Source organism: Scylla paramamosain, chromosome 44 (assembly GCF_035594125.1).
Source record: "Scylla paramamosain isolate STU-SP2022 chromosome 44, ASM3559412v1, whole genome shotgun sequence".
Classification (NCBI taxonomy): Eukaryota; Metazoa; Arthropoda; class Malacostraca; order Decapoda; family Portunidae; genus Scylla; species Scylla paramamosain.
In genome coordinates, this window is record NC_087194.1 from 7,755,565 (window position 1) to 7,899,743 (window position 144,179).

Sequence of the window (144,179 nt, forward strand, 5' to 3'; positions counted from 1 at the left end):
CGCATTTTAGCGCTTTGGCACATAATGTCTAAAATACTCTATAGACGCGTTTTTGGTAATATTATTTTTTATATATTTTTTTTTTATTTGCAAATATGGTACCTTTTTAGCGTTTTGGTTTCTAACACAAAAACACTCAAAAGAAACGTAATGTCGTTTCGTTTCATCATTAAGAGGGCTTTAGATGCATTTTGGTGTTTTGGTACCTAAGGGCGAAATACCGTCAAAATACACTTTTTATGTAATGTTGTTCTGTTTGTCCATATAGAGTACTTTTCAGGTGTTTTAGCGTTTTGGTACTCATTATACACGTTTCTCGTAATGTCCTTTTGTTTCCTTATAAAGGATGCCTTGTATGCTTTTTTGGCGATTCGGAACCTAACAAAGTGGAAAACACCAAAAACACGTTTTTGCGTTTTTGGTACCTAAAACTCAAAAACACTCGTTATACACTTATCACTTATTGTCCATTCGTCTCTTCATATATAGTGCTTTGCATGCATTTTGACGTTTTTTTTTTTCTCTCTTTTCTTAATAAGAAACTCAAAACACTGAAAATACATGTTTTTGGCAATGTTATTCTGTTTCTCCAAAAAAAGGTTTTTGCATGTGATTTAGCGTTTTTTTCATGTAAAAGCGCAAAAATAGTTTAAAAATACAGGTTTTTGTAATCCTTTTTTTTTTTTACCAAATGGAGTGATAACTACTGCTTTTTTCCCTAAATGGAGTGATTCCACTGCTTTTCAGCTTTTTATTGTTAACACGCTCAAAAAAAAAAAACACTTAAAAAACACGTTTTTCATAATGTCATTTTATTTCACCATATAGCTGGCTTTGCATGCTTTTTTGCGTTTTTGGTAACTGAAAATATAAAAACACTCAAAATATACGTTTTTGGTAGTGTTGTTCTGTTTCTTAATAAAGAATGCTATTCATGCGTTTTGGTACCTAAGAAGCACAAAAACACCTAACTTATGTTTCTCGCAATGTCCTTTCGGTTTTCGTCGTTTTCAATGTTTTGTGTGTCATAAGTAAAAAAAAAAAAATAATAATAACAAAACACCCATAATACACCTTCTTGGTAACGTGGTAATTTTTTTGGTAACGGTAATGTTTCCCAATAAAAGGTGTTTCGAAGGCGTTTAACGTTTTCGCACGTAAGAAGCTTGAAAACACTCAAAAGACACATTTTCGTTAATATTGTTTTAGTTTCTCATATAGGGAGCTTTCTATAATATTTAGCTTTTTTTTTTATTTGTTCCTAACACGCTTTTTGGGACCTAACAATGTGAAAAACATTTGAAAAATGTTTTTTTGGCAATGGAATTCTATTTCTCAAGACACATTTGAAGTAATGTCATTTATGTCCACATATATTAGAATTTGCATGCATTTTGGCGTTTTGGTTACTAACAATGTGAAAAAGACTGGAAATGCACGTTTTGTTAATGTTGTTCTGTTTCTCCATATAGTGTTATTCATACGCTTTAGCGTTTGTAGTTAACAAGCTCAAAAACACACACAAAAAAAAACAGGTTTTTCGAAATGCTATTCTCATTCTTCATAATAGGTGTTTTGAATGTGTTTTAGTGTTTTGGTACGTAAGCTCAAAAACACTCTTAAAGACATGTTTTTAGTAATGTTATTTTCTATTTCCATATAGGGTGGTTTTCATGCTTTTTAGCGTTTTGGTTCCTAACACGTTCAAAAAAACACCCAAAACACACGTTTCTGATAATGTCGTTTCGTTTTTCCATATAGGTGGCTTTCCATGCATTTTGGCGTTTTGATAACTAACAATGGAGTACCATTCATGCGTTTTAGCGTTTTGGTATATAAGAACCTCAAAAATACTCATAATACACGTTTTTCGTTTCGTTTTGGTTTGTTCTGTTTCTCCATATAGAGTTCTATTCACACGTTTTAGCGTTTTGGTACCTTAGAAGCTGAAAACACTTTACGTTTCTCGTAATGCTCTTTCGTTTCCCCATATTGGGTGCTTTCATTGAACTTTGGCATTTTTGTACATAACAAGGTCAAAAACACAAAATAAACCTTCTTGGTAATGTTGCTCTGTTTCTCTGTAACGGGTGATTTGCATGTGTTTTAGCGTTTTATTACGTAAGAAGCTGAAAAACACTCAAAAGACAAACTTTTGCTAATGTTTTTTATTTCCATATAGGGAGATTTCCTTGTTTTTAGTGCTTTCGTGCCATCATGCTCAAAAATATTCAAAAGACACGTTTCTGATTCAGTCGTTTCGTTTCCCCATATAAAAAGTTTTTCAAGCCTTTTGGCATTTTGGTACCTATTAATGTGAAAAAAAAAAAATTCAAGACGCATGTATTTGGTAATAATGTTCTTTTTCTCCATATAGAGTGATATTCATGAATTTAAGCGTTATGGTAACTAAAAAGCTCAAAAACACGTTCCTCATAATGTTCTTTGCTTTCAACATATAAGGTACTTTAAATGCATTTTATCATTTAGATATTTAACAAAGTGAAAAACATTCAAAATATACGTTTTTCGTACTGTTCTTTTTTTTCTCGCGCTTTTTTACGTAATGTCCTTTCGTTTCCCCATACAGGGTCCCTTGCATGAATTTTAGCGTTTTTGTACATAACAAGCTCAAAAAAACTCAAAAGACACGTTTTTCGTAACATTCTTTTATACTCTGATTTAGAGTGTATTCCATGCTATTGAACGTTTTCTCACCTGACACGCTGAAAAACACACAAAAAGACTCCTTTCTTGTTTTGTAATTTCATCCGCCCGTATAGGGGGTTTTTGCATGCCTTTTGGCCTTTTGGTACCTATCAATGTGATAAACACTCAAAATACACGACTTTGACAATGTTATTTTGTTTCTCTTTAAAGAATATTTTCCTTGCTTTTCACGTAATGTCCTTTCGTATCAACATATAGGGTGCTATGCATGTATTTTGGCTTTTTTTTTTTACATAAAAAAAAAATCAAAATACACGTTTTTGGTGTACATTACCAAAAACGTGTCTTTTGAATGTTTTGAGCAACTTACATACTAAAACGCTAAAATGCATGTAAAACACCCTTGATGGAGAAACGGAATAACTTTATCAGAAATATGTACTTTTAATTTTTTATTTATTTATATTTTTTTTTGAGGCCGTTACATACAAAAAAAAAAAAAAAAATCGCATATAAAAAAATCTCTATCGGGATACGAGAGGACTTCACGAGCAAAGTGCGTTATGAAAATTTCTGATTAACTTAGGTACCAAAACGCTAAAACGCCAGAATACCACTCTATGTGGAAAAACAACAAAAATACCAAAACGTGTATTTTGAGTGTTTTCACATTCTTACCTACCAAAACACCAAAATGTATGGAAGTTACCTCATATGGTGAAATAAAAAGGGCATTACGAGAAACATGTATTATGAGTGTTTTTGAGCTTCTTAGGTACCAAAAAGCTAAAATGCATGAATAGCAATATATATGGAGAAACAGAACAACAAAAACATGTATTTTGAGAGTTTTCGCATTGCTAGGTACCAAACGCTAAAATGCATGCAAATCCTTATGGGAAAAAGAAACGGCATTACAAGAAAAGTATCTTCTAATTGTTTTTGTATATGTTATTCAATAAAGCATTAAGAAGCATGGAAAACACCCTATATGGGAATAGAAAACAACACAACGAAAATCGTGACTTGTTTTTTTTTTATTATTTTTCTTTTTAAGTACCAAAACGCTAAAACGCATGCAAAACACTATTTATGGAGAAAGAGAAAAGCATTATATAAATCAATATGAAAATACGAAAAGAAATGAAAAAAACGTCTATTTTGAGTGTTTTCAGCTTCTTAGGGTGTCAAAACGCGGAAACACATAAAAAGCAATATATTTGGAAAAACAGGACAACTTTACCAAAAACGTGGATTTTGAGTGTTTTTCACATTGTAAGGTAACAGTACGCCAAAATGAATGCAAAGCACGCTATATGGGGAAAAAAGACTATATTTAAAGGAACGTATCTTTTCAATGTTTATGAACGTGTTAAGCACCAAAAGGCTAAGAGAATGGAAAGCACCATATATGGAAAAACAAAACGACTTAACCAAAAACGTGTATTTTGGGTGTTTTTGAGCTAGTTATGTACCAAAACGCTAAAACACATGCAAAACACCCTTTTTGGGGAAACAGAACAACTGCTATAAAAAAACGTGTCTTTGGAGAGTTTTTGAGCTTGTTACATAGAAAAACGTCAAAATGGATGCAAAGTATCCTATATAATGAAACGAAAAGACATTACGAGAAACGTGTAATTTGAGTGTTTTAGAGCTTCTTAGGTAGCTAAATGCGAATAGCACTCTATATGAATAAAAAGATCAACATCACCAAAAAAGTGTATTTCGAGTATTTTTTTCACAATGTTATGTACTAAAACGTTAAAATGTATGTAAAGCACCATGTATTGGGCAACGAAACGACATTTCCAGTAACATGTCTTTTGAATGTTTATGACCGTGTTTGGCACGAAAACGCTAAAAAGCATCGAAAGCTCACTATATAGGAAAACAAACCATGTGACTTTTGAGTGTTTTTGAGCTACTTACCTACGAAAACCCTAAAACACATGCAAAACACGCTTGACAGAGAAACAGAAAAAAAATAGTATTTTGAATGTTTTTGAGCCTGTTACGTAGAAAAACATCAAAATACATGGAAAGCACTATTAGGAAACGAAAAAAAAAAGAACATTACAAGAACCATGTATTATGAGAGTTTTAGAGCTTTTTAGATACCGAAACGCTAAAACGGATGAATAGCTATGTATATGGAGAAAGATTATAAAATTACCAAAAAATATGTTTTTTGAGTGTTTTTTTTCACATTATGTACCAAAACGCTAAAACGTTTGAAAATCATCCCATATGGAGAAAAGAAAGGAATTTATGAGAAACGTATATTATGTATGTTTTGAGTTTCTTTGGTACCAGAACGCTAAAACGTGTGAATACCTTCTATGTGGAAAAACCTAACACCATTTCCAAAAACATGTATTTTCAGAGCATAAAAAGAAATAAAAAAAAAAACATTCCTAATACACGTTTCTGTTAATATCGTTTCGTTTCCCCATATCGGTTCCTTTGCTTGCATTTTGGCGTTTTGTTAACTAACATGAATGAAAAAAAAACACATTTTTGCTAGTTTTTTTCCCATAAAGGGTATTTTGGACGCGATTTAGTGTTTTGGTACGTAAGAAATAAAAAAAAAACACACACTTAAAAGACACGTTTTTCATAATGTTTTGTTTTCATATATAGATTGTTTTCCATGCTGTTTATCGTTTGTTGCCTAATATGCTCAAAAACACGCATATAACATGTTTCTGGTGATGTCGTTTCCTTAACCCAAAATAAGTTGCTCTGCATGAATTTTGGAGTCTTGCTAACTAGCTGTAAAACACTCATAATACAGGTTTGGTAATCTTATTCTGTTTCTCCATAAGGGACGTTTTGCCCGCATTTTAGCGTTTTGATACGTAAGAAGAAAAACACTCAAACGACACGTTTTTTACAATGTTGTTTGTTTTCCCCAAATAGGGTGATTTGCATCCACCTTAGCGTTTTGGTAAAATTAAGCTCAAAAATACTCAGGTTTCCTGTAATGTCATTTCGTTACCCCAAATAGAGTGCTTTACGTGCATTTTGGCGTGTTAGTACCTAAAAAGCTGGATAACACTCAAAATACACGTTTTTGGTAATGTTGTTCTATTTCTCCATAAAAAAAAAAGCGCTTTGCATGCGTTATAGCGATTTGGTACGCAAGAAGTCGTAAAACACTCAAAAGACAAGTTTTAGTAATTTTCTTTTCTTTTTCCCATAAAGGATGTTTTGCATGCACTTTGGCTCTTTAGTACCTAACAAGCTCAAAAAACTTTTAATACTCGTTTTTGGTTAATGTTCAGTTTTTTCTTCATGTAGAGTTTCTTCATGCATGTATTTTGGCGTTTTCGTACCAAACATAAGGAAAAACACTCATAGTACACGTTTTTGGTAATGTATTTCTGCTTCTTTATATATGGTTCTTTGAATGCATTTTCGAGTTTTAGTATCTAATATGTAGAAAAACCCTCATAATACAAGCTTTTTTTCATAATGTTACTCCGTTTCTCCATATAGAGTGTTATTCATATATTTTAGCATTTTATTGCATAAGAAGTTGATAAACATTCAACATTTCTGTTAAAATCGTTTCTTTTCCCAATATCTGGTAATTTGCATACATTTTGGTGTTTTGGTACCTAACAAGCTCAAAAATACTCAAAAGAAATATTTTTGCTGAAGTTTTTTGCTATTTTTTTTTTTTTTTATGCGTTTTAGCAGTTTGGTGCGTAAGAAGCACAAAGACACTCACATGACAGGTTTTTTTTTTCATATAGAGTTTTTTCCACGATTTTTTTTTTTTTTTAGCATTTAATGCCTTATATAATAATAAAAAAGCGCGTTTCTGGTACACGGTGCTTTCCATGCTGTTTAGGTTTTTGGTGCTCGCCACGCTGAAAAACACACAAAAGACGCGTATCTGATAATGTCGTTTCATTTCCTAATTTAGGAAGCTTTGGATACATTTTGGCGTTTAGGTACCTAACAATGTGAAAAGACTCAAAATACACGTTTTTTTTTTTATGTTTATCAGTTTTTCCTTATTGACTGTTATTCATGCGTTTTCGTGTTTTGATAGCTAAGATGAAAAGTACACTTTTCTCGTAATGTTCCTTCTATCACCATATAGGGAGTTTTGCATCGATTTCAGAAAATCTTGTACATAACAAGCTAAAAAAAAAAAAAGAATAAATAAATGAGAAAAAAAAGTAAAAAAAAATTTTGCTCCATTTATACAAAAATGTTTTTTTTTTTCATCCCTTTAAGAAATTTAGTACGTAACTCTTAAACACTTATAAGACAAGTTTTTTTTTTGGAATTGTTGCTTTCTTTTCCCATATAGGGTGCTTTCCATGCTTTTTAGCGTATTGGTGCCTAACAAGCTCATAAACACTCAAAAGACACGTTTCTGGAAATGTCGTCTCTTTTCCCCATATACGAGTGTGTGCATTGCATGCATTTTGGCATTGTAGTAGCTAACAATGTGAAAAACACTTCAATAAAAGTTTTTGGTAATCTTCTGTTTCTCCACAAGCGTTTCAGGGTTTTCGTATCTAAGAAGCTCAAAAATACTCATAATACATATCTATCGTAATATCCTTTTGTTTCCCAGTATAGGTTGCTTTGTATGCATTTTGGGGTTTCGGTCCATAACAAGATGAAAACACTGAAAAACACGTTTTTTGGGGGGGTTCGTTTTGTTTCTCCATAAAGAGTGCTACTCACGCTTTTTTTCTTTTTGGTACCAAAGAATCTCAAAAAACACTCATAATACACGTTTCTCGTAATGTCTTTTTTTCCCATATAGGGTGCTTTGCATGCATTTTGACGTTTTTCTACGTAACAAGCTCAAAATGACTGAAAATGCTTCTTTTGGTAGTTTATTTATTTATTTATTTGTGTATTTATTTATTTATTTATTTTTTTATTTTATTTATTTTTTTTGCTCCATAAAAGGTGTTTACCTGCGTTTTAGTGTTTTCGTACGTATGAAAATGAAAAACACTCAAAAACACCTTTTTGGTGAAGTTGTTTTCTATTCCCATATAGGATGCTTTCCATGCTTTTTTAGTGTTTATGTGCCTAGTATGAACAAAAACACCCAAGAGATACGTTTCTTTTAATGACGTTTCGTTTCCCAGTATAGGGGGCTTTGTATCCTCTTTTGCGTTTGGTACCTAACAATGTATAAAAAAAGAAAAAAAAGTTCTGTTTCTCCATAGCGTGTTATTAATGTGTTTTAGCGTTTTGTTACCTAAGACGCTCAAAAACAATCATAATACACATTTCTCGTAATGTCTTATCGTTTCCCCATATAGCGTACCTACAATGCATTTTGGCATATTTCTACGTAAAACACAAAATAATTTTTTTTTTTATTATTTTCTTTCTCCATAAAAAGTATGTTGCTTGAGATTTAGTGTGTTTGTGTGTTTTTAAACTTTTTAGGTACTAAAATGCTAATATGCGATTTTAAGAGAAACTTGTATTTTCCCATATTAGGTACCAAAACGTCAAAATGTACACAAAGCACCCTTTATGAAGGAACAAAACAACATAATGTGTATTATGATAAACACTTTGCCAAAAACATTACCAAAAAAGTGTTTTCATTGTTTTCCAGCTTATTGGTACCAAATCGCCAAAATGCATGCAAAACTCCCTATTTTGGGTAACGAAACGACATTACTAAAAACATGTTATTTGGATGTTTTGAGTGTATTAAGCAGAAAAAAAAACGATGAATAGCATTGAAAGCTATTCATGTGTAAACAAAACAATATGTAATAAAAAAGTATTTTGAGTGTTTTTGAGCTTCTTATGTTATAAAACGCTGAAACGTGTGATTAAAAACGTGCGATTAAAGCATTTTCCATCTTTTTAGCTACTAAAAAGACGACATTAATGTAAAACACTCTATATGTAGAAACGAAACGATGCTAACAGAAACGTGTATTATGAGTATTTTCTAGCTTCTTAGGTAACAAAACGCTAAAACACGTCAATAGTACTTTATATGGAGAAGAGAACATTTAAAAAAATATGTATATATTTTTTTTTTTTTTTTTTTGTTAGGTACCAAAACGCTTAAGTGCATGTAAGGCATCTCATATGGAAAAAAAAAAACACAATTATCAAAAAAGTGTTTTCTCCACTGTTTTTGAGCTTGTGTAGCAAAAATTAATGCAAAGCACCATATAAAGAGAAAAAAAAATCAAAGCTATTAAAAACGTGTCTTTTGAATGCTTTCATCTTTTTCCGATCTAAATCGCTAAAACGTATACAAAAAACCCTCTATGGAGAAAATTATATTACAGAAAACATGTATTTTAAGAATTCTGGTCATATTAGCTACCAAAACGCGAAAATGCATGCAAAGCACCCTACATGGGGTAGCGAAACGATATTACCATTTAGAAATTTTTGAACGAATTAGGCAACAAAACGCTAAAAAAAAGCATGGAAAACACCCTATATAGAAAAAGTAAACAACATTATCAAAAGTTTGTCTTTTCACTGTTTTTTCAGCTTCATAGGTACCAAAATGCTAAAACGCGTGTAAAACACTGTTTATAGATAATCATAACAACATTACCTATAACGAGTGTTTTGAGTTTTTTTGAGCTTGTTAGGGAGCAAAAAACTCCAAAATGCATGCAAAAGCATCCCATTTGGGGTAACGAAATGACATTACCTTGTTTTTTTGGGGGGATTTTTTTTTTATCATATTAACCAATACGCTAAAAAAAAAAAAACATGGACAACACTTTATATGGAAAAACAAAACAGCATTATCTAAAACGTGTTGTTTGATTGTTTTTTTTTTTAGCTTTTAACTTACCAAAACGCTAAATCTTGCTCAAAACATCCTTTTTAGAGAAACAGAAAAACATAAGGAAGAAGATGTGTTTTGAGTATTTCTGAACTTAGGTAACAAAACGCCAAAATGCACGCAAAGTAACCGATATAAAAAAAACTAAACGATATTAACAAAAAAGTTTATTGTGAGTGTTTTTCAGCTTCTTATGTACCAAAACGCTGAAACATCTTAATAGCTTTCTTTCTATATGGAGAAACAGAAAAAAAAAACATTACCAATGACGTGAATTATGTGAAATGAAGCTAGTCCAGCTTGGTGAAGGGGCTCGGAATGGTGGTCGTAACACATTAAAAAGCTAAAAAGCTAAATAGTATGGAAAACATTTTGTATGGGAAAACAATATATTATTAAAAAAAGGGCTTTTAAATGTTTTTGATCCTCTTGCATAACAAAACGCTAAAACAAGTGTAAAACTCCCTTTATGGGGAAACATTACCAAAACATGTGATTTAGGCATTTTCCAGTTTGTGAGGCATAAAAAGCTACAGTGCATGCAATAGACCAGATATGGGAAACGAAACGGTATTAAAAGAAACGTATATTATGAGTATTTTTTTTTAGCATCTTAGGCAACAAACCGCTAAAACACGTGAATAGCAGGCAATAAGGAGAAAAAAAAGAAACAATGCTAATAACGTGGATATTTAGTATTTGTTACATTGTTATGTACCAAAGCGCCAAAGTCCATGTCAAGCACTTTATATGGGGAAAGAAAACGGCACAATAAAAAAAACGTGTCTTTTTATTGTTTTGAGCTTGTTAGGTAACAAATCACCAAAGTGTATACAAAAGCACCCTATATAGTAGAAAAATAATAAATAAATAAATAAATAAATAAATAAATAGAATAAATAAATAAATAAATAGTTATTTTTTAATGTTTTCAACATACAAAACACTCTTTATGGAGAAAAATACAACTTTAACAAAAACATGTATTTTGAGAGTTTTTGAGCCAAAATCCATGCAAAAAAAAAAGCACCACATATGCGGTAACGAATTCCCATTACCAGAAATTTGTCATTTAGGTGTTTTTCAGCGTAATAGCAGCAAAACACTAAATAGCATAGAAAACACGCTACGTGGGGAAAACAAAACAACATTATAAAAAACGTGTCTTTTGAGTGTTTTTAAGCTTCTTACGTACCTAAACGCTAAAACACGTCCAAAAAAAAAACACTATTTGGATAAACATAACATTAGCAAAAACGTGTGTTTTGAGTGTTTTTGAGCCAAAATACAAGTAAAGTTCCTGATATAAGGAAATATAACGATATTAACAGAAAAGTGAACTATGAATATCTTTCAGCTTCTTGTGTATCAAACCGCTAAAACACGTGAACAGCAGTCTATATGGAGAAACTCATAAACACACAAAAAAAATAATAAATCAGAAATAAATAAATAAATAAAATAAAATAAAATTATTTAATGAAATAATTAAATTAAATAAATAAAATAAATTAATTAATTAATTAATTAAAAATTAAAATACGGTTTAGGCAATATTGTTCCATTTTTTTCCATAAAAAGTGTTTTACATGCGTTTTAACGTTTTGGTACGTAAGAAGCTGGAAAACACTGAAGACACGATCTTGGTAGTATATATATATATATATATATATATATATATATATATATATATATACATGAATGCATGCAAAGTATCCGATATATGGATATATATATATATATATATATATATATATATATATATATATATATATATATATATATATATATATATATATATATATATATATATATATATATATATATATATATATATATATATATATATATACAAAAATGCATGCAAAGTATCCGATATATGGATATATATATATATATATATATATATATATATATATATATATATATATATATATATATATATATATATATATATATATATATATATATATATATATATATATATATATATATATATATATATATATATATATATATATATATATATATATATATATATATATATATATATATATATATATATATATATATATATATATATATATATATATATATATATATATATATATATATATATATATATATATATATATATCCATATATCGGATACTTTGCATGCATTTTTGGTGTTTTCTTACCTAACAAGATAAAAAAAACACTCAAAACACACGTTTGTCGTAATGTTGTTCTGTTTCTCCATAAAGTGTGTTTTTGATGTGTTTTAGCGTTTTCGTACGTAAAAAGCTCAAAAATCTCAAAAGACACGCTTTTTATTATACATTTTTTTTTCTTTTTCCATATGATTTTTTTTCTTTTTTTCTTTTTTTTCTTTTTTTTTTGCCTTTTTTTTTTTTGCCTAATATGTTTTTGTTGCCTAATATGCTAAAGAATACTCAACGGTCACCTTTCTGGTTATGTTGCTTCGTTAGTCCAAACAGGGTGCATTGCACGCATTTTAGTTTTGGTAACTAGATGGAAAACACCAAAAACACATTTTTAATAATGTTATTATGTTTCTCCCTAAAGAATGTTTTCCGTGCTTTTTAGAGCTTCTTAGGAAAACTCTTGTATATGGAAAAGTTTCTTAGATACCAAAATATTGACACTCATGAATAACATTCTTAATTGAGAAAACGAACAACCTTACCAAATGCGTGTATTTTGAGTGTTTTTCACATTCTTAGTTATCAAAACCCCAAATTGCATGCAAAACTAGCTTTATGTGGAGAAAAAAATGACATTAACAGAAAAGTGTCTTTTAAATCTATTCGACTATGTTAGGCAATAAAGTACTAAAAAGCAGGGCAATCATATTACATGGGAATAAAACCAACTTTTACCGAGAACTTCCGTTTAAGTGTTTTTGAGCTCATTATATACCAAAACGCTAAAACGCATTCGAAACACCCTTTTTGAAGAAACAGAATAACATTACCAAAAACATGTATTTTGAGTGATTTTTTTATTTTTTTATTTTACCTATAAAATCGGTTAAATACATACGGAGATCCCTATATTAGGGAAACGAAAGGACATTACGAGAAACGTGTATTATGAGTGTTTTTAAGTTCCTTAAGTACCAATAATCTAAAACCCACAAATAACAATCTTCATAAAGAAAAATTTTTAAAAATATAATTTTTTTTTCTTATACATCTTCATAGGTACCGAGAAGCCAAAATTCTGGCAAAATTCAGGGAAATTATGTGGAAAAAAGAACATTATCAAAAAACTTAATTTTAGCTCTTTTTTCGGACTGTTATATACAAACCCTAAAGTATATGCAAAGCCACCTATATGGGGAAACTAAACTATTTTACGAGAAACCTGTGTTTTGAGTGTTTTTTAGCATGTTAGGCACCAAAACAATAAATAATATGGAATTCACTCTATATGGGAATCCAAAACAAAATTACTGAAAACGTGATTTTTCATTGTTTTACGTACAAAAAAGGCTAAAACGGATGCAAACCAACCAATAAAAAAGAAATAGGTAAACATTACCGAAAAGGTATATTTTGAGAGTTTTTGTGGTTATTACCTACAAAAAACGCGAAAATGGATGCAAGGCACTCTGTATTGGGGAAGAAAAGGACATTAAGAAAAAGTGTATAATGAATGTTTTATAGTTTCACAAAAACCACAAGGCAAAAAACGCAAAAACTTGTGTATATGGAGAAGTTTCTTAGACACCAAGATGCTGAAAGTCTCTTAATTGAGAAACAGAGCAATATTACCAAATGCGTGTATTTTGAGTGTTTTCACATTCTTATTTACCAAAACCCAAAATTACGTGCGAAACAATCTTTATGTGGGGAAAAAAATGACATTACCAGAAAAGTGTCTTTTGAGTGTTTTTTTGAGGGTGTTAGGCAATAAAGCACTAAAAAGCAGGGCAATCACATTACATGGGAATAAACCCAACTTTTACGAAAAACTTGCATTTAGGTGTTTTTCAGCTCCTTACATACCAAAACGCTATATCGCATGCAAAACACCATTTATGTAAAAACACAATAACATTACCAAAAACATGTATGCAAAGAACCCTATGTTTGGGAAAAGAAAGAACTTTACGAGAAACGTGTATTATGAGTGTTTTTAAGTTCCTTAAGTACCAAAAAGCTAAAATCACAAATAACACTCTTTATAGAGAATAAATTAATAAATAAATAAATAAATACCATTTTTTTAAATTCATCTTTACAGGTACCGAGATGTCAAAATTCTGGCAAAATTCAGGGATGTTATGTGGAAAAAAAAATATTATCAAAAAATTTAATTTTTGCTTTTTTTTCGAACTGTTATGTACCAAACTCTAAAGTAAGTACATGCAAGTATGGGGCAATTAAACGACTTTTCCAAAAACCTGTCTCGAGTGTTTTCAGCATGTTAGGCACCAAAACGATAAATAATAAAGAAGTCCCTTTATATGGGAATCCAAAACAAAATTACTTAAAACGTGTTTTTTCAGTGTTTTACATGCAAAAGAACCCTATGTTTGGGAAACGAAAGGACATTACGAGAAACGTGTATTATAAGTGTTTTTAAGTTTCTTAAGTACCAAAAACCTAAACCCCACAAATAACACTTCATAGAGAAACCAATTTTTTTTTTTTTTTCGTTATTCATGTTCATAGGTACCAAAACGATAAATAATATGGAAGTCCCTCTATATAGGAATCAAAAACAAAATTACTAAAAACGTGTTTTTTTTTTTTTCAGTTTTATATGCAAAGAACCCTATATTTGGGAAACGAAAGGACATTACGAGAAACGTGTATTATGTGTGTTTTTAAGTTACTTAAGTACTAAAAACCTTAAACCCACAAATAACACTCTTTATAGTGAAACCATTTTTTTTTATTATTATTAATTTTCATAGGTACCAAAATGCCAAAATTCTGGCAACATTCAGAGAAATTATGTAGAAAAAGGAACATTATGAAAAAATTACTTTTAGTTATTTTTTTTCGGACTGTTATATACCAAACCCTAAAGTGTATGCAAAGCCACCTATACGGGGAAATTATACGACTTTACCAGAAACGTGTCTTATGAATGTTTATCAACATGTTAGGCATCAAAACAATAAATAATATGGAAGTTACTCAATACGGTAATCCATAAAAAAAAAAAAATACTGAAAACGTGTCTTTCCAGTGTTTTACGTAGAAAAACTTAAAAAAACGGATGAAAACCAACCAATTTTTAAGAAATAGAATAACATTACGAAAAAGGTATATTTTGAGTTATTGTGAGCTTGTTACCTACAAAAAAAAAAACGCGAAAATGGATGGAAAGCACTCTCTATTGGGAAAGAAAACTAAATTACGAGAAACGTGTATAATAGGTGTTTTATAGTTTTTCAAGAACCACAAGTCATAAAACGCAAAAACTCGTGTATATGAAGGAGTTTCTTAGATTCCGAAATCATGAAACTCATGAAAAACACTTTTAATTGAGATACAGAACAACCTCACCAAATGCGTGTATTTTCAGTGTTTTTCAAATTCTAACTTACTAAAACCCCAAATGGCATGCGAGACTAGCTTTATGTGGGAAAAAAAATGACGTTACCAGAAAAGTGTCTGTCTTTTGAGTGTTTTTTGAGCGTGTTAGGCAATAAAACACTAAAAGCCAGGGCATTCACATTATATGGGAATAAAACCAAATTTTATACAGAACATGCCTTTTAAGCGTTTTTGAGCTCCTTACCTACGAAAACGCCAAAACGCATCCAAATGCTCTTTATGGATAAACAGAATAACATTACCAAAAACATATATTTTGAGTGTTTTTGATCATGTTACTTATAAAAACGCTTAAATATATGCAAAGAACCAGGTGTTTGTGAAACGAAAGGACATTACGAGTGTTTTTAAGTGTTTTTAAGTTTCTTTAGTACCAAAAAGCTAAAACTCGCAAATAACAACACTCTTTATAGAGAAAAATAAATAAATAAATAAATAAATACCTATTTCTTTCTTTTTTTTTTTTTTTACTCATCTTCATAGGTACCGAGATGCCAAAATTCTGGCAAAATTAAGTGAAATTATGTCAAAAAAAGAACTTTATCAAAAAAATTAATTTTACCTTTTTTTCGGACTGTTATGTACCAAACCCTAAAGTGCATGGAAAGCCAACTATATTGGGAAATTAAACTACTTTACCACGAACATGTCTTTTGAGTCTTTTTTTTAGCATGTTAGGCACCAAAACGATAAATAATATAAGATTCACTCTATATGAGAATCCAAAACAAAATTACTAAAAAACGTGTCTTTCCAGTATTTTACGTAGAAAATCGCTAAAACGGGTGTAAAACAACCAATATGAAGAAATAGAATAACATTACCGAAAAGGTATATTTTGAGTTTTTTGAGCTTGTTACCTTCAAAAAACGCGAAAATGGATGTAAAGCAGTCTATATTGGGAAACAAAAGAACATTACGAGAAACATATATAATGAGTCTTATATTGTTTCACAAGAACCACAAGGCAAAAAACGCAAAAACTCATGAATATGGAGAAGTTTCTTAGATACCAAAATGCTGAAACTCATGAAAAACACTCGTAATTAATTAAACAACTTTACCAAATGCGTGTATTTTCAGTGTTTTCACATTCTTAGTTACCAAAACCCCAAATTGCATGCGAAACTAGCTTTATGTGGGAAAAAAAATGATGTTACCAGAAAAGTGTTTTTTGAGTGTTTTTCAGCGTGTTAAGCAATAAAGCACTAAAAAGTAGGGCAATCACATTACATGGGAATAAAACCAACTTTAACCAAGCTTGCTTTTAAGTATTTTTGAGCTCCTTACATACCAAAACGCTAAAACGCATGCAAAACACCCTTTATGGAAAAACAGAATAACATTACCAAAAACATGTATTTTGAGTCTTTTGATCATGTTACCTATGAAAACACTTAAATACATGCAAAGAACCCTATGTTTGGGAAACAAAAGGACATTACGAGAAACGTGAATTATGAGTGTTTTTTCAGTTCCTTAAGTACCAAAAAGCTCTTTTATACCAAAAAGTACCAAAAAGCTCTCTTTATAGAGAGTAAATAAATAAATAAATGAATAAATAAATACCATTTTTTTTGTGTGTGTTTCATCTTCACAGGTACCGAGATGCCAAAATTCTGGCATAATTCAGGGAAATTATGTGGAAAAAGAACATTATCAAAACAGATAATTTTTGCTTTTTTTCGAACTCTTATGTACAAAACTCTAAATATGCAAATATGGGGAAATTAATCGACTTTTCCAGAAACCTGTCTCTTGAGTGTTTTTCAGTGTGTTAGGCACCAAAACGATAAATAATATGGAAGTCCCTATATATATGGGAATCAAAAACAAAATTACTGAAAACGTTTTTTTTTTTTCAGTGTTTTACGTAGAAAAACGCTAAAACGGATGGAAACTAACCAATAAAAAGAAATAGATTAACATTACCAAACAGGTATATTTTGAGTGTTTTTTAGCTTGTTATCTACAAAAATCGCGAAAATGGATGCAAAGTACAGTGTATTGGGAAACAAAAGGACATAAGGACATATAAGTCCCTATATATAGGAATCGAAAACAAAATTACTAAAAACGTGAGTTTTCAGTGTTTTACGTAAAAAAACGCTAAAACGGATGCAAACCAACCAATATGAAGAAATAGAATAACATTACGAAAAAGGTATATTTTGTGTTTTTGAGCTTGTTACCTACAAAAAACGCGAAAAAGCACGCAAAGCACTCTATATTGTGAAACAAAAAGACATTACGAGAAACGTGTATAATGAGTGTTTTATAGTTTCACAAGAACCACAAGGCAAAAAACGCAAAAACTCGTGTATATGGAGAAGATTCATAGATACCAATATGCTGAAACTCATGAATAACACTTTTAATTGAGAAAAGAACAACCTTACCAAATGCATGCATTTTGAGTGTTTTTCACATTCTTAGTTACCAAAACCCCAAATTGCAGGCAAAACTAGTTTTATGTGGAAAAAAAAAATGACATTACCAGAAAAGTGTCTTTGGATATTTTTGAGCGTGTTAGGCAATAAAGCACTAAAAAGCAGGGCAATCATATTACATAGGAATAAAACCAACTTTTACCGAGAACTTGCCTTTAAGTGTTTTTGAGCTCATTATATACCAAAACACTAAAACGCATGCAAAACACGCTTTATGGAGAAACAAAAGAACATTACCAAAAAAAAACATGTATTTTGAGTGTTTTTTTACCTATAAAAACGCTTAAATACATTCAAAGATCCCTATGTTTGGGAAACGAAAGGACATTTAGAGAAACGTGTATTATTAGTGTTTTTAAGTTCCTTAAGTACCAAAAAGATAAAATCACAAATAACACTCTTTATAGAGAATAAATAGATAAATAAATAAATAAATACCATTTTTTTTTTATTCATCTTCACAGCTACCGAAATTCCAAAATTCTGGCAAAATTCAGCGAAATTAAGTGGGAAAAGAACATTATAAAAAAAAATTTTGCTTTTTTTTTCGAACTGTTATGTACCAAACTCTAAAGTGCATGCAAATATGGGGAAATTAAACGACTTTTCCAGAAACCTGTCTCTTGAGTGTTTTCAGCATGTTAGGCACCAAAACGATAAATAATATGGAAGTCCCTCTATATGAGAATCCAAAACAAAATTACTAAAAATGTGTTCTTTTCAGTGTTTTACGTAGAAAAACGCTAAAACGGATGCAAACCAACAAATATGAAGAAATAGAATAACATTAAGAAAATGGTATATTTTGAGTATTTTTGAGCTGTTACCTACAAAAAACGCAAAAATGGTTGCAAAGCACTCTGTATTGGGATACCAAAGAACATTAAGAAAACGTATGTAATAAACGTTTTATAGTTTCACAAGAACCACAAGGCAAAAAACGCAAAAACTTGTGTATATGGAGGAGTTTCTTAGACACCAAAATGCTGAAAATCATGAAAAACACTCTTAATTGAGAAACAGAACAACATTACCAAATGCATGTATTTTGAGTGTTTTCACATTCTTATTTACCAAAAACCCAAAATTGCATGCGAAACTAGCTTTATGTGGGAAAAAAAAATGACATTACCAGAAAAGTGTCTTTTGAGGTTTTTGAGCGTGTTATGCAATAAAGCCCTAAAAAGCAGGGCAATCACATTACATGGGAATAAAACCAACTTTTAACAAGAACTTGCCTTTAGGAGTTTTTAGCTTCTTAAATACCAAAATGCTAAATCGTATGCAAAACACCCTGTATGGAGAAACACAAAAACATTACCAAAAACTTATATATTGAGTCTTTTTGATCATGGTACCTGTAAAAACACTTAAATACATGCAAAGAAACCTATGCTTTGGAAACGAAAGGACATTACGAGAAACGTGTATTATGAGTGTTTTTAAGTTCCTTAAGTACCAAAAAGCTAAAATCACAAATAACACTATAGAGAATAAATAAATAAATAAATAAATAAATACCATTTTTATTTTTTTCATTCTTCACAGGTACCGAGATGCCAAAATTCTGGCAAAATTAAGGGAAATTATATGGAAAAAAGAACATTATGAAAAAAGTTAATTTTTGCTTTTTTTTCGAACTGTTATGTACCATACTCTAAAGTGCATGCAAATATGAGGAAATTAAATGACTTTTCCAGAAACCTCACTCTTGAGGGTTTTTTTCAGTATGTTAGACACCAAAACGATAATTAATATGGAATTCACTCTATATGGGAATCTAAAACAAAATTACTGAAAACGTGTTTTTATCAGTGTTTTACGTAGAAAAACGCTAAAACGGATGCAAACCAACCAACATAAAGAAATAGATTAACATTACCAAAAAGGTATATTTTGAGTTTTTTTGAGCTTGTTACCTACAAAAATCGTGAAAATGGATGGAAAGTACTCTGTATTAGGAAACAAAAGGACATTAAGAAAACGTGTATAATAAATGTTTTATAGTTTCACAAGAACCACAAGGCAAAAAACGCAAAAACTTGTGTATATGGAGAAGTTTCTTAGACACCAAAATGCTGACAGTCATGAATAACTTGAGAAACAGAACAACATTACCAAATGCGTGTGTTTTGAGTGTTTTTCACATTCTTAGTTACCAAACCCCAAATTGCATACAAAACTAGCTTTATGTGGGAAAAAAAAATGACATTACCAGAAAAGTGTCTTTTGAGTCTTTTTGAACGTGTTAGGCAATAAAGCACTAAAAAGCAGGGCAATCACATTACATGGGAATAAAACCAACTTTTACCAAGAACTTGCCTTTAAGTGTTTTCAGCTCATTATATACCAAAACACTAAAATTACCATGTTTGGAAAACGAAAGGACATTAAGAGAAACGTGTATTATGAGTGTGTTTTAAGTTCCTTAAGTACCAAAAATCTAAAACCCACAAATAACACTTTATAAAAAAAAAAGCTTTTTTTTTACTTATTCATCTTCATAGTTACCGAGATGCGAAACATCTGGCAAGATTCAGGGAAATTTTGTGAAAAAAGGAACATTATCAAAAAAAGCTCTTTTTTCGGAATGTTATGTACCAAATCCTAAAGTGCATGCAAAACCACCTTCATGGGGAAATTCAACGACTTTACCAGAAACCTGTCTGTTGAGTGTTTTTTTTAGTGTGTTAGGCACCAAAACAATAAATAATATGGAATTCACTCTATATGGGAATCCAAAACAAAATTACTGAAAACGTGTTTTTTCAGTGTTTTACGTAGAAAAACGCTAAAACGATGAAAACCAACCAATATAATACCAGAAAATATACCAGAAAGGTATATTTTGAGTGTTTTTGAGCTTGTTACCCACAAAAAAACACGAAAATGGATAAACACTAGAAATAGCCTTTTTTTTTTTTATGAAATATACGTTACTTTATGATGGGTGTTTTGCACGCATTTTAGCGTTTTGGTACTTAAGGTCTAAAATACTCTATAGACGCGTTTGTGGTAATGTTATTTTTTATATATATTTTTTTTTTATTTCCTAATATGGTGCTTTTTTAGCGTTTTGGTTTCTAACACAAAAACACTGAAAAGAAACGTAATGTCGTTTCGTTTCATCATTAAGAGGGCTTTAGATGCATTTTGGTGTTTTGGTACCTAAGGGCGAAATACCGTCAAAATACACTTTTTATGTAATGTTGTTCTGTTTGTCCATATAGAGTACTTTTCAGGTGTTTTAGCGTTTTGGTACTCATTATACAAGTTTCTCGTAATGTCCTTTTGTTTCCTTATAAAGGATGCCTTGTATGCTTTTTTGGCGATTCGGAACCTAACAAAGTGGAAAACACCAAAAACACGTTTTTGCGTTTTTGGTACCTAAAACTCAAAAACACTCGTTATACACTTATCACTTATTGTCCATTCGTCTCTTCATATATAGTGCTTTGCATGCAGTTTGACGTGTTTTTTTTTTTTTTTCTTTTCTTAATAAGAAACTCAAAACACTGAAAATACATGTTTTTGGCAATGTTATTTTGTTTCTCCCAAAAAAAGTTTTTGCATGTGATTTAGCGTTTTTTTTTCTTCATGTAAAAGCGTAAAAATAGTTTAAAAATACAGGTTTTTGTAATGCTTTTTTTTTTTTACCAAATGGAGTGATACTACTGCTTTTTTCCCCAAATGGAGTGATTCCACTGCTTTTTAGCTCTTTACTGTTAACACGCTCAAAATAGAAAAAAAAAAAAACACTTAAAAGACACGTTTTTGATAATGTCATTATATTTTACAATATAGCTGGCTTTGCATGCTTTTTTTGCGTTTTTGGTAAATTAAAATATAAAAAAACACTTAAAATATACGTTTTTGGTAATGTTCTGTTTCTTAATATAGTGTGCTATTCATGCGTTTTAGCGTTTTGGTATCTAAGAAGCACAAAAACACCTAACTTACGTTTCTCGCAATGTCCTTTCGGTTTTCGTCGCTTTCAATGTTTTCTGCGTCATAAGTAAAAAAAAATAATAATAATAATATTAACAAAACACCCATAATACACCTTTTTGGTAACGTGGTAATTTTTTGGGTAACGGTAATGTTTCTCAATAAAAGGTGTTTCGCAGGCGTTTTAACGTTTTCGCACGTAAGAAGCTTGAAAACACTCAAAAGACACATTTTCGTTAATGTTGTTTTAGTTTCTCATATAGGGAGCTTTCTATAATATTTAGTTTTTTTTTTATTTGTGCCTAACACACTTTTTGGGACCTAACAATGTGAAAAACATTTGAAAAATGTTTTTTTGGCAATGGAATTCTATTTCTCAAGACACATTTGAAGTAATGTCATTTATGTCCACATATAGCAGAATTTGCATGCATTTTGGCGTTTTGGTTACTAACAATGTGAAAAAGACTGGAAATGCACATTTTGTTAATGTTGTTCTGTTTCTCCATATAGTGTTATTCATACGCTTTAGCGTTTGTAGGTAACAAGCTCAAAAACACACACAAAAAAAACAGGTTTTTCGAAATGCTATTCTGTTTCTTCATAATAGGTGTTTTGTATGTTTTTTCGTGTTTTGGTACGTAAGAAGCTCAAAAACACTCTTAAAGACATGTTTTTAGTAATGTTATTTTCTATTTCCATTTAGGGTTGTTTTCATGCTTTTTAGCGTTTTGGTTCCTAACACGTTCAAAAAAAACACCCAAAACACACGTTTCTGATAATGTCGTTTCGTTTTTCCATATAGGTGGCTTTCCATGCATTTTTGCGTTTTGATAACTAACAATGTGAATAACACTCAAAATACATGGTTTTGGTAATGTTATTCTGTTTCTCCGTATAGAGTACCATTCATGCGTTTTAGCGTTTTGGTATATAAGAACCTCAAAAACACTCATAATACACGTTTTTCGTTTCGTTTTGGTTTGTTCTGTTTCTCCATATAGAGTTCTATTCACACGTTTTAGCGTTTTGGTACCTTAGAAGCTGAAAACACTTATACGTTTCTCGTAATGCTCTTTCGTTTCCCCATATTGGGTGCTTTCATTGAACTTTGGCATTTTTGTACATAACAAGGTCAAAAACACAAAATAAACCTTCTTGGTAATGTTGCTCTGTTTCTCTGTAACGGGTGATTTGCATGTGTTTTAGCGTTTTATTACGTAAGAAGCTGAAAAACACTCAAAAGACAAACTTTTGCTAATGTTTTTTATTCCCATATAGGGAGATTTCCTTGTTTTTAGTGCTTTCGTGCCATCATGCTCAAAAATATTCAAAAGACACGTTTCTGATTCAGTCGTTTCGTTTCCCCATATAAAAAGTTTTTCAAGCCTTTTGGCATTTTGGTACCTATTAATGTGAAAAAAAAAAAAAATTCAAGACGCATGTATTTGGTAATAATGTTCTTTTTCTCCATATAGAGTGATATTCATGAATTTAAGCGTTTTGGTAACTAAAATGCTCAAAAACACGTTTCTCATAATGTTCTTTCCTTTCAACATATAAGGTACTTTAAATGCATTTTATCATTTAGATATTTAACAAAATGAAAAACATTAAAAATATACGTTTTTCGTACTGTTCTTCTTTTTCTCGCGCGTTTTTACGTAATGTCCTTTCGTTTCCCCATACAGGGTCCCTTGCATGAATTTTAGCGTTTTTGTACATAACAAGCTCAAAAAAACTCAAAAGACACGTTTTTCGTAATATTCTTTTATACTCTGATTTAGGGTGTATTCCATGCTATTGAACGTTTTCTCACCTGACACGCTGAAAAACACACAAAAAGACTCCTTTCTTGTTTTGTAATTTCATCCGTCCGTATAGGGGGTTTTTGCATGCCTTTTGGCCTTTTGGTACCTATCAATCTGATAAACACTAAAATACACGACTTAAAACAATGTTATTTTGTTTCTTTTTAAAGAATATTTTCCATGCTTTTCACGTAATGTCCTTTCGTATCAACATATAGGGTGCTATGCATGTATTTTGGCATTTTTTTTTTTTTTTTTACAAAAAAAAAATCAAAATACACGTTTTTGGTGTACATTACCAAAAACGTGTCTTTTGAATGTTTTGAGCAACTTACATACTAAAACGCTAAAATGCATGTAAAACACCCTTGATGGAGAAACGGAATAACTTTAACAGAAATATGTACTTTTAATTTTTTATTTATTTATTTATTTTTTTTTTTTTTGAGGCCGTTACATACAAAAAAAAAAAAAAAATCGCATCTAAAAAAATCTCTATCGGGATACGAGAGGACTTCACGAGCAAAGTGCGTTTTGAAAATTTCTGATTAACTTAGGTACCAAAACGCTAAAACGCCAGAATACCACTCTATGTGGAAAAACAACAAAAATAACAAAACGTGTATTTTGAGTGTTTTCACATTCTTACCTACCAAAACACCAAAATGTATGGAAGTTACCTCATATGGTGAAATAAAAAGGGCATTACGAGAAACATGTATTATGAGTGTTTTTGAGCTTCTTAGGTACCAAAAAGCTAAAATGCATGAATAGCAATATATATGGAGAAACAGAACAACAAAAACATGTATTTTGAGAGTTTTCGCATTGCTAGGTACCAAACGCTAAAATGCATGCAAATCCTTATGGGAAAAAGAAACGGCATTACAAGAAAAGTATCTTCTAATTGTTTTTGTATATGTTATTCAATAAAGCATTAAGAAGCATGGAAAACACCCTATATGGGAATAGAAAACAACACAACGAAAATCGTGACTTGTTTTTTTTTTATTATTTTTCTTTTTAAGTACCAAAACGCTAAAACGCATGCAAAACACTATTTATGGAGAAAGAGAAAAACATTATAAAAATCAATATGAAAATACGAAAAGAAATGAAATAAAACGTCTATTTTAAGTGTTTTCAGCTTCTTAGGGTGTCAAAACGCGGAAACACATGAAAAGCAATATATTTGGAAAAACAGGACAACATTACCAAAAACGTGGATTTTGAGTGTTTTTCACATTGTAAGGTAACATTACGCCAAAATGAATGCAAAGCACGCTATATGGGGAAAAAAGACTATATTTAAAGGAACGTATCTTTTCAATGTTTATGAACGTGTTAAGTACCAAAAGGCTAAGAGAATGGAAAAGCACCATATATGGAAAAACAAAACGACTTAACCAAAAACGTGTATTTTGGGTGTTTTTGAGCTAGTTATGTACCAAAACGCTAAAACACATGCAAAACACCCTTTATGGAGAAACAGAACAAATTTATCAAAAAACGTGTGTTTGGAGAGTTTTTGAGCTTGTTACATAGAAAAACGTCAAAATGGATGCAACGTATCCTATATAATGAAACGAAAAGACATTACGAGAAACGTGTAATTTGAGTGTTTTAGAGCTTCTTAGGTAGCTAAATGCGAATAGCACTCTATATGAATAAAAAGATCAACATCACCAAAAAAGTGTATTTTGAGTTTTTTTTTCACAGTGTTATGTACTAAAACGTTAAAATGTATGTAAAGCACCATGTATTGGGCAACGAAACGACATTTCCAGTAACATGTCTTTTGAATGTTTGGCACGAAAACGCTAAAAAGCATCGAAAGCTCACTATATAGGAAAACAAACCATGTGACTTTTGAGTGTTTTTGAGCTACTTACCTACGAAAACCCTAAAACACATGCAAAACACGCTTGACAGAGAAACAGAAAAAAAAAATAGTATTTTGAATGTTTTTGAGCCTGTTACGTAGAAAAACATCAAAATACATGGAAAGCACTATTAGGAAACGAAAAAAAGAAAAAAAAAGATTACAAGAACCATGTATTAGAGTTTTAGAGATTTTTAGATACCAAAACGCTAAAAAGGATGAATAGCTATGTATATGGAGAAAGATAATAAAATTACCAAAAATATGTTTTTGGAGTGTTTTTTTCACATTATGTACCAAAACGCTAAAACGTTTGAAAATCATCCCATATGGAGAAAAGAAAGGAATTTATGAGAAACGTATATTATGTATGTTTTGAGTTTCTTTGGTACCAAAACGCTAAAACGTGTGAATACCTCCTATGTGGAAAAACCGAACACCATTTCCAAAAAACATATTTTCAGTGCATCCAAAGAAATCCGAAAAAAAACATTCCTAATACACGTTTCTGTTAATATCGTTTCGTTTCCCCATATCGGTTTCTTTGCTTACATTTTGGCGTTTTGTTAACTAACAAGCTAAGAAAAAAAAACTGAAAAGAAACACATTTTTGCTAGTTTTTTTTCCATAAAGGGTGTTTTGGACGCAATTTAGTGCTTTGGTACGCAAGAAACTACAAAAAAAAAAAAGAAACACTTAAAAGACACGTTTTTCATAATGTTTTGTTTTCATATATAGATTGTTTTCCATGCTGTTTATCGTTTGTTGCCTAATATGCTCAAAAACACGCATATAACATGTTTCTGGTGATGTCGTTTCCTTAACCCAAAATAAGTTGCTTTGCATGCATTTTGGAGTCTTGCTAACTAGCTGTAAAACACTCATAATACAGGTTTGGTAATCTTGTTCTTTTTCTCCATAAGGGACGTTTTGCCCGCATTTTAGCGTTTTGATACGTAAGAAAAACACTCAAACGACACGTTTTTTTTACAATGCTGTTTGTTTTCCCCAAATAGGGTGATTTGCATCCACCTTAGCGTTTTGGTAAAAATAAGCTCAAAAATACTCAGGTTTCCTGTAATGTCATTTCGTTACCCCAAATAGAGTGCTTTACATGCATTTTGGCGTTTTAGTACCTAAAAAGCTGGATAACACTCAAAATACACGTTTTTGGTAATGTTGTTCTATTTCTCCATAAAAAAAAAAAAGCGCTTTGCATGCGCTATAGCGATTTGGTACGCAAGAAGTCGTAAAACACTCAAGACAAGTTTTAGTAATTTTCTTTTCTTTTCCCATAAAGGATGTTTTGCATGCACTTTGGCGCTTTGGTACCTAACAAGCTCAAAAAAATTTTAATACTCGTTTATGGTTAATGTTGTTCAGTTTTTTCTTCATGTAGAGTTTCTTCATGCATGTCTTTTGGCGTTTTCGTACCTAACATAAGGAAAAACACTCATAGTGCACGTTTTTGGTAATGTATTTCTGCTTCTTTATAATATAAAGAAGCAGAAATACATTACCAAAAACGTGCACTATGAGTGTTTTTCCTTATGTATTATGAGGGTTTTTCTACATATTAGTTACTAAAACTCAAAAATGCATTCAGAGAACCATATATTATATGGTTCTCTGAATGCATTTTTGAGTTTTAGTAACTAATATGTAGAAAAACCCTCATAATACAAGTTTTTCATAATGTTACTCCGTTTCTCCATATAGAGTGTTATTCATATATTTTAGCATTTTATTGCATAAGAAGTTGATAAACATTTAACATTTCTGTTAAAATCGTTTCTTTTCCCAATATCTGGTAATTTGCATACATTTTGGTGTTTTGGTACCTAACAAGCTCAAAAATACTCAAAAGAAATATTTTCGCTGAAGTTTTTTGCTGTTTTTTTTTTTTTTTTGATGCGTTTTAGCAGTTTGGTGCGTAAGAAGCACAAACACTCAAATGACACGTTTTTTTTTTTTTTTTCCATATGGAGTTTTTTCCACGATTTTTTTTTTAAGCATTTAATGGCTTATATAATAATAAAAAAGCGCGTTTCTGGTAATGTCATTTCCTTACCCCAAATAAGGTGATTTGCATGCATTTTGGGGTTTTGCTTCCTAACTTTGTGGAAAAAACAAAAACACTCATGATTTTGTTGTTGCTTATAATGTCTTTTTGTTTCCCCATATAGGGTACTTTGCATGTAATTTGGCATTTTGCTGCAAGCTCAAAAACATTGAAAATATTCTTTTTTTTTTATATACATTATTCTGTTTCTCCATAAATGGTGTTTTGCATGCGTTTAAGCGTTTTGGTAGGTAAGTACCTCAAAAACACTGAAAAGACACGTTTTTGATAATGTTGCTTTTTTTTCTCGTATATTGTGCTTTCCATGCTTTTTATTATATTGGTGCCATAAACACTCAAAAGACACGTTTCTGGAAATACACGTTTCTTCTAATGTCTTTTCGTTTCTCTCATATAGGGTACTTTGCATGCATTTTGCCTTTTTACGACGTAACAAGCTCAAATACACTCAAAATACACGTTTTTTGGTTATTCTGTTTCTCCATTAAGAACGTTTTACAGGCGTTTTAGCGTTCTGGTACGTAAGTAGCTCAAAAAACACTCAAAAGACACTTGTTTGGTAATATTGTTTTGTTTTCCTATATAGGGTGCTTTACAAGCTATTTAGCGTGTTGGTGCTTAATACGCTGAAAAACACACAAAAGACACGTTTCTGGTAACGTCGTTTCATTTCCCCATGTAGGGGTTTTGCATACATTTTGGCGTTTTGATACCTAACCATATAAAAAAAAAACACCCAAAATACATGTTTTAGGTAATGTTCTGTTTATCCATACAGAGTCCTATACAAGCGTTTTAGCGTTATCGTATCTAAGAAGTTCAAAAACACTCGTAATACACATTTCTCGTAATATCCTTTTTCGTTTCCCCATATAGGTTCCTTTGCATGCATTTTGGCGTTTCAGTCCATAACAAGATGAAAAAACACTCAAAAACACGTTCGTTTTGTTTCTCTATAAAGACTGCTATTCACGCTTTTTTGCTTTTTGGTACCTAAGAAACTCAAAAACACTCATAACACATTTCTCGTAATTTCCTTTCGTTTCCTCATATAGGATGTTTTGTATGCATTTTGGTGTTTCGATACCTAACAAGGTAAAAAAAATAAAATAAAAAAAAACGCTTCTGGTAATGTTGTTCTGTGTACATAACAAAAAATGTATATTTTGAGTGTATTGCACATTAGTAGGTACCAAAACGCCCCCCCTAAAAAAAAGAAAAAGAAAACATGCAAAAGACCTTATATGATGGATAAAAAAAAAAAAAAACGAAAAAACCAGAAACGAGTCTTTTGAGTACTTATGAGCGTGTTAGGATAAAACAGTGGAAAAAAAAAAAAACTATAAAGGAAAACAAAACATTATTACCAAAAACGTGTCTTCGTGATCCGTGATTTGGATCTACTTACATACGCATGCAAAAAAAAATAAAAAAAGTGAAAAACAGAATACCGTTGCCAAATACGTGTACTTAAAGAGTTAAATAGAAAAAAAAATTCAACCAAAGTACTCTATATATATATATATATATATATATATATATATATATATATATATATATATATATATATATATATATATATATATATATATATATATATATATATATATATATAGAATAGAATATAGAATTACGAGAATAGTGTATTATGGGAGTTTTGAGCTTCTTAGGTGCGAAATGCTAAAACGCATCTATATCAAGAAACAGAACAACATTACCAAAATCGTATATTTTAATTGTTTTCACATTATTAGGTACCAAAAGCGCCAAAATCTATACTATATACTATATGGGAAAACGAAACGACATTTTGGGTGTTTTTGAGCGAATTAGTAACGAAAACGCCATAAGGCATGGAAATCACTCTATATGGGTCTTTTTAGTGTTATTGAACTTATAAAATAAATCAAAACACTAAAACGCATGCAAACACTTTTTATTGAAAAAGATAATAACATTACGAAAAAAAAAAGCGTTTAATTGTTTTGTGCTTGTTGCTTAGAAAAACGCAAAATGTAGGCAATGCAACTTATATGGGGAAATGAAAGGACATTACCAGCTTCTTAGTTACCAAAACACTAAAAAGCATGAATAGCACTCTATATAAAGAAACAGAATAATATTTCTAAAAACCTTTATTTTCAGCGTATTTCACATGTTTAGGTACCAAAACGCCAAAATGAATGCAAAGCACCTTATATGGCAAAGAGAAATTATATTTCCAGAAATGTGTCTTTTGAGTATTTATAAACATGTTAGGCACCAAAACACTCTAAACCATGGAAAAGACTCTAAATGGGGAAACGAAAAATCTTTACAAAAAACGTTTTTTTAGTGTTTTTGAGCTACTTCCGTACTAAAAACACTAACATGCTGGCAAAACACCCTTTATGGAGAAAGAGAATAACTTTACCAAAAGCAAGTATTATGAGTATTTTCAGCTTCTTTCGTAAAAAAAAACACAAAAATGCATGGAAAGCACCCAATATTGGGAAACGAAAAGACATTACAATAATTTTGCATTTTAAGTGTATTTGAGCTTCTTAGGTACCAAAACTCTAAAAGGTATGAATATAATTCTATTTGTAGAAAAGAACAATACCAAAAATGTGTATTTCGAGTATTTTCATACTGTTAGGTACCAAAACGCCAAAAAAAGAAAAAAACATATGGAGAAACGAAAATACATTATAAGAAAAGTGTCTTTTCAGGTTTTTTTTTTAGGACACAAAACGAAAAAATTCATAGAAAACATCCTACATTGGGAGACAAAAAGAACATTGTAAGAAACGTGTATTCCTAAGATTAACAACCTCAGGAACACATAATACACGTTTCTTACAATACCGTTTGATTTCTGAAATACGGTACGTTCCATACATTTTGGTATTTTTATAGGTAACAAGCTCAAAATATTGAAAAATTCTCCTTTTTCGGTAAATTATTTTCTTTCTCTATAAACGGTGTTTTGCAGGGTTTTTTTTTTTTCATTTTGATACGTCAAGAAGCTCAAAAACACTAAACATTCAAAAGGTACATTTTTCGTAATGTTTTATACCCCAATATAGGGTGCTTTCTATGTATTTTAACGTTTTGGGTCCTAAAACATAAAAAAAAAGACAGAAATGCATGAAATGCATGCACTTTATATGGAGAAAAATAACATTCCCAAAAACGTCTGCTTTGAGTGCGTTTTACATTATTAATTACTGAAACGCCTAAGTGCATGCAAAGCACTCTACATGGGAAAGGGAAGCACATTACGAGAAACGTGTATTGTTAGTATTTTTGGGATTTTTTGGCGTTTTGGTACCTAACACTGAAAATACTCAACATACACATTTTTGGTAATGTTCTTTTTTCTACAAAAAGAATACTATTCATGCCTTCTAGCTGTTTGGTACCTAAGAAGCTCATTTTTTTTTCTCCAAATAAAGAAAGAAAGCAATATTAATAAAAACGTTTATTTTGAGTGATAGGTTACAAAAACGCAAAAAAAAAAAATTGAATGCAAATTAATCTATATGGCGAAAGACAAAATAATATGACTAGAAACGTGTTATTTGATTGTTTTTCAACGTGTTAGGCAGTAGACACCTGCCGAAACGATAATTACTCCCAGTGAGGTCTAAAGCACTGTTCAGAGGATGCTGTGAACTTATCATTAAACCCAACTGTGACCTCACTGAACGTTTCCCTTTGTGTCTCACAACACAAGGGGGCAGTCACAGCCTGCCCTCTAAAGACAATTATCTTCCTCCACACAAAACTACAAGCACCTAATAACACACACACCCTTCACTCAAAAATTTTAAAATCATCATGGCGATTTCTACACCAGCCTCAGAATCCCCATCTGGGGAGGGGACCATAAATGTCCCCAGGTCGGACTGCCTTTCTGTCGACGACCCTAAGTGTCTTGACACCCCCCTCAACTTTTTCTTCATTAACTTCTGCAACATTCGCGGTCTAAGATCTAATTTTCAATCTGTAGAACACCACCTCTCCTCTTCTAAACCTCATCTTCTTTTCCACACTGAAACTCAGGTGTCTGAGGCAACTGACACTAGCCCCTTTTCTGTTCCCTCCTACTTTCTCTATCCATATTTTCGATCCAAAACTGGATGCTGCGTTTATGTGCGCAATGACTCTCGTGCCCACGCTCTTGAATCTTCCGAGTTTTCCATCATCTGGCTACGACTACAGAGTCACTCTCATTCTAAATTTATCTGTGCTTTATACTTCTCACCTAACTCCTCTGACTATAAGAAATTCTTTGACTACTTAACTTCCAAAGTGGAGCACATTCTGATCCTCTTCCCTTTTGCAGAGATCTCCATTCTTGAAGACTTCAATGTTCACCACCAGCTTTGGATTTCCTCTCCCTTCACTGACCATCCTGGTGAACTAGCCTACAACTTTGCTATCCTCCATGACCTAGAGCAATTGGTGCAACACCCTACTCGTATTCCTGACCGTCTTGGAGATACACCCAACATTCTTGACCTTTTCCTGACCTCTAATCCTTCTGCTTATGTTGTCACCCTTTCTTCTCCGTTGGGCTCCTCCGATCACAATCTCATATCTTTATTTTGTCCTATCGCTCCAATCCCTCCTCAGGATCCCCCTAAGCGAAGATGCCTCTGGCGTTTTGCCTCTGCTAGTTGGGGGGACCTGAGGAGGTATTTTGCTGATTTTCCTTGGAAAGACTACTGCTTCCGTGTCAGAGACCCGTCTTTGTGTGCTGAGCGCATAACAGAGGTGATAGTGTCTGGCATGGAAGCCTACATTCCTCACTCTTTTTTCTCGTCCTAAACCTTCTAAACTTTGGTTTAACACAACTTGTTCTCGTGCTATACATGATAGAGAGTTGGCCCACAAAAGGTACTTAAGCCTTCCATCACCAGAATCTCATGCACTTTATATTTCTGCCCGGAACCATGCCAAGTCTGTTCTCCAACTAGCCAAAAACTCCTTCATTAACAGAATATGTCAAAACATTTCAAGATCTAACTCCCCTCGTGATTTCTGACATCTAGATAAAAATATCTCCTATAACTTTGCTTCTTCTTCTTTCCCTCCTCTATTTCAACCAGATGGCACCACTGCTATCACATCTATTTCTAAAGCTGAACTCTTCGCTCAAACCTTTGCTTGTTCCTCCCTCTCCTCCACCCTCTGACTACTTCATGCCACGTATTAAAATTCTTCGCAATGATATTTTCCATACCCTCGCTGGTCTAAACCCTCGGAAGGCTTATGGACCTGATGGGGTCCCTCCTATTGTTCTCCGAAACTGTGCCTCCGTGCTTGCACCTTGCCTAGTCAAACTCTTTCAGCTCTGTCTGTCAACATCTACCTTTCCTTCTTGCTGGAAGTTTGCCTACAATCAACCTGTTCCTAAAAAGGGTGACCGCTCTAATCCCTCAAACTACCGTCCTATTGCTTTAATTTCCTGCTTATCTAAAGTTTTTGAATCTATCCTCAGCAGGAAGATTCTTAAACATCTTTCACTTCACAACCTTCTATCTGATCGCCAGTATGGGTTCCGTCAAGGCCGCTCTACTGATGATCTTCTGGCCTTCCTTACTGAGTCTTGGTCATCCTCTTTTAGAGATTTTGGTGAAACTTTTGCTGTTGCCTTGGACATATCAAAAGCTTTTTGATATAGTCTGGCACAAAGCTTTGATTTCCAAACTACCCTCCTACTGTTTCTATCCTTCTCTCTGTAACTTCATCTCAAGTTTCCTTTCTGAACGTTCTATTGCTGCTGTGGTAGACGGTCACTGTTCTTCTCCTAAATCTATTAACAGTGGTGCTCCTCAGGGTTCTGTCCTGTCACCCATTCTCTTATTATTCATCAATGATCTTCTAAACCAAACTTCTTGTCCTATCCACTCTTACGCTGATGATACCACCCTGCACTTTTCCATGTGGTTGGGTTTAGGAAGGGGGATAAAAACCCAGGGAGGAGTTAGGATTCTTTTAATCTCTAACGTTTCGGCTGAATAGCCATCCTCAGAGAGACTGATTTACATGAGTGAAAACACACTATTTATAACAGCATACAAAATTTTCTCATTTGACATTCGTACAGAGTATTGCCATCCTGGCATGTACCTCACCTAATTTTATTTTCCTAGTTTATTTTAAAAAACAGTGAGCAACCGTTCAGCGAAGCAGCCAGAACATACCTAAACGAGGAGTGCCAGAAACTAAGCAACAAAATATACAAACTTTTGGACGCGAAGAAAAATGTGAGAATAACTGAAGCCATGGAAAGGAGATTAAAAACGGACAACAGGAAGCAGAAAGAGAGTCTACACCGAAAACTTCAGTTACTCTGCAAAAACAGTGCATGGAAAGAGGCGGGAAGAACGGATATAATAATGAACATCTCTAACAAAACACTCGCTAGATACGAACTGGAAGCTCTATCTCTTGGACTAAAGTTTGACACCGGCAAGAACACTAACACATACGCTGATTACGTTCTCAAAAACTACACATGGACGAACAGCGACGTGGAAAAAGGATTCATCCAAGGTGTTTTAGCGTGCTATTCCTCTCTAGCCAGTGAACAACCCAGTGCCATACCTAAGCGATACCGGGAAGCTTTAAACAACCTACGCAAGGATGATAGCGTCATGATCACCAAATCGGACAAAGGAGGGGGTGTGGTTATAATGAACAAAGCCGATTACAGTGCGAAGATGATGAACCTCCTAAGTGATACATCAACCTATGAGAAGAAATACCAAGGATACAACAATATTACGTCCAAGAACTTCAACAAGGAGGCAAGGAAAATACTTAGGAAATCCGAGAAGGGCAAGAAACTGCTGCACTTGTTGGAAGAAAACCCGAACCCGCCAAGGATGAGAGGGCTCCCCAAGACCCATAAACCCAACATCCCGATGCGCCCCATTACATCAGGTATAGGAAGTGCTCCCCACGCACTTGCCAAGCGACTAGCAAGACCATTCTCCAACGCTTTAGGCTCAATAAATGGAGCACACCTACGTAACTCCGCGGACCTTATACAACGACTCAACTCGGTGAACTTCCGCAACAAGAAGATGGCGAGCTTCGACGTAAAGTCCTTATTCACCAACGTCCCCGTGGAAGGAGCGATAGAAGCGGTAAAAAGGGCATCTGGAGACATCAACGAAGAAAATTTACCGATCCCGAGGGAGGACTACATCAATCTTGTTGAGCTTTGTGTTAAATTTGGTGCCTTCACTTTCGAGGGACAAGAGTACTCACAACATAAGGGACTGGCCATGGGATCCCCTCTTAGTGCTGTTATGGCATGTTTGTATATGGAAACACTAGAGACTGATAAATTTATAAGAATAATGGGTACAGGCTCAACATGGCTTAGGTATGTTGATGATGTGCTAGTTATATTCCCAAAGAGCACGAATATAAATAATAAGTTAACATTGCTTAACAAAGTCCATAAGGATATCCAATTTACGGTGGAAGAGGAACAAGACAATAGATTACCTTTCCTAGATACGGTAATCTGGAGGGAAGAAGAAGGAGTCAGTTTTTCTGTTTACAGAAAACCCACCAATAAGGACGATTTCATTCACTACCTTTCAGCCCATAGCATGAGGGTCAAATCTGGTGTGATTATTGGTTTTTACTTAAGAGCGTTCAGAATTTGTAGCAACAACTTCCTAGAACAAGAAATACGATATGTCATATCAACTTTCAAAAAGCTGGGTTATCCTGAAGGGCTCCTTGTTAGGCTTAAGAATAAGGCAAAGAAAATAACAAGTGAAAACAAAGAGAATAAAGATCCCTGTACAACTAGCGAAAGAGAGAGGTATATATGTGTACCAAATTCGGACAAGGCTTCCATAATTAATAAATATTTGTCTAAAACAGGATTAAAAATAGCAACATTAGCGGGAGAGAAAATTGGTGAGCTAACGAGGACTAAAAAGACCGGACTTGTTAATAATAACAGCGTAGTGTACAGCATAGCATGCAAAGGCTGTACAAAGCAATACATAGGAGAAACAGGCAGGGGACTTAAAACAAGAATAACAGAGCATAGGAGAGATGTTTTAAAACACAACACATCAAACACCTACCAAAATGGGAAGAGGCTAAAGAAATTAAAGTTGGATTGAAGAAAAGAATGAGAAAAGCTATAGAGGCAGCCCTCATAGCAACTAGGGAAGTCACTAACCACAGAGAAGGTTTAATCAGGTGGGCGGGTAATTCCGCCAGATTGGCCCTCAGGTCAGGTACAAGGAATATCCCCAGTAAAGGCTCGTCACGTAGGCGGGTAATGCCACCTGACTAGGAAAATAAAATTAGGTGAGGTACATGCCAGGATGGCAATACTCTGTACGAATGTCAAATGAGAAAATTTTGTATGTTGTTATAAATAGTGTGTTTTCACTCATGTAAATCAGTCTCTCTGAGGATGGCTATTGAGCCGAAACGTTAGAGATTAAAAGAATCCTAACTCCTCCCTGGGTTTTTATCCCCCTTCCTAAACCCAACTACTTGTCAACATGAACAATTCACTTTTCCATGTCTTTTCATAGACGTCTACATAAGAACATAAGAACAAAAGAAATAAGGGAAGCTGCAAGAAGCGACCAGGCTTACACGTGGCAGTCCTTGTATGAAACACTCCTACCTATTTCCATCTGTTATCCCCATCCATAAACTTGTCTAATCTTCTCTTAAAGCTCTCTAGTGTCCTGGCACTAACTACATGATTACTGAGTCCGTTCCACTCATCTACCACTCTATTTGAGAACCAATTTTTTCCTATCTGCTTCCTAAACCTAAATTTTTCAAGCTTGAACCCGTTATTTCTTGTTCTACCTTGGTTGCTGATCCTAAGAATTTTGCTTACATCTCCCTTGTTATAACCCTTATACCACTTAAAGACTTCTATCAGGTCCCCTCTTAACCTACGTCTCTCTAGAGAATGTAAATTTAACCGCTTCAACCTCGCTTCGTAAGGAATACTCCTCATCCCCTGAATCCTTTTAGTCATTCTCCTCTGTACTGATTCTAATAGACCTATATCTTTCCTGTAATGTGGGGACCAGAACTGCACAGCGTAGTCTAGATGAGGTCTGACCAGCGCCAAGTATAACTTTAATATTACTTCCGGCCTTCTACTTTTAACACTCCTAAAAATGAATCCTAGTACCCTATTTGCCTTGTTTCTGGCTTCTATGCATTGTTTCCCTAGACGGAGTTCAGAGCTAACTATAACTCCTAAATCTTTCTCGTACCCTGTACCTACCAGAGTTTGGGTGTTTAATGTGTACCTATTGTGTGGGTTTCCTCTACCTACGCTAAGCACTTTGCATTTATTGATATTAAATTGCATTTGCCATCTATCCGTCCATTCATTCATTCTATCTAAGTCTGTCTGCAAGGCGATGGCATCCGCTTCTGACCTAATTAATCTACCTATCTTTGTGTCATCCGCAAATTTACTAACATCGCTACTAATTCCACTATCCAAGTCATTGATATATATTAGAAATAATAATGGCCCTAATACTGATCCCTGTGGCACCCCACTAATGACATGACCCCACTCGGATTTCGAGCCGTTTATTAGCACTCTCTGTCGCCTGTTACCAAGCCATGACCCTATCCAACCTAACACCTTCCCATCTATCCCGTGCGCCCTAATCTTTCTCAGGAGCCTTTGATGGGGCACCTTGTCGAATGCTTTACTAAAATCCAGATATAAGATATCATAACTATCACCTTTATCTACTGCCTCGTACACCTTACTGTAAAAACTTAACAAGTTTGTCAGGCAAGACTTCCCCTTCGTGAAGCCATGCTGTGACTGATTTATCAAGTTATGTTTGTCTAAATGTTCCCTAATGTTCCTGGCTATTATTATTATTATTATGTTCTTATGTTCCAGACAACTATTCCCTTTTCTTCAATGACACTCAACTAACCCCTTCTTCTACACTGAACATCCTTGGTCTGTCCTTTACTTATAATCTGAACTGGAAACTTCACATCTCATCTCTAGCTCAAACAGCTTCTATGAAGTTAGGCGTTCTGAGACGTCTCCGCCAGTTTTTCTCACCCCACCCCCAGCTATTAACTATGTACGTACGTCCATGCATGGAGTATGCTTTACATGTCTGGGAGGGTTCCACTCATACTGCTCTTCTAGACAGGGTGGAATCAAAAGCTTTTCGTCTCATTAACTCCTCTCCTCTAACTGACTGTCTTCAGCCTCTTTCTCACCGCCGCAATGTTGCATATCTAGATGTCTTCTACCGCTATTTTCATGCTAACTGCTCTTCTGATATTGCTAACTGCATGCCTCCCCTCCTTCCACGGCCTCGCTGCACAAGACATTCTTCTTTCTGTCACCCCTATTCTGTCCACCTCTCTGACGCAAGAATTAATGAGTATTCTCATCATTCATCCTTTTCTCTGGTAAACTCTGGAACTCCCTGTCTGCTTCTGTATTTCCACCTTCCTATGACTTGAATTCCTTCAAGAGGGAGGTTTCAAGACACTTATTCATCAATTTTTGACCACTGCCTTGATCCTTTTATGGGATTGGCATTTCAGTGGGCATATTTTTTTATTGGATTTTTGTTGCCCTTGGCCAGTGTCCTTCCTAGATAAAAAAAAAAAAATAAATAAATAAAAAGCATTGAGGTCACCTTATATGTGAATAGAATTCAAAACAGCATTACTGAAAACGTGTCTCTGGAGTGTTTAGGAGCCTCTAACGTATCTAAAATACGAAAAAGGCATGCAAAACTTTCGTATGGAGAAACATAATATTACCAAAAAATGTGCATTTTGACTATTTTTTAGGTTCTTAGGGAGAAAACATAAGAACACTTTATATGTACTTTACAAAGTACTTTATATGATAAAACAAAATGATATTGTCAGAAAAGTGTATTATATGAGTGTTTTTAGATTCTTAGGTACCGAAATAAAAAAAAAAAAACATGAAAATCATTCATTATGGAGAAACAGAACAACATTAGAAAAACGTGTATTCTGGGTATTTTGTACAAAACGCATGCAAAGCATGCATGAGATAAACGAAATATCAATACCAGAAATGTATCTTTTGAAAGTTTTTGAGCATGTTAGGCACCAAAACTCTAATAAGCATGGAAAGCACCCTATAAGGCAATACAAATCATTTTTAAGAAAAAGTGTTTTTTGTGTGTTTTTAAGCTTCTTCCTTACAAAGACACTGAAACGCATGCAAAACACTTTTTATGAATAGAAATTACAAAAATCGTGGATTTTCAGTGTTTTTTAATTTCTCTTATAGAAAAACGCCAAAATGCATGCAAAGTACCCAGTATCGGGAAATGAAACGATATTACAAGAAACGTGTATACTGCAATAAGTGCTTCTGAGCTTCTTCGGTCCCAAAACCCTAAAACGATTTAAAAGCCCTCTATAAGAGAAACAGATAAACATTACAAAAAACGTGTGTTTGGAGTGTTTTTCACCTTGTTAGGTAACAAAACGTCAAAACAAAGCAAGTGATTTGAAGAAACAGAACAATATTCCCAAAAGCGTGTATTGTGTGTTTGAACTCGTTATGTATCAAAACACCAAAATGCATGTAAACAACTGTACATGGGGAATCTAAAAGATATTATGAGAAAAGTGTATAATGAGTGTTTCTGAGCTTATGTATCAAAACGCAAAAACGTGTGAATAATGCTCTTTATGGAAAAGACAAAAAAAAAAAACATTACAATAAAACTTTTAAGCTTTCTAGGCACCCAATCGGAAAAAAAATGCATGGAAGGCACCATATTTTGAAATACAAAATAAAATTACCAATGTGTGTTTTTTAGCTTTTTAAGACCCAAAACGCTAAAACTCATTCAAAACACCCATTATGGAGAAACGAAACAGCATTAGGAAAACAAGTATTTGCATTTTTTTGAACTTGTTAGACAAAAGAAACTGCAAAATGCATATGAAAATATATATATATATATATATATATATATATATATATATATATATATATATATATATATATATATATATATATATATATATATATATATATATATATATATATATATATATATATATATATATATATATATATATATATATATATATATATATATATATATATATATATATATATTTTTTTTTTTTTTTTTTTTTTTTTTTTCAGGAAAGTGTGTTATTAATGTTATTGATCTTCCTAAGTAACAAATCGCTCAATAGCACTCTATATGTATAAACAGAAAAAAAGAAAAAAAATACCAAAGAGGCGTGTTATGTTATTCACATTGTTATGTACAAAAATGCAAAAAAATCATTGAAAGTATCCTATAGACGTTACGAGAAAAGTGTATTATTAGTGTTTTTGAGCTTCAGTGGCTACAATACGCAAAAACGCTTCAGTAGCACTATATATGGAGAACCAGAACAACATTACCAAAAAGGAGTATTTTTTTTTTTTTTTTACATTGTTAGGTATCAAACTGCCAAAATGTATGCAAAGCACACTATATGGGGAAAAACAACGATATTTCTAGAAACGTGTCTTTTGAGTGTTTATCAGCGTGATTTACACCAAAATGCTAAAATGCATGGAAATTACCCTATATGGGAATACCAAATAACATTACGAGAAACATGTCTTTTGAGTGTTTTAAGCTTCTTACGTACCAAAACGCTAAAACGCATCGAGAGCACCCGATATTTGAAAACAAAACTTTACCAGGAAAAATATTTTTGTGTGTTTTTAAGGTACCTATCAAAATGGTAAAACGCCTGCCAAACCCCTCTTATTCAGACTCAGGGTAACATTACTAAAATTAAGTATTATGAGTGTCTTTATAATTGTTACGTACATAAACACCAAAATGCATGCACAGTACCCTATAGGGGAAAACGGAAAGACACTTTGAAAAACGTGTATAAGGAGAGTTTTTGTGCTTCTTAAGTACCAAAACGCGAAAACACGATAAATAGCACTTTTATGGAGAAACAAAACAAAACAAAAAAATGAGTGTATTTAGGTATTTGAGTGTACCAAAACACCAAAATGCATGCAATATCACCTATATGGGAAAACGAAACGACATTAGGAGAAACGTATATTTTGAGTGTTTTTGTTCATGTTAGACAAAAAAAAAAAAAACATTACCAAAAACGAGTCTTTTGAGATTATTGAGCTTCATACGTACCAAAACGATAAAACGCACGCAAAACACCCTTTATGGAGACACAGAGTAACATTACCAATACATATATTTTCAAAGTTTTTGAGTTTGATACGTACATAAACGCAAAAATGCATTCAAAGTACACTATATGGGGAGACGAAAAGACATTATGAGAAACGTGTGATTTGAGTGTTTTTCATCTTTTTAGGTACCAAAACGCTAAATAAAACGCATGAATAGCACTATATGGAGAGACAAAACATTACCAAAAATGTGTATTTTAAGTGTTTCACACAGGTTTAAAAACGCCAAAATGCATGCAAAAGCACACTCTATGAGGAAAGGAACTGAAATTTTCAGAACCATGTCTTTTAAGTGTTTATGAGTATTATATGCATCTAAACGCTAAAAAGAATGGAAAACACCCTATATGGATGGGTGATGAAAATAACATTACTAAAAACGTTTTTTCTCACTCATTTTGAGCTACTTATCAAAACGCTGAAAGGCATGCAAAACTCTCTTAATTGAGAAACAATAACATTACTAAAAACAATTATTTTGAACGTTTTTTGAAGTTATAACGTATAAAACGCCAAAATGCATGGACTACGGAGAAACCAAAATACATTACGAGAAACGTATATAATGAGTATTTTTTGAGCTTCTTAGGTAACAAAACCCGAAAACAAAAGAATTGCACTCAATATGGAGAAACATAATAACATAATTAAAAACATGGATTTTGAGAATATTTCACATTTTTAGGTTCCCAATATAGAGTGCTATTCATTAGTTTTATCGTTTTGGTACCTAGCAAGATCAAATACATTGATAATGCACATTTTTCGTACTACCCTTTCGTTTTCCAATATAGGCTACTTTCCATGCATTTTGGCGTTTTTGTACGTAACAAGATAAAAATAAAATCAAAATACTTGTTTTTTTTTTGGTAATATTATTGTTTCTTCAGAAAGGACGTTGGGCATGCGTTTATGCATTTTGGTACGTAAATAGGTTAAAAACACTCGTAATGTTCTCTTTTCAAGTATAGAGAACTTTTTTATGTTTTTTTAGCGTTTTGCTGTCTAACACGTTAATAAAACTCAAAAGACATGTTTATGGAAGTGTTTCTTTTGAATGTTTTTGAGCGTTGTGAGCACGAAAACACTAAAAAGCATGCAAAATACTTTATATATGGAAAGTAAAAGATATTACGAGAATAGTGTACAATGGGAGTTTTGAGCTTCTTAGGTACTAAATGCTAAAACGCATAAAGAGTATATCTATATTGAGAAACAGAAACATGTATTTTGATTCTTTTTCACATTATTATCAAAGCGCCAAAATCCCTGTAATGTTCACTATATGGAGAAACGAAACGACACTACCAGAAACATGTCTTTTCAGAGTTTTTAAGCGAAGTAGGCACGAAAACGCCAAAAAACATGGAAATCCCCATAGACGGGTCTTTTCATTGTTATTGAAGTTATAATAAACCAAATTGCTAAAACGCAAGAAACATTCTTTTGGGACAAAGATAATAACATTACATTTTAAACTTTGTTTTGTGCTTTGTTACATAGAAAAGCGCAAAATGCAGGTAATGTACCCTATATAAGGAAATGAAAGAATATTAGCAGAGATTGAGTGTTTTTAAGCTGTTTAGGTACCAAAACACTCTAATTCATGAATAGCATTCTGTATGAAGAAACAGAATAACATTACTAAAAAACATTTATTTTCTGCGTATTTTACATGTTTACGTACCAAAACGCCAAAATGCATGCAAAGCACCGTATATGGCGAAGAGAAATGACATTTCTGGAAACGTATCTTTTGAGTGTTTATAACCGTGTTACAAAAAAAAATGTTTTTTGAGGGTTTATGAGCTACTTCCGTACTAAAACACCCTTGCAAAACACCCTTTATTGAGAACGAGAATAACGTTACCAAAAACAAGTATTATGAGTGCTTTCAGCTTTCGTACAAATACGCAAAAATGCATGGAAAGTACTCAATATGGGGAAATGAAAAGACATTACGAGAATTGTGGATTTCAAGTGTGTTTGAGCTTCTTAGGTACATAAACTCTAAAACGTATGAATAAAATTGTATGTGTAGAAATAGAACATGAACAAAAAATGTGTACTTCGAGTATTTTCACAATGTTAGGTACCAAAACACCATAAAGTATATGAAGAAACGAACCTACATTAACAGATAAGTGTTTTTCAGTGTTTTTTATTTATTTATTTATTTTTTTTTTTTGTCCCCAAAACACTAAAATACATAGAAAACACCCTATTTTGGGACACAAAAGATCATTACAAGAAACGTGTATTATAAGAATTCTTGACCTTAAGAACGTGTCTTATGAGTGTTTTTGTACATGATAGACTACAAAACGCTATAAGGCATGGAAAACACTCGATATGGTAAAGAAAACATCATTACCAAAAATGTTCCTTTTTTCAGTGTTTTTAGATATTTACCTACGAAAAAGCTTAAAGCATAGAAAATCTTCCTAATTGAGACACAGAGTAACATTACCAAAATCAAGTATTTTGAGTGTTTTTGAGCTTTTTGCGTACATAAACGCCAAAATGCATGCATAGTAAGTACTCTGTATAGGTGAACAAAAGGTTATTACGAGAAACGTGTATTAGGAGTGTTTTGAGCTTGTTCCATACCAAAACGCGAAAACGCGCTGAATAGCACTCTTATATGGACAAAGAGAACAACATTACCAAAATCTTGTATTTCGAGTGTTTTTTTTTATATTGTTAGTTACCAAAACGGAAAAATGCATGCGAATCACTATCTATGGGGAAACGAATCGAAATTACCAGGAATGTGTCTTTTTAGGGTTTTTGAGTGTTTTAGTTACTAAAACCCTAAAATATATGGAAAGCCCATAATTTCAATACCAAATTTTATAATTTTTAATTATAATTATTAATTATTATAATTTTATACCAAAACGATGTATAATGAGTGTTTTTCATCTTCTTATGTACAGAAACGGGAAAATGCATGAAATGTACCCTGTACGATGAAACATAACGAGATTACCAGAAACGTGTATTATGAATGTTATTGATTAACAAAATGGTCATTAACACTCTATACGTAGAAAAAGAACAACACTATAAGAAAACGTGTTGAGTATTATTTATATTGTTATGTACGAAGAAGCGTAAATTCATGCAAAAATATCCTTCATTTAATAACGGAAAGACATTACGAGAAAAGTGTGTTATGAGTGTTTTTCAGCTTCTTAGTGTCCAAAACTCAAAACTTATTCAATAGCATTATATAAAGAGAAACAGAACATTACGAAAAACGCTTCTTTTTTTTTGTTTTTTTTTTGCATCGTTAGGTACGAAACAGCCAAAATTTATGCAATTCACTGTATATGGGAAAAAAAAAAAAAAACATTTCCAGATAAACGTTTTTGGAGTGTTTATGACCGTGTTATACACCAAAATGCTAAAAGGCATGGAAATAACCCTATATAGGAATACCAAAGAACATTATGAAAAACGTTTCTTTTGAGTCTTTTGAGCTTCTTACGTACCAAAATTCTAAAACGCTGGCCCCAAAACTCTCAAAATACAAGTTTTTGATTGTCTTTTCTTTTTTTTCCATATAGAGTGTTACTCACGTGTTTTAGATTTTTGGTACATAAGAAGCATTCATAATACCCATTTCAAGTAATATTTTTTCGTTACCCCGTATAAGGTACTTTCAATGAATTCTGTGGTTTTTATACGTAAAAAAGCACAAAAACACTCAAAATACTTGTTTTTTGGTAATAAGAATAATATATTCTTTCTCAATTAAGGATGCATAGATGGCTCGTTTTGGTAGCTAATAATGTGAAAAACTCTCAAAACACACGTTTTTTATTGCTTTTTCTGTTTTCCATATAGAGTGTTACTCATGCGTTTTAGCATGAGAAAAAAATATAGAAGAATATATTATTCTTATTACCAAAAAAACAACTATTTTGAGTGTTTTTGTGCTTTATATATATATATATATATATATATATATATATATATATATATATATATATATATATATATATATATATATATATATATATATATATATATATATATATATATATATATATATATATATATATATATATATATATATATATATATATATATATATATATATATATATATATATATATATATATATATATATATATATATATATATATATATATATATATATATATATATATATATATATATATATATATATATATATATATATATATATATATATATATATATATATATATATATATATATATATATATATATATATATATATAAACCTAATTCATTGCACGTACCCTATACGGGATAACGAAAGAATATTACTTGAAATGGGTATTATGAATGCTTTTTATGTACCAAAAAGCTAAAAAGCATGAGTAACACTCTATATGGAAAAGAGAAAAGACAATCAAAAACGTGTATTTTGAGAGTTTTTCACATTCGTAGTTACCACCCTCAATGGTGAATTGAAACCATTTCCAGAAACACATCTTTTGAGTGTCTTCTGGAGCATGTTAGGCACGAAAGCTCTAAAAGGCATAAGAAACATCAAGCATAGGAAAAAAAAAAAATATATATATATATATATATATATATATATATATATATATATATATATATATATATATATATATTACCAAAAGTATGTCTTGTATGAATTTTTTAGCCACTTACGTACCAAAACGCTAAAACGACTGCAAAACATCATTTAGAGAGGAACACAATAACTTTACCAAAAACGTGTATTTTCAATGTTTTTGAGCGTGTTACGTATAAAACTGCCAAAATGTATTAAAAGTATACGAAATAGGGAAGCAAAATAAATAGCACTAAGTAGAGAAAAAGAACATTACAAAAAAAAACAAAATTGGGAGGGTGATTTTCACGTGGTTAGATAAGAGAACGACAAAATGCATACACAGTACCCTCTACGGTGAAATGAAATCAGAGGAAGCGTATAATTATTTTTGTGCATGTTAGACATCAAAACATGAAAAAGAATGGAAAGTACGCTATATTGGAAAACAAAATATTATCAAAAACGTTCCTTTTTAGTGTTTTCGAGATACCTACCAAAACGCTAAAACTGATAAGACAATGAGTAACATTACCAAACACAAGTATTTTTGAGCGTTTATGAGCGCTAAAATGCATACAAAGTACCTTATATGTGAAAAATAAAGAATATTACGAGAAATGTGTATAAGGAGCTTTCGAGCTTCTTAGGTACCAAAACGCGAAGAATGCGTTGAATAACACTCTGTGTGGAGAATCAGAACAATATTAACATAAACGTGTGTTTTGAGTGTTTATTTATTTATTTACTTTTATTTTTTTATTGTTAGGTGCAAAACTGCCAAAATGCATGCAAAGCATGCATATGCATGTATATAGGGAACGGAAATGACATTTCCTGATACATGTCTTTGGAGTGTTTATAAACATGTTATGCACCAAAACGCTAAAATGCATGGAAACCACCCAATATGGGAATATCAAACAACATTACAAAAACGTATATGTTGAGTCTTTTAACTTCTTACATACCAAAACGCTAAAACGCATGGAAAACTCTTTTTAAGGAGAAAGAATAACATTATGAAAAAGAGATTATTTTTCCATGCTTTTTCTCGTCTTGATGTCTAACATGTGCAAAAATAATCATAAGATACGTTTCTTGTATTGTTTTATTTCATCATACATAGTGCTATCGATGCATTTTAGCGTTTTGGTACCTAACAATGTTGAAGAAAACTCAAAATACGTCTTTTTTTTTGTAATGTTTTATTTTTCTATATAGAGTATTATTCACGCTTTTTTTTTGCGTTTTGGTACATAAAAGGCTCAAAAACACTCATTATACACGTTTCTCATAATGCCTTTTCGATTCCCCATAAAGAGTGGTTTTCGTGCACTTTGGCGTTTTGGTACCTAAGTAGGTCAAAACTAAACTACAATACATGGTTTTGGTAACATTGTTCTTTTTCTTCAGATCACTTGATTTATATGCATTTTGATGTACTGATACCTAACAAGGTGAGAAAAAGCACTCAAAACGTGTTTTTGATAATGGTTTTCTTTTTCTCCATATAGAGTGTTTTTCACGCGTTTTAGTATCTAAAAAGCTCAGTATTTTTTATATAGGTTTCTTGTAGTATCGTTTCGTTTCCCAATATAGAGTATTTTGCATACATTTTTGCCCTTTTTCTACTTACGGAGTTCAAAAGCACAAAAAAAATTGCAATTTTCTAATGTTATTCCACTTATTTATAAAGCGTGTTTTGCAGTCGTTTGAGCGTGTTGATATGGAATAAGCTTAAAAGCACAGAATACGCGTTTGTTTGTTTGTTTTTTAATGCTGATTTGTAATTTCACATAAGATATTATCCATGCTTTTTTTTTGCGTGTTTCTGCCTAACACGCTCAAAAACACTCAAAAAATAGATTTCTGGTATTGGCATTTCGTTTGCTCATATAGAGTGTTTTGCATGCATTTTGGCGTTTTTGTACCTACGAATGTGAAAACATTCAAAATACACGTTTTTCGTAATGTTGTTCTGTTTCTCCATATATAATGTTGTTCACGTGTTTTTGATACCTAAGAATCTAAAAAAAAACACTCATATAATATGCTTTTCTGATAATATCGTTTTGTTTTATCATATAAAGTGTTTTGCATGCATTGTTGCTAAAAAGCTAAAAATACTGAAAATACACTTTTTTGGGAAGGGTAATGCTATTCTTTTTCCTCCATAAGAATGTTTCGCAATCCAAAGACACTTTTTTTTGGTAATGTTTTGTATTCCCATATAATGTGGTTTCGATGCTCTTTAACGTTTTGGTGCTTAACACGCTGAAAACACTCAATGGACACGTTTCTGAACATATATATTTTTTTCAATATTGAGTAATTTCTATTTATTTACACGTTTTGCAACCTAACAAAGTGAAAAAAAAAACACTCAAAAGAAACGTTTTTAGTAATGTTCTCTTTCTCCATATGTAGTGCTAGGTTTATTCATTCGTTTTAGAGTTTTGGTGCCAAAGAATCTCAAAAACACTCATAATACACGTTTTTCGTAATGTCTTTCCTTTCCCCATATAAGTTGCTCTGCAAGAATTTGGTCTTTTTGGTACTAAAGAATGTAAAAGCACTGAAAACAGTATTTTTGGGAAAGTTTTTCTTTTTTTTCTATCATGCAATTCAGCGTTTTACTATTTAAGAAGCTCAGGAACACACGGTAATACACGTTTTTTTTTTTTTCTAGTATTGTTTTATTTCTAAAATACGCTACTTTCCATGCAATTCAGTATTTTTGTACATAATTAGTTCAAAACATTGGAAGTAAGTGTTTTTGGTAATATGATTTTGTTTCTCCATAAACTGTGTTTTGCAGACTTTTTAGCATTTTGGTACGTTAGCTCAAAAACACAAAACACTAAAAAGGCACATTTTTCGTAATATTATTTTGTTTCCAATATAGGGTGCTTCCTATGTATTTTATTATTTTAGCGCCTAAAACATAATAAAAAAAAAACTGAAAAGCCACCTTTTTGATTATGTAGATTCGTGTCTCCATATGAAGTGCTTTGTATGCATTTTGGCTATTTATGCCTTTTAGCGTTTTGGTATCTGAGAAGCTCAAAACACTTAAAATGTACAATTCTCGTATTTTTTTTTCCATAAAAGGGCATTTTCCATGTTTTTTTGCGCTTTTGTAGAAAAAAAATTAAAAAGTCATAATAGTTATTTTTGGTAATGTTATTCTCTCTCTCTCTCCAATTACTGTGTTTTGCAAGTGTTTTACCGATTTAGTACGGAAGTAGCTTAAAAACACTCAAAAACACGTTTTTTTTGCAAAATTATTTTGTTTCCCCATATAGTTTTTTTTTCGTGTATTTTGGTGCCTAACATGTTTATAAACACTAAAAAATTAACCATTTTGGGTTAAAATTTGGGTTTTATTCAGCCATTTTATCGTTTTTGTGCGTAACAAGCTCAAAAACACTCAAAATTCTTGTTTTTCGAGATGCTATTCTCTGTCTCCATACACAATGTTTTGCAAGTGTTTTAGCGTTAGTACGTAACTAGCCCAAAAATGCTCCAAATAATACACGTTTTTTGGTAAAGTGTTTTAATTTTCGCATTTAGAGTGTTTTCCATGGTTTTTACCCTTTTGGTGCCTAACGCGCTCATAATCACGCAAAAGGCATGTTTCTGGAAATATTTCTTTTCCCCATATGCACTTAAAATACTTTCTTTCAAGAAATCTTTTTCTCTTTTTCAATAAACGGTGTTTTTGCATAGGTTTTAGCGTTTTGGCTAAAATGCATGATTCGCATGCATTTTAACATTTTGTTACTTAACAATGTGAAATACTTTGAAAACACACCTTTTTCGTAATGTTATTCTGTCTCTCCTTATAGAAAGTGATATATGCGTTCTAGTGTTTTGGTACCGAAGAAGCTCAAAAACAACGATAATACACGTTTCTCGTAATGTATTTTCGTTTTTCTACGTAACAAACTCAAAAAAACTAAAAATTCTTGTTTTTAGATATGTTATTTATTTTTTCTATAAAGAATTTTGCATGCTTTTAAGCATTTTGGTACGTAAGATGCTGAAAAACAGTCAAAAGACTAATGTTGTTCTGTATTCCCATATAGGGTGATTTCCATACTTTTTTTTTGGTGTTTTGGTGCCTAACACGCGTTTTTGTATCTAAGATGCTCAGAAACAGTCATAATACACGTTTCTCGTTTCTCCATATAGTGTACTTTGCATGCATTTTGGCGTTTTTCGACGTAACAAGCTCAGAAATACTCAAATAATCATTTTTAGTAATATTTTTTTTATTCCTAAAAAAAAAAGGGTGTTTTACTTGCGTTTTACCGTTTTGGTACGTATGAAGTTAGAAAAAAAAAGTCAAGACATGTAAAGTGTTTTTTTTTTTATTTTATTCTCATATAAGGTGAATTTAACTTTTAGGTGCCTACCACATTGAAAAACTCTCAAAAGACACGTGTCTCGTAATGTCGTTTTCTTTCTCAATATAGGGGGCTTTTTATGCTTTTTGGCGCCTTGGAACCTTATAATGTGTAAAACTCTCCAAATAAACGTATTTAGTAATGCTATTCTTTTTTTCCATATAGAGAAAGGAAACGAAATTTCCATGCCTTTTAGGATTTTGTACAAACAAAGATCAAAAACTCTGATAATATGCAGTCCTCGCAATATCTTGTTGTTTTACCATATAGAGTATCTTCCATGAATTTTAGCCTTTTTTTCTACGTAATAAGTTCAAAAGACTTAAAATACATGTTTTTGGTTAAATTATATTGTTTGTCCGTAAAGAGTCTATGTTGGAAAATAAATTAATATTATGGAAAAAGTATATTTTTAGTGCTTTCTTCTTGTTATGTACTAAAACAATAAAAAGCATGGAAAATATCTATTATGAGCAAAAAACGTGTATTATTAGTGTTTTCCATCTAAAAGACAGCCAAAAGACAGCTAAAAGACACCTAAAAGACATGATCAGCACTCTATATGGAGAAACACAACAATTTTACAAAAACGTGTATTATGAGTGATTGACACCATATTAGTGGGCAAAACACCAATATGCAAAGAAAGGACTATATAGGAAAAATAAGAATAAAATTGCTAAACACGTGCAATATGAGTATTTTGAGCTTAAGTAATAAAACGATAAAGTGTATGCAAATAATCATTTATGGAAAAGGAGGACATTTAAAAAAAAAAAAAAAAACGGGCATTCTAAGTGTTTTTAGCATGTTTCGTACAAAACGCAAAAAGTGGAAAATACCCTATATTGAAAAAAAAAATTAAAATCGAGTCTTGAGTGTTTTAGAGTTTATTTCGAAGAAATACGCTAAAAAGGATTTTTTTCTGGAGAAAGTAACATTACAAAAAAAGTGTTTGTAATTTTTTTTTTTTACTTTTTTAGGTATTAAATTCCCTTAATGCATGTAACTCACCTTATATGGAATAACGAAACGACATTATCAATAACCTGCTATTTGGGTGTATAATAAGCACCAAAAGACTAAAAAACATAAAAAATACGTGATAAGGGAAAACAAATTAATTTCATCGAAAACGAGTCTTCTGACTGTTGTTGACACTGTTAGCCAGAAAATGGTCGTTTCCACATGCAGAGTACGTTAAATGCATTTTGGTGTTTTTGTATGCAACATAAAAAAACATTCAAAATGCTTCTTTTTCGTAATGTTATTCTGCTCTTCCATATAGTGTGTTTTCCATGTTTTTAAGCTTTTCTGTACGTAGGTAGGTCAAAAACATGTTTTCGGCAATGTTTTCTATTCCCATGTAGGATGACTTCCATTCTTTATAGGGTTTTAATGATTAGTACCCTCATAAACACTCAAAAGACTCGTTTCTGTAAAGATCGTTTCCTTTCTCCATTTTGACGTTTTGATACATAGCAATGTGAAGTCCACTAAAAATGCATGTTTTTGGTACTGTCTTTCTTTTTTCCATATTGGGTGCTATTCATGCATTTTAGCGCTTGGGTACCTAAGAAGCTCACAAACACTCATAATCACCGTTTCTCGTAATATTCTTTCGTTTAACCATTTTGGGTTATATTCAGCCATCTTATTGTTTTTGTGCGTAAAAAGCTCAAAAACACTCAAAATTCTTGTTTTTGGAGATGCTTGTTCTCTTTTTCGATAGACAATATTTTGCAAGTACGTAAGTAGCCCAAAAATGCTCCAAATACACGTTTTTTTTTTTATGAAGTGACTTAGTTTCCGTATTTAGAGTGTTTTCCATGTGTTTTACCCTTTTGGTGCCTAACACGCTGATAATCACGCAAAAGACATGTTTCTGTTTCTTTTTAGAAATGTTTTTTTTTTCAGTAAATGGTGTTTTTGCATGGGTTTTAGCGTTTTGGTTAAAGTGCATGATTCGCATGCATTTTAACGTTTTGGTACTTAACAATGTGAAATACTTTGAAAATACACCTTTTTGGTAATGTTATTCTGTCTCTCCATATCAAAAGCGATTTATGCGTTTTAGTGTTTTGGTACTGAAGAAGTTAAAAAAAAAACAATGATAATACACGTTTTTTTTCGTAATTTATTTTCCTTTTTCTTACTTTCAATGCATTTTTGCGTTTTTCTACTTAACAAACTAAAAAAATACTGAAAATTCTTGTTTCTAGATATGTTATTTAGTTTTTTTTTCTAAACAGACACGTTTTTGGTAATACTGTTTTATTTTCCCAAAGAGTGTGCTCTCCTTTCTTTTTTTTTTTTTTTTTGCTTTTCGTTTTTTTTTTTTTTTGTCTAGCTCGCTTTTAAACGCATAAAATACACGCTTGTGGTAATGTTTTTTTTCCTTTCTCTATATAGAAGGCTTTACACAAGCATTTTGGCGTCCCTGATACCTAACAATGTGAATTATGCAAGAAAAAAAAAATCCGGTTTTTGGTGATGTTCTGTTTCTCGATGTATAGAGATATTTGTGTTTTAGCGTTTTGGTACCCAACCCGAAAAAAAAAAAAAACTCGTTATACACGTTTCTCAAAATGTCCATTCCTTTCCCCATGTAAAGAGGTATCTGTGCATTTTGTCGTTTTAGTACTTAATGTGCTCAAATACAATACACATTTTTTTATATTATGTTCAAAATCATTTATTATATATACGCGGTGGTTTCCATTTTTTTTTTTTTTTTTTTGCGTTTTGCTACGTAGGAAGTTCATAAACACAAAACACTCAAAAGACACATTTTTGTAATGTTCTTTTGTATTAATATATAGGGTGTTTTCTAAGTATTTTCGCATTTTGATGACAAAAACAGTCAAAAACACTGAAAACACAAAAACTGAAAAGACTGAAAAGCTAAAATGCATGCAGAAAACCCTTTATGAAAAAAAAAAATAGAAATTAACATTATTAAAAACATGTATTTCTAGCATACAAAAACGCAAAAATGCATGAGAAATACTCAATACTTGGAAACAAAAGGACATTACCGGAGATGTATATTATCAGTGTCTTTAAGTAAGTTTCTTAAGTAATTGTCTTAAGTTTCCTAAGTACTAAAACACTAATACTCATGAATAGCACTCCAAATGGAAAAAGAGTAACATTCCCAAAAACATTTTTTTTTCACATTATTATATACAAAAATGCTAAAATGTAGGGAAAGTGTTCTATAAGAGGAGATAAAATGACTTTTTCATAAACGTGTGTTTTGAGCGTTTTTGACCACGTTAGGCACTAAAACTATGATAGTGCAAAACAACATTACGAAAAACGTTTGTTTTGAGCGTTTTTGGAGTTCTTACATACCAAAACGCTTAATCGCATGCAGAATACACTTAATGGGGAAACAAAATAACATTACCAAAATCAACTATTTTAATTTTTTTTCAAATTGTTATGTAGAAAAACGGCATGATGCATGTAGGGGACCCCATGTAATGAAACGAAAAGACATTACAAGAAACGTGTATTGTGTATTTTTTTTTTTTTTTCGCTTTTTTTTGGTAACAAACGGGAAAACATTTCAGTACCACTCTATAAGGAGAAACGGGAGAAAAAAAATACTTAATAACTTTTCTATAAACTTGTAGTTTGAGTGTTATTCACACTGTACCAAAACACCAAATTGCTTTGAAAGTTGATTTATGGAGATACGAAACGACATTCCATGAAACCCATATACAAAGAGTTTTTGTGAATGTTAGGCACCATAATGTTTTAAGTTCTTTACGTAACATAAACGCATTTAAAAACACCCTTCGTTGAAAAACAAAAAAAAAGAAACATTACCGAAAACAAGTATTTTTAATGTTTTTTGAGTTTCTTGTACACAAAAACGCCAAAATGCTTCTAAAGTACCCTATATGGAGAAAAAATAAATAAATTTATTTACGAGAAAATGGGTTTTTGAGCCTCTTAGGTGCCAAAATTGCTTAAACCCAAGAAAAGCACTTTATATTGAGATACATAACAAAAACCAAAAACGTGTATTTTGAGTGTATTTCACATTCATAGGTATCAAACCTTCTTCTTGTATGCAAAGCACCCTATATGGGAAAAGGAAATGACATTTCCAGAAATGTGTCTTTTGAGTGTTTATGACGTATTAGGCACCAGAGCGCTAAAAAGCATGGAAAAAAATCACTATAAAGGAAAAGAAAACATTAAAAAAGACGTGTCTTTTGTGTTTTTTAGCTTCTTATGTATCAAAACGCTAAAGTGGATGTAAAAAAACCTTAATGGAGAAACAGAATAACATTAACAAAAGAAGTATTTTGAGTGTTTTTGAGCTTGTTACGTACAAAAACGAAAAAAAAAATGCATGAAAAGTATCCTACATGGGGAAACGAAAGGACATTACAAGAGATGTATTATGAGTCTTTTTGAGCTTTTTAGGTATTAAAATGCTAGAACGCATGAATAGCACTCTACATAGAGAAACAACAATCTTACGAAAAACAAGTAATTTTTTGTGTTTTCAAGCTACCTACGTACGAAATGCAAAAAAAGCATGAAAGCACCGTTTATAGAGAAAAGCCATTACAATAAGACAATAATCGTGTTTATGAGAGTGTTTTTTTATAAAAGGTGTTTTGCATGCGTTTTAGCGTTTTGGTACGTAAAAAGCTGAAACACAGTGAAAAGAGACGTTTTTGGTAATGTTTTGCTTTCCCACATAGGTTGCCTTTCATGCCTTTTAGTGTTTTAGTTCTTAGTACGCTCATAAACACACACACACATACAAACACACACACACACACACACACACACACACAAAAAAAAAAAAAAAACGTTCCTGGGGATGTCGCTCTCCACATTTAGGGTGCTTTACTTGTATTTTTGCTTTTTGGCACCTATCCCTGCGGAATTCTCACAAAATACAAGTTTTTGGTAATCTAGTTCTCCACATAGAGAGTTATTCACGAGTTTTAAGTAATAAAGAAGCTCAAAAACACTAATAATATACGTTTCTTGTATTTTCGTTCTGAGCGTTTTACTGTTCAGCATGCTCATAAATACTAAACACATTTTTCAAAATCTCACTTTCTTTCCCAATTTACAGTGATTTACGTACATTTTGACATTTTAGAACCTTTCAATGTGAAATACACTCGAAATACATGTTTTTGGTAATGTTGCACTGTCTCTTCATATAGAGTTTCTTGAAATAGATACTTTCTATGCTTTTTCACGTTTTTGTACGTAACAAACTCAAAACAATTAAAATACTTGATCATTGATATATATATATATATATATATATATATATATATATATATATATATATATATATATATATATATATATATATATATATATATATATATATATATATATATATATATATATATATATATATATTTACAGTTTTGTTACGTAAGTAGATGAAAACACAAAAGACACGTTTTTGGTAGTATTTTTTTTTATCTTTTCTTATATAGGATTCTTTATAGGCTTTTAACCTTTATGTGAATAATACGCTCCTAAAGACTGAAAATACATGTTTGTGGATATGTCTTTTTTTTTTTCATATAGTGTGCTCTCATACACTTTGGCGTTATGGCACCCAACAATGTGAAATACACTCAAAATACATGTTTTTGGTAATATTGTTCTGTTTCTCTATATTGAATACTATTCAAACGCTTTCGAGTTTTTGTACCTAAGATGCTCAAAAACACTCATAATACACGTTTCTCGTAATGTTTTTCTTTCTTCCGTATACTTATATAAGGTACTTTCCTTGCTTTTTCACGTTTTTGTAAGTAACAAGCTCAAAAACACTCAAAACCCTTCATCTGGTAATGTTTAAGTATGCGTTTGCATACGTTATAGCGTTTTGGCGAGTAAAAAGATCAAAAACACCCAACAGACACTTTTTTCGTAATATTGTTTTGCATTGCCATACAGGGTGAATTCCATGTCTTTTAGTGTTTTGGTGCCGAACATGCTCAAAAACACTCAAAAGGCACTTTTTTGGTAATATATTTCACATTATTAAGTACAAAAAAAAAAAAAAAAAATTCCAGAAACGTGTGATTTGAGTGTTTTTCAGCGTGTTACCCACTATAACGCTAAAAAGGATGGAAATTATGGAGTTGGGAAAACCTTTCCCCATATTGGAGACTTTGCATATATTTTTGCGTTTTGGTAGCTAACGATGTGAAAAACACTCAAAATACACATTTTTTCGGTAATGGTCTGGTTTTCCATATATTCATGCATTTTTAGAGTTTTGGTAGCCAATAATATATGGTTAATACGCCTGTCAGGTAATGTCCTTTCCTCTCCCCATATACGGTATTTTACATGCATTTTGGCTTTTATCTTTCAAATGATAATGTGAAAACACTCAAAATACTTATTTTTGGTAATATTATTCTGTTCCTCCATGAAGGTTATTTTTAAAGCATTTTAGCGATTTAGTACATATGAAGTTCAAAAACAGTGAAGGAACATTTTTTTCCCAAAATTGTTTTGTTTTCCCACATAGGCGGATTTCCATGTTTTTTTGTTTTAACAAAAAAAAGCTTAAAAATACTGGACACGTTTCTGGAAAATTTGTTTCCTTTTCTCATGTAGGGTTTATTGCATGCATTTTGGCGTTTTGCTACCTAATCATGTGAAATACGCTCAAAATATACGTTTTTTGCAAGGTTGCTCTGTTCCTTCATATAAAGTGCTATTCATGTGTTTTAGCGTTTTGATGCCTAAGAAGCTTAAAATACTTATAATGCACGTCTCTGGTAATTTCATTTTGGCTCTTTATATAGAGTATTTTGCATCCATTTTTTGGGTGTTTTTGTACGTACCATGTTCAAAAACACTCAAAATACATGTTTTTGTAATGTCATTCTCTTTCTTTTGGTATAAAATAAGTTAAAAAAAAACTCAGAAGGCATGTTTTTCTTAGCATTGTTTCGTATTCCCTTATAGCGTGATTTCCATCCATTTTAACGTTTTTCGTGTTAAAACGCTCATAAACAATGAAAAAACAAGTTTCTGGTAAGGTAATGTACTCGTATGTGTGCATTTTGCGTTATGGTACCTAACAATGTAAAAAAAAAAAAAAAAAAAAAACACTTTTTTTTAATAATGTTCTATTTCTCGATATAGAATGGTATTTATGCGTTTTTGCACTTTGATACCTGAAAAGTACAAAAACTCTCACAAACTTTTCTTACAACGTCTTTTAATTTCATCATATAGAAGACTTTTTATGCATTTTAGCATTTTCTACGTAACAAGCTCAAAACAATCAAAATACATGTTTTTCATTAATATTTACTCTTTCTTCATTAGGGCATTTTGTATGCGTTTCAACGTTTTGGTAAGAAAATAACTCAAAAACATTGAAAAGAGACATTTTCTGTTTTCCAATATAAGGTGTTTTAATTGCTTCTTATTGTTTTTGACCCTCGCACTCAGACACTTTTCTGAAAATCTCTTTTCGTTTCCTATAATAGGGTGATTTGCATGCATTTTGGCGTTTTGGTACCTAACAATCTGAAATACACTCAAAATGCACGTTTTTGGTAATGTTCTGTTTCTCCATTTAGAGTGCAAATCAATACTTTTAGCATTTTGGTACCTAAGACGACCAAAAACACTCATAATACACGTTTCTCATAATGTTCTTTCGTTTCCCATATAGTGTGATTTCCATGTAATTTGGCGTTCGTTTACGTAATAAGTTGAAAAAACCCAAAATACTTGTTTTTAGTAAAGTTATTCTTTCTACATAAACGATGTTTTCCATGTGTTTTAGCGGTTTGGTACGTAAGTACCTAAAAAAAACACTTTAAGGGGTCGTTTGTTCCTATATGGAATGCTTTCCTTTTTTGGGGATGGATGGGTACTTTGGTTCCTAAATGCATCTCTAGTAATGTTAGATATTTTACCCATATAGGGTGCTTTATCTGCATCTTGGCGTTTTCGCATCTAACAATGTGAAACATACTGAAAATACTTTTTTTTGATAATATTATTCTGTTTCTCTATATAGAGTGCTTTTCAAGAGTTTTAGAGAAAGAATCTCAAAAAACACTTATAATACACGTTTCTCGTAATGTCTTTTTGTTTCCCCATTTCGAGAATTTGCATGCATTTTGGCATTTTTGTACGTAACAAGTTCGAAAACACTCAAAATACTTGTTTCTCGTAATCTTATAAATGATGTTTTTCCATGCGTTTAAGCGTTTTGGTGCGTAAGAAGCTGGGGAAAAAAAAATAAAATGACACTTTTTTGGTAATGCTGTTTTTCACTTCCATATATGGCACTTTATATGCTTTTTTTTTTTAGCGTTTTGGTGCCTTACATGCACACAAAAAAAAAAACCGCAAAAGATATGTTTCTCGAAATATCATTTCGTTTTTTTCATATAAGCAGCTTTTTCTTCGCATTTTGTCGTTTTCTTTTCTAACAATGTAAAAAAACACTTAATTTACATGATTTGGTAATGCTGTTTTAAAATACAGAGTGGTATCAACGCGACTTCGCGTTTGGTACCGATGTTGAAGAACACTCATAACACACGTTAATCATAATTTTTTTTTTTTTTCACCTTGTAGAATATTATGTATTTCCAGCAATTTCCTACGTAAGAATCTGAAAAAAATAAACATTCTAAATTCTTGTTTTAGGTAATCTTATAATTCCTTTTTTAAATGTGTTCTTGCGTTTTGTAGTTTTGGTAGGTAAGAAGTTCCAGAACTCTCAAAAGATTCGCTTTTCGTAATGTTGTTTTGTATTCGCATACAGAGTGACTTCCATGCTTTTTTTCGCGTTTTGGTGCCTAACACGCCCAGAAAACTCAAGAGACACGTTTCTGGTAACGTCATTTCGTTTCCCAATGCTGGAGGCTTTGGATGCATTTTGGCGTTTTGGTACCTAATAATCTGTAAACAGTCAAAATACACTTTTTTGTTTATTTTATTATGTTTCTTCATATGCAATGATATTTATGCATTTTAGCGTTTTGATACCTAAGAAGCTCAAAAACTCTCATAATACATGTTTTTCCCTATGTAGAGTAGTTTGCATTGCATTTTGGGATTTTTCTATGTAACAAGCTCAAAAAAAAACCTGAAAATAAACGTTTTTGGTAAAGGAGCACAGTTTCTCCATAAAGGGTTTTTAAATGCTTTCCAGAGTTTTAGTACATAAATAGCTGAAAAAAACACTGAATAGTGACTTTTTTTTGTAGCATTGTTTTCTTTTCCCAGTACGGCTTTCCGTGCTTTTTACCGTTGTGGTGCCTAGAACTCTCTATATATACACTCCAAAGACACGTTTCTGGAAATCTCGTTTCCTTTCCCTATATAGAGTGGTTTACATGTATTTTAGCATTTTGATATCTAACTGTGAAATACACTCAAGATACACGTTTTTGGTCATATGTTTGTCCATATAAAGTCGTACTTTATCGTTACTTTTTCTTTTTTTCGTTTGTACCTAAGAAACTTAAAAACACCCAGAATACATATTTCTCGTAATGTGTTTTCTTATGCTCCTTATACTGTACTTTACCTGCTTTTTATTGTTTTTATACGTAACAAGCTCAAAAACAATCAAATTCATTGTTTTAGGTAATATTATTTTGTTTCTCCATAAAGGGTGTCTTTCTATGTATGTTACCGTTTTGGTACGTAAGAAGCTGAAAAACACTGAAAATCTGTAAATATTGTTTTCCAATATGTTGGATTTTCCATGCATTTTGGCGTTTTGGTACATGATTATTGGGAAAACATTCAAAATACATGTTTTTGATAATGCTGTTGTTCCTCGATATAATGTGATAATAATGCGTTGTAGGATTTTGGTACCTAAGAGGCTTAAAAAACGCTTATAATACACGTGTCTCGTAATGTCCTTTTGTTTTCCCATATATAGTCCTTTCCATCCATTTTAGCGTTTTTGTACGTAACACGCTCAAAAACACTCAAAAAACTTTTATTTTTATTTTTATTTCTTGGTAATGTTATTCTTCTTCTCTATAAATGGTCTTTTTAAATAACTTCTAGATTTTTGATACGTAAGCTGAAAAACACTCAAAAGACATTTCTAATAATGTTTTTTTTTTTCTCATATAGGGTGATTTCCATGCTTTTAAGCGTTTTGGTGCCTTACATGCATATACCTAATAATCTGTAAACAGTCAAAATACACTTTTTTGTTTATTTTATTATGTTTCTTCATATCCAATGATATTTATGCATTTTAACGTTTTGATACCTAAGAAGCTCAAAAACTCTCATAATACATGTTTTTCCCTATGTAGAGTAATTTGCATTGCATTTTGGGATTTTTCTATGTAACATGCTCAAAAAAAAAAACTGAAAATAAACGTTTTTGGTAAAGGAGTACTCCATAAAGGGTTTTTAAATGCTTTTCAGAGTTTTAGTACATAAATAGCTGAAAAACACTGAATAGTGACTTTTTTTTTGTAGCATTTTTTTCTTTTCCCAGTACGGAGCTTTCCGTGCTTTTTATCGTTCTGGTGCCTAGAACGCTTTATATAAACACTCAAAAGACACGTTTCTGGAAAGCTCGTTTCCTTTCCCTATATGGAGTGGTTTACATGAATGGTGCCTAACATGCATATAAACACGCAAAAAGATATGTTTCTTAGAATGTCGTTTCGTTTCCCCTTATAAGTAGCTTCCCATGAATTTTTCTACGTAACATAAGTTCTGGTAAAGTTTTGTTGTTTCTCAATGAAGGGTTTTTATGTGGTTTTCAGTATTTTAATACATATGTACCTCAAAGTCACAAAAAATAGACGTTTTTGGTATTATAGTTTTCTTTTACCATATAAAATGCTTTCCATGCTTTTTATCGTTTTGGTGCCTAGAACGGTCAGGAAAACCCTCTAAAGACACGTTTCTGAGAATCTCGTTTCCTTTCCCCATACAGGGTCTTTTGCATGCATTTTAGGGTTTTGATACCTAACTGTGAAATATACCCAAAATACACGTTTTTCGTCATGATATTGTGTTTCACCACATATTGTGCTGTTGTTCCGTTACATTGTTTAGGTACCTATATAGCTCAAAAACACCCATAGTACACGTTTCTTGTAATGTCTTTTCATTTCCCTTATAAGGTACTTTGGATACATTTTAGCGTTTTTCTAGGTAACAAGCTAAAAACTCAAAATGATTTTTTTTTTTTTATTGTTACTCTGTTTCTCCATAAAGTGTGCTTTTGCATGCTATTTAGCGTTTTGGTTGGTAAGTAGTTTAAGAAACACTCAAAATACACGTTTTTTGTAAAGTTGTTTGTTTCCTTATTTGGTCGGCTTTGCAAGCATTTTGCCGTTTTGGTACCTAATAATGGGAAAAACACTCAAAATACACGTTTACACATATGTATATATTGTTTTTCGATATAGAATGCTATTCATGCGTTTTACCTTCTCCGCAACTAAGAAGCTAAAAATCTCTCATAATGCACTTTTATTGTTCTCATTTCCTCATATAGAGTGGTTTTCATGCATTTTCTTATATTTGTATGTAACAAGCTCCTAAACTTTCAAAATATTCGTCTTTTGAAAAAGTTATGTTTATAAAAAAAAAACTTTGCATGTTTTTCAGCGTTTTGGTGCATAAATCAGTTAAAATATTGTTTTGCTAGAATACTGTTTTGCTTTCCCATATAAGGTGTTTTCCATATTTTAAGATTTGTTTATATAGTTTAGATGCCTAGCACGCTTAGCACTCAAAATACACGTTTCTGGAAATTTCGCTTCTTTTCCTCATATAAGGTTCTTTGCATGCATTTTAGCGTTTTGGTACTTAACAATGTGAAATACACTCAAAAGTAAACGTTTTTGGTAATGTTGTTCTGTTTGTCTATATAGAGGGCTATTCATGCTTACTAGCGTTTTGGTTACTAAGATCAAAAACGTTTTTTGATAATGTTATTTTGTGTTTCCATATAAAGTGCTATTCAAGCGTTTTATCGTATTGGTACGTAAAAAGCTCAAAAACACATAATACATGTTTCAACTAATGTCTTTTCGTTTCGCCATAGTTGGTAATTTCCATGAATTTTGTCTTTTATTTTACACAACAAGCTCAAAACTCTCGAAACATCATTTTTGGTTATTTTATTCTGTTTTTCTTTGAGAGTGTTTTGCACGCGTTTTTCCATTTTTCCATATGTAGCTCATAAGCATTAAAACACGAAACAAATTTGAAAATGTCTTCTTTTCTTATGCAGGGTGCTTTTTATGCTTTTTATCGTTTTGGTGTCAGCACCCTCACAAACACCCCAAGGAGAAGTTTTTTTTTCATATCTCGTTTTCGAACACAATATAGGGTGTTTTTCATTCATTTTGGCGTTTTGTTTCCTAACAATGAAAAATACACTTCAAATACACGTTTTTGGTAATGTTGTTGCAATTCTCTATAAAAGTTTTCGAGTTTTATTATCTAACAAGCTTAAAAATTCTCAAAATGCTCTTTTTTTTTTTTTGTAATGTTATTGTGTTCCTTCAGAAATGTTTTGCATGCGTTTTAGCATTTTTGTACCTAAGTAGCTGAAAAAAAACACTTAAAAGACACGTTTTTAGTAATATTTTTGCGTTATATCACCTAACAATATGAAACAATCTCATAATACACGTTGTTGGCAATGTTTATTTTTCTCCATATAGAGTGCTATTCATACGTTTCGGTTCCTAATAAGGTCAAAAAAACTCGTAATACATGCTTCATGTAATGTTTTCTCGTTTCCCCATTCAGATACTTTGCATGTATTTTGGCGTTTTTGTACGTATAAAATTTTAAAAAACACATATATTTGTTTTTGGTAATGTTATGGAATTTTCTCGATAAAGGGTGTTTTGCATCAGATATAGCGTTTTGGTAAGTAATAAGTTCGAAAAAAACTCAAAACACTTTTTTTCGTAATGTTTTGTATTCCCATATGCGGCGATTTCCATACTTTTTTAGGGTTTTGATGGCTACAACGCTGTAAAACACACAAAACACACGTTTATTGTAAAGTAATTTCCATTACCCATATTGGGAGCTTTGCATGCATTTTGGTGTTTTGATGTATAATAATGTGAAAACACTCAAAATACACGTGTTTTGTTAATGTTATTTTGTTTCTCGATATGAAGTGCTATTAATACGTTTCAGCACTTTGGCACCTAAGAACCTCAAAAACTTCCATAATACACATTTCTAGTGATTTTTTTTTATTTCCCCAATATAGAGTTATTAGCATTCATTTTGGCGTTTTTGTACCTAACTAGCTCAAAAATACTCAAAATACTTGTTTTTAGTGAAATTATACTGTTTCTCCATTAAGGATTTTTTTTTAAATGTATTTCGAAAACACTAAACAGAGACGTTTTTGGTAATGCTGTTTTATTTTCCCAAAGAGTGTGCTCTCCTTTCTTTTTATCGTTTTGTTGTTTAGCTCGCTCTTAAACGCATAAAATATACGTTTGTGGTAATGTTTTTTTTCTTTCTCTATATAGAAGGCTTTATACAAGCATTTTGGCGTCTTTGATACCTAACAATGTGAATTACACGAGAAAAAAAAAATCAGGTTTTTGGTGACGTTCCGTTTCTCGATATAGAGAGATATTCATGTGTTTTAGGGTTTTGGTACCCCCACCCCAAAAAAAAAAAAATCTCGTTATACACGTTTCTCAAAATGTCCATTCGTTTCCCCATATAAAGTGGTTTGCGTGCATTTTTTCGTTTTAGTACTTAATGTGCTCAAACACGCTCACAATACACGTTTTTGGTAACTTTTTTTTTTCAAATCAAATCAAAACTTGTTATTCAAATCACGTCTTGGTACTAAAAAAAGGTGAAAAACACTTAAAACACACGTTTTTGGCAATGTTTTTCTCCATAAAGAGTACTTTTTTAGCGTTTTGCTGTGTACGAAGTTCATAAAAGACAAAACACTCAAAAGACACATTTTTGTAATGTTCTTGTGTAGTTGAATATAGGGTGTTTTTTTTTTATATGTATTTTCGCATTTTGGTGATAAAAACTGTTAAAAACACTGAAAAGATACCATTCTGAAAACATCGTTTCGTTTCCCCATATAATGTGCTTTGTATGCCTTTTGGCGTTTTCTTGCCTAATATTGTTGAAAAAAATTCAAAACACATTTTTGGTAATATTCAGTTTCTACACATTGAGTGCTATTCACGCGTTTTAGGATATTTTTACTTAAGTAAAAAAAAAAAAACAATACGCGTTTCCGGTTATATAGTTTTTTTTTCACCATATAAGGTACTTTGCATGCATTTTCCCGTTTCTGTACCGAAGAAGCTCAAAAAAAAGTCAAAAGACACATTTTTTGGTAAAGTTATTCTGTTTCTCCACAAAGGATGATTTGCATGCGTTTTAGTGTTTTGGTACGTAAAAAGCTAAAAAAAAAAAACACACACACAAAAGACGCGCTTTTTTAGTGCATTTTTGTGTTCCATTATAGTGACTTCCATGCATTATAGCGTTTTGATGCCTGACAGGCTGAATACAGAAGCTCGAAAACACTAATAATAGTTTCTTGTATTTTGTTTCACTCATATATGGTACTTTACATGCATTTTCGCGTTTTTTTTTTACGCAAGCTGAAAACAATAAAATACTGTTTTTTTTTTTTTTGGTAATATCATTCTGTTTCTGCATAAAGGGTGAATTTTCAAGAGTTTTAGAGTTTTCGTACGTAGGTAGTTCAAAAACGCTGATAAGAAAAATTTTTGGTAATGTTGTTTTGTTCTCTCATATAAAGGGCTTTTCATGCTTTTTAGCGTTTTACTGTTTAGCATGCTCATAAATACTTACGACACGTTTTTTTTTTTTTTTTATCTCATTTTCTTCCTCAATGTACATTTTGACGTTTTAGAACCTTACAATGTGAAATACACTCGAAATACACGTTTCCGGTAATGTACTTTTCTTCATATAGAGTTTCTTGAAATAGATACTTTCTATGCTTTTTTGACGTTTTTGTACGTAACAAGCTCAAAACAACTAAAATACTTGTTTTTGAAACTTAATATATATATATATATATATATATATATATATATATATATATATATATATATATATATATATATATATATATATATATATATATATATATATATATATATATATATATATATATATATATATATATATATATATATATATATATATATATATATATATATATATATATATATATTTTTTTTTTTTTTTTTTTTTTTTACATAAACGGTGTTTTCATACGTTTTATTGTTTTGTTACGTAACTAGTTCAAAACACAAAAGACACGCTTTTGGTCTTTTTTTTCTTTTCTTATATAGAGTGCTTTAAGTTTTTTTTTCTGTATAATATGCTCATAAAGACTGAACATACATGTTTGTGGATATGTCTTTTTTTTTTTCCAAATAGTGTGCTCTCATGCATTTTGGCGTTATGGCATCCATCAATGTGAAATACACTCAAAATACACGTTTTTGCTAATATTGTTCTCTTTCTGTATTAAAGCGCTTTCGAGCTTTTGTACCTAAGATGCTCAAAACACTCATAATACACGTTTCTTGTAATGTTTTTTTTTCTCTTCCGTATACTTATATAAGGTACTTTCAATGTTTTTTGACATTTATGTAAGTAATAACCTCATAACTTCTTTTTGGCAATGTTTAAGTATGCTTTGCATATGTTTTAGCGTTTTGGCACATAACAAGATCAAAAATACCCAACAGACACGTTTTTCGTAACATTGTTTTATACAGGGTGAATTCCATGCTTTTTAGTTTTTTTGGTGCCGAACATGCTCAAAATCACTTAAAAGACACTTTTTTTGTAATGTATTTCACATTGTTAGACACCAAAACGCCAAAAATGCATGCAATAAAACCTAAATGAGGAAAGGAAACAATTTTCCAGAAACGTGTCATTTGAGCGTTTTTGAGCGTGTTACGCACTATAACGCTAAAAAGCATGTAAATTATGGGAATGAAGAAACCTTTCCCCATAAAGAAGACTTTTTGCGTTTTGGTAGCTGACGATGTGAAAAACACTCAAAATACACATTTTCGGTAATGCTCCGGTTTTCCATATATTCATACATTTTAGAGTTTTGGTACATAAGATGCTCTATAACACCCGTAATACGCCTGTCAGGTAATGTCCTTCCCTTTCCCCATATAGGATAATTTGCATGCATTTTGGCGTTTTTTTTTTTTTTAATAATAATCGCAAAACACTGAAAATACTTATTTTTTTGTAATATTATTCTGTTCCTCCATCAAGGTTATTTCAATGTATTTTAGTGATTTAGTACATATGAAGTTCAAAAACACTCAAGAAACACTTTTTTCCCAATTTTGTTTTCCCATATAGGCAGATTTCCATGCTTTTTAGCATAATAGGGCATAACACGCTCAAAAACACTGAAGACACGTTTCTGAAAAATTTGTTTCCTTTTTCTCATGTAGGACTTATTGCATGCATTTTCGCATTTTGCTACCTAATCATGTGAAATACACTCAAAATACACGTTTTTCGCAAGGTTGTTCTGTTCCTCCATATAAAGTGCTATTCATGTGTTTTAGCGTTTTGATGCTTAAGAAGCTCAAAATACTTATTATGCACGTCACTGGTAATTTCATTTTGGCTCTTTATATAGAGTATTTTGCATCCATCTTTGGTGTTTTTGTAGGTAACATGTTCTAAGCACTCAAAATACGTTTTTTTTTTAAATGTCATTCTCTTTTCACAAAGAGTGTTTTTGCGTGCGTTTTAACCTATTGGTATGAAATAAGTTCAAAACACTCAAAAGACATTTTTTTTTTGTAATATTGTTTGGTATTCCCTTATAGCGTGATTTCCATGCATTTTTCACGTCTTTTTGGTGTCTAAAATGCTCAAAATACTCAAAAGATAAGTTTCTGGTAATTTCTCCGTATAAGGTGATCTGTGTGCCTATTGGCGTAAAAAAAAAAAAAAAAAAAAAAACACGCCAAAAACATTTTTCTTTAATAATGTTCTATTTCTCGATATAGAGTGCTATTAATGTGTTTTTACACTTTGATACCTAAAAAAAAAAACAATAAACTTTTCTCATAACGTCTTTTCGTTTCATCCTGAAAAATACATAGGAAGCTTTTTAGCATTTTCTACGTAACAAGCTCTAAAACAATCAAAATACACGTATTTCATTAAGATATTCTCTTTCTTCATGAGGGTTTTTTTTTTTTTGCATGCGTTTTAACGTTTTGGTACGAAAATAACTCAAAAACACTGAAAAGAGACGTTTTTGTTAATACTGTTCTGTTTTCCCATATAGGGTGTTTTAATTACTTATCGTTTTAGACCCTTGCACTCAGACACTTCTGAAAATCACTTTTCCTTTCCCCATATAGGGAGATTTGCATGCATTTTAGCGTTTTAGTACCTAACAATCTGAAATACACTCAAAATACACGTTTTTGGTAATGTTCTGTTTCTCCATATAGAGTACTATTCATTATCTTTAGCATTTTGGTACCTAAGACGACCAAAAACACTCATAATACACGTTTCTCGTAATGTTCTTTCGTTTCTCATGTAGAGTGATTTCCATGCATTTTGGCGTTCCTTTACGTAAATAAGTTCAAAACATCCAAAATACTTGTTTTTAGTAAAGTTATTCTCTTTTTCCATAAACGATGTTTTCCATGTGTTTTAGCGTTTTGGTACTTAGGTACCAAAAAACTTTAAAGGCACGTTTTTTTTTTGTGTGTGTGTGAACTTGTTCTGTTTCCCTATATAGAATGCTTTCCTTTTTTTGGGGGGGCTTAGGGAATTTTGGTTCCTAACACGCTCTTAAACTCAAAAAATACATCTCTAGTAATGTCGATTCTTTTACCCAAATTGGATGCTTTACCTGTATCTTGGCGTTTTCGCAGTTAACAATGTGAAACACACTGAAAATACTCTTTTTTGATAATATTATTCTGTTTCTTCATATAGGATGCTTTTCAAGAGTTTTAGTGTGTTGGTACCAAATAATCTCAAAAACACGTTTCTCGTAATGTCTTTTCGTTTCCCCATTTCGGGAATTTCTATGCATTTTGACGTTTTTCTACGTAAAAAGTTCGAAAACACTCAAAATACTTGTTTCTCGTTATGTTATAAAGGGCGTTTTTTCATGCGTTTTTGCGTTTTGGTGCGTAAGAAGCTGAGAAAAACTAAAAAGATATGTTCTTTTTTTTTTACTTCCATATATAGCGCTTTCTATGCTTTTTAGCACAAAAAAAAAGGAACGCAAAAGATACGTTTCTTGAAATGTCATTTCGTTTTTCCATATTTTTTATTTTTATTTTATTTTATTTTTTATATATATATATATAGGAAGGACACCGGCCAAGGGCAACAAAAATCTAATAAAAAAAAATGCCCACTGAAATGCCAGTCCCATAAAAGGGTCAAAGCAGTGGTCAAAAATTGATGGATAAGTGTCTTGAAACCTCCCTCTTGAAGGAATTCAAGTCATAGGAAGGTGGAAATACAGAAGCAGGCAGGGAGCTCCAGAGTTTACCAGAGAAAGGGATGAATGATTGAAAATACTGGTTAACTCTTGCGTTAGAGAGGTGGAAAGAATAGGGGTGAGAGAAAGAAGAAAGTCTTGTGCAACGAGGCTGCGGAAGGAGGGGAGGCATGCAGTTAGCAAGATCAGAAGAGCAGTTAGCATGAAAATAGTGGTAGAAGACAGCTAGATATGCAACAGTGCGGCGGTGAGAGAGAGGCTGAAGACAGTCAGTTAGAGGAGAGGAGTTGATGAGACGAAAAGCTTTTGATTCCACCCTGTCTAGAAGAGCAGTATGAGTGGAACCTCCCCAGACATGTGAAGCATACTCCATACATGGACGGATAAGGCCCTTGTACAGAGTTAGCACCTGGGGGGGTGAGAAAAACTGGCGGAGACGTCTCAGAACGCCTAACTTCATAGAAGCTGTTGTAGCTATATATGAGATGTGAAGTTTCCAGTTCAGATTATAAGTAAAGGACAGACCAAGGATGTTCAGTGTAAAAGAGGGGGACAGTTGAGTGTCATTGAAGAAGAGGGGATACTTGTCTGGAAGGTTGTGTCGAGTTGATAGATGGAGGAATTGAGTTTTTGAGGCACTGAACAATACCAAGTTTGCTCTGCCCCAATCAGAAATTTTAGAAAGATCAGAAATCAAGCGTTCTGTGGCTTCCCTGCGTGATATGTTTACCTGCTGAAGGGTTGGACGTCTATGAAAAGACGTGAAAAAAGTGCAGGGTGGTATCATCAGCATAGGAGTGGATAGGACAAGAAGTTTGGTTTAGAAGATCATTAATGAATAATAAGAAGAGAGTGGGTGACAGGACAGAATCCTGAGGAACACCACTGTTAATAGATTTAGGAGAAGAACAGTGACCGTCTACCACAGCAGCAATAGAACGGTCAGAAAGGAAACTTGAGATGAAGTTACAGAGAGAAGGATAGAACCCGTAGGAGGGTAATTTGGAAATCAAAGCTTTGTGCCAGACTCTATCAAAAGCTTTTGATATGTCCAAGGCAACAGCAAAAGTTTCACCAAAATCTCTAAAAGAGGATGACCAAGACTCAGTAAGGAAAGCCAGAAGATCACCAGTAGAGCGGCCTTAACGGAACCCATACTGGCGATCAGATAGAAGGATGTGAAGTGATAGATGTTTAAGAATCTTCTTGTTGAGGATAGCTTAAAAAAGTTTAGATAGGCAGGAAATTAAAGCAATAGGACGGTAGTTTGAGGGATTAGAACGGTCACCCTTTTTAGGAACAGGTTGAATGTAGGCAAACTTCCAGCAAGAAGGAAAGGTAGATGTTGACAGACAGAGCTGAAAGAGTTTGACTAGGCAAGGTGCAAGCACGGAGGCACAGTTTCGGAGAACAATAGGAGGGACCCCATCAGGTCCATAAGCCTTCCAAGGGTTTAGGCCAGCGAGAGCATGGAAAACATCATTGCGAAGAATTTTAATACGTGGCATGAAGTAGTCAGAGGGTGGAGGAGAGGGAGGAACAAGCCCAGAATCGTCCAAGGTAGAGTTTTTAGCAAAGGTTTGAGCGAAGAGTTCAGCTTTAGAAATAGATGTGATAGCAGTGGTGCCATCTGGATGAAATAGAGGAGGGAAAGAAGAAGCAAAGTTATTGGAGATATTTTTGGCTAGATGCCAGAAATCACGAGGGGAGTTAGATCTTGAAAGGTTTTGACATTTTCTGTTAATGAAGGAGTTTTTGGCTAGCTGGAGAACAACAGACTTGGCATGGTTCCGGGCAGAAATATAAAGTGCATGAGATTCTGGTGATGGAAGGCTTAAGTACCTTTTGTGGGCCAACTCTCTATCATGTATAGCACGAGAACAAGTTGTGTTAAACCAAGGTTTAGAAGGTTTAGGACGAGAAAAAGAGTGAGGAATGTACGCCACCATACCAGACACTATCACCTCTGTTATGCGCTCAGCACACAAAGACGGGTCTCTGACACGGAAGCAGTAGTCATTTCACGGAAAATCAGCAAAATACCTCCTAAGGTCCTCCCAGCTAGCAGAGGTAAAACACCAGAGGCAGGGATTGGAGCGATAGGACAAGATAAAGATATGAGATTGTGATCGGAGGAGCCCAACGGAGAAGAAAGGGTGACAGCATAAGCAGAAGGATTAGGGGTCAGGAAAAGGTCAAGAATGTTGGGCGTATCTCCAAGACGGTCAGGAATATGAGTAGGGTGTTGCACCAATTGCTCTAGGTCATGGAGGATAGCAAAGTTGTAGTCTAGTTCACCAGGATGGTCAGTGAAGGGAGAGGAAAGCCAAAGCTGGTGGTGAACATTGAAGTCTCCAAGAATGGAGATCTCTGCGAAAGGGAAGAGGGTCAGAATGTGCTACACTTTGGAAGTTAAGTATTCAAAGAATTTCTTATAGTCAGAGGAGTTAGGTGAGAGGTATACAGCACAGATAAATTTAGTAGCCAGATTGGTGGTTGTAGCCAGATGGTGGAAAACTCGGAAGATTCAAGAGCGTGGGCACGAGAGCAGGTTAAGTCATTGCGCACATAGACGCAGCATCCAGCTTTGGATCGAAAATGAGGATAGAGAAAGTTGGAGGGAACAGAAAAGGGGCTACTGTCAGTTGCCTCAGACACCTGAGTTTCAGTGAGGAAAAGAAGATAAGGTTTAGAAGAGGAGAGATGGTGTTCTACACATTGAAAATTAGATCTTAGACCGCGAATGTTGCAGAAGTTAATGAAGAAAAAGTTGAGGGGGGTGTCAAGACACTTAGGGTCGTCGACAGAAAGGCAGTCCGACCTGGGGACATTTATGGTCCCCTCCCCAGATGGAGACTCCGAGGCTGGTGTAGGAGTCGCCATGATGATTTTAAAATTTTTGAGTGAAGGGTGTGTGTGTCATTAGGTGCTTGTGGTTTTGTGTGGAGGAAGAGAGTTGTCTTTAGAGGGCAGGCTGTGACTGCCCCCTTGTGTTGTGAGACACAAAGGGAAACGTTCAGTGAGGTCATAGCTGGGTTTAATGATAAGTTCACAGCACCCCTTGAACAGTGCTTTAGACCTCACTGGGAGTAATTATCGTTTCGGCAGGTGTCTACTGCCTCCTCCTCTATATAAGCAGCTTTTTCTATGCATTTTGTCATTTTCTTATCTAAAAATGTAAAAAATACTCAATTTACATAATTTGACAATGTTTCTAAATATAGACGGGTATCATCGCGATTTCGCGTTTTGGTAGCGATGTTAAGAACACTTATAATACACGTTAACCGTAATTGCTTTTTTTTTCCTCCTCATAGAATATTTAGTATTTGCAGAAGCTGAAAAACACTCTAAATACTTGTTTTATGTAATATTATTATTTCATTAAGTGTGTTCTTCTTGCGTTTTGTAGTTTTGGTACATAAGAAGCTCCAGAACTCTCAAAAGACACGCTTTTCGTAATGTTTTGTATTCACATACAGAGTGACTTCCATGCCTAACACGCTCAGAAACACTCAAAAGACACGATAATGTTTCGTTTCCCAATATTGGAGGCTTTGGATACATTTTGGCGTCTTGGTACCTAATAATGGGTAAACAGTCAAAATACACGTTTTTGTTTATTTTATTCTGTTTCTCCATATACAATGATATTTATGCATTTTAGCGTTTTGATACCTAAGAAGGTCAAAACTTTCATAATACATGTTTTACGTAATGCCTTTTCATTTCCCTATGTAGAGTAGTTCGCCTTGCATTTTGAGATTTTTCTACGTAACAAGCTCAAAACACTGAAAATAAACGTTTTTGGTAAAGGAGTATTGTTTCTCCATCATAGGTTTTTGAAATGCTTTTCAGTGTTTTAGTACATAAATAGCTGAAAAAACACAGAAAAGTGACGTTTATTATTTTATCATTGTTTTCTTTTTCCCATATACGGTGCTTTTCGTGCTTTTTATCGTTCTGGTGCCTAGAACGCTCATAAACACTCAAAAGACACGTTTCTGGAAATCTTGTTTCCTTTCCCCATATAGAGTGCTTTACATGAATTTTGGCGTTTTGATATCTATCTGTAAAATACACTCAAGATACACGTTTTTGGTCATGATATGTTTCTCCATATGAAGTGCTTAAAAACACCCATAATACACATTTCTCATAATGTCTTTTCTTTTCCCCTTATAAGGTACTTTACGTGTTTGTTTGTTTTTGTTTTTATACGTAACAATCTCAAAAACAATCAAAGTCATTGTTTTAGGTAATATCTCTATAGATGGTGCTTTTCTATGTATGTTATCGTTTTGGTACGTAAGAAGCTGAAAAACACTGAAAATAATTTTTTTTTTTGTAAATATTATTTTCCTATACATGTATGTTGGATATCCCATGAATTTTGGCGTTTTGGTACCTGATTTTTGGAAAAATACTCAAAATAAATGTTTTATTTATAAGATGTTATTAATTCGTTTTAGGATTTTGGTACCTAAGAGGCTTAAAAAACGCTTATAATATACATATCTCGTAATGTCCTTTCGTTTCCCTATATATGGTCTTTTGCATCCATTTTAGCGTTTTTGTACGTAATACACTCAAAAACACTCTTTTTTTTATTTGTGTTATTCTGCTTCTCTATAAATAGCCTTTTTAAATAAGTTTTAGCTTTTTAATAGGTAAGCTGAAAACACTCAAAAGACACGTTTTTGGTAATGTTTTTCTTTATTCTCATATAGGATGATTTCCATGCTTTTTAGCGTTTTTGGCACCTAACACACAAAAGATATATTTCTTAGAATGTCGTTTTGTTTCCCCTTATAAATAGCTTTCCATGCATTTTTCTACGTTACAAGCTCAAGAACACTAGAAATACACGTTTTTGATAAAGTTGTGTTGTTTCTCCATGAAGGGTTTTTTAGATGGTTTTCAGCTTTTTGGTGCATATCTAGCTCAAAAACACTAAAAATAGACGTTTTTGCTAATATTGTTTTCTTTTACCATATACATTGCTTTCTATGCTTTATATCGTTTTGGTGCATAGAACGCTCATGAACCCTCTAAAAAACACGTTTCTGAGAATCTTGTTTCCGTTCCCCATACAGGGTCTTTTGCATGCATTTTAGGGTTTTGATACCTAAGTGTGAAATATACCCAAAATACACGTTTTTGTTCATAATACTGTGTTTTTCTACATAGTGTACTATTGTTCCGTTACATTATTTAGGTACCTATGTAGCTCAAAAACTCCCATAGTACACGTTTCTTGTTATGTTTTTTCGTTTCCCTTTATAAGGTACTTTGGATACATTTTGGCGTTTTTCTACGTAACCAGTCAAAATTACTTGTTTTTTGGTATTGTTTTTCCATAAAGTGTGTCTTTGCATGCTTTTTTTTGGTAGGTAAGTAGCTCAAAAACACTCAAAATACGTTTTTTTTTTTGTAAAGTTTTGTTTCCTCATTTAGTCGTTTTTGCAAGCATTTTGGGGTTTTGGTACCTAATAATGGGAAAAACACTCAGAAAACGCGTTTTTGGTAATGTTTCTTGATATAGAGTGCTATTTATGTGTTTTAACATTTTTGGTAACTAAGAAGCTGAAAAGTCTTATAATACATGTTTATTGTTCTCATTTTCCCAAATAGAGTGGTTTTCATTCATTTGTCATATTTGTATGTATCAAGCATCAAAAACACTTATAATACATATTTCATCTAATGTCTTTTCGTTTCCCCATAGTTGGTAATTTCATGCTTTTTTTTTTTTCTATCCAACAAGCTCAAAAACACTCGAAACCTCGTTTTTGGTTATTTTATTCTGTTTTTGCAGTAAGGGTGTTTGCACGCGTTTTTCCATTTTCCCGTAAGTAGCTCATAAGCATTCAAAAAACGACACAAATTTGAAAATGTCTTCTTTTCTTATGTATGCTTTTTAGCATTTTGGTGTCAGTATGCTCATAAACAGTCAAAAGAGAGTTTTTATGGATGCCTCATTTCGTAACAAAATATAGTTTTTTTTTTTTTTTGGCGTTTTGTTTCCTAACAATGTGAAATAAACTCAAAATACGCGTTTTTGGTAATGTTGTTCCGATTCTCTATATAGAGTTTTCGAGTTTTAGTATCTAACAAGCTTAAAAACTCTCAAAAAGCTTATTTTTTGGTAATGTTATTTTGTTTCTCCATAAATGTTGTTTTGCATGCGTTTTAGCATTTTGGTACCTATGTAGCTGGAAAAAAATAAATAACACTTAAAATACTCGTTTTGGGTACTATATTTTTTTCCCCATATTGGGTGCTTTTGATTCTTTTTAGCTTTTTTGGTGCCTAACACGATCATAAGCACTCAAAAGAAAGATTTCTGGAAATGTATTTTTTCCCCATATAAATTGCTTTCTAAGTATTTTTGCGTTATATCACCTAACAATATGAAACAATCTCATAATACACGTTGTTGGTAATGTTATTTTTCTCCATACAGAGTGCTATTCATACGTTTTAGCGTTTCGGTTCCTAAGACGCTCAAAAATAATCGTAATACATGTTTCTTGTAATATTTTCTTGTTTCCCCATTCAGCGTACTTTGCATGCATTTTGGCGTTTTTGTATGTTTAAAACTCAAAAAACACTATATATATTTGTTTTTTGGTAATGTTATTGTGTTTTCTAGATAAAGGGTGTTTTGCATCAGTTTTAGCGTTTTGGTAAGTAAAAAGTTCGAAAACACTCAAAAGACACTTTTTCTTAATGTTTTGTATTCCCATATATGGCGATTTCTATGTTTTTTTTGTTTTTTTTTTGAGGGGGTGTTTTGATGGCTACAACGCTGTAAAACATTTAAAAGACACGTTTATTGTAATGTAATTTCCATTACACATATAGGGATCTTTGCATGCATTTTGGTGTTTTGATACATAATAATGTGAAAAACACTCAAAATACACGTTTTTTGTTAATGTTTTGTTTCTCGTTTCTCGATAGGGTGCTATTAATACGTTTCAGCATTTTGGCACCTAAGAAGCTCAAAACTCTCATAATACACATTTCTAGTGTTTTTTTTTTTTTTTCGTTTCGCTTATATAGTTATTTGCATTCAGTTTGGCGTTTTTTGTACCTAACTAGCTAAAAAATACTCAAAATACTTGTTTTTGGTTGTTATACTGTTTCTCCATAGATTTTTTTTTTTTTTTTTGCATGTATTTCAAAAACACTAAACAGAGACGTTTTTGATAATACTGTTTTGTTTTCCCAAAGAGTGTACTCTCCATGCTTTTTATCGTTTTGTTGCTTAGCTCGCTCTTAAACGCATAAAAGACACGTTTGTGGTAATGTTTTTTCCTTTCTCTATATATGAGGCTTTACAAGCATTTTGGTGTTTTTATGCCTAACAATTTGAATTACACGAAAAAAAAAAAAGTTTTTGGTGATGTTCTGTTTCTCGATATAGAGAGCTATTCATGTGTTTTAAGCGTTTTGGTACCTAAAAAGCTAAAAAAAAAAAAAAAAACACTCGTTATACACGTTTCTCAAAATATCCTTTCGTTTCCCCATATAAAGTGGTTTGCGTGCATTTTGTCGTTTTAGTACCTAATGTGCTCAAACACACTCACAATACACGTTTTTGGTAACTTTGATAATTTTATTCAAATCACGTGTTATTTGAATGACGTAATGGTACCGAACAAGGTAAAAAACACTTAAAACACTCGTTTTTTGGTAATGCTTTTTTCTATATAGAGTGCTTTTCACGTATTTATTTGTTTTGGCTTGCAGGTTCAAAATCATTTATTATATGTGGTTTGCATGCTTTTTAGCGTTTTGATACATAGGAAGATCATAAACACAAAACACTTAAAAAGACTCATTTTTGTAATATTGTTTTGTATTTGAATATAGGGAGTTTTCTATGTATTTTCGCATTTTGGTGACAAAAGCAGTCAAAAAGTCTGAAAAGATTCCATTCTGGTAATATCGTTTCGTTTCCCCATATAGTGTGGTTTGTATGCCTCTTGGCGTTTTCTTACCTAATATTGTTGAAAAAAAAATCAAAACACACATTTTTGGTAATATTCAGTTTCCACATATTGAGTGCTATTTACGCGTTTTAGGATATTTTTACCTAAGTTAAAAAAAAAAATCTAATACACGTTCTTTTACTATATAAGGTACTTTGCATGCATTTTCCCGTTTCTGTACCGAAGAAGCTCAAAAAAAAGTCAAAAGACACATTTTTTGGTAAAGTTATTCTGTTCCTCCACAAAGGATGATTTGCATGCGTTTTAGTGTTTTGGTACGTAGAAAGCTCAAAAGACACTCAAAACTCACGCTTTTTGTAATGCATTTTTGTATTCCAATATTGCGTTTTCCATGCATTATGGCGTTTAGATGCCTGACAGGCTGAAAAACACTGTACACACATGTTTCTGGTATTGTAGTTTCGTTTTTTTTTTTTTTTCATTTGCATGCATTTTGGCGCTTTCGTATCTAACTATAAGAAAATATTCAAAATAGATGTTTTTTGTAATGTTGTTTTGTTCGTCCATATAGAGTGCTACTGACGCAATTTAGAGTTTTGGTACTTAAGAAGCTCAAAAACACTAACAATACACGGTTTTTCCTAATGTCGTTTCGTCTCCTTTTATAGGGTGTTTCAACTTTGGCGTTTTAGTACTTAACAATGTAAGAAAAAAAACACAAAAAAGATTTTCATGGCAATATTTTTTTTTTTCTTTAAAAAATACTATTTATGCGATTTACCATTTTGGCACCTAAGAATTTCCGAAACACTTGTAGTAAGTAATATTTGTAAAACTTGTTCGTAAGAAGCTCAAATACACTCAAAAGACATGTTTCTTTTCATATCGTTTTGTTTCCCATATAGGATACTTCGAATGAATTTTGTCATTTTTATACTAAAGAAGCTCAAAAACACTGAATATGAACGTTTTTGGATGTGTTATTTTGTTTTGCCATGAAGTGCGTTTTGTAATCGTTTTAGCGTTTTGGTACGTAAAAAGCTAAAAAAGAAAAAAATACTCGAGAAAAATTTTGGAAATATTTTGTATTCCAATGTAAAAAGTTTTCCAGGTATATTATCGTTCCGGTGCCTAAAACACACACACACACACAAAAAAAAAAAAAAAACACTGAAAAAGAACGTTCCAGGTAATGTCGATTTGTTTTCCTATAATAAAAACATCTTTGCGTGCACTTTGGCATTTTGATATTTAACTAAGTGAAAAACACTGAAAACACGTTTTTTTGTAAAGTTGTTCAGTTTCTATATAAAGAGTATTCTTCATGTGTTTTAGACTTTAGTTACTTAAAGTTAACATGGGGAAAGAAAAGAACATTACAAGAAACGTGCATAAGGAGAGTTTTTTTTTTTTTTTTTTAGCTTCTTAGGTATCAAAACGCTAAAACGCATGAATAGAAACCAGACATTACCAGAAACTTGTATTTTGAGTATTTTTTTTACATTATTAGGTATAGAAACGCCAAAATGCATAAAATGTCACCTACATAGGAAAAAGAAACAACATTACAAGAAACATATCTTCTTAGTGTTTTTTTTTTTTTTTTTTGTGCATGTTAGACAACAAAACGATATGAAGCATGGAAAGCAATTTATATGGAAAAAAAAAAGTTACGAAAAAAGTTTCATTGAGCTACTTGCGTACTAAAACGTTTAAAAGCATGTAAAGCACCTTTTATAGAGACACAGAGTAACACAACCAAAAACAAGTATTTCCAGTGCTTTTGAGCCTGTTACGAACACAAACACCAAAAATGCATGCAAAATACCCTGTATGGGGATACAAAAAGACATTACGAGAAACGTGTATTATGAATGTTTTTGAGCTTCGTAAGTAACAAAACACTAAAACGCATTAATAGCTCTATTTTGAGAAACAGAAAAAAAAAAAAAATATATATATATATATATATATATATATATATATATATATATATATATATATATATATATATATATATATATATATATATATATATATATATATATATATATATATATATATATATATATATATAACGTGTATTTTGAGTGTATTGATAGGTACTAAAAAGCGAAAATGCATGCAAAGCACCCTATACGGGGAAAGGAAACGATATTTCAAGAAACGCTTCTGTTGAGTGTTTATGAACATTTTAGGCAACAAAACGGTAGAAAGCATTGAAAGAACATTTAATATGAAAAAAAAAATGTCTTCAGTGTTTTTAAGCTACTTACGTACCAAAACGTTGGTCAAACACCCTTTACAGAGAAACTGTATAACTTTACCAAAAATGCGTATTTTTCAGAGATTTTGAACTTGTTACGTAGAAAAGGATAAAATGCATGAAAAGTACTCCATATAGGGAAACGAAAGAAGATTATGAGAACGTTGTATTTTGAGTTTTTGAGTTTCTTATCTACTAAAACACTAAAACGCATGAATAGCACTTTTAATAAGAAGAAACAAAACATCATTACCAATGACCTGCATTCTGAGTATTTTTCCTTTTGTTATGTAGCAAACGCCAAAATGCATGCAAAGCCACATATTTCAAGAAACGAAATTACATTACCAAAAACGTGTCTTGAGTTTTCAATGTGTTAGGCACGCAAACGCTGAAAAGCATAAAAATCACGCTATATGACAAAACAAAACATTACCAAAAATGTGTCTTTTGAGTTTTTTGAGCTACTTATGAGCAAAAACGTTAAAACGCATGCAAAACATCCTTTATGGAGAAACATAAAAATATTACCAAAAACAATAATTTTCAGTACTAGTGAGCTTGTTACGTAGAAAAATGCCAAAATGAAAGCAAAACATTTTATATGGAGAAATGGAAAAAAAAAAACATTACTAGAAAAGTGAATTATGAGTGTTTTTTCAGCTTCGTAGGTACCAAAACGCTGAAAAATATAAACAGCACTCTATATGTAGATGCACAACAAAACATGCATTTTGAGTGTATTTCACATTGGAACGTGCCATAAGGACAAAAAGTATGTAATGCAACCTATGCGGGGAAACGAAAAGACATTACGAAAAACGTGTTTTTGAGCTTCTTAAGTACCAAGACGCTAAAAGGCATGAATATCACCATATATCAAGAAACACAACAATATTACCATAAAAGTGTGTTTTTAGTGGTTTTCATATTGTTAGGTGTCATATCACGAAAAAAAAAAATGCATGCAAAGTAGCTTATAAGGGGAAAAGAAAAGTCATTGAGAGAAACGTGCATTATATGTGTTTTCTTGAGATTTTTAATTACCAAAACGCTAAAACGTCTGAATAGGAAGTTATAAGGAGAAACAGTGCAACATTACCAACATATTTTAGTAATGTTGTAATGTTTTGTATTTTGAGTGAATTTCAGATTTTTTTTTGTTTTTTTGGTAATTATATTCTGTTTCTCCTTATAAAGTGTTATATATGCGTTTTAGCGTTTTGATACCTAAGAAGCACAAAATTTTTTTGTTTTTTTGGTAATTATATTCTGTTTCTCCTTATAAAGTGTTATATATGCGTTTTAGCGTTTTGATACCTAAGAAGCACAAAAATTCTCATAATACACGTTTCTCGTAATGTCTTTTCGTTTCCCCATATATAGTATTTTCAATGCATTTTGGCATTTTTCTAAGTAATAAACTCAAAAACCCTCAAAATACACGTTTTTGTTAATGTTATATTTTTTTTCATAAAAGGGTTTTATACATGCTTTTCAGCGTTTTAGTACATAAGTAACTAAAAACACTGAAAAGAGAAGTTTTGGTAATGTTTTCTATTTCCATATGCGGTATTTTTCATGCTTTTTTATTGTTTTTGGTGCCTAGAACGTTGATAAACACTCAAAGGACACATTTCTGGAAATCTCGTTTCCTTTCCCATTGCATTGCATGCATTTTGGCGTTTTGATACCTAACTGTGAAATACACTGAAAATACACGTTTTTGGTCATGATGCTCTCTTTCTTGATATAGAGGGCTATTAATTCATTTTAGCATTTTGGTACCTAAGAGGCTGAGAATCTCTTATAATACACGTTTCTCGTAAAGTCTCTTCGTTTCCCAATATAGAGTACTTTGCATGCATTTTGGCAAAACATACTGTTTTTCCACAAAGGGTTCAATGTATGCTTTTCAGCGTTGTAGTACATAAGGAATTTATAAACACTGAAAACATACGTTTTTTTGGTAATATTATTATTATCATTATTTTTTTTTTTTTTTCATATAGGAAGCTTTCCATTTTTTTTTGGGGGGGGGGTTTGGTGGCTATCACGCAAAAAAAAAAAATTAAAATATGTTTCTGGAAATTTCGTTCCTTTTTCACATATAAGGTGCTATGCATGCATTTTGGCGTTTTGGGACCTAACAATGTGAAACACACTTAAAATACACGTTTTTAGTAATGCATGAATACCACTCTGTATAGAGTGGTATTCATGCGTTTTAATGTTTTGGTATCTAAGAAGCTCAAAAAATTTTTGTAAAGATATTCTGCTTCTCCATATAGAGAGCTATTCAAGCGTTTTAGCATTTTGGTACCTATGAAGTTAAAAAAAAATCTCATAATACACGTTTCTCGTAATGTCTTTTCCTTTCCCCATATAGAGTGTTTTGCATGTATTTTAGCATTTTTCTAAATAACAAGCTCAAAAACAATTAAAATGCACGTTTTTGTTAAAGTTATACTGTTCCTCATTAAGGGGTTTTTTGCATGCGTTTCAGAATTTTGGTACGTAAGTAGGCTCAAAAACATTGAAAAGAGACGTTCTTTGGTAATAATGTTTTTTTTTTTTTTTCATATGGGGTGCTTTCCATGTTTTTATTTATTTTTTTTTTTTTTTCGTTTTATTGTGAAGCACTCTTACAACATATATAGTGCTGTTCATGCATTTTATCGCTTTTATACCGAAAAATCTCAAAAAAGTATTCATAATATCCATTCATGCGTTTCAGCGTTTCGTTACCTATGAAACTGAAAAAAACTCATAACATTTTTTTTCTAGCAATGTATTTTCGTTTACCCATAGAGGATAATTTCCATGCATTTTGGCGTTTTTCTGCATAAGATGATCAAAAACACTCAAAATACTTGTTTGTGGAGATGTTATTCACTTTCTCCATCGAGGGTGTTTTGCGTGTATTTTTTTTTTTTTTTTTTACGTTTTGGTACCTAAGTAGCCCAAAAATATAGAGAAAAATATTTTTTGTGATTTTTTTTTTCTTCCCATATAGGGTGCTTTCCATGCTTTCAAGCGTTTTGGTGTCTAGCACGCTAATAGACACAAAAAGAACGTTTCTGGAAATCTCGTTTTCTTTCACCATGTAGGGTGCTTTGCATATATTTTCCCGTTTTTATACCTTCTAATGTGAAATACATTTAAAATACAGGTTTCTGGTAATGTTATTCTGCTTCCTCATATACAGTGCTATTCATGCGTTCTAGCACTTTGGTAGCTAAGAAGCTCAAAAACACTCAGAATACATCTCTCTCTCGTAATTTCCTTTCGTTTACTCATACTCCGTACTTTGGATGGATTTTAGTATTTTTCTACGTAGCAAGTTCAAAAACACTCAAAATGCTTGTTTTGGGTAATATTATTCTGTTTCGCCATAAACGCTTTTTTACATGCGCTTGAGAGTTTTAGTACGTAAGACGTTGAAAAACACTGAAAAGACACGTTTTTGGTAATGTTCTCTATTCCCATATAAGGTGCTTTCCATGCTTTTTAGCGTTCTGGTATCTAACATACACTTGAATGACATGTTTTCTTAAATATCGTTTCTTTATCCCATGTAAGGGACATGAATCTTGCTGTTTTAGTACATAGCAATGTGAAAAACACTTAACTTACTCGTTTTTTGCTAATATTGTTCTGTTTTTCGATATAAAGTGTTATTAACGCCGCGTTTTGGAACCTAAGAAGCTAAAAAAAACACTCATAATACATGTTTATCGTAATGTTTTTTTTTTCTTTCCCTAAAGTTTACATACATTCTGGTGTTGTTCTACGTAACAAGTTCAAAAACATTCAAAATACTTGTTATTGGTAATGTTATTATTTTTCTCCATTAAAGGTGTTTGCATGCTTTTTAACATTTTGATACGTAACTAGATGTTTTTGAAAATATTGTTTTGATTTCCCAAATAGGGTGCTATTTTTTTTTATGTAGGAGAGACACTGGCCAAGGGCAACAAAAGTACATTAAAAAAAAAAAGACCACTGAGATGCCAGTCCCAGAAAAGAGTCCAAAGCGGTAGTGAAAAATTGAAGGATAAGTGTCTTGAAACTTCCCTCTTGAAGCAATTCAAGTCATAGGAAGGTGGAAATACAGAAGCAGGCAAGGAGTTCCAGAGTTTACCAGAGAAAGGGATGAATGATTGAGAATACTGGTAAACTCTTGTATTAGAGAGGTGGACAGAATAGGGGTGAGAGAAAGAAGAGTCATGTGCAGTGAGGCAGCTGGAGGAGGGGAGGCATGCAGTTAGCAAGATCAGAAGAGCAGTTAGCATGAAAATAGCGGTAAAAGACAGCTAGAGATTCAACATTGTGGCGATGAGAGAGAGCCTGAAGTTAGAGGAGAGGAGTTGATGAGACGAAAAGCTTTTGATTCCACCCTGTCTAGAAGAGCAGTATGAGTGGAATCCCCCCAAGACATGTGAAGCATACTCCATACTTGGACGAATAAGGTCCTTCTACAAAATTAGCAGCTGGAGGGGTGAGAAAAACTGGCGGAGACGTCTCAGAACGTCTAGCTTCATAGAACCTGTTTTAGCTAGAGATGAGATGTGAAGTTTCCAGTTCAGATTATAAGTAAAGGACAGACCGAGGATGTTCAGTGTAGAAGAAGAGGACAGTTGAGTGTCATTGAAGAAGAGGGGATAGTTGACTAAAAGGTTGTGTCGAGTTGATAGATGGAGGAATTGAGTTTTTGAGGCATTCAACAATACCAGGTTTGCTCTGCCCCAATCAGAAATTTTAGGAAGATCAGAAGTCAGGCGTCAGAAGTCAGAAGACAGTAAGATATGCAACATTGCGGTGGTGAGAGAGAGGCTGAAGACAGTCAGTTAGAGGAGAAGAGTTGATGAGACGAAAAGCCTTTGATTCCTCCCTGTCTAGAAGAGCAGTATGAGTGGAACACCCCCAGACATATGAAGCATACTCCATACATGGACGGATAAGGCCCTTGTACAGAGTTAGCAGCTGGGGGGTGAGAAAAACTGGCGGAGACGTCTCAGAACACCTAACTTCATAGAAGCTGTTTTAGCTAGAGATGAGATGTAAAGTTTCCAGTTCAGATTATAAATAAAGGAGAGACCGAGGATGTTTAGTGTAGAAGAGGGGGACAGTTGAGTGTCATTGAAGAAGAGGGGATAGTTGTCTGGAAGGTTGTGTTGACCTGATAGATAGAGGAATTGAGTTTTTGAGGCATTGAACAATACCAAGTTTGCTCTGCCCCAATCAGAAATTTTAGAAAGATCAGAAGTCAAGCGTTCTGTGGCTTCCCTGCGTGATATGTTTACCTCCTGAAGGGTTGGATGTCTATGAAAAGACGTGGAAAAGTGCATGGTGGTATCATCAGCATAGGGGTGGATAAGACAAGAAATTTGGTTTAGAAGATCATTAATGAATAATAAGAAGAGAGTGGGTGACAGGACAGAACCCTGAGGAACACCACTGTTAATAGATTTAGGAGAAGAACAGTGACCGTCTACCACAGCAGCAATAGAACGGTCAGAAAGGAAACTTGAGATGAAGTTACAGAGAGAAGGAGAGAAGCTGCAGGAGGGTAGTTTCGAAATCAAAGCTTTGTGCTAGACTCTATCAAAAGCTTTTGATATGTCCAAGGCAACAGCAAAAGTTTCACCAAAATCTCTAAAAGAAGATGACTAAGACTCAGTAAGGAAAGCAAGAAGATCACCAGTAGAGTTATTAGAGATATTTTTGGCTAGATCCCAGAAGTTACGAGGGAAGTTAGATCTTCAAAGGTTTTGTTATTAGGTGCTTGTAGTTTTGTGTGGAGGAAGAGAGTTGTCTTTAGAGGCCAGGCTGTGACTGCCCCCTTGTGTTGTGAGACACAAAGGGAAACGTTCAGTAAGGTCACAGCTGGGTTTAATGATAAGTTCACAGCACTCCCTGAATAGTGCTTTAGACCTCACTAGGAGTAATTATCGTTTCGGCAGGTGTCTAATGCTTCCTCCTGTAATGTTCTGTTTCTCCATAAAAGGGTGTTTTGCATGCGTTTTTTGCATTTTGGTACGTATGTAGCTCAAAACACTGAAAAGAGACGTTTTTGTAATATTTTGTTTTCCCATATAGGGAGCTTTTTATTCTTCTTAGCGTTTTGGTGCCTAACAAGACTCATAAACACTGAAAAGACACGTTTTTCCTGTAGGAAGAGGCAGTAGATACCTGCCGAAACGATAATTACTCCCAGTGAGTTCTAAAGCACTATTCAGGGGGTGCTGTGAACTTATCATTAAACCCAGCTGTGACCTCACTGAACGTTTCCCTTTGTGTCTCACAACACAAGGGGGCAGTCACAGCCTGCCCTCTAAAGACAACTCTCTTCCTACACACAAAACTACAAGCACCTAATAACACACACACCCTACACTCAAAAATTTTAAAATCATCATGGCGACTCCTACACTAGCCTCGGAGTCCCCATCTAAGGAGGGGACCATAAATGTCCCCAGGTCGGATTGCCTTTCTGTCGACGACCCTAAGTGTCTTGACACCCCCCTCAACTTTTTCTTCATTAACTTGTGCAACATTCGCGGTCTAAGATCTCATTTTCAATCTGTAGAACACCACCTCTCTTCCACCTAAACACCTAAACCTCATCTTCTTTTCCTCACTGAAACTCAGGTGTCTGAGGCAACTGACAGTAGCCCCTTTTCTGTTCCCTCCTACTTTCTCTATCCTCATTTTCGATCCAAACCTGGATGCTGCATTTATGTGCGCAATGACTTAACCTGCTCTCGCGCCCCACGCTCTTGAATCTTCCGAGTTTTCCACCATCTGGCTACTACTATAGAGTCACTCTCATACTAAATTTATCTGTGCTGTATACCTCTCACCTAACTCCTCTGATTATAAGAAATTCTTTGACTACTTAACTTCCAAAGTGGAGCACATTCTGACCCTCTTCCCTTTTGCAGAGATCTCCATTCTTGGAGACTTCAATGTTCACCACCAGCTTTGGCTTTCCTCTCCCTTCACTGAACATCCTGGTGAACTAGCCTACAACTTTGCTATCCTCCATGACCTAGAGCAATTTGTGCAACACCCTACTCGTATTCCTGACCGTCTTGGAGATACGCCCAACATTCTTGACCTTTTCCTGACCTCTAATCCTTCTGCTTATGCTGTCACCCTTTTTTCTCCATTGGGCTCCTCCGATCACAACCTCATATCTTTATCTTGTCCTATCGCTCCAATCCCTCCTCAGGATCCCCTAAGCGAAGATGCCTCTGGCGTTTTGCCTCTGCTAGTTAGGGGAGACTTGAGGAGGTATTTTGCTGATTTTCCTTGGAATAACTACTGCTTCCGTGTCAGAGACCCGTCTTTGTGTGCTGAGCGCATAACAGAGGTGATAGTGTCTGGCATGGGGGCGTACATTCCTCACTCTTTTTCTCGTCCTAAACCTTCTAAACATCTATTTAACACAGCTTGTTCCCGTGCTATACATGATAGAGAGGTGGCCCACAAAAAGTACTTAAGCCTTCCATCACCAGAATCTCATGCACTTTATATTTCTGCCTGGAACCATGCCAAGTCTGTTCTCCAACTAGCCAAAAACTCCTTCATTAACAGAAAATGTCAAAATCTTTCAAGATCTAACTCCCCTCGTGATTTCTGGCATCTAGCCAAAAATATCTCCAATAACTTTGCTTTTTCTTCTTTCCCTCCTCTATTTCAACCAGATGACACCACTGCTATCACATCTATTTCTAAAGCTGAACTCTTCGCTCATATCTTTGCTAAAAACTCTACCTTAGACGATTCTGGGCTTGTTCCTCCCTCTCCTCCACCCTCTGACTACTTCATGCCACGTATTAAAATTCTTCGCAATGATGTTTTCCATGCCCTCGCTGGCCTAAACCCTTGGAAGGCTTATGGACCTGATGGGGTCCCTCCTATTGCTCTCCGAAACTGTGCCTCCGTGCTTGCACCTTGCTTAGTCAAACTCTTTCAGCTCTGTCTGTCAACATCTACCTTTCCTTCTTGCTGGAAGTTTGCCTACATTCAACCTGTTCCTAAAAGGGTGACCGTTCTAATCCCTCAAACTACCGTCCTATTGCTTCAATTTCCTGTCTATCAAAAGTTTTTTAATCTATCCTCAACAGGAAGATTCTTAAACATCTATCACTTCACAACCTTCTATCTGATCGCCAGTATGGGTTCCGTCAAGGCCGCTCTACTGGTGATCTTCTGGCTTTCCTTACTGAGTCTTGGTCATCCTCTTTTAGAGATTTTGGTGAAACTTTTGCTGTTGCCTTGGACATATCAAAAGCTTTTGATAGAGTCTGGCACAAAGCTTTGATTTCCAAACTACTCTCCTACGGTTTCTATCCTTCTCTCTGTAACTTCATCTCAAGTTTCCTTTCTGACCGTTCTATTGCTGCTGTGGTAGACGGTCACTGTTCTTCTCCTAAATCTATCAATAGTGGTGTTCCTCAGGGTTCTGTCCTGTCACCCACTCTCTTCTTATTATTCATTAATGATCTTCTAAACCAAACTTCTTGTCCTATCCACTCCTACGCTGATGATACCACCCTGCACTTTTCCACGTCTTTTCATAGACGTCCAACCCTTCAGGAGGTAAACATATCACGCAGGGAAGCCACAGAACGCTTGACTTCTGATCTTTCTAAAATTTCTGATTGGGGCACAGCAAACTTGGTATTTTTCAATGCCTCAAAAACTCAATTCCTCCATCTATCAGCTCGACACAACCTTCCAGACCACTATCCCCTCTTCTTCAATAACACTCAACTGTCCCCCTCTTCTACACTCAACATCCTCGGTCTGTCCTTTACTTATAATCTGAACTGGAAACTTCACATCTCATCTCTAACTAAAACAGCTTCTATGAAGTTAGGTGTTCTGAGACGTCTCCGCCAGTTTTTCTCACCCCCCCAGGTGCTAACTCTGTACAAGGGCCTTATCCGTCCATGTATGGAGTATGCTTCACATGTCTGGGGAGGTTCCACTCATATTGCTCTTCTAGACAGGGTGGAATCAAAATCTTTTCGTCTCATCAACTCCTCTCCTCTAACTGACTGTCTTCAGCCTCTCTCTCACCGCCGCAATGTTGCATATCTAGCTGTCTTCTACCGCTATTTTCTACGCTAACTGCTCTTCTGATCCTGCTAACTGCATGCCTCCCCTCCTTCCACGTCCTCGCTGCACAAGACTTTCTTCTTTCTCTCACCCTTATTCTGTCCACCTCTCTAACGCATGAGTTAACCAGTATTCTCAATCATTCATCCCTTTCTCTGGTAAACTCTGGAACTCCCTGCCTACTTCTGTATTTCCACCTTCCTATGACTTGAATTCCTTCAAGAGGGAGGTTTCAAGACACTTATTCATCAATTTTTTACCACTTCTTTGACCTTTTTATATGACTGGCATTTCAGTGGGCATTTTTTTTTTATTAGATTTTTGTTGCCCTTGGCCAGTGTTCTTCCTACATAAGAAAGAAAAAAAATGGGGTGCTTTGCATGAATTTTTGGGGTTTTTGTATCTAGCAATGTGAAATAGACTCTAAATGGACGTTTTTGGTAATGTTAATGTGTTTCTCTATATAGAGTGTTGTTCATGCGTTTTTTAGGGTTTTGGTACCTTAGAAGCTCAAAAACAATTAAAATATATGTTTATCGTAATGTTCTTTCGTTTCTGTGTTTAGAGTATTTCCATGCATTTCGGGATTTTTGTTCGTAACAAGCTCAAAAACACTTAAATTTCACGTTTACAGAAAAGTTATTGTGTTTCTCCCTAAAAAGGTGTTTTGTGTGGAATTTAGCATTTTGGTACATATCTGAAAAAACACTCAAAAATATTTGAGTCTTTTGTTAATGTTGTTCCCATTTCTCATATAAGGTGCTCTTCACGCTTTTTAGCGTTTTGGTGCTTAAAAACACTCAAAAGGCACGTTTCTGGAAAAGTCGTTCCCTTTCTTTATATAGGGTGCTTTGCATGCATTTTGGCATTATGGCACCTAACAATGTGAAATACACTCAAAACACAAGTTTTTTTTTTTTTTTTTCCATATAAAGTGCTATTTATTCGCTTTAGTACCTTTATGCGCTTTTGGTACCTAAGAAGCTCAAAAATACTCATAATACACGTCTTTCTGTTTCCAAATACTGGATATGCATTTTGGCGTTTTTGTACGCATCATTTCCAAAAAACTTTTTTGTTTTTTTTTTGTTTTTTGTTTTTTACTATTTATTCTGTTTTTGCTAAACAATGTTATGCATGCGTTTTAGCGTTTCGCTTGTAGCTGAAAACACTGAAAAGAGACGTTTTTGGTAATGTTTTGTTTTCTCATATAGGAAGCTTTCGAGTATTTTTAGCCTTTTAGTGTTTAACACTCTCATAAACACTGAAGTGACACGTTTCTGGAAATCTCGTCTCCTTTCCCTTATATAGGGTGCTTTACATGCATTTTATCGTTTTTTGTACCTAACAATGTGAAATACACAAAAAAAAAAAAAAAATTCTAGGCTATGTTGTTCTGTTTCTCCATATATAGTGCTATTCATGCCTTTTAGCGTTTCGGTACCTAAGAAGGTCGAAAAATCTCATGATATATGTTTTTCGTAATATCTTTGCGTCCCCGTATGGGGTACTATGCATGCAATTTTATGTTTTACTACATAACAAGCTCAAAAACACTCAAAATACTTGTTTTTGGTAATGTTATTATGTTTCTCCATGAAGTGTGTTTTTGCCGGCGTTTTAGCGTTTCGGTACGTAAAAAAACTGAAAAACTCATAAAAGAAACTTTTTTGATAATGTTTTTTATTCCCATATTTGGTGTTTTCAATGCTTTTTAGCTTTCTGGTGCCTACCAAGGACGGAAAGGATACGTTCTTTAGAGCGTCCTTTCGTTTTCCTATGTAAGTGGCTTTCGATGCATTTTGGCGTTTTGGTACCTAAAATGTGTAAAACACTCAATTTACACGTTTTTAGTCATGTTCATTTGTTTCTCCATATAGAGTGGTATTAACGTGATTTCACATTCTCGTACCTAAGAAGCTCAAAACACTTATAATACACGTTTCTCGTAATGTCTTTTCATTTCTCCATATAGGATACTTTGCATGCATTTTTTTATTTTTTTTTTAACGTAACAAGCTTAAAAACACTTGAAAATTGTTGTCTGTGGCTATGATATTGTTTTTTTTTTTCAATAAAGTGTGTTTTGAATGCTTTTTGGTGTGCTAGTATCTAAGAAGTAAAAAAAAAAATATTCGACACGTTTTCTAAATTTTATTTATTTATTTATTTTTTTTATTCCCATATAGGATGATTTACATGCTTTTTAGCGTTTTCGTTCCCACCACGCTTAAAGACACTCAAAAAATACGTTTCTGGTAAAATCATTTCGTTTCCCATGTAAGGACCTTTGCATGCATTTTTGCCTTTTGGTACTTAAATAATGTAAAAACACTCAATATATGTTTTTTGTAATGTTGTTCTTTCTCTCGATGTGAGTGATATTAATGCGTTATAGCACTTTGGTACCTGAAAGGCTCAAAAACCCTCATAGTAATATATAACATGATTTTTCTTTCACAAGCAATTATTATTTTCCAACTCTTCATTGCAAAACAATAGAAAATATCCATTATTCCTGTTATACTTTGCTTTTGTGGCTTTAGAATATTTTTTGCCCAAAAATAGCAAAATTTCTCTATTTCAATCATTTTTTGAAAGAAAAAAATGAAAATGAAACAAAACATTTATGTAATTTAAAACTTCTGAAACTTTTTTTTTGGGGGGGAGGTGGGGTGGGGTTAAAGAGTAACTTTCTTTTATTTGTGTGAATTCAACAAATCACTTTCACGTATGAGCCCCAAATATAGTCTCCCATCATGTTTTCATTGAAGGATCCCTAATATCTCTCTCTGTTCAGACTTCATTATATCGTGGTGCAGGCGCTCTCCTTTTTCCTCTAAATATGCTTCCATATTCATTCTCCTTGAAGTTGTCGAGGTGAGGATATAGACCTTCAAGGACATTTTGCAACCCATCTCACCATAACTTTTCACTAAAGCTTCAACCAGTTCTATATAGTTATTAGCCTTGTTGTTGCCAAGAAAGTCCTGTACTACAGGAATGAAACATTCCCAAGCTTTTTTCTCCTTTTCTGTGAGCTTTTGTAGAAATTGTGGGCACTCCATAATTTTCTTAGTTGTGGTCAAATGAAGATATCAGCTTTCACCTTTGCCTCTGAAAGCTTAGGAAAGAAGTCTTCAATATATTTGAAGACAGCAGACTCCTTGTCAAGAGCTGTAACAAACTGTTTCATGAGACCCAGTTTGATGTGTAGTGGAGGATAGAAAATCATTTGAGGATTCACCAATGGCTCATGCTGATAATGTGTGCTCCCACTGTAGTGTCAGTCCTTGGAGGCCAGTGCTTTCTTTGGTAATGTGCTGCTCTGTCTCTACTGTCCCAAAGGCAAAGAAAAACAGGGATTCTTGTTAAAAACCTTCTTGCAATCCCATAAAGAAAGTCACCATCTTGAAGTCTCCAATAACTTCCCAGCCATTCTTGTTGTAGTTCAAAGTTTCAAGTAGAAGCTTTACACTGTTATAGTCTTCCTTAAGATGTACAGAATGAGCAAGAGGCAGAGATGGATATTTGTTTCCATTGTGCAGAAGTACAGCTTTCCGGCTTTTGGAGGAGCTGTCAATGAAGAGTCTCCATTCATCTCCATTGCAACCAATTCCAATAACATCAAACAAGCCTGATACATCACTGCAATAGCATATCCTGTCCTCCTTTGCAAAGAAGCTGGAAAAATGTTTGTGACGTTTTCTTTGGATGGTAACTGTCATCAAGTAAATCCCATTCCTTCAGCCTTGAAAACAAAAGCTCATCATTTGACTTTGTCAAACCAAGATCTCTGATGAAGTTATTGAGGTCACTTTGGTTTGGGTAGTAATGATTCCACCTAACTACAACCTAACTATAACAGAGAGCAAGACTATGACATCACATAGAAGTCATAGTCTTGCTCTCTGTTTAGTTCATCTTCTGACTTGCTGCTTTCTTCTCATAGTTGACTTCTTTCTGGAAGAGCTGGTAAAGGAAGAACAGCACTGTTCTTCCTGTACCTGCAATGTACCTCCTGGTGCAATGGAAGATGGAATGTCTGAATAGAAAACAGCAGTTGTATTTTTCCCAGGTCGGCGTTTGGAAGGATTCACCATGCAGAAAAAGCAGCCAGTTGAGTGGTCAGTAGGTTCACGTCATATTCTAGGAATAGCAGTTTTCAAGGGTCTGTTTCCCCCCTCTATAGCATCCTGTAAAAGAACAACAGTATGAGTTTCTATTATTTTTTTCATAATTTTTAATTGTATTTTACTCTTGGAAAACTAACAGCTATTTTACCTTCTAGTATTGTCTTACAATGGTCACAAGCAAAATGAGGTGCCCAGGTCTTGTTTTGGTCCCAAACTGGCACAGCAAAATATGTTTTGTAAGCTTCAAACATTTTACCAGATGCTGTCACAGAGAACTTTTTTGCTATTGTCTTGATGAATTAGCCATACATTTGGTAGAATGCCTCTAGAGGATGATTGCAGCCTCTTAATGCCATTTCACTTCTTCTGATGTGTCCTGTCAGGCAGCCAAAGCAGATATGACTGGTGGTCTGCAAGCCCCTATTTTTGTATTGTCAAGTACTACTCTAGAATATTCTTATTCTTTGTAGAATGTGTTCCAGAATATTTTCAATCTTTCTAAAATATTCTTGAACCTACTTTAGAATATTCTGAATCATTCTAGAAAATTCTTGTAGATTCTAGAATTTTTTTTATACTTCTACATATTTCAACTGTATTCTAGAAAAATCTAAAACATTCTGGAAATTTTTACATTGAATAGGATGTTTTAAAATGTTCTAGAAATTTCTGAAAGTCTCTGATGGGGCATTCTAGAAGATTGAAATGTAAGCAAATGGTTCTAAATATGAGAAATTTCTTGCTAGATCTGGTACTGAAGAATGATTGATCTGGTATCAAGAATGATCTTACTAAAATAAAAAAAAATAAAAAAATATTTAGAATATTTAGAATTTCTTTCTTTCATTGTTTTAACTTATTTGCAACATTTCCAAAACAATTAGATAAACAACTGACATTTTGCAAAGGTCTTTACCTGGTATGAAAACCATTAGTAACCTGTACTATAGTGAAATAAGGCGAAAATATAAATTCATTGCTTTAACCACAAAAGCGAAGTTTCAGGAATAAAATATTTTCCATTTTGTTTACATGGAAATAACTGAAAAATTATAGTTTGGTACCGAGGAAAAAAACAAAAGTGTAGCGTAATACACGTTTCTCGAAGTGACTTTTCGTTTCCTTTAAAGAGTACTTTGCGTGCATTTTGTCATATTTCTACGTAACAAGATAAAAAAATATATATACTGTTATGCTGTTTCTCTTCAAAAGTTTTTTTTATATGCGTTTTATAATCGTTTTGGTACATAATTACCTCAAAACACTAAAAAGACGTTTTTTGATAATATATATATATATATATATATATATATATATATATATATATATATATATATATATATATATATATATATATATATATATATATATATATATATATATATATATATATATATATATATATATATATATATATATATATATATATATATATATATATATATATATATATATATATATATATATATATATATATATATATATATATATATATATATATATATATATATATATATATATATATATATATATATATATATATATATATATATATATATATATTCGTTTCGTTTCGTTTCGTTTCCTCATATAGGGGGATTTGCATGGATTTTCGCGTTTTGGTACATAATAATGTGAAAAAAAAACAATCAATATACGTGTTTTTTGTAATGTTCTTTCTCTCGATATAGAGTGCGCTTTAGCCTTTCGGTACCTAGAAAGCTCAAAAACTCTCATAATACACGTTTCTCGTAATGACTTTAAGCTTCCCCATACTTTGCATGCATTTTGTCATTTTTCTACGTGTCAAAAAGACTCGAAATACAATTTTTTGGTAAAGTTTTATTATTTCTCTACAATTTTTTTTTTTCTTTTTTCATGCGCTTAAGCGTTTTGGTATGTATCCAACTGAAAACAACAATGAAAAGAGACGTTTTTGGTAATATTATTATTTTATTTTATTTATTTATTTTATTTTTTTCAATATAAGGTGCTTCCCATGCTTTTCATCGTTTTGCTGCCTAGCACGTTCATTAATACTGAAAAGACACATTTCTGGAAATTTAGTTTCCTTTCCCCATACAGGGTGCTTTGCCTGCATTTTTACGTTTTGTTACCTAACAATGTGAAATTTCTTCAAATTACACGTTTTTGGTAATGTTGTTCTATTTCAAGCCTTTTAGCATTCTGGTACCTAAGAAACTCAAAAAACACACATAATACACATTTCTCGTAGTCTTTAAGTTTCTCCATATAGGGTACATTGCATGGATTTTGGCGTCTTGTTTTTGGCGGTTATTTTTTTTTTTCCCCCGTAGAGGGTGTTTTATATGAGTTTTAGCGTACTGGTACGCAATAAGGTCACAAACACTCAAAAGGCACATTTTCTGAATAATGTTTTATATTTCCATATAAGGTGATCTCCATTCTTTTTAGTGCCAACCATGCTAAAAAAAAAAAAAAATGAAAAACACGTTTCTGGTAACCGTTTTCTCTCTCTCTCTCTCTCTCTCTCTCTCTCTCTCTCTCTCTCTCTCTCTCTCTCTCTCTCTCTCTCTCTCTCTCTCTCTCTCTCTCTCTCTCTCTAAGAGTCTGAATGAATTTTGACGTTTTGTTACCTAATAATGTAAAAAAAAAAAACGTTCAAAATACGTTTTTGGTGAATTTCTTTTTCTTAATATAGAGAGCTATTCATGCGTTTTAGCAGTTTTGTACCTAATAAACTCAAAACTCATAATAAACGTTTCTAGTATTTTTTTTTCTTTTTATAATATACTTTGCACGCGTTTTTGCATTGTTCTACGTAACAAGCTTAAAAACACTCAAAATACACATTTTTGGTAAAGATATACTGTTTCTCCATAAACAGTCTTTAGCATGCTTTTAAGCGTTTTGGTACGTAAGTAGCTCAAAAAACTCAAATGACACGTTTTTTTGGTAATGTTTTCTTTTCACAAATTTCCGTGCCTTGTAGCTTTTTGGTGCCTAGGACGCTCAAAAATACTCAAAAGACATGTTACCGGAAATGACGTTTGCTTTCAGCATATAGGGCGCTTTTGATCCATTTTGTCATTATGGTAACTAAAAATGTGAAATACTTTCAAAATACACGTTTTTGGTAATTATTATTATTTTTTTTTCAATATAGAGTATTATTCATACGTTTTAATGTTTTGGTACCTAAGAAACTCAAAAACACTCATAATACACGTTTCTGGTAATGTCTTTTCGTTTTTTTTTTTTGTTTTTTTGTTTTTTTAGCGTTTTGTTACGTAAGTAGCTCAAAACACTTCAAAGAGACTTTTTTGTTAATGTATTGTTTTCCCATATAGGGTGCCTTCCATGCTTTTTAGAATTTTGGTACCTAGCACGTTGATAAACACTCAAAAGAAACGTTTCTGGAAATTTAATTTTCTCTCCCAAAATTGGGTGTTTTGCATACAAAATGGCGTTTTGATACCTAACAATGTAAAAAAAAAAAAGACAAATTACACGTTTCTTGTAATGTTGTTCTGTTTCTTCATATACATATTAACGCTTTTTTGCGTTTTGGTACCAAAAAAGCTCAAAGACACTCATAATAATTTTCGTAATGTGTTTTTCTTTCCCCATATAAAATACTTTGCATGCATTTTGGTGATTTTTTTACGTAAAAAGCTTAAAAACACTAGAAAATAGTTGTCTTTGGTAATGTTATTCTGTTTTTTCATAAACTGTGTTTTGAATGTGTTTTAGCGTTTCAGTACGTAAGAATTTCAAAAACACTGAGAAGACACGTTTTTTCTTAATGTTGTTTTGTATTCCCGTATAGGGTGATTTACATTTTTTTTTTTAGCGTTTTCTTGCCTACCACGTTCAAAAACTCTCAAAAGACACGTTTCTGATAATGTCGTTTGTATCCTCATATAGTCCTCATAGTATTTGCATGCATTTTCGCATTTGGTACATAATAATGTGAAAAAAAAAAGACAATATACAAGTTTTATGTAATGTTCTTTCTCCCGATATAGAGTACTATTAATGTATCTTAGCCTCCCGGTGCTTAAAAAAAGCTAAAAAAAAAAAAAAACGTGAAAACACTCCAAATACACGCTTCTTGGTAATGTTGTTCTGTTTCTTGATATAGAGTGCTATTTATGCGTTCTAGCAGTGTTGCATCTATGAAGCTAAAAAAAATTTCATAATACACGTTTCTCGTAGTTTTCTTTTTTTTCGTTTCACCATAGAGTACTTTGCATGCATTTTGTGCATTTTCTACGTAACAAGCTTAAAACACTCAAAATACACGTTTTTGTTAAAGTTATACTGTTTCTCCATAAAGGGTTTTTAGCATGCGTTTCAGCGTTTTGGTACGTCATTAGATAAAAAAAAAAAAAACACTCAAATGGCACGTTTTTGGTAATGCGGTTTTCTTTCTCTTTCTTTTTTATATAGGGTGTCTTTCCATGCTTTTTAGCTTTTGCCTAAGACACTTTTAAACACTCAAAAGACACGTTACTGAAAATGTCGTTTACTTTCACGAAAGAGGGTGCTTTCGATGCATTTTGGCGTTATAGCAGCTAACAATGTGAAAAACACTAAAAATACTCGTTTTTGGTAATGTTTTTTTTTTTTTCTGTTTCTTCATATTGAGTGCTATTCATGTGTTTTAGTGTTTTGGTACCTAAGTAGCTCAAAAACACTCATAATACACATTTCTGGTAATGTTTTTTTTTCTTTACATAATATAAGGTACTTTCCATGCATTTTGGTGTTCTTGTATGTAACAAGCTCGAAACTCTGAAAATACTTTTTTTTTAGTATTTATTGTTTTCCATACAGAGTGTTTTGCTTGCGATTTAGCGTTTTGTTACGTAAGTAGCTCAAAAGACAGCAAAGAGACGTTTTAGGTAATGTTTTGTATTCCAGTATAGAGTGCTTTCTATGAATTTTAGCTTTTCGTCGGCTAAAACGCTCAAAAGCAGTGAAAAGACACGTTTCTGGAATTTTTTTTTTCCAATATATGGTGCTTTGCATGCATTTTGTCGTTTGTGTGTATTACACTCAAAATTCTTGTTTCTGTTGACGTTCTTTTTCTCCATATAAAATGCTATTTATATGTTTTCGCGTTTTGGTATGTAAGAAACTCAGAATTTCTCTTAATACACGTTCCTCGTAATATTTATTTATTTTTTTATTTGTTTCCTCATTTAGGGTACTTTTCATTCATTGTGCCGCTTTTGTGCGTAACAATCTCAAATACACTCACAATGCTTGTTTTTGGTAATATTATTCTGCTTCTCTATTAAAGGTATTATAGAAGCGTTCTAGCGTTTTTATACGTAAGTAGCTCAAAAAAAAATAAAAATAGAGGTTTTTCGTAAATTTTTTTTTTTTTTTTTTATTCCTATGTAGGGTGATTTCCATGTTTTTTTTAGCGTTTTGGCTGTTTGTTGTTGTGCTTCTTTTTTTTTTTACATCCATTTTGTTTTTCGGTACCTAACAATGTAAAAAAAATAAAAATACACGTTTTTGGTAATGTTCTTTTCTCCATATAGAGTCCTATTGAAGCATTTTAGCGTTTTGGTAACTAAGAAACACAAAAACACTTATATTTCACGTTTCTCTTGATGTCTTTTCGTTATTCCATAAAGGGTGCTTTTCATGCCTTTTGGCTTTTTCATACCTAACAGTGTGAATAACATTCAAAGCACAGATTTTTTTTTTTTTTTATGAAATTTATTGTTTCTACATATTCATGCATTTTAGCGTTTTTTTTTTTTCCTAATAATGTCAATAAAATTCATAATACACGTTTTATCTCACCATATAGGGTACACTGCATGCATTTTTGCCATTTCTTTACTTGAGAAGCTCAATAATGTTATTCTGTTTCTCCATAAATGGTGTTTTGTATGAGTTTTATGATACGTAAGAAGCTCAAAAAACACACACAGGATACCTTTTTGGTAGTGTTGTTTTGCATTGTTATATAGGGTGCTTTCCGTGCATTTTAGAGTTTTGGTGCCTCTATCACTCAAAAATAATGAAAATAAACGTTTCTAGTAATATCCTTTCTTTTTTTCCCCAATACCGGGTACTTTGCATGCACTTTGGCATTTTCCTACATAAGAAGTTGAAAAAAACACTCAAAATCCACGATTTGGGTAATGTTACTCCGTTTGTCGATTAAGGGTGTTTTGCATGCGTTTGAACGTTTTGGTATGGAAGAAACTTAAAAAAAAGACACATTTTTGTTAATGTTGATTTGTATTCCCATATAGGGTATTTTCCAGGTTTTAAGCGTTTTCGTGCCTCACACGCTCAAAAACACTCAAAAGACACTATTCTGGTAATGCCATTTCGTTTTCATAGAATGTTTTTCATGCATTTTAGCGTTTTGGTTTATAAAAATGAGAAAAGTCTCAAAATACACGTTTTCGTAATGTTGTTTTGTTTTTCCATATTGAATGCCATTCACTCGTTTTAGTATTTTCGTAATTGAGAATCTAAAACAAAAAACTCATAATACGCGTTTCTTATAATATCGTTTTGTTTCATCATATAGGGTACTTTGCATGCATTTTGACGTTTCTTTTTTTTTATGTAGGAAGGACACTGGCCAAGGGTAACAAAAATCCAATAAAAAAATATGCCCACTGAAATGCCAGTCCCATAAAAGGGTCAAAGCAGTGGTCAAAAATTGATGAATAAGTGTCTTGAAACCTCCCTCTTGAAGAAATTCAAGTCATAGGAAGGTGAAAATACAGAAGCAGGCAGGGAGTTCCAGAGTTTACCAGAGAAAGGGATGAATGATTGAGAATACTGGTTAACTCTTGCGTTAGAGAGGTGGACAGAATAGGGGTGAGAGAAAGAAGAGTATTGTGCAGCGAGGCCGCGGGAGGAGGGGAGGCATGCAGTTAGCAAGATCTGAAGAGCAGTTAGCATGAAAATAGCGGTAGAAGACAGCTAGATATGCAACATTGCGGCGGTGAGAGAGAGGCTGAAGACAGTCAGTTAGAGGAGAGGAGTTGATGAGACGAAAAGCTTTTGATTCTACCCTGTCAAGAGGAGCAGTATGAGTGGAACCCCCCCCCCAGACATGTGAAGCATATTCTATACATGGACGGATAAGGCCCTTGTACAGAGTTAGCATCTGGGGGGGGTGAGAAAAATTGGCAGAGACGTCTAAGAACACCTAACTTCATAGAAGCTGTTTTAGCTAGAGATGAGATGTGAAGTTTCCAGTTCAGATTATAAGTAAAGGACAGACTGAGGATGTTCAGTGTAGAAGAGGGGGACAGTTGAGTGTCATTGAAGAAGAGGAGATAGTTGTCTGGAAGGTTGTGTCGAGTTAATATATGGAGGAATTGAGTTTTTGAGGCATTGAATAATACCAAGTTTGTTCTGCCCCAATCAGAAATTTTAGAAAGATCAGAAGTCAAGCGTTCTGTGGCTTCCCTGCGTGATATGTTTACCTTCTGAAGGGTTGGACGTCTATGAAAAGACGTGGAAAAGTGCAGGGTGGTATCATCAGCGTAGGGGTTGATAGGACAAGAAGTTTGGTTTAGAAGATCATTAATGAATAATAAGAAGAGAGTGCAGTACAGGTACAAGTACAGTGCACAAGTACAGGTACAAGTAAGGGTATTTTTCCAAGCATTTTGGCGTTTTTGTACGTAACAAGCTCAAAAACACTGAAAATAACTGTTTATCCATAAAGAGTGTTTCGCATGCGTTTTTGGGGTTTTGTTACGTAAGTAGCTCAAAACTATGTAAAGAGACGTTTTTTTTTTAATGTTGTTTTCCAATGTAGCACGTTTCGATGCTTTTTAGTGTTTCGGTGCTTGCACGCTCATAAATTTAGAAAATAACGTTAATGGAAATCTCGCTTTCTTTTCCCATAGAAGGTGCTTTGCATGCATTTTGTTGTTTTGCTGCCTAAGAATGTGAAATACACTCGAATTAAACGTTTTTTGTAATAATTTGCTTCTTAATACAAAGTGCATTCTAGCGTCTTTGGTAATAAGCTCAAAAACACTCAAAATACTTGTTTTTGGTAATGTTATTGTGTTTCTCCATGAAGGGTGTTTTGAATGCGTTTAGCGGTTTGATATGCAAATAATTCAAAAGCACCCAGTAGACACGTTTTTCGTAATGATGTTTTCTTTTTCCATATATGGTGCTTTCCATGCTTTAGCTTTATAGTGATTTAGCTTTATGGTGCCTAGCATGCTTATAAATACTCAAAATACACGTTTATGAAAGTTTCGTTTCCTTTCCCCATATAGGGTGTTTTGCATGCTTTTTTGCATTATAACAACAAACAACGTAAAAAAAAAAAAAAATCACTCAGAATATACGTTTTTGGTAATGCTGTTCTGTTTCTCCACACAGAATGCTATTCATGCGTTTACATCTTTTGGTACCTAAGAAGCCCAAAAACACTCATAATAAACGTGTCTGGTAATGTCCTTTCTTTTCACATATTGTGTATTTTGCATGTATTATTATTATTTTTTTTTTTTTTACGAAAAAAGATAAAAAGAATCATTCAAAATAGTTGTTTAGGGTAATGTTACCCTGTTTCTCCATAAAGGGTGTTTTATATGCGTTTTAACGTTTTTATATGTAACAATTTAAAAAAGCATTCAATAGAAACATTTCATAATGCTGTTTTGTATTGCCATATAAAGTGAATTCCTTTCTTTTTATCTTTTTGGTGCCTAACACGTTAAAAAAAAAAAAATACACTCAAAGACACGTTTCTAGTATGTCGCTTTGTTTCCCCATATGCATATTGTGTGCATATTGGCATTTTAATACCTAACATTGTAAAAAAAAAAAAAACACTCAAAATACACGTTTCTCGTAATGTTATTCTGTTTCTGCTTATAGAGCGTTATTCATGCGTTTTAGCGATTTCATACCTAAGAAGCTCAAAACCACTCATAATACACGTTTCTCACTGTCTGTTCGTTTCCTTATATAGAGTACTTTCCATGCATTTTGGCGTTTTTCAACAACACAAAAAAAAAATATATATATATATATATATATATATATATATATATATATATATATATATATATATATATATATATATATATATATATATATATATATATATATATATATATATATATATATATATATATATATATATATATATAAACAACATTATGAAAAACGTGTCTATTGAATGTTTTCCAACTTCTTATGTACCAAAATACTAAAACGCATGCAAAATATACTTTATGTAGACAGAATAATATTAGCAAAAGCAAGAATTTTAGAGTTTTTGAACTTGTTACGTAGAAAATGCCAACATGCATGCAAGTTACCCTTAATGCGGAAAAGAAAAGACATTACGAGAATCTTGTATTATGATGTTTTTTATCTAAAAAGCATGAAAAAAAAGCGTTATTAAAAACTTGTCATTTAAGTATTTTCAACTGCCAACGTAACAGTACGCTAAAACGACTAAAACGACATAAGTATTTGCAGTGTTTTTGAGCTTGTTACGTAAAAAAACGCCAAAATGCAGCGTATTAGACACCAAAACGCTAAAAATCATGGAAATCACTCTATATAGGAATATAAAGTGTCCTCTATTAAGAGAGGGATTCATTATGAAAGACTTGTATTATAAGTGGGTTTTTTCAGCTTTTTAGGTACCTAAACTCTAAAACGCTTGAACAGCAGTCTTTATGGAGAAACAGAACATTACAAAAAAAACAAAACAAAAAAATGTATATTTTGAGTATATTTCACATTAATACGTTCCAAAAACGATAAAATACATGCAAAACACCCTATATGGTGAAAAAAAAAAAAAGACATATCAGAAACGAGTCTTTTCAGTGTTTATGAGCGTGTTAGACAAAATGCATGGAAATAATCTTATATGAAAAAAGAAAACAATATTACCAAAAAAAAAAGTGTCTTTTCAGTGATTTGCAGCTACTTAAGTTCTAAAGCGCTAAATTTCCATGCAAAAAAAAAAAAAATGGAGAAACAGTACACCTTTACCAGAAACGTGTATTTTGAGTGTTTTTTAGTTTGTTACGTAGAAAAATGAGAAAATGCATGCAAAGTACTCTATATGAGGAAACGAAAAGACATTACGAGAAGAATGTATTATGAGAGTTTTTAAGCTTCTTGGGTATAAAATACTAAAGCGCATGAATAATATTATATTTCGAGAAAGAGAAAAACATTACCAAAATACGTATTTTGATTATTTTTTTAACATTATTAGGTGCCAAAACGCCAAAATGTATGTAAACCTCACTATACGGGGAAACGAAACGTGTCTTTTTTTTTTTTTTCCAGCGTATTAGACACCAAAACGCTAAAAAAAAAATCAGGGAAATAACTCTATATAGGAATACAAAAAAAGCTTACAAAAAAAAAGTTTTTTTTTCAGTCTTTTGAACTTATTATATACCAAAATGCTAAAACGCATGCAAACACCCTTTATAGAGAAAGAGAATAACACCACGAAAAACAAATGTTTTTAACGTTTTTGTACTTGTTGTGTAGAAAAACGCAAATTTCAGGAAATGTACCCTATATGGGGAAATGAAAGGACATTACCAGAGACGCGTATTATGAGTGCTTTTTTTTCTTTTTTTTAGCTTCTTAGGTACCAAAACGCTGAAACGCATGAATAGCACTCTGTACGAAGAAAGAGAATAACATTACTGAAAACCTTTATTTTCAGTGTATTTCACATGGTTAGGTACCAAAACGCCAAAATGCATGCAAAGCACCATTTATGTCGAAAAGAGACATTTCCAGAAATGTGCCTTTTTAGCGATTTTAAACGTGTTAGGAACCAAAACGCATGAAAAGCACTCAATATGGGGAAACAAAACAACTTCACAAAAGAGTGTTTTTTTAGTGTTTTGTGCTTCTTCCGTACTAAAACGCTAAAGCACTTGCAAAACACAATTTATGGAGAGAGAGATAGAATACCATTACCAAAAATAAATATTATGAGTGTTTTTGAGCTTCTTCCATACAAAAGCGCAAAAATACATGGAAAGTATATGGGGAAACAAAAAGATATTACGAGAATTTTGCATTTTGAGTGTTTTGAGCTTCTTAGGTACCAAAACGCTAAAAGGCATAAATAGAACTTTATATGTAGAAAAGAACATTACCAAAAAAAGTTATGTTTCACAATGTTACATACCAAAACGCCAAAATGCATACAAGCCACTTCATGTGAAGAAACGAAACTACATTTAGGTTTTTTTTTCAGTTTTTATTTTTTTATTTATTTTTTAAGTCCCCCAAAACACTAAAATACATAGAAAGTGCTCTATATTGGCTAAAAAAAAATAATATTAAGGAAAATGTGCCTTTTAAGTGTTTTGTGTTTTCAAGCTAACGTACCAAAACGATAAAATGCCTGTAAAACAGTTTATGGAGAAACAAAATAACATTAACGAAAACTTTTTTTCAACTAATAGTAACCCATTATATAATGAAATAAGGCATAAACGTAAATTCATTGTTGTAACAACAAAAGTTTCGAAATAACTTTTTTTTTTTCTCTTTTGTATAGATGGATGTAACTGAAAAATTATGGTTTGGGGCCAAGGACAAGACAAAAGTGAAATTTTGTTACTTAGTGTAATACACGTTTCTCGTAAGTTCTTTTCGTTCCCCCTTATATAATGTTTTGCATGCCTTTTGGTGTTTGTGTACGCAACAAGCTCAAAAACACTCAAAACACTTGTTTTTGGTAATCTTATTCTGTTTTTCCATAAAGTATGTTTTGTATGTGTTTGAGCGTTTTCGTACGTAAGAAGTTCAAAAAGATAAAAAAAAAAAATGTATTATATTTTCCTATACGGTGAATTCCATAATTTTTAGCGTTTTGATGCTTAACACGCTCATAAACACTCAAAAGAGCATGTATCTGGTGATGTCGTTTCCTTTCCCCATATAGGGTGCTTTGCATTCATTTCTGCGTTTTTGTACCTAACACTATGAAATACCATCAAATACACGTTTTTGGTAATGTTCTGTTTTTCCATATAGAGTTGTAGCGGGACACAAGTCACCGCTCCTAGCACTCCGTTCTCTGTTGTATTTTCACCCTTCCGTTTTCACTCTCTCTACTGCACAGACTTTTGTCTTTCATCTGTTCTATCCTCACTTTATACATATCTCTTACTTGTACACATTCTGTGCACGCTCTTTGACACATGTGTTACACATCTTCTCAATACATCTTATTACTCCTTTCTTCACACAGACATACACACACACATACACTCTCTTTTTCTATAATTTTGTATACATGTATATCATTTATTATGTAATGTAATTTTGTATATATTGTTCATGTTTTTGCTGAATAAAATAGAGAATACCCAGGCTAAGTTTCCTTTGCCAGAGCTACACTGTTATGACACTGGAAACTGTTACCCTTCAAGGACTAAACACTGCTATGACCAAGAGTCATAGTTGGGAACCTACACTTCTCGCTTGAGCAACTTCCGGGCGGCCAAGTAGCACCTCACCTTCGCTACAATTGGTGACCCCGTTGTTGTTTTTTCCGAAGTGAGCAGCCAAGTCCACCCTGCTGCTATCCTCCACCCACCTGGCCAAGGCGACGCGGTCGGCTACGGGCGAATCTTCCGTCAGCTGCCCCTTCGCCGGTGTCGCCGCCTCCAGCAGCAGACCCCGGCCCCCGCCCCCACGCTGCCCGGCCGCCGCCCCGACGCTGCCCGGCCGCCGCCCCCTGCCGCCCGTACGCCGCCCCCGCCGCCCGGCTGCCCTCACGGCCTCGTCCCACCTCCATCTCCAGCTCTTCATTGGGGATTACCTACGGTCCATCGCCCAGGATTAACACTGTCATCCGTGGATTACTTACAGTGCGGTGCCAAGGATAACGTACAGTTCGTTCAGTGGTGAGTGCAGTGCCAAGGATAACGTACAGTTCGTTCAGTGGTGAGTGAAGTGACATTGCCCCTATTCGGCATCTCTCACCGCTGTGGCTCCCGGACTTTCCGGTGCCTGTAGTGTACTTTACGCAGTCACGTGGTGGTCCACTCAGCACAATGCCTGATGACGTCGACTCCGTAGCCTTCAGTGCTCCTCCGTTCATCAGCCAGGACCCTTCCACGTGGTTCTCCATCCTGGAATGTAACTTCAAGGCTTCCAAGATAACAGTAAGTTTAACCAAGTTCGTGAAGGCCTCTACAGTACTACCAGCTGACGTTCTTTCACAAGTTGCTGATGTCGTCAGTGCTGCCAGCACTTCTGCTTCGCCCTATGAAGACCTCAAAGCTGCTGTTCTGCAACGCCTACAATCTACAGTGTCGAGGCGCCTCCAGGAGCTTCTGTCAAAAGAAGAACTTGGTGGTGAAAAGCCCACAGACCTTCTTCGCTGCATGAAGAAGCTGCTTGGCGACAAGTACACCTCCTTCGACAAGGAACTCTTCTTACAGCTGTTCTACCAACGCCTGCCTCCTGACACTCAACGCTGCCTCTTCACTGTCAAGAACAAGCTCTCAGTAGACGAGCTTGCCACTCTCGCCGATGAATTCATGGCTACCCTTCCACAAGGTCAACCAGCTGCAGTAGCCTCCATCTCAGCAGAAGACAGTACCAAGCAACTTGTTGAGCTCGTCTCACAGCTTAGACTTGAAGTGAGAGATCTTCGGAGAGAGGTCAGAGAACGCTCATGCTCACGTTCGCGTTCTTCCTCCAGACACCACTTCCGGCGCCGCCAGCGTTCAAAGAGTAAGACGCCGGAGACTTCTAGTTTCTGCTACTACCATGAACAGTTCGGGAAAGACGCAAGAAATTGTAAGGCTCCCTGTACCTTCGCCAAGTTTTTAAACCCCAACAGCGAGCACTAGCGGCGCATAGTGTTCGCGACACCTCGTCTGCGCTACTGAAGTTGTATGACCCTCTCTCCCGGACCAAGTTCCTCATCGACTCTGGTGCAGACGTCAGTATTCTCCCTGCCCCTGGTGTAGACCGGACGTTGCCTCCCCTCCTTCACCTTCACGCCGCCAATGGTACGGAGATTCCTGTGTACAAGCGACGCACCTTGCAACTTCACCTGAACCTCCGCCGTACCTTCGAGTGGACGTTCTACATAGCAGCTGTCACGCAACCAATTCTAGGTGCTGACTTCCTCCGACACTTCGGTCTCCTAGTGGACATCAAGGGTCGGAAGCTGCTCGATCCTCTCACCTCAGTCACAACAAAGGGACAGGTCACTCATGGTGATAGCACACGGATCTCCCTCGTCAAGGCAGACCACCAGTTCTCCTCCCTGCTGAAGTCCTTCCCTACGCTGACGCAGCCGTACTCAGTCAGCAAGCCGGTCACACACCACGTCTCGCACCACATCGAGACCAAGGGACCTCCTACCCACGCCAAGGCCCGCCGCCTAGCTCCAGAGCGCGCCAGACAAGCCAAGGCAGAGTTCGAGTCCCTCATTCAGCAAGGCATCATACGGCCCAGCTCCAGTAACTGGTCTTCCGCTCTCCACATCGTGCCTAAGAAAAATGGCGAACTACGACTATGTGGAGACTACCGCGCTTTCAACTCGCGCACCGTCGAGGACAGGTACCCAGTGCCTAACATCCAGGAGTTCTCTTCTCAGCTCTCCGGATGCACCTACTTCTCGAGGATCGACCTTGTGAAAGCTTTTCACCACATCCCCGTCCATCCAGCGGACATTCCGAAGACTGCTCTCATCACACCCTTCGGATTGTTCGAGTACGTCAAGATGCCCTTTGGTTTGAGGAATGCCGCTCAAACCTTCCAACGCTTCATTGACGAAGTCCTTCGAGGTCTCCCCTTCTGCTTCGCATACATCGACGACCTCCTCATCGCCAGTCCTGACGCAGAGACGCACCAACAGCACCTCCAGCAAGTACTCACCCGTTTGCAATACTACGGGGTGCAAGTCAACGTCGACAAGTCTGTGTTTGGGGTCCCCTCCATCACCTTCCTTGGCCACACTGTCTCCTTGGAAGGCATCACTCCACTGCAAGAAAAGTGCGAGTCCATCCAGAACTTCCCCAAGCCTACAACACAGCGCCAACTCAAGCAATTCCTGGGGATGCTGAACTACTACAACCGCTTCATCCCCAGCTGCTCACTACTTCTTCAGCCGCTCTACGCGATGATCAAGCCATGCAAGAAAGGACAGTCCATCTCCTTAGTCTGGACTCCAGCCACTGAGGAAGCTTTCACAGCAGCAAAACAAGCTCTCAGCTCCGTCTCACCTCTCAGCTTCCCTGCCACAGATGGCATCATCTCTATCGCCACAGACGCTTCTGACATCGGCATCGGAGCAGTTCTACAGCAGTATGTCGACGGAGGTTGGAAACCGCTCTCTTTCTTCTCAAAGAAATTTAACAAGGCGGAATCCAAGTACAGTACTTACGACAGGGAACTTCTCGCCATCTACAAGGCCATCAAGCGTTTCCGGTACTTCGTGGAAGGTCGCAACTTCCATGTATACACCGACCACAAGCCACTCACTTCGAAGTCCCTGCACATCAAGACCTCCTGTTCACCGCGACAACTGCGTCACATCGACTTCATCTCGCAGTTCACAACGGATTTGCGCTACGTCAAAGGTGAACACAACGCCCCAGCTGATGCTCTCTCGCGCAACATCTCTGCTGTGTCATCTTCTCCCATCGACTACACTGCCATCGCTGCTGACCAGGCCAACGATGAAGAGCTGCGGCAACTCCAAGACAACCCCGCACTACAGATGAAGAAGATACAACTCCCAGGAACCACAGTGCACGTTTACGCTGACACTTCCACCGATTCCTGTCGGCCCTACCTGCCGAAGACCCACCGGTATCGTGTTTTTCGTCAGCTGCACGACCTCTCCCACCCTGGCATCCGAGCATCTCAGCAGATGATGACCTCACGCTTCATCTGGTCTGGCATCAACAAAGACGTCAGGCTGTGGACCCGCACATGTGTCAAGTGCCAAGCCTCCAAGGTGTGGCGACACACACGCTCTCCTGCGGCCGCCTTCACTCCAGTCTCTTCACGGTTCGACCACGTGCATGTCGACCTCGTTGGACCACTACCCTACTCTGACGGTTACCGGTACCTTCTCACCTGCGTCGACCGCTTCACACGCTGGCCAGAAGCTGCACCTTTGGCTGACATCACAACGGACTCCGTCGGACGTGCCTTCATCACTACTTGGATCTCCAGGTTCGGCGTCCCTCTCAGCCTCACTTCTGACCGTGGCAGCCAGTTCGAGTCCAGTATGTGGTACAAGGTGATGTCACTACTAGGCATCCAACGCTTCAGGACAGCCAGTTACCACCCGCAGGCAAACGGCACCGTTGAGAGATTCCACGGTCAGCTGAAGTCTTCCTTAGCTGCCTCTGCCACACGTGCAGACTGGTTCCAGGCACTTCCTCTCGTCCTCCTTGGCAAACGGACATCACTAAAGGAAGACCTACACCACTCCTCCGCCGAGCTCGTTTATGGTACCAAGCTCAGGTTACCTGGCGAACTCCTAACTCCTGCACCTCGCTCTACTCCTTGCAGCGTTCAGGACTTTGCTGCCAACCTCTCTGACTTCATGCAGCGTCTGCAGCCTGTCCAGCCTCGCACGTCTCCCTCCAAGACTTTTGTCAGCCAGGATCTGGACACTTGCACGCACGTGTTCGTCAGGGTTGACACTGTGAAGAAGCCCCTGCAGCAGCCCTACTAAGGCCCCTTCAAAGTCCTGAGCAGGAGGAGAAAGACGGTCACTGTGGACAAGGATGGTAAGGCTGACACCATCTCCATCGACCGAGTCAAGCCTGCCTACCTCCTTCACAATGACCCGGCCGTCATCAACACCATCGGCCAGAACGTCGCCACCAACACCACTCGGCACCAGAAGACGGTTACGTTCCTCCTCCCTCGTCACTAGGGGGGGAATACTGTAGCGGGACACAAGTCACCGCTCCTAGCACTCCGTTCTCTGTTGTATTTTCACCCTTCCGTTTTCACTCTCTCTACTGCACAGACTTTTGTCTTTCATCTCTTCTATCCTCACTTTATACATATCTCTTACTTGTACACATTCTGTGCACGCTCTTTGACACATGTGTTACACATCTTCTCAATACATCTTATTACTCCTTTCTTCACACAGACATACACACACACATACACTCTCTTTTTCTATAATTTTGTATATATCATTTATTATGTAATGTAATTTTGTATATATTGTTCATGTTTTTGCTGAATAAAATAGAGAATACCCAGGCTAAGTTTCCTTTGCCAGAGCTACACTGTTATGACACTGGAAACTGTTACCCTTCAAGGACTAAACACTGCTATGACCAAGAGTCATAGTTGGGAACCTACACTTCTCGCTTGAGCAACTTCCGGGCGGCCAAGTAGCACCTCACCTTCGCTACAGAGTGCTATTCATGAGTTTTCGCATTTTGATACTTAAGAAGCTCAAAAACACTCATAGTTCATGTCTCTGGAAAAGTCTTTTCGTTTCCCCATATAGGGTATTTTTTATTTTTGTCATTTTTCGTACATAACAAGCTCAAAAACACTCAGAATACTATTTTTTTTTTTTTAGTTATGTTATTGTGTTTCTCAATAAAGAGTGTATATATGCGTTTTAGTGTATATATGCCTTTTTAGCTACGTAAGTAACTCAAAAACACTCGAAATACGTTTTTTGGTAAGATTTTCTTTTGCCAAATAGGGTGCTTTCGATGCTTTTTAGCGTTCTGGTGCCTAACAGGCCCGTAAACACTCAAAAGACACGTTTTTTTAAAAGTCGTTTTTTTTCCCGTTTATGGTGTTTTCCATGCTTTTTGGCGTTATGGCACCTAACAATGTGAACTACCTTAAAAATACGCTTTTATTGGTAATGCTGATAATTTTCTCCATATAGCATGATTTTCTCCATATGGCATGCGTTTTAGCGTTTTGGTAGCTAAGGTCAAAAAACCTCATGAGACACCTTTCTTGTAATGTCTTTTAGTTTCCCCGTATAAGGTACTTTTTGTATAAGGCGTTTTTGTAAGCAGGAAGCTCAAAAACACTCAAAATACTTGTTTTTGGTAGTTATTCTGTTTTCCATAACGAGTGTCTTGCATGTGCTTCATCGTTTCGTTACGTAAGTAGCTCAAAACAATGAAAATTTATGTTTTTCGTAATGTTTTCTTTTCCCAATATAGGGTGCTTTATGTGCTCTTTAGCGTTTTGGTGCCTAGCACGCTCATAAATTCTCAAAGGACACGATTTTGGAAATGTTTCTTTTCCCCAAAAAGAGTGCTTTGCATGCGTTTTAGCGTTTTGATGCTTAACAATCTGAAATATACTCAAAATATCAATTTCTGGTAATGTTGTTCTGTTTCTCCATATAGATTGCTATTCTCACGTTTTTTTTTTTTTTACACGTTTCTCATATCCTTTAGTTTCCCCATGGTTTGCATGCATGGTTTGCATGCATTTTGGCCTTTTGGTAGCTAATAAGCTCAAAAACACTCAATACACGTTTATTGTAAATTTGTTGTTTCTTGATATGGTTTGCATGCATTTTAGCGTTTTGGTACCTAACAAGGTGAAAAACACTCAAAACATACGTTTTTCGTAATGTTGATACATTTTTCGTAATGTTGTTCTGTTTCTCCATATAGAGCGCTTTTCATGCATTTTCGCGTTTTAGTATCTAAGAAACTCAAAGACACTCCTAATATATGTTTCTCGTAATATCCTTTCGTTTTCCCATTTAGAGTACTTTGCATGCATTTCGGCTTTTTTGTATGTAACAAGCTCAAAAACACTAAAAAAAAAAACTTGTTTTTGGTAATGTTATTCTGTTTTTTTTTTTTTTTTTCCATAATGGGTGTTTTCATGCGATTAAACGTTTTGGTACATAAGAAGCTGAAAACACTCAAAAGACGTTTTTGGTAATGACATTTTCATTTCCCATTTAGGGTTTTTTCCATGCTTTTTAGTTTTTTGATGCCTAACATGCTCAAAAACAATCATAAGTTACGTTTATGATAATATCTTTTCGTTTCCCGAAATAGGGAACTTTCATGCATTTTCACGTTTTGGTACCTAACAATGTAAAAAAATTAAAATACACATTTTTTTATAATGTTTTTTTTCTTCTGTTTTTCCATATAGAGTGCTATTCATCCGTATTTGTGTTTGGTACCTTAGAGGTTGAAAAACACTTATAATACACGTTTCTCATAATGTCCTTTCCCATATAATACCCCATATTGGGTATTTTGCATGTATTTTGCGTAACAAACTCAAAAACACTCAAAATACACATTTTCGGTAACATTATAGTGATTCCCCATTACGGAGGTTTTCCATGCCTTTTAGCGTTTTGGTATGTAAATAGCTCAAAGACATTCAAAAGACACGTATTTGGTAGTTTTTTTTTTTTTTTTTCATATAGGGTGTTTTACATGCCTTTAAGCGTTTTCGTGCCTAACACGCTTAAACAACTCTCTTCCTCCACACAAAACTACAAGCACTTAGTAACACACACACACACCCTTCACTCAAAAATTTTAAAATCATCATGGCGACTCTTACACCAGCCTCGGAGTCCCCATCTGGATAGGGGACCATAAATATCCCCAGGTCGGACTGCCTTTCTGTCAACGACCCTAAGTGTCTTGACACCCCCCTCAACTTTTTCTTCATTAATTTCTGCAACATTTGCGGTCTAATATTGTCGGGGCTGGAGTAGGGAAAGGCAGGAGAAGCGTGGCGAGGTTTATTGAAGGTAAGTATCCGTGTACAGAGAGGGTACGGGACAACCTGTCTCCGTCCCGGCTGAATAAACACCAGCCCCCACGCGCCGTGATACGGCGGGAAGTTGAGTGTTGCCACACACCCCCACACTCCCCCCCCCCAATTACATAGGAAGCCCAAAGTGGGCCGTGTAATGGCAAAAACAGAAAATACTTCAAATGAATCAGACCAAGGGTTACAAGCACATGGGGGGCGAGAAATAAATAAACACAATGTGATCCGTCAATGGCAAAACACTATGGGCGTGCGACATTCACAGTGCCACTTAAGGGGTGGTGTCCCCTAATACGTAGTCGTAGAGGTGACGTGGCGCCCGTCTGGAGCGCTGGGGCCTTCTTTGAGTAGGCGGGGTGGGGTCAGGTGTTGCAGCTGCCCCGTCGTCGCTTGCCTGAGTGTGCGGTTCGCGCGTGAGCGGCCGTAGGTGGCGCCTGTTCCTGATGGTGGCGCGCCCGCTGCCGTCCAGCCGCACCAGGTACTGTCTGGGTGCTGTAGTCTCCAGTACAGTACCTGCGCGATCCCAGCGTCCGCTGCTGGGGTTCTGGATGTCAGTCCGTTGGCCAGGTGTAAGGGGCTCAAGGTCATCTTCTTTTCCTCACTGAAACTCTGGTGTCTGAGGCAACTGACAGTAGCCCTTTTTCTGTTCCCTCCTAATTTCTCTATCTTCATTTTCGATCCAAAGCTGGATGCTGCGTTTATGTGCGCAATGACTTAACCTGCTCTCGTGCCCACCCTCTTGAATCTTCCGAGTTTTCCACCATCTGGCTACGAGTACAGAGTCACTCTAAAACTAAATTTATCTGTGCTGTATACCTCTCACCTAACTCCTCTAACTATAAGAAATTCTTTGACTACTTAACTTCCAAAGTGGAGCACATTCTGACCCTCTTCCCTTTTGCAGAGATCTCCATTCTTGGAGACTTAAGTGTTCACCACCAGCTTTGGCTTTCCTCTCCCTTCACTGACCATCCTGGTGAACTAGCCTTCAACTCTGCTATCCTCCACGACCTAGAGCAATTGATGCAACACCCTACTCGTATTCCTGACCGTCTTGGAGATACGCCCAACATTCTTGACCTTTTCCTGACCTCTAAGCCTTCTGCTTATGCAGTCACCCTTTCTTCTCCGTTGGGCTTCTCCGATCACAATCTCATATCTGTATCTTGCCCTATCGCTCCAATCCCTCCTCAGGATCCCCCTAAGCGAAGGTGCCTCTGGCGTTTTGCCTCTGCTAGTTGGCGGCACCTAAGGAGGTATTTTGCTGAATTTCCTTGGAATGATTACTGCTTCCGTGTCAGATACCCGTCTTTGTGTGCTGAGCACATAACAGAGGTGATAGTGTCTCGTGTGTCTCTATTCTCGTGCTATACATGATAGAGAGATGGCCCACAAAAGGTACTTAAGCCTTCCATCACCAGAATCTCATACACTTTATATTTCTGCCCGGAACCATGCCAGATCTGTTCTCCAACTAGCCAAAAACTCCTTCATTAACAGAAAGTGTCAAAACATTTCATGATCTAACTCCCCTCGTGACTTCTGGCATCTAGCTAAAAATATCTCCAATAACTTTGCTTATTCTTCTTTCCCTCCTTTATTTCAACCAGATGGCACCAGTGCTATCACATCTATTTCTAAAGCTGAACTCTTCGCTCAAAGCTTTGCAAAAAACTCTACCTTGGACGATTCTGGGCTTGTTCCTCCCTCTCCTCCACCCTCTGCCTACTTCATGCCACCTATTAGAATTCTTCGCAATGATGTTTTCCATGCCCTTGCTGGCCTAAACCCTCGGAAGGCTTATGGACCTGATGGGGTCCCTCCTATTGTTCAATTCCTCCATCTATCAGCTCCACACAACCTTCCAGACAACTACTATCCCCTCTTCTTCAATGACACTCAACTGTCCCCCTCTTCTACACTAAACATCCTCGGTCTGTCCTTTACTTATAATCTGAACTGGAAACTTCACATTTCATCTCTAGCTAAAACAGCTTCTATGTAGTTAGGTGTTCTGAGACGTCTCCGCCAATTTTTCTCACACTAACTGCTAACTCTGTACAATGGCCTTATCCGTCCATGTAAGGAGTATGCTACACATGTCTGGGGGGGTTCCACTCATAGTGCTCTTCTCGACAGGGTGGAATCAAAAGCTTTTCGTCTCATCAACTCCTCTCCTTTAACTGACTGTCTCCAGCTTCTCTCTCACCGCCGCAATGTTGCATCTCTAGCTGTCTTCTACCGCTATTTTCATGCTAACTGCTCTTCTGCTCTTGCTAACTCCGTGCCTCCCCTCCTTCCGCGGCCTCGCTGCACGAGACTTTCTTCTTTCTCTCACCCTTATTCTGTCCACCTCTCTAACGCAAGAGTTAACCAGAATTCTCAGTCATTCATCCCTTTCTCTGGTAAACTCTGGAACTCCCTGTCTGCTTCTGTACTTCCACCTTTCTGTGACTTGAATTCCTTCAAGAGGGAGGTTTCAAGACTTATTCATCATTTTTTTTTAACCTTTTATGGGACTGGCATTTCAGTGAGCATTTTTTTTATTGGATTTTTGTTGCCCTTGGCCAGTGTTCTTCCTACATAAAAAAAATAAATAAAAAATAAAAATATTGAGTGCTTTGCATTCATTTTGGTGTTTTGGTACCTATGTGAAAAAAACATTCAAAATACACATTTTTGGTGATGTTGTCTTTCTCCACATAGAGTGCTATTTTTAAGTCTCACCGTTTTTGCACCTAAAAAGCTCAAAAACACTCATAATTTACGGATTTCGTAATGTCCTTACGTTTTACCATATAGGGTGCTTGGCATGCACTTTCGCGTTTTTGTACGTAACAAACTCAGAAACACACAAAATTATTATTTACTGTCGTTTCGTTTCCCAATATAGGGTGCTTTTGCATGTATTTTGGTGTTTTATTACCTAACAGTGCGGAAAACACTAAAAATAAACGTTTTTAATAATAATATTTTTCTCTTCCTCCATATAGAATGGTTTTCCTGCGTTTTATCGTTTTCAGTACCTAAGAAGCCCAAAAATGCTCATAATACACGTTTCTCGTAATATACTTTTGTATCGTCATTTAGAGTATTTTGCATGCATTTTTGCCTTTTTATACGTAATAAGTTAAAAAAAAATCAAAATACACGTTTTTGGTAATGTTATTGTGTTTCGCTTTAAAGGGTGTGTTTCATGCTTTTTTTAACGTTTTTGTACAGATGCAGCTAAAAAAAAAAAAACACTCAAAAGACATGATTTTGGTTATGTTGTTTTCTTTACCCATATATGATGCTTTCTATCCTTTATAGCGTTTTGGTGCCTAACACGCTCATATACTCTCAAAAAACACTTTTCTGGAAATGTCATTTCCTTTCCTCATATTGGGTGCTCTGCATGCATTTTGCCGTCTTGATACCTAACAATGTGAAAAACACTCAAAATGCATGGTTTGGTAGTGTTTTTATGTTTCTCTATATATTCGCGCGTTTTAGCGTTTTGGTACCCAAGAACAATCATAGTACACGTTTCTCGTAATGTTCTTTCGTTTCCCTTTATAGTGTGATTTGCATGCATTTTGGAGTTTTGGTGCATAACACGCTCATAAACACTCAAAAGACACGTTTCTCGGAATGTTGTTTCCTTTTCCCCATATAGGAAAAGTACTTTATATGAGGAAACGAAAGGACATTACGGGAAGCTTGTATTATTAGTGTTTTTGAGCTTCTTAGTTACTAAAACGCTTTCTCTGTATGGAGAAACAGAACATTACCAAAAATAAGCATTATGAGTGTTTTGAGGTTCTTAAGTTCCAAAACTAAAACGCATGAATGGCGCTCTATGTAAAGAAACAGAAGAATATTACCAAATACGTGTATCTTTTTTTTTTTTACATTGTTATGTAACAAAAACGCCAAAATGCATGCAAAACACTCTATATGAAGGAAGTGAAATTACATTTCAAGAAACCTGTCTTTTGAGTATTTATGAGCGTGTTAGGCATCAAAACCCTAAAAAGCATGGAAAGCTCCCTATATGGGAAAACAAAATAATATTACCAAACACGTGTCTTTTCAGTGTTTTTAAAGTATTTACGTATAAAAACGCTAAAAAAACTGTATGCAAAAACACCTTTTATAGAGAAACACAATAACATTACGAAAAGCGTGTATTTTGAGAGTTTTTGAGCTTGTTACTTATAAAAACGCCAAAATGCTTCCAAATTACAATATATGTGGATATAAAAGACATTACGAAAAGCGTGTATAATGAGTGTTTTTGAGCTTCTTAGATATCAAAACACTAAAATGCATGAATAGCTCTCTATATGGAGAAAGATAAATGCATTTCCAAAAACGTGTATTTTGAGTGTTTTCACATTGTTACGTCCTAACTAGCCAAAATTCATTCAAAGCCCTCTCTATATGGAAAAAACAAAGTGACATTACCAGAAACGTGCTTTTTTTTTGTGTGTGTGTGTGTGTGTGTGTGTGTGTGTGTTTTGAGCGTGTTAGACACCAAAACTCTGAAAAGCTTGGAAATCACCTTATATGGGAATAAAAAAATAAATAAAAAAAAAACATTACAAAAAAGTCTTTTGACTGCTTTTGAGTTTCTAACATACTAAAGCACATTCAAAACACCCTTTATGGAGAAACAAGATAACAGTACCAAGAACCTGAATTTTAAGTGTTTATGAGCTTGTTACGTACAAAAAACGCCAAAATGCATGCAAAGCATCTTGTATGGAAACAGTAGGAATTTACGAGAAATGTTTATTGTGTGTTTTTGAGCATTTTAGGTACCAAAACCCTAAAACGCATGAATAGCACTCTATATTGAGAAACCGAATAACACTACTAAAAACGTTTAATTTGGGTGTTTTTTTTTTCACATCGTTAGGTACCAAAACGCGAAAATGCATGTAAAGCTCCCTATATATTTCTAGAAACGTTTCTTTTTAGTATTTTTGAACGTGTAAGGCACCAAAACGCTAAAAAGCATGAAAAGCACCCTATACAGAATAACAAACAAACATTAACAAGAAATTGTCTTTTGAGTGTTTTCAGCTTCTTACGTACCAAAGCGCTAAAATGCATGCAAAACACGCTTATGGAGAAACAGAATAACATTACGAGAAAGAAATATTTTGAGTGTTTTGAGCTTGTTAGGAACCAAAGTGTTTTTGAGCATCTTAATTACCAAAACACTAAAACTCGTGAATAGCACTCTATATGGAGAAACAGAATATTACCAATAACGTGTATTTTGAGTGTTTTCACATCGTTAGGTACTAAAACGCGAAAATGCATGCAAAAGCCTCTTATATGGGGAAACTAAACGACATTATCATAAACGTATCTTTCGAGTGTTTTTGAGAACGAAAAAAAAAAAACCTGGAAAGCATCCCATATGGGAACACAAAACACTTTTTTTCCAAAAACGTGTCTTTTAAGTGTTTTCAGCTGATTAAGTACCAAAACGCTGAAAGAGTATGCAAAAATACCCTTTATGAAGAAATAGAATAACGTTACAAAAACGTCCATTTTCAGTGTTATTCACATTGTTAGATACCAAACGCAAAAATTCATGCAAATCACACTAAATAGTGAAACGAAAGGATAATACGAGAAACGTGTATAATGTGTTTGAGCCTATTAGGAACCATAACGCTAAAATCCATTAATAAGGCTGTACGAGTATGTGGAAAAACAGCACGGTACCAAAAATGTATATTTTAAATGTATTTTTACATTGTTAGGTACTAACAAGCCAAAACTCATGCAAAGCACTTTATATGGTAAAACGAAACATTACATATATATATATATATATATATATATATATATATATATATATATATATATATATATATATATATATATATATATATATATATATATATATATATATATATATATATATATATATATATATATATATATATATATATATATATATATATATATATATATATATATATATATATATATATTTTTTTTTTTTTTTTTTTTTTTTTTTTAGTATTTTTTGAGTGTGTTTGTCATCAAACTGAAAAAAAAAGCATTGAAATCACCATATTTACCAAAAAACGTGCCTTTTGAGTGTTTTTTTCAGCTTTTTTTTACATCAAAGCGATGAAACGTATGCAAAACTCCCTTCATTGAGAAATAAAATAACATTACCAAAAACGTGTATTATGAGAGTTTTTGACCTTGTTACGTACAAAAACGCAAAAAAGCTTGCAAAACACCCTATATGTAAAACGAAAGGACGTTGCGAGAAACGTGTATTATGATTATTTTTTATCTTTTTAGGTACCAAAACGCTAAAACGTATGAATATATATAGAGGAACAAAAATACTACCAAAAGCGTGTATTTTGAGTGTTTTTCACATTGTTAGGTATGAAAACGGCAAAATGCATGCAAAGCACACTATATGAGGAAAGAAAATGACATTTCCAGAAAAGTGTTTTTTGTGTTTGCGAGCGTCTTAGGCACCAAAACGCTCAAAAGAATAGAAAGCACCGTATATGAGTGTTTTGTTTTTTTTTAGCTACATACGTACAAAAACGCTAAAAAAAAAAAAAAGCATTAAAGCGAAACACAATAACATTACCAAAAAACGTGGATTTTTTCTTTTTTTGAGCTTATTACGTTCAAAAATGACAAAGTGCATATAAACTACTCTGTATGGGGATATAAAAAGCGCATTATGAGAAACGTGCATTATGAGTGTTTTTGAGCTTCTTAGGAACCAAAAAGGATAAAACGCATGAAAAGCACTTTATATGGAGGAAGAGAAAAACATTATTATCAAAAACGTTTATTTTGAGTGTTTTCCTCACTTTTAGGTAATAAAACACCAAAATACATGCAAAAGCACCCTATATTGGGAAACGAAACGACAGTAAATAATAATTTTGTGTGTTTTTGAGCTTGTTACGTACAAAAACGCGAAAGTACATGCAAAGCACCCTATATGGTACAGCGAAAGGACATTATGGAAACAGTAAATTATGAGTGTTTTTGAGCTTTTTAGGTGCATAAACGGTTAACTCAAGAATAGCACTCTATATGGAGAAAGAACAACATTACCAAAAATAGGTATTTTCAGTGTTTTTGATATTGTTAGGTACAAAAACGCGAAAATGCATGAAAGCATCCTATCTCGGGAAACGAAAAGATATTACCATAAACGTAACTTATGATTGTTTTTGAGCATGTTAGGCACCAAAAAGCTAAAAAGCATGGAAAAAACCCTAAATGGGAAATTAAAATATCATTACCAAAAATATGTCTTTTGAGTGCTTTTCAGCTTCTTATGTACCAAAACGCCTAATCACATGAAAAACACCCATTATGGAAAAATAAAATAACATTACCAAAAACAATTTTTTTTTTTTTTTTTTTTGGGGGGGGTTTTAGCATGTAACATACAAAAACGCCGAAATGCACGCAAAGTACTCTAAATGGGGAAACGAAAGGATATTACGAGAAACATATATTAGGAGTGTTTTTGAGTTTCTTAGATACTATCTTTTGATTGTTTTTGAGCGTGTTAGGCACCAACACGTTCAAAGGTAAGGAAGGCACCTCAAATTGGAATAGAAAATATCAAAAGCATGTCTTTTGATTTTTTTTTTTTTTGTGAAACATCCTTTATGGCGAAACAAAATAACATTACCAAACATAAGACTTTTTTAAGTTTTTGACTTTGTTACGTAGGAAAACGCGAAAATGCACGCGAAAGGACATTACGAGAAACGTGTGTTTTGAATGTTTTGAACTTCTTAGGTACCAAAACGCGAAAACACATGAAATGCACTCTATATGGAGAAACAGAAGAACATAACAAAAAACGTGATTTCTTAGTGTTTTCACGTTTTTAGGTACTAAAACGCAAAAAGACATGTAAAGCACCGTACTTCGGGAAAAGAAACGGCTTTACCAGAAACGAATCTTTTGAGTGTTCTTGTGCGTTTTTTCTTTTTTTTTTTGTGTGTGTTCAAGCCAAAATTCATGCACAGCCCACTATATGGGGAAAGCGAAACCTCTTTACCAGGAACGTGTCTTTTGAGTGTTTTTGAGTGTGTTAGGCACCAAAACGATAAAAAGAATGCAAATCATTATTTATAGGAATACAAAACAACATTACCAAAAACGTGTCTTTTGAGTGTTTTGGTGCTTTTTTCCGTACCATAACGTTAAAACGCTTGCAAAACGCACAAAAATATTACATACATGTATTTTTAGTATCTATGAAACTTCTATGTACAAAAACACCAAAATACATACAAAGCACCCCATATGGGAAAACAATAGAACATTACAAGAATCGTGCATTATGGGTGTTTTCAGCTTCTTAGGTACCAAAACCCTAAACCGCATGAATAGCCCTCTATATGGAGAAACAGAACAACACGTGTTTTTTTTAGTTTGTCACATTGTTAGGTACCAGATCACCAAAATTCATTCAAAGCACTCTATATGGGGAAAGGAACGATTTACAGAAACGCTTTTTTTTCAGTGTTTATGAACGTGTTAGGCAGCAAAAAGCTAAAACCATGTAAAGCTTCCTGTATGGGAAAAGAATACATTTTCAAAAACTTGTCTTTTCAGTGTTTTTGAGCTACTCGCGTACCAAAAACACATGCGTACACATGCAAAACACCCTCTATGGAGAACCAGAATAACATAACCACAAGCATGAATTTTGAAATCTTTTGAGCTTGTTACGAAGAAAAACGGCAAAATAAAGTACTCTATATGGGGAAACGAAAAGACGTTACGAGAAACGTGTGTGATGAGTGTTTTTGAGATTCTTAGATAAAGTTTTGAGATATCAAACGATAAATTTCAAGGAGTTAGTGTAATTTACCTATTGCAGCTAGGGACTTGAAATTCACAGGATATATATACATCAAGATATATTAAGAAAGAAGATATAATTTCCTTTAGGTACCCCGTTCGGTTTTCTACATAGGCCTAAAGCGATTCATGATTTCACGCTTAAATTACAGAGGTCGGTAATAAAATTTTATTATATTTCGCCATATTTCTAGGTAAAAACCAGTGTTCACTATTTAAAATAAATAAAATATTAACGCGAAATATATCTGATACAGATACATTGATTATTTATTGGATTTACGAAGAAATAATTATAATATTTTATTTTTCGTTTATTAATTGAAGAAATATTATTTAGTGCTAAAATTTCTCGTCCTTTGACATTGTATGCAGAGAAAAATCTCAAATTTTCATAGGGCACTTAAGTAAAATAGGTATGCTAGAAAAATGGAAAAAAAATAAATAATCATACATATCTCGCGGCCCATGAAACCATGTAATTTCATGACGTAACACCTCGTTGCATAAGGAAAATATTTTTCATCAAGCTGTTGCATACACACACAAAAAAAAAAAAAGAGAAAAAACGGAAAAAATGCGGAAAAAAAAAATCAGGTCGATCTCGCACAACCCTACCCTCTGATGAGTGTTTTTGATGTTGTTAAGTACCAAAACGCCAAAATGCATGCAAAGCACCTTATATCAAGTAAGGAAACGACATTGCCAGAAACGTGTCATTTGGCAGTTTTGGGGCGTAATAGGCACCAAAACGCTTAAAAGCAAGCAAAAAATAAATAAAAAAAATAAAAATATATAGGAAAACGTGAAAAATGTGTCAATTGAGGGTTTTGAGCTTCTTACAAAACAAAACGCTAAAACGGAAGCAAAACGCCATTTATGGATAAATAAAAATACAAAATAAAAAAAGTTTATTTTGATTGTTTTTTAATTATCTAACAAAACGCCAAAATGCATGCAGAGTACCCGATATAGGAAAACGAAAAGATGTTACCAGAAACTTGCATAATGATTGCTTTTGAACTTCTTCGGGGCCAAAACGCTAAAACGCGTGAATGGGCTTTGTATGGAGAAATAAAACACTACTAAAAACGTGCATCATAAGTGTTCTTCACTTAGTACCAAAACGCTAAAATGAATGCAAAGTACCCCCATGAAGAGAGAAAACAACATTTCCAAAAACATGAATTATACTCGTAAGTATTTTTGCCCTTGTTAGGTATCAAAGCGCCAAAATGCTAGAAAAATGGAGGAAAAAAAATAATCGTACATATCTCGCGGCGCAAGAAACGATGTAAAATCATGACGTAACACCTCGTTGCATAAGGAAAATATTTTTTTCATCAAGATGTTGCATATACAAAACAAAAAAATAACGAAGAAATGCAATGAAAAAAAAAGGAAATGAAAAAAATATTACCAGGTCACCTTGTACAATCCCACCCTTTTATTGGGTGTTTTTGATGTTGTTAAGAAAAAAAACGACAAAATGCATGCAAAGCACCATATATCAAGTAAGAAAACGACATTGCCAGAAACGTGTCATTTGGCTGTTTTGGGGCGTGATAGGTACCAAAACGCTTAAAAGCATTAAAAAAAAAAAAAAAAACATAAGAAAACAAAAAATGTGTCAATTGAAGGTTTTGAGCAACAAAACAAAAGCGCTTACAAAACAAAACGCTAAAAAGGAATCAAAACGCCATTTATGGATAAACAGAAATACAAAACAAAAAAGTGTATTTTGATTGTTTTTGAAGTAATTATTTAACAAAACGCCAAAATGCATGCAGAGTACCTCGATATAGGAAAACGAATCGATGTTACCAGAAACTTGCATAATGAGTGCTTTTGAACTTCTTCGGGACCAAAACGGTAAAACGCGTGAATGTGTTCTGTATGGAGAAATAAAACATAACCAAAAACGTGCACCACGTGTTCACCTTACTACCAAAACGCTAAAATGAATGCAAAGTATCTCCCATGAAGAAAGAAAACATTACCAAAAAACGTATATTATAAGTATTTTTGCGCTTGTTAGGTATCAAAACGCCAAAATGCATGCAAAAACACGCTGTAAGTAGTAAGGAAACGACCTTGCCAGAAAAATATCGATTAGGTATTTTTGAGCTAATTGGACACCAGAACCCTAAAAAAAAAAAAAAAAAAAAAAAAAAAAAACATGAAAAACAGTATATAGGAGCCGAAAACATCTTCATGAAAAAATAAAAAGAAACGAGTCTTTTGAGTGTATTTCAGCTTTTTACAAACAAAAATGTTAAAACACAAGCAAAACACGTTTTATGAAGAAACAGAACAACATTTCCAAAACCGTGTATGTTGAATGTTTTTGAGCTAGTTAGGTACCAAAATACCAAAATGCATGCAAAGTACCCGATACCCGATTACCAGAAACGTGCATTATGATGCACAAAAACGCTAAAACACGTGAATAGCTCTCTATATGGAGAAACAGAAAAATATTACCAAAGACTTATGAGTGCTTTTCACTTTCTTTACGTACCAAAACGCCAAAATGCATACGAAACACCCTCTATGATGAAACGAAACATTACCGGAAACGTGTATTATGAGTATGTTTAAGATATTTGGGTACCAAAACGCCAAATTGCAAGGCACCCTGTATGGGAAAAGAAAACCATATTACGAAACACGTGTCTGTTGAGTTTTTTTTTTTTTTTTTTTGAGCTTCTTACGAAGCAAAACGCTCAAAACGCGTGCAAAACATCTATTATGGAAAAACAAGATAACTTTATCAAGAACGTGTATTTTGAGTGTTTTTTTTTTCTAACTTATGTGCAAAAAAATGCCTAAATGCATAGAAAGAACCCGATATGGGCAAACGAAATCAGAAACGTGTATTATGAATGATTTTGAGTTTCTTAGGCACGAAAACGCTAAAACGCGTGAATATCTTTCTTTATAGAGAAAAGAACATTTCCAAAAAAACGTGATCTTTTTAATGTTTTTCACCTTCTAAGGTACCAAAAAGGCAAAATGCGTAAAAAGCACTCTATATCTGGTAAGTAAACTACATTACTGAAACGTATCATTTGGATGTTTTTTGAGCGCACTAGGCACCAAAACGATAAAAAGCATGGGAAACAAAACTCAGGTGCAGAGGGTCCCTCACCTTGACTCCCTGAGGTTGCTGCCACACACAGTGCAGAGGTGCACCAGAGCTGCGGCCAGTAGCGACGAGCTAGTGAAGGTGCCTCGATCTCGCTCTAGCCAACACCAGCGTACCTACACAGCCAGGACTTCGCGGCTGTGGAACATGTTCACGGCGGCCACGCCCCAAGTGCAGGACATGTCCACGCACCAGGTGAAGCTGGCAGCCCACAGCTGGCGTAGCACGCACCTGTCCCCACTGGTGCTTTAAATTTTTATTATTTTATTGTATTATTGTATTAGCATTATCATCTTTATGTTAAATATGTATAGTGTTATTCCTGTTAATAATACTATCATAGGCTTCTTAAATAATTCCATACTCAACGTGGAATTTTAAGCCTTTCTGTAAATATTTGTTTAAAAAAAAATAAATAAAAAAAAAAAACTGGAAAATAAAACAGCACTACCAAAAACGTATCTTTTGATTGTTTTTGAGCTTCTTAGGAATCAAAACGCTAAAATGGTTGCAAAATACCTTTAATAGAGAGGCATAACAACATTATAAAATACCTGTATTTTGAGAGTTTTTGAACAAGTTAGGTTAGGTTAAGTCAATAAAAAATGCGTGCTAAGCACACTATATCTGGTAAGTGAACGACATTGCAAAAACGTGCCATTTGGGTATTTTTGAGCTACTTACCTGCCAAAACGCGGAATTGCATGCAAAGTACCAGATATTGGGAAACGAAACAATATTACAATATTATGTGTATTATGAATGCTTTTGACCTTCTTAGGCACCAAAACGATAAAAAAAAAAAAAAAAAAAACAGAAAACACAGTAAATGGGAAAAGAAAATTTATTAAAAAACATTTCTATTTAGTGTTTTGAGGTTCTAACGAGCCAAAACGCTAAAACACATTCAAAGCATCATTTATAAAAAAAAAATAAAAAAATAACAAAAACGTGTATTTTGAGCTTTTTTTTTTTTTTAGGTACCGAAACGCCACAATGCATGGAAAATACCCGATATTAGGAAACAAAATTTAACCAGAAACATGTACTATGAGTGTTTTTTTAGTTCCTTAGGCAACAAATCGCTAAAATGCGTGAATAGCTCTCTATATGTAGAAACGGAACAACATTAAAAAACGTGTAATATGAGTGGTTTTCACCATGTTAGGTACCAGAACGACAAAGTTGATACAAAGCACCCTTCATGAAGAAACAGAACAACAAAACCAAAACGTGTTTCATAAGTATTCTTATGCTTGTTAGGTACCAAAGCACCAAAATGCATGCAAAGCACCTTATATGGGGAAAAAAATATTACTAAAAACGTGTCTTTTGAATGTTTTTGGGCTTCTCACGAATCAAAATGCTAAAACGTATGCTAAACACCATTTATGGAGAAACAAGATAACTTTACCCCCCACCCGCAAAAAAAGGTGTACTTTGAGTGTATTTGAGCTAGTTATGTACCAAAACGCCGTAATACATACAAACCACCCGATATGGAAAAATGAAACTCTATTACCAGAAAAGTGTATTATTGTGATTATGCTCTTCTTAATCAACAAAACGCTAAAATGCAGAAATATCTCTCTATATAGATAAACAGAACAACATTTCCTAAAAACGTGTATTTTAATTGTTATTCAAATTTTTAGGTACCAAAATGCCAAAAATCCATAAAAGTGCACCATCAATGAAGAAACAGAACAACACTACCAAAATAGTGTATCATAAGTGTTTTTGAGCTTGTTAGTAGAAAAACGACAAAATGCATGCAGAGTAATCTATATGTGTCAAGGAAACGACATTACCAGAAACGTGTCATTTGAGTGTTTTTTTTAGCGTATTATACACCAAACCAATAAAAAGCAAAACACATTATATGGGAAAACAAAACTACATTATCAAAAACGTGTGTTTTGAGTGTTTTTGAGCTCCATACGAACCAAAACACTAGAGCACATGTAAAACACCTTTCATGGAGAAACAGAACATCATTATCAAAAACGTGTATTTGAGAGGTACAATGCATATAGACCAGAAACAGGGCAAATAGGGTACTAGGATTCATTTTTAGGAGTGTTAAAAGTAGAAGGCCGGAGGTAATATTAAAGTTATACTTTGCGCTGGTCAGACCTCATCTAGACTACGCTGTGCAGTTCTGATCTCTACATTACAGGAAAGATACAGGTCTATTAGAATCAATACAGAGGAGAATGACTAAAAGGATACAGGGGATGAGGAGTATTCCTTACGAGGCGAGACTAAATTCTTCGAGACTACATTCTTTGGAGAGATGTAGGTTAAGAGGGGACCTGATAGAAGTCTTTAAGTGATATAAGGGATGTAAACAAAATTCTTAGGATCAACAACCAGGATAGAACAAAAATTAACGGGTTCAAGCTTGAAAAATTTAGGTTTAGGAAGGAGATAAGAAGAAATTGTTGTTTTTTTTTAAGTTAGGTATCAAAACGCCAAAATGCATGCAAAGTACCCGATATGAAGGAACAAAACTTTATGACGAGAAACGTGTATTATGATTTTTTTTTTTTCTAAGCTTTTTAAACAAAAAATGCTAAAACACGTGAGTAGCTCTCTATATGGAGAAACAAACATTATTACCAAAAACGTGTTATATGAGTGCTTTTCAACACGTTAGGTATCAAAATGGTAAGGTGCATACAAAGCACCCTCCATGAAGAAGCAGAACAACAATACCGAAAACACGTAATTTCAAGCTTGTTACCAAAACGCCAAAATGAATTAAAATCACAATATAACGCAAAAGAAAACAATATGAAGAAAAAAATGTCTTTTGAGTGTTTTAATCTAATTACGAGATTTTTTTATGAAGAAAAAAAAAAAGAAAAAACATTACAAAAAAAGTCAATTTTCAGTGTTTTAGTGCTAGTTAGGAACAAAACACCAAAATCCATGCAAAATACATGATATGGGTAAACGAACCTTAATTACTATAATTGAGCATTGTTATTTTTTGCTCTTCTTAGACACCAAAACGATATAAGCATGTAAAACACAGTATATGGAAAAACAAAAGAATTTTAAGAAGAAAATTGTCTTTTGAGTGTTTTTTTAACTTTTTACGAACCAAAACTCTAAAACGCATGCAAAACAAACAGAACAACATTATCAAAAACGTGTATTTTAAAAACATGTGTTTTTAAGCTAGTTAAGTACCAAATGCTAAAATCCATGCAAAGTAGCCAATATGAAGGAACGAAATGTTATTAACAAAAACGTGTATTATGAGCTTCTTAAGCGCCAAAACGCTAAAACGCGTGAACAGCTCTCGATATGGTGAAGCAGAACAACATTACCAAAAAACGTATTATGAGTGCTTTTCTCCATGTTAGGTACCAAATCGCCAAAGTGCATACAAAGTACCTTCTATGAAGAAGCAGAACATTATAACCAAAAATGTGTATTATGAGTATTTTTTAATTCTTTAAGTATCAAAAACCAAAAATGCACCTAAATCATTCTAAATGGGAAAAAGAAAACAATAATACAACGTGCCTTTTGAGTGTTTCTCAGCTTCTTACGAAGGAACACCCTAAAACCATGCAAGAAACAAAACATTACTAAAAACGTGTATTTTGAGCTTGTTATGCACTAAAACGTCAAAATACATGGAAAGTAACCGACTTGGGTAAACAAAACTATTTTACCAGAAACTAGTATTATGTGTTATTTTGGACATCTTAGGCACCAAAACGCCAAATGACGTGAATATTTGTTTTTCTATATAGAGAAACAGAATACTTAAAAAACGTGTATTTTGTGTGTTTTCATTTTGTTAGGTACGAAAACGCCAAAATGCATACAAAGCACCCTCACTGAAAAAACAGAAAAAAAAAAAAAAAAAAAACGTGTATTAGCGTATCCAGTATGGGGAACAAAACAATATTACTAGAAACGTGTATTATCAGTGTTTTTGAGCTTCTTAGTCAACAAAATGCTCAAATCCGGGAATAGCTCTCTATTTTGAGAAACAGAACATTACCAAAACATGTATTATGAGTGCTTTTCATCTTTTCTTTTACGTATCAAAACGACAAAATTCATACAAAGCACCTTTTTGAAAAAAAAAAAATGAAACAGCATTACCAAAAACGTGTATTATGAGTATTTTTGAGCTTGCTAGGTACCAAAACATCAAAATGCATCCAAATCACCCTAAATGGAAAAAGAAAACAATATTACTAAAAACGTGTCTTTTAAGTGTGTTTTCGTTTTTTACGAAGCAAAACGCTAATTTGCATGGAAAACACCTTTTATGGAGAAACAAAATAACACTACCAAAAACGTGTCATTTAGGTGTTTTGAGCGTAATAGAAAGCAAAACGCTAAAAACCATGGAAAATACAGATTATGGAATAACAAAACAACATTTTCAAAAAGATGTCTTTTGAGTGTTTTTGTGCTTCATACCAAAGAAAACGCTAAAGCGCATGCAAAACACCCTTCATGTAGAAACAACAATAATTTGAAAAAAAAAAAAAAACGTGTATTTTGAGTGTTATTGAGATAGGTAAAAAAAAAATCCGTTGTAAGTACTCGATATGAAGAAAAGAAACGATATTACCAGAAACGTATATTATAACGATATTACCAAAAACGAGTATTATGAGTGTTTTTGAGCTTCTTAAACACCAAAACGCTAAAACAAGTGAAGAGTTCTCTATGTGAAGAAACAGCACAACATTACCAAAAAACGTGTATTATAAGTACTTTTGAGCTTATTATGTATCAAAACACCAAAATGCATGGAAAGCAATCTATATAGGAAAAGAAAACAACACTACCAAAAACGTGTTTTTTGAGTGTTATTAAGCTTTTTACTAAGTAAAACGCTAAGACGCATGCAAAAGAATCTTTATGGAGAAAGGAAACAACATAACAAAAATGTGTATTTTGAGTGTTTTAGGTACCAAAATGCCAAAAAATACTTGCAAATTATTCAATATAAGTAAACGGAATTATATTACCAGTAACGTGTATTATGCGTGATTTTGAACTTCTTAGGCACCAAAATGCTAAAAGGCGTGAATATCTCATTATATAGGGAAACAGAAAAAAATTTCCAAAGTAACGGAACAAATTTACCAAAAACATGTATTATGAATGTTTTTGAGCTAATCAAAACGCAAAAATGGATGCAAAGCACCTTATTTGTGGTAAAGAAACGGCATAACCAGGAACGTTTAATTTCGTTGTTTTGACCGTATTAGACACCAAAATGTTAAAGAGCATGGAAAATACAGTATATGAGAAAACAAAACAAGTTTGTTGAAAATGTATCTTTGGAGCTTCTTACGAACCAAAACCCTAAACCGCATGCAAAACAACCTTCATGGTGAGATGAAAAGCACTCATAATACACGTTTTTTGTTAATGTAATTCTGTGTTGTTCATATACAGAGCTATTCACGCGTTTTAGCGTTTTGTTTCCTAAGAACCTCAAAAACATTCATAATACACGTTTCTGGTGACATCGTTTTGTTTCCCCATATCGGCTACTTATCATACATTTTGGCATTCAAGATACACTCTTTTGATAATGTTCTTTTTCACAAAACGAGTTTGCCAGAAACTATTTTTTTGAGTGTTTTCGAGGGTGTTAGGCAGAAAAACAGTAAAAAAAAAAATGGAAAGCACCCTATATAAAAGTAGAAAAGAACATTACAAAAATCGTACCTTTTGAGTGTTTTTTTAGCTTCATACGTAGCAAAACGCTATATCATATGCAAAACACACTTTATGGAGAAGCAGAATAACTACGAAAAACAAGTAATTTCAGTGTTTTTTTTTACCTTTTCACCTACAAAATCCATGCATGCCAAAATACATGCAAAGTACCCTATATTGGGAAACAAAAAGACATTACGAGAAACTTGTATTATGAGTGTTTTTGAGCTTATTAGGTACCAAAACGCTAAAACGCATGAATATCACCCTATACAGAGAAAAGAAGATTGTTAAAAACATGTATTTTGAGTGTTTTTCACATTAATCTGTAGAACCATGGCATACAAATGCATACAAAACCCCTTGTATGGGGAAACGAAACGCCATTAACAGAAGCATATCTTTTAAGTTTTGATCGTGTTAAGCACCAAAACGATAAAAAGCATAGAAAGCACACTATATAGGTATACAAACCAACATTACCGAAAAAGTGTTTTTTTTCAGCTTTTTAAGTACCAAAACGCTACAACACATGCAAAACTCTCTTTATAGAAAAACAGAATAACATTACCAAAACCGTATACTTTGAACGTTTTTCACATTGCTAGGTACCAAAACCGCAAAATGCATGCAAATCACCCTATATAGGGAAACTAATGGACATTACGAGAAACGTGTTTTATGAGTGTTTTTGAGATTCTTAGGTACCAAAACGCTTAATTGCATGAACAGCACTGTATATGAAGAAACAGAACAATAATATTACTAAAAACGTGTATCTTGGGTATTTTTTCACTTTTGGTAGCAAAATGCCAAAATGCATGTAATGCTTTCTATATTGCGCTAGGAAACGACACAGAAACGAGTCTTTTGAGTGTTTATGAGCGTGTTAGGCTCGAAGTCAAGCAAAATAACATAACCAAAAACTTGTCATTTCAGTGATGCTCAGCTACTTACGTACCAAAACGCTAAAGCGCATGCAAACGCCCTTTGTAGAGGAACACAATACCATTACCAAAACACTTATATTTTGAGTGTTTTTGAGTCTTTTGTGTACAAAATGCCAAAATGCATGCAAAGTATGAGAATACGAAAGGACATTACAAGAAACGTGTATTATGAATGTTTTTGAGCTTTTTAGGTACCAGAAACGCATGAATAACACGTTATATGGAGAAAGAGAACAATATTACACAAAACGTGTGTTTTAAGTGTTTTCACATTGTTAGGTACCACCATTCTAAAATGCATGTAAAGCCTCCTATATTAGGAAACGAAACGACTTTGCCAGAAACGTGTCTTTTATTTTTATTTTTTTTTTTTTTTTGCGTGTTAATTATGAACATGTTAAAAACATTTAAATCATCTAATATGGGAATACAAAATAATATTAGCAAAATTATGTCTTTGGGTGTTTTTATCTTCTTACGTTCTAAAATGCTAAAAAAAAACATGGAAAACACCTTTTATTCAGAAACAATAACATTATTCTCTCCCCCCCCAAAAAAAAAGTGTATTTTGAGTGTTTTTGAGATGCCAAAACGCATGCAAAGCACCATTTATTGAAAAACAAAAAAACATTATGAGAAACATGTATTATGAGTGTTTTTGAGCTTCTTAGGTATCTTGAATAGCACTTTATATGGACATTTTTATTGGACATTATTAAAATATTAAAAAAAAAACGTGTATTTGAGTGGTTTTCTTTTTTTTTTACATTGTTAGGTACCAAAACGAAAAATTTTATACAAAGCACCCTATTTGAGGAAAGGAATCAACATTTCCAGAAACGTGTCTTTTGAGCGTTTATGAGCGTTTTAGGCACCAAAACACTAAAACACACCGAAAGAACCGTAGAATGAAAAAGAAAACACAACATTACCAAACACGTATCTTTTGATTGTTTTTCACATTTTTTGTTACGAAAACACCAAATTGTATGCAGAGCACCCTATATGCGGATAGGAAACGACATTTTCAGAAACGTGTCTTTTGAGAGTTTATGAGCGTGTTAGGCACCAAAACGATAAAATGCACCGAAAATACCGTTTATGGACAAAGAAAACAATATTACCAAATTCGTGTCTTTTGAGTGTTTTTTTAGCTACTTACGTACCAAAACGCTGAAGCGTATTCAAAACAAAAATAATACTAATTTTGAGTGTTTTTGAGGGTTCTTATGTATAAAAACGCCAAAATGTATTCAAAGTATCATATATGGGGAAACGAAAGGAAAGAAAGGAAATTAATCTTTTTGAGCTTCTTAAGTACCAAAACGCTAAAACGCATTTATATTATCCTATATGAAGAAACAGAACAACACTACCAAAAACGTGTATTTTGAGTGCTTTTCATATTGTTAGATACCAAAACGCTAAAATGCATACAACATTTCCAAAAACTTGAGTGTTTATTAGCGTCTTAAGCACCAAAACGATTAAAATAATGGAAAGCACACTATATAGGAAAAACAAAACAAATTCCCCAAAAGGTGTTTTTAGGGTGTTTTTGAGCTATTTACGTACTAAAACGCTAAAATGAATGCAAAAACACACTTTATCGAAAGACAGAATGTCATTATCAAAAACGAGTGTTTTGAGTGTTTATGAGTTTGTTACGTACAAAAACGCCAAAACGCAAAGCATCGTATATGGGAAAAGTAACGAACATTACGGAAAACGTGTATTATGGGTGTTTTTGAGCTTCAAAGATACTAAAACGCTAAAACGCAAGCAAAAAATCCCTTAATGGAGACATGATATAAGTTTACCAAAGTGTTTTTTGAGCTTGTTACGCAGAAAAAAAAAAGGCAAATCACATGCAAAGCACTTTATATATGAAAAACAAAAAATATATTGCGAGAAACGGGTTTTATGAGAGTTTTTAAACTTCTTAGTTGCTAAAACACTAAAACGAGTGAATACCACTCTATATGGAGAAACAGAACAACTTTACCAAAAACGTGTATTTTGAGTGTTTTTCACCTTTTTAGGTACCAAAATGCTAAAAATTCCTGTAAATACCCCAATATGGAGAATCAAAACATTACCAGAAACGTGTTTTATGAGTGTGTTACCCATCTAAACGTTAAAAAGTATGGACGTAACTAGTTCAAAAACACCCAAAATGCACGTTTTTGGTAAGATTATCTTGTTTTGACTTGTGATTTAGCGTTTTCATACGTAAATAGCTATAAAAAACACGCAATAGACATGTTTTGGTAATGTTTTGTTTTCTCTTATAGGATGCTTTTCATTGTTTTTAGCGTTTTGTTGCGTAACATGCTCATAAACACTCAAAACACACTTTTCTGGAAATGTCCTTTCTTTTCCCTAATTATGTTGGTTTGCAGGCATTTTGCCATTTTGATAGCTAACAATGTGAAATACTTAGAAATACTTTTTTTTTTTTTGTAGTGTTCTGTTTCTCCATATAGAGTGCTATTCATGCGGTTTAGCGTTTTGGTACCTAAGAAGCTCGAAAACACTCATCATACACGTTTCTCTTAATATCTTTTCGTTTCCCCCTATAGGTGTACTTTCGATAAGTTCTGGAGTTATTTTACATAACATGTTCAAAACACTTAAAATACAAGTTTTTGGTAATGTTATTCCTTTTCTCCATAGGGAGTGTTTTACATGCGTTTTAACGTTATGATACGTAAGAAACTGAAAACACTCAGAAGACACGTTTTTGGTAATGTTCTTTTCTATTATTATATAGGGTGCTTTCCATGCTTTTTAGCGTTTTGGTGCTTAATATGCACAAAAATACTCAAAAGATCATTTTTTTTATAATGTCGCTTTCTTTTCCCATGTAAGGGGCTTTCAATGTTTTTTTTCGCGTTTTGATACCTAATAATGTGAAAAACACACACAAAAAAAAACCGCTTTTGGTAATATTGTTCTGTTACTCCATGTAGAGTGTCATTGACGCGTTTTCGTGTTTTGGTAACTAAGATGCTCAAAAACACTTATAATACGCAATTCTCGTAATGTCTTTTCCTTTCTCTTTTAAGAGTACTTTGCATGCATTTCGCTGTTTTTTTCTATGCAAGCTCACAAAAAAATCAAAATTTTTTTTTTTTCTTAATGTTATTCTGTTTCTCCATAAAGGGCGTTTTGCAGGCCTTTCAGCGTTTTTGTACTTAAGCTGATAAAAAAAAAAACACTGAAAAGAGACGTTTTTTGGTTATATTGTTTTGTTTTAAAATATAAGGTGTTTTCCATGCTTTTTACCCTTTTGGTGCCTAACACGCTCAAAAACACTCGAAAGACACGTTTCTATTAATGTAACTTCGTTTCCCAATTTATGTTGCTTTGCAGGCGTTTTAGAGTTTTGTTATCTAACAAGATGAAAAACGCTCTTAATACACGCATTTGATAATGTTGTTCTGTTTCTTAACGCATAAATATCTCTTTTATATTTTTTGTGGCCGCTCGCTGCCATAAGAATTTCCGTGTCTAGAGACTCTCCTTCCCCGATTAATTTACCTTATTTTCATTTGTCCATTTAGTTTGAGTCTCACATAGTTTACAGCAAGAGTTGCCCTTCATAGAGAAACAATCAGTATTCATCTAGACCCCTTTGTTTTGTCAGCAGGAGTAGTTGTGGGAGTGTGTATGTATGTGTGTGTGTGTCGCACCCCCCTCCCCACTCTTTCCTTGTACCCACACTCATTTAGCAGCAGCGTGAGAAGGCGGCTTGAGCGCTTTCCCACGCAGTCACTACCCAGCAGTTGGAAGAAGCAGACGTACTGAGACGTGCTTTAATATTTGAAGAAGACTAAAGTGGGATAAACGTTAGCTGGCCTTAAGGGGATAAGTGAGTCATTACCGGACGTACTCCCCGGCCTATTTATATAGAATAGGAGTCTCCATAGTAGTCTGCTAGTAAGGGTAGTTGCAAATTGCACACTATACCCAGGGAAGTGACTCCTTTCCTGTGTGAGAATACAGATTGAGCTGGCACAGTGAGCGGTGACTGACCCTCCTGAGTGTTTGTGGGTACTCTTTTGTTGTAGTTTCTGGTGTCTCTTTTTTAGTGACCCTGTTTGTCTTAAATGCTACTGTGGGCTGATGCAGTTCAACCCCAGAGGACCTAAGTAATTAGCTGTGTAGTAAAATTTACTCCCTCCTCAGGTCCTGACAAGGCCTGTTGCCCAGGAGGCAGTAAACGACACTACTCGGCTCGACGCTATAACACTCTGTTGGGAAGTGGAAGGACTACCACGGCGGATGGAATCCAAACAGGGTATTATACATTGACTATATACATGTATGTTAACTTTTTTTCTAGACCTGGTTGTCGATTCTTCTGCATCTCTGGATGTTAAGTGTTGTTTGGAGTATATCCTTTGTCTGTGGGTCGGTAAAACAATTTGGCGACCTCAACTTAATGTTTAATGTAACCTGGAGTTACAAACGTCGTAAATAGGGTGCAGGAGTCACAAAGGACCCAGTACACCCGTCTGTGAGCCCTGCACTGACTCCACATAAGAGATGGCTCAGTGAAGCTAGTCCAGGTGCGGCAGCTTACTGAAGGGGCTGGAAATGTGGTCCTAACAAGAGTTATTCGTGCATTTCAGCGTTTAGGTACCTAAGAAGCTAAAAAACACTTATAATACAAGTTTCTCGTAATATCCTTTCCTTTCCCCATATAGGTTGATTTGCATGCATTTTGGCTTTTGGCACCTAACACTGTGAAAAACACTAAAAATGCTTGTTTTTAGTAATGTTATTGTTTCTCCATAAAGGTTGTTTTGCATACATTGTAGCATTTTTGGTACGTAAGAAGTTGAAAACACTCCAAAGGCACGTTTTTGGTAATGTTGTTTTGTTTCCCCATATAGGATGCTTTCCATGATTTTTAGCGTTTAATTACCTAACATGCTCAAAAACACTCAAAAGACACGTTTCTGAAAATGTTTCGTTTTCCCAAATAGGGTGCTTTGCACGTATTTTGGAGTTTTGGTACTTAACAAAGTGAAATACTCTCAAAATATTTGTTTTCTTTGGTAATGTTTCTCCATGTAGAGTGGTATTCATGCGTTTTCGCATTTTGATACCTAAGAAGCTCTAAAACACTCATAATGGACGTTTCTCGTAATGTTCTTTCGTTCCCCCATGTAGTGTGATTTGCATGCATTTTGACGTTTTGGTACCTAACACTGAAAACACTCTAAATACAAGTTTTTGTAACGTTATTCTGTTTCTCCATAAAGGGTGCTTTGCATGCGTTGTAGCGTTTTGATACGTAAGAAGCTGAAAAACACTTAAAATATACATTTTTGATAATGCTTTGCATTCCCATATAGTTTGCTATCCATGCTTTTAAGCGTTTTGGTACGTAACACGTTGAAAAACACTCAAAAGACACGTTTCTGGTAATGTTTCGTTTCCCCATATAGGGGCGTCGCATGCATTTTGTAGTGTTGGCAACTAACAATTTGAAAAAAAAAAACTCAAAATACTCGTTTTTCGTTATCTTGTTCTGTTTCTCCATATTGGGTGCTATTCATGTTTTTTTTAGTTTTTTAGTGTTTTGGTGCCTAACACGCTCATAAACACTCAAAAAGACACGTTTCATGAAATGTCGTTTTCTTTTTTCCATATAGAGTGCTTTGCATGCATTCTCCGTTTTTTTGGTACCTAAAAAAGTGATAAACATTCAAAATACACGTTTTTGGTAATGAGTGTAAAGGTGGTAAGTAAACCTGGGCCGAATCAGGATCACTGTTTTATTTCCTAACGTTTCGACAGGGAAGTCTTCTCAAGAGAGTAACAGACACGGAAAAACTAACTGTATATATACCAGCAGATCACCTGGCTGGACGTCTGACAGGTGAGGGTGCTGATTGGTCCGTGAGGATGAATCTGGCCGCAGCCCGGGAGAGGCTCAGGAAACCTCCTCTGAGGTTAGTGGCCTCTCTTGCCGCTATGAATGCGGCTGCCACCAACTTCCTCTTCTTCCTCTCCAGCTCTCTGTGTAAGGCTGTTATGTTGTCCCAACGTGGCAAGTGGCCGTGTTTCTCCGCATGTACGACGAGGGAGTTTGTGGTTCTGTGATGTCGCAGGTCGCTCTTGTGCTCTTTTAGTCTTCTTTCCATTCACCGCGCAGTCTCGCAATAGTATGTAGCAGTACAACCGCCACATGGGATGGAGTATACTACGCTTAACTGCTTTGCGTAACCATTCCCGCACTATGTCCAGTAGCTTTTGCCACGAGGCATATTCTTCGCGTGCGCCTGCATCTGACAACACTTCCGTGATCACTTCTACGCCTTTTGCATACAGAACGACTAAGTATTCCCCACTTTCTTTTACTTTTCTCACTCCCACTGCTTCACTTTTCTCCTTAGATATTCATATTGCCTTATTTTTTTCAATTTTTGGAGAAGGCCTAAAGGATATAAAAGTTTTCCGCAGGCCTGTGTTTTGTATACTATTTTGTCATCCAAAAACTCATCATTACAAATTTTAAGTGTCCTTAGGTAGAAACCAATCACCACTCTTGACTTTTTTTTTTTTACTGTGGACAGATAAGTAATGAATAAAGCCGTTTTTGTCAGTGGATTTTCTAAATACGGGGAATTTTACACCGTTACTGTCTCTGTGTATCACTGTGTCGAGGAAAGGTAGCTTATTCTTCTCTTCTAGTTCCATTATAAATTATAGGCATTTGTTTAGTCCATTTAGCATCTTTACCTCAACATTTACGTTTTGTGGCATCACCACCAGCACATCGTCCACGTAGCGAAACTACTTAGAATTTATTTCCTTCTTTGAATTTCTTTTTGGTAATGTTGTTCTGTTTCTCCATACAGAGAATTTCTCCATACATAATTTTTGAGTGGTACTCAAAAACACTCATAATACACGTTTCTCGTACTGCCCTTTCGTTTCCCAATATAGGATGATTTGCCTACATTTTGCCGTTTTGGTACCTAACAATGTGGAAAACACTCAAAATAGACGTTTTTGTTGATGTTATTACATTGTAAATAGTGTTTTCCATGCATTGTAGCTTTTCCGTACGTAAAAAGCTGAAAAACACTCAAATGACACATTTTTTTGGTACAGTTGTTTTGCTTTGTCATATATGGTGCTTTCCTTGTTTTTTTTTTTTTTTCTTATAGTTTTGGTGCCTAACACGCTCATAAGCACTCAAAAGATACGTTTCCGGTAATGTCGTTTCGTTTCCTTAATATAGAGGGCTTTCCATTCATTTCGGCGTGTTGGTACCTAACATTGTGGAAAACACTCAAAATATACGTTTTTGGTAATATTGTTCTATTTCTCCATATGACGCGCTAAGTGAGACAAGGAGTTAAGCGTCAAAAGTAAACAAAAGAGTAAAACGCACTTAAAGGTAAGCACATTGTGTGCGTGAATAGTTCATCATGGCTTTATTTTACCTGTCTAGTGTGTCCTAGACAAAGTATATGCAATTTGCTATACCTCGTTATAGACTACACTTTCTTGGCTTTCACATGATATACATTTGATTCCATTATGTTTGATAATTAAAGAGTTATAAAACGAGGAATAGTATAATGTCTTAAACAAGAAACATTTTTAGATACTGAAGCTTTCACATGGCCCAAGAACAAGAAAATTTATTGACATACAACATCTCTTAATCATTCATTAAAGACAGAATCAGTCTTCTAAGTAAAACACTCTATGACAATAGTTCTAGTGCTTCCCGCTGGCTCAGTTTCGCTGTCGTGGCGCTTCTCTCTCCATATATAAATATATATATATATATATATATATATATATATATATATATATATATATATATATATATATATATATATATATATATATATATATATATATATATATATATATATATATATATATATATATATATATATATATATATATATATATATATATATATATATATATATATATATATATATATATATATATATATATATATATATATATATATATATATATATATTTTTTTTTTTTTTTTTTTTTTTTTATGTAGGAGTGACACTGGCTAAGGTCAACAAAAATCTAATAAAAAAAATGCCCACTGAAACGCCAGTCCCGTAAAAGGGTCAAAGCAGTGGTCAAAAATTGATGGATAAGTGTCTTGAAACCTCCCTCTTGAAGGAATTCAAGTCATAGGAAGGTGGAAATACAGAAGCAGGCAGGGAGTTCCAGAGTTTACCAGAGAAAGGGATGAATGATTGAGAATACTGGTTAACTCTTGCGTTAGAGAGGTGGACAGAATATGGGTGAGAGAAAGAAGAAAGTCTTGTGCAGCGAGGCCGCGGAAGGAGGGGAGGCATGCAGTTAGCAAGATCAGAAGAGCAGTTAGCATGATAATAGCGATAGAAGACAGCTAGATATGCAACATTGCAGCGGTGAGAGAGAGGCTGAAGACAGTAAGTTAGAGGAGAGGAGTTGATGAGACGAAAAGCTTTTGATTCCACCCTGTCTAGAGGAGCAGTATGAGTGCAACCCCCTCCCAGACATGTGAAGCATACTCCATACATGGACGGATAAAGCCCTTGTTTAGAGTTTGCAGCTAGGGGGGGGTGAGAAAAACTGGCGGAGACGTCTCAGAACGTCTAACTTCATAGAAACTCTTTTAGCTAGAGATGAGATGTGAAGTCTCCAGTTCAGATTATAAGAAAAAGGACAGACCGAGGATGTTGAGTGTAGAAGAGGGGGATAGTTGAGTGTCATTGAAGAAGAGGGGATAGTTGTCTGGAAGGTTGTGTCGAGTTGATAGATGGAGGAATTGAGTTTTTGAGGCATTGAACAATACCAAGTTTGCTCTGCCCCAATCAGAAATTTTAGAAAGATCAGAAGTCAGGCGTTCTGTGGCTTCCCTGCGTGATATGTTTACCTCCTGAAGGGTTGGACGTCTATGAAAAGACGTGGTAAAGTGCAGGGTGGTATCATCAGCGTAGGAGTGGATAGGACAAGAAGTTTGGTTTAGACGATCATTAATGAATAATAAGAAGAGAGTGAGTGACAGGACAGAACCCTGAGGAACACCACTGTTAATAGATTTAGAAGAACAGTGACCGTCTACCACAGCAGCAATAGAGCGGTCAGAAAGGAAACTTGAGATGAAGTTACAGAGAGAAGGATAGAAACCGTAGGAGGGTAGTTTGGAAATCAAAGCTTTGTGCCAGACTCTATCAAAAGCTTTTGATATGTCCAAGGCAACAGCAAAAGTTTCACCAAAATCTCTAAAAGAGGATGACCAAGACTCAGTAAGGAAAGCCAGAAGATTACCAGTAGAGCAGCCATATATATATATATATATATATATATATATATATATATATATATATATATATATATATATATATATATATATATATATATATATATATATATATATATATATGGCTGCTCTACTGGTGATCTTCTGGCTTTCCTTCTGGCTTTTTTTATTCAATTTTTGTTGCCCTTGACCAGTGCTCCTCTTACATAAAAAAAAATATATATATATATATATATATATATATATATATATATATATATATATATATATATATATATATATATATATATATATATATATATATATATATATATTTTTTTTTTTTTTTTTTTTTTTTTTATGTAAGAGGAGCACTGGTCAAGGGCAACAAAAATTGAATAAAAAAAAAATGCCCACTAAGATGCCAGTCCCATAAAAGGGTCCAAAGCTGTAGTCAAAAATTGAAGGATAAGTGTCTTAAAACCTCCCTTTTGAAGGAATTCAAGTAATAGGAAGGTGGAAAAACAGAAGCAGGCAGGGAGTTCCAGAGTTTACCAGAGAAAGGGATGAATGATTGAGAATACTGGTTAACTCTTGCATTAGAGAGGTGGACAGAATAGGGGTGAGAGAAAGAAGAAAGTCTTGTGCAGCAAGGCCGCCAGATTAGGGGAGGCATGCAGTTAGCAAGATCAGAAGAGCAGTTAGCATGAAAATGGCGGTAGAATACAGCTAGAGATGCAACATTGCGGTGATGAGAGAGAGGTTGCAGACAGTCAGTTAGAGGAGAGGAGCTGATGAAACGAAAAGCTTTTGATTCCACCCTGTCTAGAAGAGCAGTATGAGTGGAATCCCCCCAAACATGTGAAGCATACTCCATACATGGACGCATAAGGCCCTTGTACAGAGTTAGTAGCTGGGGGGGTGAGAAAAACTGGCGGAGACGTCTCAGAGCACCTAACTTCATAGAAGCTGTTTTAGCTAGAGATGAGATGTGAAGTTTCCAGTTCAGATTATAAGTAAAGGACAGACCGAGAATGTTCAGGGTAGTAGAGGGGGTACAGTTCAGTGCCGTTGAAGAGAAAGGGATAGTTGTCTGGAAGGTTGTGTCGAGTTAATAGATGGAGGAATTAAGTTTTTGAGGCACTAAGCAATACCAAGTTTTCTTTGCCCCAATCAGAAATTTTAGAAAGATCAGAAGTCAGGCGTTCTGTGGCTTCCCTGCGTGAAATGTTTACTTCCTGAAGGGTTGGACGTCTATGAAAAGACGTGGAAAAGTGCAGGGTGGTATCATCAGCGTAGGAGTGGATAGGACAAGAAGTTTGGTTTAGAAGATCATTAATGAATAATAAGAAGAGAGTGGGAGACAGGAAAGAACCCTGAGGAACACCAATGTTCATAGATTTAGGAGAAGAACAGTGACCGTCTACCACACCAGCAATAGAACGGTCAAAAAGGAAACTTGAGATTAAGTTACAGAGAGAAGGATAGAAGCTGTAGGAGGATAGTTTGCAAATCAAAGCTTTCTGTCATGTCCAAGGCAACAGCAAAAGTTTCACCAAAATCTCTAAAAGAGGATGACCGAGATTCAGTAAGGAAAGCCAGAAGATCACCAGTAGAACGGCCTTGACGGAACCCATACTGGCGATCAGATAGAAGATTGTGAAATGATAGATGTTTAAGAATCTTCCTGTTGAGGATAGATTCAAAAACTTTAGACAGGCAGGAAATTAAAGCAATAGGACGGTAGTTTGAGGGATTAGAACGGTCATCCTTTTTAGGAACAGGCTGAATGTAGGCAAACTTCCAGCAAGAAGGAAAGATAAATGTTGACAGACAGAACTGAAAGAGTTTGACTAGGCAAGGTGCAAGCACGGAGGCACAGTTTCAGAGAACAATAAGAGGGACCTGATCAGGTCCATAAGCCTTCCGAGGGTTTAGGCCAGCGAGGGGATGGAAAAAATCATTGCCAAGAATTTTAATAGGAAGCATGAAGTAGTCAGAGGGTGGAGGAAAGGGAGGAACAAGCCCAGAATCGTCCAAGGTAGAGAGGCACAGTTTCAGAGAACAATAAGAGGGACCCCATCAGGTCCATAAGCCTTCCGAGGGTTTAGGCCAGCGAGGGCATGGAAAACATCATTGCAAAGAATTTTAATAGGAAGCATGAAGTAGTCAGAGGGTGCAGGAGAGGGAGGAACAAGCCCAGAATCGTCCAAGGTAGAGCTTTTAGCAAAGGTCTGAGCGAAGAGTTCAGCTTTAGATATAGATGTGATAGCAGTGGTGCCATCTGGTTGAAATAAAGGAGGGGAGGAAGAAGAAACAAAGTTATTGGAGATATTTTTGGCTAGATGTCAGAAGTCACGAGGGGAGTTAGATCTTGAAAGATTTTGACACTTTCTGTTAATGAAGGATTTTTTGGCTAGTTGGAGAACAGACTTGGCATGGTTCTGGGCAAAAATATAAAGTGCATGAGATTTTGGTGATGGAAAGCTTAAGTACCTTTTGTGGGCCACCTCTCTATCATGTATAATACGAGAACAAGCTGTGTTAAACCAAGGTTTAGAAGGTTAAGGTCGAGAAAAAGAGTGAGGAATGTACGCTTCCATGCCAGATACTATCATCTCTGTTATGCGCTCAGCACACAAAGACGAGTCTCTGACACGGAAGCAGTAGTCATTCCAAGGAAAATCAGCAAAATACCTCCTCAGGTCCCCCCAACCAGCAGAGGCAAAACGCCAGAGGCACCTCCACTTATGGGGATCCTGAGGAGGGATTGGAGTAATAGGACAAGATACAGATATGAGGTTGTGATCGGAAGATCCCAATGGAGAAGAGAGGGTGACAGCATAAGCAGAAGGATTAGAGGTCAAGAAAAGGTCAAGAATGTTGGGCGTATCTCCAAGACGGTCAAGAATACGAGTAGGGTGTTGCACAAATTGCTCTAGGTCATGGAGGATAACAAAGTTGAAGGCTAGTTCACCAGGATGGTCAGTGAAGGGAGAGGAAAGCCAAAGCTGGTGGTGAACATTGAAGTCTCCAAGAATGGAGATCTCTGCAAAAGGGGAGAGGGTCAGAATTTGCTCCACTTTGGAAGTTAACTAGTCAAAGAGTTTCTTATAATCAGAGGAGTTAGGTGAGAGGTATACAGCACAGATAAATTTAGTTTGAGAGTGATTCTGTAGTCGTAGCCAGATGGTGGAAAACTCGGAAGATTCAAGAGCGTGGGCACAAGAGCAGGTTAAGTCGTTGCGCACATAAACGCAACATCCAGTAAGTGTATAAATGCAAAAATTTATCATCATTGAGTTTAGTATCATCTCGTACTACAAATCGTATAGAAATGCTGATTTGCATATGCATAACTCAAGCAAAGTAAATCTGAGCATAACATACAAGTCTACCCTTAAAAGACTGAGCGTTAAACACGAATCTACTCCATAGTTTCCAACTAGTTGTGCGTGGGTTTGATATCTGGTGCTGACCGCCTCCAACTCTTCTTGGAAAGTGATGATTAGCGATAAAAAAAAAAAAAACGAGAAACGTTAGTACAAAACGCGCTGAAATAAGAGTAATATTTTCGTACTCACAGATAACACATACACGGTAATACGTGCTGCTGTTCAGTCACTTCCATCCCTCTCTACTGGTCTCACGCCATAAAACTACTTAGTTTAGAAATATACCAACTCCAAGAAACTGAAGGTGAGAAAACAAAATTTCTAGCTATTTATTTTAATATTTACATGGAACGGTGAAGTGAGCATTATGTAGAGAATCCTCACGCAATCATTGCGCATAAAGGAAAGAGAGAGAGAGAGAGAGAGAGAGAGTCCTTGCTTGACCATTAAGATTAGATACTGTTAAGAGATAATCAGTAGCTCCAGAGAGAGAGAGAGAGAGAGAGAGAGAGATAAGATAGTAGCTGCAAAGATTTATGTAATACAATTGATGTAACTCATTCTATTGTAATATGTAACTGGAGAGAGAGAGAGAGAGAGAGAGAGAGAGAGAGAGAGAGAGAGAGAGAGAGAGAGAGAGAGAGACCCCAAATCTGAGTCAGTTAACTATTTGCAAATAGTAGATCGTGACAGCAGAAACGTGACTTAAATATACGCAGAAAAAAAGAAGAAAGGAACAGAGAGGGAGAGAGAGAGAAAGAGAGAGAGAGAGAGAGAGAGAGAGAGAGAGAGAGAGAGAGAGAGAGAGAGAGAGAGAGAGAGAGAGAGAGAGAGAGGAAAAAACCGAACAAACTTCACTCCTGAACTCTGATAAATCACCTCTTACTTCACACTTTATATCCGATTGCCAGTATTGGTTTCGTGGTGGCTGCTCCACCGTTGAGCTTTCCTTACTGAGTTTTGGGCATCTTCTTTTAGGGATTTTGGCGAAACTTTCTCTGTTGCCATATATATATATATATATATATATATATATATATATATATATATATATATATATATATATATATATATATATATATATATAGATAGATAGATAGATAGATAGATAGATAGATAGATAGATAGATAGATAGATAGATAGATAGATAGATAGATAGATAGATATAAATATAGATATAGATATAGATATATATATATATATATATATATATATATATATATATATATATATATATATATATATATATATATATATATATATATATATATATATATATATATATATATATATATATATATATACATCATATATATATACATCATATATATATATATATATATATATATATATATATATATATATATATATATATATATATATATATATATATATATATATATATATATATATATATATATATATAAGCAGAAGGGAGATATATTAAGTTGTGAAAACTACAGAGGTATTAACCTGTTGGAG

General features: G+C 34.1%; 2 protein-coding genes across 2 annotated transcripts; both read left to right on the top strand.

The window, feature by feature from the left end:
- Positions 1-33,626: 33,626 nt before the first annotated feature.
- Positions 33,627-90,299, top strand: LOC135093961 (uncharacterized). The gene is made up of 2 exons (XM_063993641.1): positions 33,627-34,621; positions 90,182-90,299. Exons 1-2 carry the CDS (start codon positions 33,627-33,629, stop codon positions 90,297-90,299), a joined length of 1,113 nt encoding a protein of 370 aa, XP_063849711.1.
- Positions 90,300-104,601: 14,302 nt separating this feature from the next.
- Positions 104,602-105,405, top strand: LOC135093962 (uncharacterized). Its single transcript, XM_063993642.1, has one exon. The coding sequence runs from the start codon at positions 104,602-104,604 to the stop codon at positions 105,403-105,405; it is 804 nt and encodes a 267-aa protein (XP_063849712.1).
- Positions 105,406-144,179: the final 38,774 nt, after the last annotated feature.

Coding starts and splice junctions, on each gene's coding strand:
- LOC135093962 (XM_063993642.1), top strand. CDS start 104,602: ATGCCTGATGACGTCGACTCCGTAGCCTTCAGTGCTCCTCCGTTCATC.
- LOC135093961 (XM_063993641.1), top strand. CDS start 33,627: ATGAACATCTCTAACAAAACACTCGCTAGATACGAACTGGAAGCTCTA. Junction 34,622..90,181: donor ACAGGCTCAACATGGCTTAG/GTATGTTGATGA, acceptor TTTTCATTGAAG/GATCCCTAATATCTCTCTCT.